We start from the raw sequence: 140,170 nt of genomic DNA on the forward strand, positions 1-140,170 counted from the left end.
AGAGGAGGAGAGGAGCTAGTGCTAACTGGCTCCAACTTCCTGCCGGATTCCAAGGTGGTGTTCATCGAGAGGGGCCCCGGTGAGTGCTCACTGGGGAGGGAAGGGCAGGCAGGAAGAGCTGGGACAGGCAGGTGAAAGAACTCTGGCACTGTCACTAAACTAACTTCTAAAACGGGCAGATAGACTATCCTTCCTCTTGGACTTTCTGCTTCATAGGCATGACAGCAATCTGTAATGCTCAGGATGGTGAACAAGTGTAAGAAATACACATTCTATTTTTTTAGGGAGAAGTCGGTTTTGAGATAAATGACCCCATGTGGATAGGGTCGTTGAGGAGAAGGGAAGAGGTTACCCTCATAGCCCCATGCTTGGCCCCTCCTGAGTTACGAGCCTGGTAGCACAGCTATGATTATGAGAGCCTGTGACATACCCCAAGATGGAGCTTCAGAGGGAGAAGGGAAGACCGAGGGGCCCACGTGCACCCACCAGCTTGAGGCCTTTGTCCTCTCCCAACCCTGACCACCAAGAGCCCTAGCACCGACACTCAAATTTAACAGATTTTGAGGTGCTGGATCATGAGACTTGAGGTCTCATTGCCCTCCTTCAAGCTAGGACCCTTTCCTATCCTTGAACTTCCTCCCAACACTATCATGGGAGGGGATGTTTGGAACAGGATGGGAGGGTTCAAGAGTTGCATTTGCCACCCACTCCCTTTGGTTCCTAGGCTGGTCCTGCTATCTCTGTTGGTCTCAGTTTGCTGCTCTGTATCTTGTGGACAGTTTCAAACCCTGCCTTTTCCATTCAATTGAGTAAACATGCAGTGGGTTTCTTTGTGAGCGAAGCCTTGTAGAGGCCTTCTGAGTCTGGCCTCAGCTCTAGCAGGAGGGGAAGTGGCAGAGGACTGGGTATGGGGTGGGGGCCCTGGAGCTGGGCTGGAGTAGTCTGTTCCCCCTGCACAGATGGAAAGCTGCAATGGGAGGAGGAGGCCACTGTGAACCGGTTGCAGAGCAATGAGGTACAAGTGTCACTGGGGTGCCCACCTTCTGGGTGGGGTGGGGTGGGGAAGAAGGCAGGGAATTCCCAGGAATGGCCCTTGACCATGGGAAAGGACTCCAAGAGTGACCTGTTCTTTTCTAGAGGACACATTCTGGCCAATCGAAGCAGATTCTTCTCTAGGGGATGAACTTTGCTTCTTAGCAAATGGAAAAATCCAGGAGGTGGAGTTCCGGTCCTTGGAAGGGCTGGGCTGAGCCTAGGTTCCTGAGGGCTCCCTGCCTCATCCTCTGCTTTTTCCAGGTGACACTGACCCTGACTGTCCCCGAGTACAGCAACAAGCGGGTGTCCCGGCCTGTCCAGGTCTACTTTTATGTCTCCAATGGGCGCAGGAAGCGCAGCCCTACCCAGAGTTTCAAGTTCCTGCCTGGTGCGCTCTAGGACAGCCCGTGGTGGGGTGTGAGGGTATGGGGAGCTGTGGCAGGGCAGAGGGATGCCATGCCTTCGTCGTGAGGGATCTTGGGATGGGAAGGTAGATGGAGGGTGTGCAGTAGGGGGGCCTGCCAGTCTTCTCACCAGTGTGTCCTCCTGCTTCCTATCCACCCAGTGATCTTCAAGGAGGAGCCCCTACCAGACTCATCTCTCCGGGGCTTCCCTTCAGCCTCAGGCCCCTCCTTTGGCACTGACATGGACTTCTCACCACCCAGGCCCCCCTACTCCTCCTATCCCCATGAAGACCCTGCTTATGAACCTCCTTACCTGTCAGAAGGTTTCAGCTACGGCACACCCCCTCTGTACCCCCAAACGGGGCCCCCACCATCATACAGACCTGGCCTTCGGATGTTCCCTGAGACTGGGGGTACCACAGGTTGTGCCCGTCCACCAGTCTCCTTCCTTCCCCGGCCCTTTCCCAGTGACCCCTATGGGGGACGGGCCTCCCCTTTCCCCCTGGGGCTGCCATTCCCTCCTCCAGCCCCTTTCCAGCCTCCCCTGCCTTCCTCCCCACCGCTGGAAGGCCCCTTCTCTCCCCAGAGTGGTGTTCATCCCCCACCTCCTGAGGGGTACAATGAGGTAGGGCCAAGCTATGGCCCTGGGGAGGGGACTCCGGAGCAGGAGAAATCCAGGGGTGGCTATGGCAACGGCAGCAGCTTCCGAGACAGTGTCCCTATCCAGGGTATCACGCTGGAGGAAGGTGAGTGTGGAACTGGCTGCTGCAAGTGTGTGTGTAAGAGATTGCTCTGCATGTTTGCTGAGGGCTGGAGCTTGATCCCTTGAGACCAGTCAGGGGTTCTCGGGAGGCAAGTTCGTGGTGCATGTAGCCACATGAACCCAGTTAACTTAATTCTGAAGGGTGCATGGAGTTCCTGCCTCTGCCCCAGATCACAAAAATCACAGGTTACAAGTACTTTCAAGATCATTTAATATACCTCCCCCCTTTGCAGACTGAGGCACTGAATTTCAGAGAGGAGCAGTTGCTTGCTGAGGTCTCAGTCAAGCATGGTTTCCCTTGCCTCAGCTTCCCCCTAAACATGCTGACTGTGGTTAGGATCGGTGATGAAGAACCTTGATATTTTGCCTCTTCCTTCCACTGTCTACACCCACCACTGGCCCTGCTGACAGCGATTGTCCTGACATTGCAGGCTGCTGAGCCAGCAGGAGAGGGCTGGGATGGGGGCCTGGGAGCCCACATGAATGGAGCTGAGCAGATTTGATTGGGAGCAGGTGTTAAGATACATTGGGGAAAGTGAGGCCCAGTGGAGGAGGAGCCTAGAGGCTTCCTAGACTGAGGCCTATCTTGAATGGGTTGGGGAGGGGGGGGTCTCTGGAAAAGGGAGGGAGCTGCCCCTAGCCCAATCTCTCCATTGTCCCTCCATTACAGTGAGTGAAATCATTGGCCGAGACCTGAGCGGCTTCCCAGCACCTCCTGGAGATGAGCCTCCTGCTTGAACCTTCACCTGGCAACTCCAGCCTCCTGGCCCCTCCAGCCCTGCCCACTTTCCCTTCATCCTGGGGTGGTGGTTCCAGAAGCTTGGGGACAATCTGGTTCTTCTTTCCCCAGCTTTTGCCTCTTTCCCCCATGCCTTCCTTCTCCTCCCCTAGCTGAGATGTGGCCCCCTGGGCCTGGTGCTGCCAGGGAAGGCTCAGTGAGGGGACAGCATGGAGGACTGAGGCTGGGTGTGAGGACTGACTGGAGTGAAGGCTGTGTCTATATTGTGTATGGGCCCTGGTGCTGGGAGTCTGGAATGGGTGGATGGATAATAAACTGCTCACTGATGGGTGCTTCAGGCTCCAGAACTCTTCGCAAGAGAGGAGGGGCAGCTTACCTTGGCCTGAGGTGGCTTAGAGGTTGGAAGGAGATGGGACATGGCTGGGATCATTGTAACCTAAAGAGCTTCTCAGAGTAGGGGGCTGGGGATAATTTAAGGGGCCCAAGAGGCTCCCTAACTGGGTTGGGGTTGGGGGCCAGAGCTTTAGTAGGCCTATCCGCCCTGGGATTCAAATTCCTGTAGGCTCTTTGGGATGGGACCCAGGAATCTGTATTTTCAAGTTTCTTTTTCTTTCTACCACCCAGATGATTCTGATTCATAGGCAAGGTCAGGAAACACCAATCTAGCCCTTCTCCCTTATTTACAAAGGAGGCATCTGAGACTAAGAGGGAAGGAGCTTGCCCAAGGTCACACAGCTAATCAGTAGCAGGTTAAATGCTATACTCCTGGGCTCCTGCCTCCAGCCCATCCTCAGACACCCTCAGTCATCAGGTTCAGGCCCCTGAAGCTTATCTCCCTGGAGTAGGGTTGGGGGTGAGGGACGGCTGGCATGGGTCTATCCACAGTCTGAATTCTTGGGGACAGTAAAAACGTTCTGGAAAGATCTGTGCTTTGGAAGTAGACTGCAGGAAGCCAAGCAACCTCTCTAGCGGCTCTGAGTGCTACTCGCCATGGGGCCCAGTGCATTGTTTGGCTCCTGGCCTGTCCTGCAGGTATGCCTATATTTCACCAATGACAGGCCCATGCTCAAAGCCTGGTTTGTCCCGTCTTGACAGTCAATGTGGCCAAGTCCCCAGTGAACTGGGAAAAGTCTGGCCTTGTCAGCTCTGCTCACATGGAGCCCGGCATTTAGTACCGTTAGCCTGCGATGGCTAGGCTTGGCTGCTGGGGGCTACACCCCAAATACATTCAGAGAGTTGGTACTCAGAAAACTGGCCTCACCTCCAGGCTGGTGGGGCCTTTTTATATCCAATGAGTTCAGACAGGTCTGGCAAGAACCCATGTGTTCAGGGGTGGGTGTGAGAGAAGCTGGCTCTGAAGTGGAGAACAAGAGAACCAGGACGACTTCAATAACAAGGAATTTCCTTTATCTTCCCGAATACCAACTGCTGTGCACCAAACTGACATCAAGTGATCAGCTCATTGGGCCGTGGCCTTGGCTGCTTTTCAAACATACCCTCCAGTAGGGGCCAGAGTCATTACCCTATAATTTCCATGTCAGGAGGGACCTTGGGATACATGTGTTATAACCAGCATTCTTCAACACCCCCACCCACCTCATACCCCAAGATCTCTAACAAGGGGTGTCAGCTTCTGTGAATGAAAAGCTGTAGGGGACTCACTACCTCCCAAGACAGATGATTTCATTTTCTGCCAGGGTACTGCCATTCATTCATTGCCAGACATTTATCAGGCAGCTAAGTGCCAGCCAATGGGTCCTGGAGGACCTCACGAGGCCACAGTAAGTCAACATCTCATTATAACTCAACAGTTCAGCTCAGTAAATATTTCTCCTAGAATGTAAAGTTTGGGGGGTGGGCACTGAACAATTTTATTACAGGGTGCAGAAGGAGCAGAAAGCAGGGGCACTCTGTCCAGCTGTAGGAGCTAGAGGGAACTTCAGGGGTGACTTCCAGATTGAGACCTGAAGCGTGACTGAACTGACCAGCCCAGGAGCAGGAAAAGGCAGGCCAGGCAGAGCCACCAGAATGGGCCAGGTCCTGGAGGAGAGGTGAACAAGGAAGGCTGGTAGATGGAGGGCTTGCTACACTCAAAGGGCCAAGTGTGATGGGGATGGGGAAAGGTTAAGTTCTGGAAGTGGAGGGCCCTGAGAAGGGACTGGAGAGGAAAGCACAGGCTGGATTCTGGGGGTCTCGTAGTCATGCCAGGGAATTTAGAGTTATCCAAGGATGATGGGTGCTTCCCCACTAGATGGGAGTCCTCCTGGGGTGAGCTGAAATCTGCTTTCCTGTGGCTGCTCTGCAAGGCACTGTGCTAGGCCCTCACTTTATAGAATCCTCCCCATTAGAATCCTGAGGAGAGTCAGCCTCCAAGGGTCATTGTTTCTTCCCAGGATCCCTGCAGACACCTCACTCCCTGAGGCTGGGGTGGGGAGAGGAGAAGGATGCTGATCTACAGCTGTTGTCAGAAAAGCCTTTCTTGGCCAGGGCTTCTCCGAGTGCAGTCTGAGGATTACTTGCATTTGAATCACTAGGTGGTGGTGGGGGTGTGGTTTGCTTTGTTTTGTTTTGGTTTTTAATGTAGATTCCTAGGCAACCCCTGACCTTCTCAATTATATTCTCAGAGGGGGAGGAGGAGGAGACTGCATTTTATTTATTTTTATTTTTTATGACTTAAAAATTTATTTATTGTTGAAAGTATTACATATGTCTCCTTTCCCCCCATTGACCTCTCCCTGCCTGCTCCCGCGCCCCCTCCTCCCCCGCCCCCAGCACAGGCCCTCATCCCCCTGCTGTCTGTGTCCATTGGTTATGCTTATATGCATGCATACAAGTCCTTTGGTTGATCTCTTACCCTCTCCCCACCCCCACTGCATTTTAAAGAGCACTCTGGGTGATTCTTCAGCACATGAAAGTTTGAGAACTAGTGTCATTTGTCAAATAAGTGTCAGTTCTTCCCACTCCAGACTCTATAATAGCTCCCTACCCCGTCTCAGATCTTGTCTGGGCTGCTGTGGGTGGAGGATCACCTGGAAAGTGTACTTAGGGGAGGAGTAGGGCACACACATTCCTGACATTGCAACGCATCTCTTCCCTCACCTGGCTCTGTCTTGCGGCTTAGGTAATATAAGATGGTGTCAGGGACAGCCTGGCAGCTGGGTGCAGTAGTTTCTGCTGGTGCTTACCGAGTCTCCTTCTCTGGCTGGAACTCTGAGCCTCCAAGATGTCTGGAGAGGGCTCAGTGAGGAGCCTTTTAGCTGGGTTTCAGGCTGTGCTTAGAGCGGGAGCCGTGGTACCTTGGAGCCTGCCGCCAGACCCTTGCAGAGAAGCAGCATCTTTCTCACTTCCTGGAAATTCCAGATGTGGGAAGTGCATAGGGGTTTGGCTGTTCTTTTAGGAGCTGATTTAAGTAGCCTCAGTGTCTGATTGCTCACTTAGTCTACTCCCCATCAAGCCCTCCCAGGGCCCTTGGTCTGTACCAAACCCTGGGCTGGGCGTGAGGGACACGGGCATCACACTGGGGCCTTGCCCTGGAGGAACAGACAATGCAGTCACTAGTGGGAGAGACCTTCCTGCCTGGAGATTGGAGGTGGGGTGTTGGTCTGAGCTGAATGAGAGGCAGAAATGATAGGTTGCTATGGAAACACTGGGACTAAGCCCAAGTGGGAGGGTAAAAAACGTTTTACAAAGGCAGGTGATTTTGAGCTGGGTCTTTAAGGGAGAGTGGGACTTTTCTGTGTAAACAAGATAAGGGTCATGACTAGGGGTTAAAATGTATGAGGTCAAGACCAAACAGATGTGTAGAAATCAAACTTGGGATGCTTGAACAGGCCATGCTAAGGAGTACGAATAACAGGGAGCCATTCACTCAGTTGGTCAAAGGGTCTACAGTTGTGTGTGTGTGTGTGTGTGTGTGTGTGAGTGTGTGTGTGTGTGAGATTTAAGATTTAGAAGCTGTGTGGAGAGATAGTGGCAGGGAGACCAGAAAGAAGGGTTTTGAAGTAGTTCAGGCAAGAGAAATCTGGGCTCTGCCTACTATTTAGCTCAGCTACGTAGGATGAGCTTTTCCTAACAGGGAACAGAAAAGGTCTTGGGCTAGACCTAGCTCTGTGAACTAGCTGTGTGATCTCTAGCACAGCCCTCATGTAAGTGGGCCCTAGCTGCCTAGCTGTAAATATATTTAGCTTCCACTACGTGCCAGCCTCTGTGCTAGCTTACAGGGGATAGAACACTGAATGAAACAAACATGGCTCATTCCCTAGTGGAACTCGAGAATTAACAGGCAATTGTAGAGCACTGTGTAATGGTGGGGAAATATCGGAGGCTTTGGGACCACATAGGGAGGTCACTGAGCCTGTTCTCTCCTGCTGCTTGTGTATCTCTTGTAGCAATGGTGGACGACTGTATTTTGATATAGTTTGGATCCATCCCTTTTTGGGGGATGCGAGGGGGGGGCGGTGGACAAGACATTCCCTGAAAGGAAGGGAGATTTCCAATGTCAGTGTTATCCTGGATGAAAAGGTCAGGAAATGTGGGTTTGTCACTGAGGCTCTGGGTAGAGTTAGAAGGAGCATCTCTCTATGCTTCTCTCTCTTGGGCCTGAACCTGAGCAATCTAGTTAGGTCCGTGTTCAAGCAGCCTCTCATGCACCGAGGCAGGATCCTGGTAGGGCAGGAAGCCAGGGGCCAAAGTTGGGGAAGGGGACAGCTCCAGGACTAGGTGGCATTCCACTTTTACTAGTATGTTCCGCTAATTCCTTTTAGCCCTTTTTGAAATCTTAGTTTCCTAGGGCTGTCATTACAAAGCATCACAAACTGGTGGCTTAAAACAATAGAAACCCATCCTCTCATAGTCTGAAGTGGAGTTGTTGGCAGCAGTGGTTCCTTCTGGAGGCTCTGAGGGAGAATATGTCGCAGTCCTCTTTCCTGGCTTCTGCTGGTTGCTGGGTCCTTGGTGCTCCTTGACTTGTAGAAGCATCACTCCAATCTCTGCCTCTGTCATCACATGGAATTCTTCCCTGTGTTTCCTCCATGTCTCTGGGTCCAAATTTCCCTTAATAAGACACCAGTCAGTGGATTGGGGGCCCATCATAATCCTAAAGAAGAGACACTCCCTTCCTTCCCAGTGGGACCCGCTGAGCTTCAAGTCTTGCTTGGCTGTACCCGGGGGTAGGTGACAGTCCCTCCCCCCTGAACTGCCCAGGATAGACAGTGCTGAGGTTATCACCCAGGAATGCTAGGAAGGTGAGCAACACCAGAGGGCAGCAGTAACAAGGTGGAGGGTTGTAGGTGGGGGGAGGTAGAGAAGGTTAGAAAATGCCCCTGTTCCCCTGCAAACTTCACATCCAGACCCTCTTTTGCATTTGCTCAGATCACACCTTAAAGACTGGTTTTCCTTCTCAGGTTCAGCAGTCATTTGGCCCTTAGTAATCATAGATTTGCCTTGTTCATTATCTCTCTATATAAAAGGCTAAGCGACCATTGCATTGAAACAACTGAACAGACGACCAAACAGGCTGTGTGGGGCAATCAGGCTGGCAGGGGGGTTAGTGAGGGATGACCAAACGACTGAGCAGCAGGCTGCGTGAGGTGACCAGGCCTGCAGGGGGGGCAGTTGGGGATGACCAGACTGGCAGGGGGGGTCAGTGAGGGGCAAGCAGGCTGGCAGGGGGCGGGCAGTTGGTGGCAACCAGGCCATCAGGGGGGGTAGTTAGGGGCGATCAGGCAGGCAGGCAGGTGAGCAGTTAGGAGCCAGTGGTCCCAGATTGTGAGAGGGATGTCCTGGATTGGAGAGGGTGCAGGCTGGAGACACCCCCCCACCCCTGCCACCGTGCACAAATTTCGTGCACTGGGCCTCTAATATATATATATTTTAAAAATATTTCTTTATTGATTTCAGAGAGGAAGGGAGAGGGAGAGAGAGATAGAAACAGCAATGATGAGAGAGAATCATTGATTGGCTGATTCCTGCATGCCCCCTACTGGGGATTGAGGCCACAACCCAGGCATGTGCCCTTGGCCAGAATCGAACCTGGGACCCTTCAGTCCGCAGGCTGACGCTCTATCCACTGAGCCAAACTGGCCAGGGCATCACTATATTTTTAGGGAAGGCTCCTTCCCTGTCTCCCCTACTAGATTGTAAGGTCCTAAAGAGCAGAGACAGTGTTTATGACTCTGTAGCTTCTTGAACAGATACAAAGAGTTATAATCTATATATATAAAAGCCTAAGTGACCATCCGACCGTTCCACTGTCCAACTGGTAGCTATGATGCACAATGACCACCAGGGGGCAGATGCTCAATGCAGGAGCTGCTGAGCTGCAGTGACTTGGCAGCTGCAGTTCTTGGGTGATGCACCTGGAACCAGAGAGGAGGGAGCCTGATTCCAGGGTGCCTCACCTGAGAACTGCCCTCTTGCAATCCAAGACCCCTTCGGAGATGTTGGAGAGCTGGTTTTGGCCAAATCCCTGCAGGCCATGCCGAGAGACCCCACTGGTACACGAATCTGTGCACTGGGCCTCTAGTGAATAATAAAAGCTGCCATTTTTGTGATGCATGTTAGGAGAGTGCTTTACATGTTTTACTTCAAGTTTGCTGCAATCCCAAACCAAAGGTCAGAGATGTTTGTTAAGAGCCACAGCAATGGGAGGGGGTGCTCACCTCCTCGTGCATCATCATATCCTTTACATAGCTCACCTCAGTTAAGCCTCTCCCAACAATCCTGAGATGCTGCTCCTATTACTGTCCTCATTTTATAGCGAGGAAGCTGAGGCAGAGAGGCCTTAAGTAATGTTATATAGTCACACAGCTCCTTAAGGACAGAGCTGGCATTTGAAGGCTATCTTCTAATGCCAGGCCCAACAATAGTTTCTACAATACTGCATCCAATTCCTTATTGCAGGGGTAAAATTAGGTTACAAGTAAACATCTAGTAAAGTACAGCATAGGGAATGAAGTCAATAATATAATAACTATGCATGTTGTCAGATGAGTACTAGACTTATCGAGGTGATCACTTCGTAAGGTATATAAAATGTCTAATTGCTATGTTGTACACCTGAAACGAATACAATATTCTATGTCAACTGTGATTGAAAAATAAACTTTAAAAAAGGAGGAAAGTAAACATCCAGGGCTGCCTTCAAATAAGGCAGCCAGACAACCCAGAGATTGAACTTCAGGGTTTTAATCAAAGGCTCTGGGCTTTATGCTCCTGTTTGGAAATTGTGTACTTCTTATGTAGCAAAATGCAGGGGTTGGACTGGTCCAAACAGTGCCTGAGATCCCTCCCAGTTCTAACACTCCAGGAGTTCATGTCACAAGTAGCAGTGTACAGAGGAGCCTGTAGAAGTGGCCCTCCACTCAGGCTTGCTAGATAAAATACAGGATGGCCAAGTCCCACCTCCCCAGTCTCTGGCTGAAAGGGTGGATTGGGGAAGTGGTAGAAGGGCTGATTGGGGGCAGAACTGAGCCCCTTTCCTCTCCATTCTTTAGGCTCTTTAAGGATGTTGCTCAGGCTCAGAGAGAGGTCTTCTTCATTCCTTGTCCCTCTGGTGGCAGAAGGCAGAAGAAGAAAGTAGGCCAAAGCATTGACCTGCCTGGTACCTGGCCAGCCCCCAAACCCTGGCTGTGCAGACAAAGCTATAGTACATAGATTCAATCAGGTGCTGAAATGTTTGCTTGCCCCTTAATGTTGAGTGATTGTATAGAGCACAAAAAGTTTTTACAAGGCAGGGAAGATTACGTTTCTATTCCATTTTGTGTTGTTTTTGTATTATTTTCTCTAGCCTGAAAATTCTAACATTTCCTGACTGAGCACCCCATTGGCTACTGACCACAGTCTCGCCTGGTTTTGGAGTTTCCCAGTTTTGGGTGGATGGCCTTACACAGTTTCCTGCCTCCATCAAGACTCCCCACTGTTGTTTCTTTGAGGTTGTCGTTGATCAGAGTGACCTTCTCTTACTGTCACCAAAATTCTTGTTGGCTTAATTATTCAGTAGCCATCCAAAATTCCATTTTATTATGCAGTTTGCAGTACTAATTCATTATTTATCAAACATTCTTTTATATCTCTACCTCTACCTCTACCTCTACCTCTACCTCTACCTCTACAGCTACATCTACATCTACATCTACATCTATATCTATGTCTACTAGGTGTACCGGTTAATAATGGCGGATTTTGTAATCAAGGAAAACACGATAATTTCAAGAGAAACATCAAAAGTGCTTTATTCAAAGTAATGTCCATTGCTAGCTACACATTTCCCCCATCTTTCAGGTAATTTGTGGATACTGTCCCAATAGAATTTTTCTTGTTTTGAAGCAAACTATTCAGAGACCAAATTTTCCACTTCTTTGTATGTTTTGAAGTGCTGCTCAGAAAATGCATGTGCCATCAACCAGAACAAGTGGTAATCTGAAGGAGCAAGGTCTGGTGAATACAGCAGGCGGGTGAATACTTCCCTGGCAAGATCTTTTAATATGTCTTTAACTGGTTTTGAAGTGTGTGATGGTGCGTTATCATGAAGCAAAATTACTTTGCCGTGTCTTCTGGCACATTCTGGTTGTTTCATGATCAAAGTGTGGTTCAAATTGATTATTGTCAGTAGTGATCAGTATTAATGGTTTCACCTGGTTTTAGAAGCTCATTATATACCACACCTTCCTGATCCCACCAAACGCAGAGCAGTGTGTTCTTTCTGAAGCGATTTGGCCTTGCAGTCTATGTTGATGGTTGACCTGGATCAACCCATAATTTTGTGCATTTGGAATTCTCAAAATAAATCCACTCTTCATCGCCAGTCACAATTGATGCAAAAAAGACTTTCTTTCGTGCCGTTGAAGCAACATTTTACTGATGACTTTTCGGTTTTCCATTTGTCTTTCATTCAGTTGATGTGGCACCCATTTTCCTTCCTTTAAAATCTTTCCCATTGCTTATAAATGTTCAGAAATTGTTTGCTGAGCAATGTTTAATCTTTCTGCATGTTGTTTTTGAGTTTGACACGCATCTTCACCCAATAATGCTTGTAATTGTTGGTCTTCAAACTTTTTCAGTTGACCTGGACGTTCTTTGTCGTTCACATCAAAATCATCACTTTTAAAGTGTTTAAACCAGTGTTCACAAGTATCTTGAGATGGAGCATGTTCACCATAAGCTTCTGGAAGTATACGATAACTTTTTCTTCAAAATAAAGTAATGAATTAAAACTTCCTGCAAATGCTCTTTTTTTGGCATGAAATTTGACATTTTTAAGCGTAAAAATATCTATGATGTTAACACCTTCAGAAAATTTGACATATGAAGTTTTGAAGCTTGTTGTCAATACAACAAAATAGCATACATATCAAATCGCATATATATCAACATATGTGTAACTCCATCTATTGAAAAACATCCGCGTACACCTAGTATATCTATATCCTATATAATAAAAGCATAGTATGCAAATTGTCCCCTTGACCGGAGTTCTTCCGGGAGTTTGACCAGGGGGCGGGCCGGCTGGGGGTAGCGAGGGAGGCCCTGGCCAGTGGTGGTGGCAGCAGCCGGGGGGAAGGGAGGGAGTACTGGGCTGGCAGCTGGCAGCTGTGAGGGACCCTACCAGTGCACGATTTTCATGCACTGGGCCTCTAGTGTGTGTGTGTGTCTAGGCTTCTTGTGGGACTACTATTGGTCTCTGCTGGCATGAAAAAGGCATGTATGGCCGAAACCGGTTTGGCTCAGTGGATAGAGCGTCGGCCTGCGGACTGAAGGGTCCCGGGTTCGATTCCGGTCAAGGGCATGTACCTTGGTTGCGGGCACATCCCCCAGTGGGAGGTGTGCAGGAGGCAGCTGATCGATGTTTCTCTCTCATCGATGTTTCTAGCTTTCTATCCCTCTCCTTTCCTCTCTGTAAAATATCAATAAAATATATTAAAAAAAAAAAAAGAAAAAGAAAAAGGCATGTATGACAAAGACCTGTTTTCAAGGGGGCTGAAGCTGGGCAGGAGTTTGTCACAGAGCCACATTTACTTATTCACAAGGATTTACTAAGTAGCAAGTACCATGAAATGGTAGGCACTGCAGATACCAAGATCAATAAGACACAGTTCCTGTCCTCTAAGGCTTCACAGTTAAGAGATCACTAGTTAGTGACTTGAGGTGTTTGGTGGGCATGGTGCTTTAAAAATTTCTTCCTGCTACCTATTGCTATGTAATAAACACCCAAATTTAGTGGCTTATAACAACAATGATTTACATTTGCCCACGATTCTGTGGTTTACTCCAGCGGTTCTTCTGCTGGTCTCACCTGGGTACGTGTAGGTGGCTGCATTCAGTGGGCAGTTTAGCTAGTTGGTTCTAGATGGCCTCACTCCCATGTCTGAGACCCCAGCTGAGACAGCTGGAATGGCTGGGATGACTTGCCTTCTCTCTGACCACATGGCTACTCTCCACGTGGGACCTCACCCTCCTTCAGGTGATCTTTGGCTCTTCTACATGATGGCAGAGAATTCTAAGAGGGTGAAAACCAAACTTTGAGGTTGTGGTTCAAAGGTGCAAATGTCACCCACACTCCATCCTATTGGCCAACACAAGACACAAGACAGGGCCAGACTCCAACCTCTGATGGGAGGAATGGCAAGGTCCCATTGCAAAGGGAGAGAAATTTGAGGCTATGTTTTGCAATCTTCCACAATTGCCAACATAGAAACAAAATTCTATTTCATGTAAAGATGAGGTTTACTATTTTTTCTTAAAAAATGGGTAGATTTGGCAACAAACTGCTACAGCTGAGTAACTCCTGGCCCATTGAGACTGGACATCCCATCTCCAGCTCATCAGAGTCCCTATCACTGTCTACTGCTTATCTCCTGCCTGTCTACTGTTTATGACCACTGTCTTTTAGCATTTCTGGCAATAACTATGGAGGACAGTATGTGATGAGATCAAATACATCCTACAGATCACAAAACCATTTGCGCCTGTGGAGTGATGTGAGGTGCTATAGAGTGGCATGTAAGTAATTTTTTACTAAATATAGTTCAAATGTTGAAGCTAATTGTGTTAGTTGCCCTGGGCTGCCATAAAAATTACCACAAATTGGGTGGCTTAAAACAAGAGAAATTTATTCATTAACAGTCTGGAGATCAGAAGTCCAAAATCAAGGTGTCAACAGGGCCAAGCTCTTACATGCTCTGGGGAAGGATCCTTCCTCACACCTTCCAGCTTCTGATGGCTCCTAGCCATCCGTGGCTTGTTCCTTTCCTGCATCACTCCAGTCTCAGTCTCTGTCTCCATCTCCAGGTGGTCTTCTCCTCTGTGTCTCTGTCTCTTCTCTTCTAATAAGGACACTGGTCATTATTGGAATCAGAGACCACTCTAATCCAATATGATCTCATCTTAATTACATTAGCAAAGACTCTATTTCCAAATAATGCCACATTCTGAGGTTTCAGGTGGACACTATTCAACCCACTATACTAGTGAATGATTCTTCTAGATTAAATAGAGCATCTTGAAATTTATGTCTATAGAAATGTCACTCACACGCACCTGTGATCTAATATACTTTATTGAATGAGAGACCAACAACATTATAACTAAGAATTTTGTACAACTGTGGTCATACTCAGAGAGTGTATCTAGCAAATAAATTCACCCAGTTGGGAGGAGGAACAAGAAGGGAAAGGGTGAGGGCAGCTGGTAAAGCTAGTGAGTGCTACTGGGTCAGAGAAGAGGTTGGAGAGAGGCTTCCAAAGGAAGTGGGAAGGAGTGTTTGATTGAAATCTCAGACTGCAGTAGGGTTTACATGGGTAAGAGGAAGTGAAGGAATAGTGTGGATAAAAATTCAGAGATTCCATGACATATTGATGCAAAGTAAATGATCAGTATAGTCTGGAATGTTGTAAAGGTGAACAGTAAATTTTGGTGTGGGGAGTGTCAGGGCTGAGAGGTCAGACATACTAGTCCTGTAAGCTGGTAGAACTATGGTGTTCACATATCAACTGATATTATAGCTCAGATTTTAAGATTTCCTTTTTTGTTGTCGTTAACCCTCACTGAGGATATTTTCCCATTGATTTTTAGGGAGAGCGGAAGAGAGAGGGAAAGACAGAGAGAAACATCAATGTGAGAGAAACACATTGATTGGTTGCCTTCTGCACTATCTCTGACCAGGGCCCGGCTCGGGGAGGAGCCTGCAAAAAGGTACGTGCCCTTGATTGGAATTGAACCTGGGATCCTTTGGTCCGAAGGCTGAAGTTCTATCCAATGAGCCAAATCGGCTAGGGCTTAAGATTTCCTTTGAGCAGTAACAACAAAAACAACAACACTAACAGCTAATGATTAGAAATGTTTATTATACACTCTAGTAAGCACTTTGTATGCTTTATCTCATTTAATGCCCCCAATCTCCCACCTTCTTGACTAGGTAGTATTATGATCCTCTTTAAAGATGAGGAAGCTGGGATTCTTAGAGCTGGGATGTAGTCTCTGGGCTCCAGATGTCAGAGCCTATGCTTTTAATCACTATATTCAACTGCCATCACCATGGGTTCCATGGATAATAATATTGGAAAACCTCATACTAGACACAGACAATAGTATGGTGATTACCAGAGGGAGAGGATGGGTTGGGGGTGGGGGAGGTAGGCGAAGGTAAAGGGGTGATAAATGGTGATGGAAGGAGACTTGACTCGGAGTGATGAACACACAATACAATATACAGATGATGTTATAGAATTGTATACTTGAAACCTATATAAATTTATTAACCAATGTCACCCCAATAAAGCCAATAAAAAATGAAAAAAATAATATTTAAAAACTACTGCTAGAGAGTTACTGAAAATGTCTGAGCAAGCTTATGCCATGGAAACAGTAGTATTCTTCCCTTAATGGGGGCGGGGGGTCTGGAGTTGGAGGTGAATCAGGGATGGCAGTGGGGAGATTGGGATGGTCTGGTGGCTGGCAGATCAATTTAAAGTTAATTCCAGTAACCTGGGCAGGGTGGTGTCTGTGGCTTCTGAACCAATTAAATCTCAGAAGATAAGGAGGACACATTCATGGATCAGATAAGGAGAAGCAGTGAATGAACTGCTTGTGCAAAACACTAATCTAAGTGATCAGTTTTCTCTTAGAACCTATAAGCTCTCTACTGCCTAGAGATGTGAGTTTCAGTGTAATACAGTGTTATTATATTTTTAAAAAGGATGAAGAAAGAAGGGCCCTACTGTAAACTATGGATTTTGGTTGGTAATGATGTGTCAATGTTGGTTCATCTGTTGTCACAAAAGTACCACACTGGTGCTGGATGTTGATGGTGAGGGCAGCTATGCATGTGTGGAGGGAGGGGGCCTGTGAGAACTCTGTACTTTCCACTCAGCTTTGCTAAGAACCTGAAACTGCTCTAAAAATAAGGTCTGTATGTACAGGAAAAAAAGAGAGAGGAGGGTAGTGGTTTCTGAGGAAACACAGGTAAATGAAGTTAATTATTTTTAACTGCAAGACTTACAGCATTCATTTTCCTTCATCCTATCTAATAAAAGGGTAATATGCAAATTAACCATCACTCTGTCACAAAAGCTGGCGGCACCCATAGCAGCTGGGGCACAGGATGCTGGTGTTGTTGCAGGCCCGGCTGAGGGACACCCCCTTCCCCTGTGCATAAATTTCATGCACTGGGCCTCTAGTAACACAATAAAATTACAATGATATAATTATGCCATTATTTGTTCAGCTCTAGGCATAGGCTCCGTGAGATCAGGGACCATGATCACTGATGTATCTCCAGCACTTGGAACAGTTTGGCACATGGGAGGCACTCAATACTTACCCGCTGAAGGAAAGAGAAATCAATCCTGTCTTGTAAGACTTGATGATTGATTGGATGAGTGAGGAGAAGGAGAGGGAGGAGGGCTTTAGTTAGCCATATACTTACTAAAGACCCTCTTTCCCAAAGTTCCCCACTGACTACCCTGCTTTGCTTGACTTGTGATGGCCTCTGACCTCTGGAGCCGCCATTTGACCAGCTTTGCCCCCACATCATTCTCTCAGGGGCTACCAGGCAAGTCTCTGCATATGCCCCAGCACATGCTGTGCTCACTGTCCCCCAACCAGACCTCTAGCTTCCCCACAGCCACTTACTCTCCACGCCCTTACAGCCAGTGTCCAAGCTCCAGCTCAACACCCACTGAGCTCTGAAATATTGGTTGCTCTTGTGTTTTTTTGGCAACAATTTCCCCAAGTGCATTGGTGTCTTGTGGCAGTAAATATGGGGTAATTGTGGGAGCCACCAGTGTCCTCTGGTGTCCCTGGGAAGCCAGGGAGTAGATCCCCATGAGTCCCACCCAGACTTTTTCTAGGAAGGGCCGGCAATGTGCCAGGACAGAGGCAAGGCAGAAATCACCGTATCTGGTATGATGTCAGGGACAGAGGCTCTCTTTGCCAGCTCAAACCAAGATAAACAGAAATCCTAAATCTTAGGAATGGTCTTTTAGAATGAGCTCAGGAGAGGTGGGCATAGTCGCTTCATGTCAATTGGAACAGAAGGATTTCCTCTTGTAGGTATTGATATATTTGTATAAGAACAGGCCTATCTTCCTCCCATTAATTTTAAAAAATTATAAAGGCAGAACCTGCTTATTAAAAATATTTTAAAATATTAAAAGACTGTAAAGCACTAAGAAGCAGAAAGTGGAAGTGGAACTCTCATCCCGCATTCCCTTCCCACTTCTACCCACCCTCATTTTAAAACCATGCCAGGTGTCTTGTTTGCAGCCTGCATGCTACCCACTCTCCCCCCAGTTTAAGGAATTGATAAATCATCTACCTCATTATTTTTATTGGCCACATAAATTTTAAGACTGAGGTGCACCATAATTCTGGAGAACAATCTAAGCATGCAGAGCCCTTAATGCATCAGTTCTATGGAAATTTGTCCTATGGAAACGCCAGCACCAGTGTGAAAGACTGTATCACCCCAGTGTTTGTCAACAGTGAAACAACCCAGTCAGTCTGTTAATTTGTAATATAATTGAAAAGAGACAGAGAGCAAACCACTTAGCTATGAGAGAAACTCTGGCTTTGGGGACTCTGTAGGGGAAACAAAAAGCCATTATGAAATAGAGGACATGTGTTTCCTACTAATAAGTTTCCCTTTTGGGGCTACAAACTGGGTAGTTAGTGTCAGGCTACCTGGACTACTCAGGTCTAAGCCAATTGGGGAGCATATAAGAGGCAACCAATGAATGCATAAATAAATGGAGCAATGGGCAGATCTCTCTCTCTCTCTCTCTCTCTCTCTCTCTCAAATCAATTAAAAAAACAAAACAAAAAAAAAACACACACACACACACACATCCAAATGCTGACATTGTCCAGAAAAATTTAACAGGTTTATTTATATTATTATAAAGTTGAACTGCTGAAACGTGTTCACGAAAACATTTTGATTTGCATTAATGCTTTCTGTCCCCACATTTATATTTAACAAATTTACACACAAATGAAAATGGAAAAACTGCCAATATTTGATTTCTGGCTACTATTTTCCACTTGCAATCATATACTTAGGTACCTTTTGACCCCATGGGAAAAAATATCTAATGTTCAGAATATATGCATGCACCCCTATGTTTCAGCGTTATTTACAATAACAAAGATCTGGAACAGCCCAAGTGCCCATCAGTAGATGAGTTCATAAAAAAGCTGTGGTACAATGGAACAGTATGCAGCTGTAAAAAGAAGGAGCTCTTACCCTTGGAAATAGCATGGAGAGACCTGGAGAATATTTTGCTAAGCCAGTCAGAGAAAGACAAATACCACATGATCTCACTTATATGTGGAATCTAAGGAACAAAATAAATTGACAGACAAGATAGGACCACAGACATGGAAGCATGAAACAGATGGACAGATCTTAGAGAGAAGGCAGGAAGGAGAGCGGGAAGAAATTAACCAAAGAACTGATAAGCATATATGCATAACCCATGGACACAGACAATAAACAGGTGAAGGCCTGGAGTTGGGGTGGGAGAGGGAAGGAGGAGGGCAAAAGGGGGAAATAGGGGACATCCGTAATACTCAACAATAAAATAAATTTAAAAAAGAAACAAAAGATATTTACTGTTCAGAACTACCAATAACAGGAAGAAGATAATTTTCTTTTTTAAGGAATGAAATGTTTCCCATCATAGTGGATTCTTAAGCACATTCACCCCATATGCAGCATGTTAGCTGGATGTCTTTTGTCATAATTGTTACACTTTTGGTATGGATAGCACACGGATTGGTGTGTTTAAAAAGGCCCATCAGATAGGCCTCACTTGCCTCCTGCAAAACACCAATAGTTGCATTCTGGAAGCGCAGTTCTGTTTTGAAGTCCTGAGCAATTTCTCATGCCAGACGCTGCAAGAGAAGTTTTCCAATCAGAAGTTCAGTGGACTTCTGATAACATCTAATTTCATGAAGAGCCAGGGTACCAGGCCTGTAACATGAGGTATATTTTAGTAGGGATTGCATTGAATCTATAGATTGCTTTGGGTAGTATGGACATTTTAATGATGTTAATTTGACCAATCCATGAAGACAGTATATTCTTCCAATTGTTTATGTCTTCCTCTTTCTCTTTTTTCAAAGTCCTGTAGCTTTCCGAGTACAAGTCTTTTATCTCCTTGGTTAAGTTTATTCCTAAGTATCTTATTTTTTTTGTTGCAGTGGTAAATGGGATTGTTTGTTTTGTTTCTTTTTTAAAAAATTCATTATTGGTTTATAAAAGTTCCATTGATTTCTGGGTGTTAATTTTGTATCCTGCTACATTGCCAAATTAATTTATTAAATCTGGTAGTTTTTTGGTGGAGTCTTTAGGGTTTTCTATGTAGGATATCCTGTCATCCGCAAATAATGTGAGTTTTACTTCCTTCTTTCCAATTTGGATGCCTTTTATGTTTTCGCCTTGTCTGATCACTGTGGCTAGGACTTCCAGTACTATGTTGAATAAGAGTGGTGAAAAGTGGACATCCCTGTCTTGTTCCTGTTCTTAGGGGAAATGGTTTTAGTTTTTGCCCATTGATTATGATGTTTGCTGCAGGGTTGTCATATATGGCTTTTATTATATTGAGCTATGATCCATCTGTTCTCACTTTGCTGAGAGTTTTTATCAAAAATGGGTGTTGTATTTTGTTGAATGCTTTTTCTGCATCTATTGATATGATCATGTGATTTTTGTCTTTTAATTTGTTTATGTGATGTATCACATTTATTGATTTGTGAACATTGTACCAGCCTTGCATTCCTGAAATAAATCCCACTTGGTCATGGTGTATGATCTTTTTAGTATATTGCCGGATTCAATTTGCTAATACTTTGTTGAGGATTTTAGCATCTATGTTCATCAGGGATATTGGCCTGTAATTCTCTTCATAGTGTCTTTATCTGGTTTTGGAATTAAGATAATGCTGGCCTCATAAAAAGAGCTTGGAAGTATTCCTTTCTCTTGGATTTTTTTGGAATAGTTTGAGGAATATAGGTGTTAGTTATTCTTTGAATGTTTGGTAAAACTCCCCTGTGAAGCCATCCGGACCAGGGCTTTTGTTTGCGGGAAGTTTTTTGATTACTGCTTCTATTTCATCACTTGTTATTGGCCTATTTAGTTTTTCTGATTCTTCCTGTTTTAGTTTTCGGAGATTGTATTTTTCTAGGAATTTGTCCATTTCATCCCCATTGTTCAGTTTGTTGGCATATAGTTGTTCATAGTATTTTCTTACAATCCTTTGTATTTCTGTGGTGTCAGTTGTTACTTCACCTCTTTTGTTTCTGATTTTATTTATTTTGGTCCTCTCTCTTTGTTTCTTGATGAGTCTGGCTAAGGGTTCATCAATCTTGTTTACTAGTATCTCTTCAAAGAACCAGATCTTAGTTTCATTGATTTTTTTTTGTTTTTGTTTTTAGTCTCTATGTTATTTATTTATGCTCTAATCTTCATTATTTCCTTCTTTCTACTTACTCAGGGATTTTCTTGTTCTCTTTCTAGTTCTTTAAGTTGCAGGGTTAAATAGTTTATTATTAATTTTTCTTGTTTTTTTGATATATGCCTGTGGGGCTATGAACTTTCAGGATTGCTTTTGCTGTGTCCCATAGATTTCAGGTTGTTGTATGTTCATTTTCATTTGTTTCCATGAAGTTTTTTTTTTTTCATTTCTCCCTTGATTTCATTGGTAACCCATTCAATGTTTAATAGCATGCTATTTAGCCTCCATGTGCTTGAATATTTTTGAGTGTTTTTACTGTAGTTGATTTCTAATTTCATTCCATTGTGATCTGAGAAGATGCTTGATATGATTTCTTTTTTTAAAAATATATTTTATTGATTTTTTTACAGAGAGGAAAGGAGAGGGCTAGAGAGTTAGAAACATCGATGAGAGAGAAACATTGATCAGCTGCCTCCTGCACACCCCCTACTGGGGATGTGCCCGCAACCAAGGTACATGCCCTTGACGGGAACTGAACCTGGGACCCTTCAGTCCACAGGCTGATGCTCTATCCACTGAGCCAAACCGGTTAGGGCTGATTTCAATATTTTTGAATTTGTAGAGACTTGTTTTGTGTCCTAACATGTGGTCTATCTTTGAGAATGTTCCATGTGTACTTTAGAAGAATGTGTATTCTGCAGCTTTAGGGTGAAATGTTCTGTAACTATCAATTAAATCCATCTGATTCAGTGTGTCATTTAGAGTCACTGTTTCCTTGTTCATTTTCCTTAACCCTGCCCACATCCCCATATAAGATCTATTCTTTATCCCTGGCCAAGTTGCTCAGTGGTTAGAGCGTCATCTCTCGGAGCGAAGGGTCGTGGGTTCAATTAATCATCAAGGGCACATACCTCAGTTGCAGTTTCATCCCGGGCCCTGTTTGGGGTATGTGCAGGAGGCAACCAATCTATGTGTCTCTCACATTGATGTTTCTCTCTTTCTCCTCCTCCTCCTCCTCCCTCCCTTCCACTCCCTTTAAAAAGCAATGGGAAAAATATCCTTGGGTGAGGATTAAAAACAACAACAATCTCTTCTTTAAAATACCATCAGCCATCCCTTTGAGAGGACCATGTGTTTCCTACCCAGATCCTGACAACAGGGGGTGTCATCATCTCCCCTCCTCCCCCACCCCCCAGAGTAACTCTAGTTTCCTTGGCTGTTGCCTCCACCTGCTCATTTGGAACCATATTAAGTCTTGACCATTCTATGTGCCTCTGGGAAACCACTTCTGCTCTGATGAGAGCTCTCCAGGAAGGCAAGCTGCTCAGGAACTCTGGCAAAGTCAGGGAGAAGCCTGTCTTCCCTCTAGGTTACACCACACAAAGATTCCAAACTGGCTGCCTGGGTCCCAGGGCTCCCCACCCCCATCCCCAGGAACTGGGCTAGGCATGGTCTGGGCTAGGTGGGGAAGTCTAGCGACAGAACTGCCTGTCTCTCTGGAGCCTGGGAGGGATAAGATCTATTACTATCAGGATCACAGGGCAGGCCCCTCCTTTAATCACAATGAGCTTTCTCCCAGAAGCTTCTCATTCCTTATGCAAGCAGGATCCTGGCAAGGTGTGCTGCCCTGTTGACAGACATGCCTAGACATATCTAATTCTATTTGGACTTGATCTGCATCTTTCCATACAAGGTTGGGAAGGTAGATTTGGGTCAGGGAGAGGAAGGCCTCCAACATAATCAAGCAAGTTTTAACCTAATATTCTAGTCAAGGAATGGCTAAATGTATTCAAGCTGGGGAGAAACCTGGATCAACAATTGTTAAGAGCTTAGGGTGTCCCATCTCAGAGCCCATGTTCTTGCTCTTCCTCTAGCGAAGTATCACTTCAACCAGAGAGGCTCCATCAGGGCACTCTCCATCACCACACCTCATTCTATTTCCATCAAAATATGTATCTTTCTCTGAAATCACAGCTGTTTTCTCCTTTTTTTCACCTGTTCCATGAAGGCAGAAGATACCTGTCTTAGTCAATGTTATATTCCCAGGGCCTGGCTCATGGTAGGCACTCAATAAATATGTGTTGAATTTGTTGAATGAGCGAATTAATTTGGTCCAATGAGTGAATTTAGATGAGAAAACCTGGAAAGGTCAAGGGATTTAGCTATCTGCTTTAGAGTACACAACTCATCACTGGCAACACTGGGACTAGAAACAGGATATCTAATTAAGTCCACTACATGCAGGTGGAGAGGCAGGAAGGGAACCTGATTTAGGAGCCAGACCAGTGGCATCTCCCAGACATTGAGGATCAAAAGGGTAGGAAGGAGGGGCATCTCTGGGGAAGTATGATGACATAGTGGCCAGAGCTGAGGTGGTGGTGAAGAGACAAGATCTAGGAAGAAAAAATTAAAATGTATTGGATGTTCACTCCTTGCCAGGCAATGTGCCAGGTGTAGTACCTGTACCTGTGTGGTATGATTTACAACCTGTGCTGTCGGTATTATTGTCCCCATTTTTATGAGCTAAGGAAATGGGGGCATAAGAGTCAAAATAAATTATCCTCTTTTTCCCATTTATCAAGTACCTGACTCTAAGCTTGACCTCGTTCCACCCTCCACATGCCTCTTTGAACACAGGATTAAAGCTGAGAGTTTTCCTTTAAGATGCTTGAGGTCCATAGTTAATTGGAAGAGAGCAGCAAGAGTTAAGTATTTATTAGTAGGGAGCAGGGGTACTTGGTTGTCACCTTGCTTCCGAGGAGAAGCATAATAATAAGGCAGTGGCTTCTTTTGATAAAGGCAGAGCAGATAGAGGTGAGAAGAGTGGAGAGATACAAGTCACCCTGAGGGTCTGCTTCAGGGTGCTGCAGAGAGGCAGGTTAGGGACGTGCAGGACTTGGAGCCACAGGTTATACAGATCACCTTTTTCCTTGTCTGGATTCCAATCTAGGGAGAAGCAGAAGTGGGAGTGGGACTGGTCCGGCAGAGTTCAGTCCAGACTAGAAGTGGTGTCAGCCCATCTCCCCTCCCCCCCGTTGGGCCCCTTCCTTCCAGTGGGCACTGTTGGCCCTTGCCTGTAGGCACACAAACATAGGTGTTCCAGATGTTGCAGGGCAGCTCTTAGTCAAACTCCACTGCCCTTTGTCTCCGTAGGTACACATGTGCCTGTCAGACAGCAGCTCTGGGTTTTGGTATGGAAAATAAAGGTCGCTGAGGCCCAGACGCGGATTGTGCCCTCCACAGAGCCAGGTTCTGTTCAGGCCGCAGGGCTGCATAAGGTGTCCTTTGTCCTGGGGATGCCTCAAGGGCCTGTGTTGGAGGTGGCCCCAGCCCAGGGCTAGTCCCTGACCACTGATGCCAAACAGCTGGCTGTGGGTCAAGGTCAACCCTTTCTCCACGGGAATCCTCAGAGGCTGTGTTACCCACCAGACCCTCGCTCCCATCCTAAAGCCTCAGGGTATAACTCAAACTTGCTAAAAAGGGCTTTCATAAACTACGCAAGTCTGAAAGCTGGGTCGGGGAGGCCCCTCCAGCCTTGGGGGCTTCAGGAGGGTCTGGGCTGCCTGCCAGCTCCTGTCTGTCCCCAGACTGGGGGGGGGGGGGGGGGGAGGTGGGGGGCGGGAAGAAGGGGGAGGGGAGGCGGTGCTATTACGGTCTCCAGCCCGCCCACCCGGTTTCCAGCCTAGAGTTTCCTGGGGCCCTGGCCTCCTGGGCTCCCCACTCTGCCCTCGCTTAACCCTTTCCTCGAGAGAGGGAGTGGCACAGGTCCTGGTTCTCCAGGGAGGCCTGGGAGGCGGCGGGGCGGGAGGGAGGAACGGAGAGAAAGGCCGGGTCCCTGAAAGCAAGCCACCTCTCCCTCGCCGGAATGCCCCTCCTTCCCTTTCCTCTTCCTTCCACTGGGGAAAGGGGAACGTGGAAGGAAATTACCTTTGACCCCCGGATTCTGGCTCAGGGCCCAAAACTTGGGTGGAAGGCAGAGGCTTCCAGGACCCTCCCCGCCCCCTCCCTCCCGCCCAATTCTCCCTCCCGCGTCCTTCCCCGCCCCGAAAGCTGCCGGGCAGACGGAGGAGTTCGTCCCGGAGGGGCTGGCGGAGTGGTGGAGGGGGAAGGCTGGGGGCGGAGGGAAGGGCGGCGGGAGCCCGACCGGTCCCACCCCCGGCTGCAACCCCTGGCAGGAAGAGATTGTCGCGGAAGCCGCCGCCGGAGGGACGAGCTGGGGAGGACGGGCGCCTGAGCGGCGGTGGGTGGGTCGGCGAGCCCGCAGGACCCGGCCGAGGCGGGGGGCGCGCCGCAGGGAGCAGGGGGCGTGGCCTGGGCTCCCTGGACCGGGGCTGGGGAGCCACCCGCGCCGGGACCCGGGTGACACTTCGGGCTCCCTCCTTCTAGGGGCAGGGGGGCAGCCATGCTCCTGGCCGGGGGCGACCCTCCGGCGCAGGAATGGGTCATGGTGCAAACCAAATCGAAGCCCCGGGTGCAGCGGCAGCGCCTGCAAGTGCAGCGCATCTTCAGAATCAAGCTGAACGCTTTCCAGAGCCGCCCAGACAGCCCCAATTTCTGGCTGCAGCTCGAGGGGCCCAGGGAGAACATGGGCAAAGCCAAGGTAAACAGCGTCTCCCCGCCCCCACCCGTCCCTTCCTGCCAGACCCCTCTCCCGCCCCGCTGCCAGCCGTGGAGACGAGGGTCCCCAAGGTACCCGACCTGGCTTTGGCAGTGTGAAGGGCAGGTCCTGGACACCCGCCCCCCCCCCCCCGCCCCTCCAGATCCGCAGCCTTGCTTCCTTCTCTCCGGCTCCTTCTTTCTTTCTGCCCCACCCCTCTCTTGAGTGTCACTTCTATCCTGAGAGAGGCACCGCGGGTGTGTACCCATGAGCCTTCCTTGGCCTGGGCCCCCGCACCCACGGCTCCCCTCCTCCATCGGGGGAACAGCTTAAGCTCCTGCATTTCTGTGGCCTGTGCAACACACCTCTTTGTTCTCCACCAAGACGATCCTTCTGTCTCCTTTTAAGTCTCCTTAAATCTTTGGAACCTCTCAGAGTGCTGGGACTCGAGGGGCCCTTAGAGATGCTACTAAAGCAGTGCCAGCATTTTACCGACTAGTTGTCGGGAACTGGAGAGGGTAAGGGGCCTGTCTGAGTGCTCAGGTCACATAGGTGGAGGCGGTGGGGGCTGGGACAGGAACCCAGAGCCTTGGGCTCCCTGCTCCACACTCTTTCAGGGGCTCAGGGTCGGGGTGCAGCTGCTCTGGAAGGCACCAGCCCTTAGGGATGGGTTGAAATCTGGGAAGAGGGCCGTGGGCTTTCATATTAAATGACTTCTGGATAAGCAGGTCATAGTGCTCCTCTCTGTATTCTCCCTGGCTTCTCTCTCAAGCTTCTCCTCCACTCTGGTCTCTCAAGTTCCCTTTGACCCCCCCAGTCATGGCCAAGGTCTCCTTCTTCCCCAGGATTCCTTTATCTTATCTTTTCCTGGTAGGAATGCTACAGCCTCCCTCTCCCCCAGACTGTACCAACGCACACTTCTTCCCCAGCTGCGTCTACACCAACATCCTAATTGGTCAAGGCCATGGGTGGGGGAGGCCCTAAGCACTGGCCAGCAGGCAGGCGGGCAGACAGGCTGGAAAGTTCCTCCCTCAGCCCCTCTGTTGAGCTGCTGTATCAGCAGTTTTTCCAATTCTGACAGAGGTGCTGGGGGAGGGAGGGGTGCTTGCCCAGAGAACAGATGTAGGAGCCCCTGAGATGAAGACTTTCAGGGTGGGTTAACAAGAGGAGCCTTTTGGGTGGGCTGTTTTGGGTTCTTAATCTTTTTGTTGCTTTGAACTGCAACAGCTCACCCTTGCATGTTATTAGCGCTTTCTGAGGTGCCCTGCTCCCCTGCTCCCTGCTTAAATCCTGGATCACGTAAATCTCCAGGCCTGTCTGCTCCTGCTCCCGCTCCCACTGCCTAGTAGATCCCTAGCAGAGGGATCCTCAGGGGTCCCTCCCTCACAGCCCAGGCCCTGCTAATGTGGCTCCCTCAGTTCCTCCACCCTGTTACCCTCTTCCCCTTTGTCTTCCCCTGGGGAGAGGCACTGTTTAAGATAGAAAAAGAGCATGAGGGGGTTCTAAGTAACTCCCTCCCTGATTTCACAGAATGAGCAGAAGGGCAGGGAGTATAAGGCGCTGTCCCAGGAGTTATGAGATCGGGGCTCAATTTGCTGTTACCAAGTCACACTGGGACAGAGGGGTATGGTGGGGAGAGTTTGAGATTGGGGTTAGCTACCTTCTAACTGCATCAAATCATTACCTTCCCTTGAGCCTATTTTCTCATCTATAAAATAACATAACACCCACTTCATGGAAGGGTTGTAAGAATCAGCTGAAATAATGCATGCTTACATACTTTTGCAAAATGTGGAAAGCTATAGAGTACAGATGTCAGTTATTGTAGTTAACTAGCTGTGTAACTTTGAGCAAGTCCTTTTCTCTCCCTTAGTCTCACTCTCTTTGTTTGTAAAGTGAGAAGCTTGGATTAAATGCTCTCTAAGGTCGAGCAATCTGATACAGGAGAATTTCCCAAGTATAAGGATGTATCGTGGTTTCCGTTTGGAGGTGCTGTGGCCAACCCCATTTCCAGCTATAGGGACACAATCATGCACTTTGTTAATGGGACGCTATACGCAGGCCAACTGGCAATGAGGTCTCAGTGAGATTGGAGGTTGCAGGATATGGAAGGGTTGAGGATGAGGATGGCAGGTTGGTGAGGGGAAAAAGGGTCAAGAAGGATATAGGCCTATCTGGAGAAGGGCCGGGTTGTGTTTCTATATCATATGTGGCTGGTTTTCCAGGAAAATCTCTGTAGAACTCTAGGGTGCCTTTACATTGTTTTGTCATGGTGGGATTTAAAAAATAAGGACATTGCCCTAGCTGGTTTGGCTCAGTGGATAGAGTGTTGGCCTGAGGACTGAAGGGTCCTGGGTTCGATTCTGGTCAAGGGCACATACATACCTGGGCTGTGGGCTTGATCCTTAGTAGGGGGTGTGCAGGAGGAGCTGATCAATGATTCTCTCTCATCATTGATGTTTCTATCTCTCTCCCTCTCCCTTCCTCTCTGAAATCAATAAAAATATATTTTTTAAAAAATAAGGACATTGCTGGAATTCATTCCCAGGCAACAAAAATAAATACTAAGGATGACTGACCTCTGGGGTGAAATCAGCAAGTGGAAAGGAAGGCTTTAATAATGATCCGAGTTGCCTAGGGACAAGCCCTCTGTCCTCCTGGGCAATGATGTGAGGAAGGTTTGGACTCACAGAGGAGAGATGACATGCTCCCTTCTCCCCTTCTTGGAGACTCTTTTAGAAGATGGGGAGGGAGGTGATGGGGAGCCAGAGACTGGGTTCAGGGAGCTGGGGAACAAGGTGTGGATTGCTGTCTTTTGGCTTGGCTGTCAGTTGGAAGTTCGTCTATTCCTACTCCGCACTAACAGTTGAGCACAGTACCATGGAAGTTGGTAGTGGCCAGGGGTGTGCTGAAGCTGGCCTTACTAAAATTTCAGGAAGTTTGCAAACTGGTAACATTCCATGGGTAGTTTGAAATCAGCCATGGGGGAGTCTTTACACCACAGAAATTGACAAATGCTACATATCAGAGCTACCCCCTAATTGTGTTGTGGGCATCTTACCCTTCTCCTTTATTTTAAACTTTTTTTCTTTTATCCAAGTAATTAACAATTTAAAAACCCAACACTTCTGAAAAAGTTCACAATAGAACACAGTGAATCCCTGCCTATCTTTCCCAACTCTGTCTTCAGTGTCCTTTCTTGAAGACAATGTTTACTCTGACATTTACACATCTCTACATTCCTAAAACAAAATTGTAGATACTGTTATCTTTTGATCAATCCATTTTAGATAATTTTTTTACTTCCTATTATTGAAGGTGAAGATTTGATTATTCCCAATATAATTATTTTTTAATTTTCTGTTCAATTTATATTTAGTATTTGCATCATTATGCCTTATGCAAATATTAACATCTAAGTGTACTATGATTACATTTTCTTTCTTTTTTATTTTACTGAGGTTTAGAACTTCTTGTTTTTTAATATGCTTGTTTTTCTTTGTATCTATTGATAATTTCTACAACTTTCAGTGGACATCCTTCCTTCTGTCTTGTCTGGTCTGCATAGCTGTCATCCTCAGATTTCTGTTTGCTGTCATTCTTGGCATCCCTTTGCCTTTTGTTGTTGTTAAATGTCTTATTTCCTGGGCTAAATACCTTTATTTTTCTTGGGTTGCTAGAGCACATCCATCAATAGCTTCATCAAACCCTAGCTGGTTTGGCTCAATGGATAGAGCTCCGGCCTGCAGACTGACAGGTCCTGGGTTTGATTCCAGTCAAAGGCCTGGGTTGCGGGCTTTATAGCCGGGAGAGGGAGTGCAGGAGGCAGCCGATCAATGACTCTTTCTTTCTCATCATTGATGCTTCTATCTCTCTCTCCCCTCTCCCTTCCTCTCTGAAATCAATAAAAATATGTTTTAAAAAATACTTCATCAAGATGAACGATGGAGCAGTGGTAAAGAGTATACTGATGACTGCTCTCAATGTGTTTGTCCCTTGAGTCCTTTCCTCCAATCTGAACTAGTTGTCCTCTATGCCTGCTGACAGTTGTCATCCTAGAACAGTTCCTGAGACATAAGTGCTCAATAATGATCTGTTGAGTGGATAAATAAATTCTGAAAATTCTCTTCATTATCATCCTGGAGATTGCCTTTGTTTTTTTTCCAATGTTGGTCTCCTTTCTTGTTTGCTGGGAAGTACTCTCCAGTAGCTTCCTGAGAAAGATTAGGAAGTAAAATGTTGGAGTTGTGTATCTGAAGGTCACTTGATTGATAGTTTGGCTGGCATCCTATATAATAAAAGAATAACATGCAAATTGATCATCACTCCAACACACACAAGATGGCCGCCCCCATGTGATCAAAGATGGCTGCCCCCATGTGGACACAAGATGGCCACCACAAGATGGCCAGTAGGGTAGGGCAGTTGTGGGCGATCAGGCCAGCAGGTGAGGGCAGTTGGGAGGGACCAGGCCTGAAAGGGAGGGCAGTTGTGAGCGATCAGGCCTACAGGGGAGGGCAGTTGGGGGCAACCAGGCCTGCAGGGGAGGGCAGTTGGGGGGGGGACCAGGCCTGTAGGGGAGGGCATTTGGGGGGGATGCAGGCCTGCAGGTGAGGGTAGTTAAGGGTGACCAGGCCATCAGGGGAGGGCAGTTGGGAGGGGACCAGGCCTGCAGGGGAGGGCATTTGGGGGGGATGCAGGCCTGCAGGGGAGGGTAGTTAAGGGTGACCGGGCCATCAAGGGAGGGCAGTTGGGGGGACCAGGCCTGCAGGGGAGGGAAGTTGGGGGTACCAGGCCGGCAGAGGAGGGCAGTTGGGGGGAACCAGGCCAGCAGGGGAGGGCAGTTGGGGGCGATCAGGCCTGCAGGGGAGGGCAGTTGGGGAGGACCAGGTCAGCAGGGGAGGGCAGTTTGGGGGGGACCACGCCTGCAGGGGAAGGCAGTTAGGGGCGACCAGGCTGGCAAAGGAGGACAGTTAGGGGTTACCAGGCCAGCAGGGGAGGGTTGTTAGGGGCAACCAGGCCAGCAGGGGAGCAGTTAGACGTTGATCGGGCTGGCAGGGGAGTGGTTAGGGGGTGATCAGGCTGGCAGGCATAAGCACTTAGGGGCAATCAGGCAGGCAGGCAGGCGAGTGGTTGGGAGCCAGCAGTCCTGGATTGTGAGAGGGCAGTTGGAGATCCCTCAAGGGGTCCCAGATTGGAGAGGGTGCAGGCTGGGTTGTGGGCCGCCCCCCATGCACAAATTTCGTGTACCAGGCCTCTCGTAGAATTATAAATGGGAAATTATTTTTCTTCAGAAGTGTAAAGACATTACTCCAAAGACTTCTTGCTTTTTAGATGTCTGAAACTATTCTGGGTCTCTGGTTCTTTTGTGTGCGAAGTTTTTCCTCTTTGAAAGTTTGTAGTTTCCCCAGCTGTTCTGAGGTTTCCCAGCAAGACCCCTTTGTGTAGATCTGTCTTCATCTATTGTTAGTTACTATTGTATTCGATGGGCCCTTCCATCTGGATACTCATGTTCTTCAGATCGAGGGCATTTTCTGGAAATACTTCGTGGATGATTTCTCCCTGTGTTTTCTATATTCTCTCTCTTGCTAGAACTCCTAATCAGATACTGGACTTTCTGGACTTACTGGCCAACTTTTCTTATTTTTTTCAACTTTGACTTTTTGCTTTGCTTTCTGGAGATTTCCTTTATCTTCCAATCCTTTTCTGGAGTCTTTAATTTCTGCCATCATATTTTTAATGTCTAAAAGTCATTTATGTTCTCTCTGAATTCTCTTTTAAAAAATGGTATCCTATTCTTGTTCCGTGTGTACAATATTCTCAATTATCTCTTTAAGGAGAATGATAGTAAACTTTCTGAAGTTTTCTTCTCCTTCCCTACTTTCTTTTTCTTCAAGTTGCTCCCCACCTCTTCCTATATATATTTTGCATATTTATCTCACATTAGTTTTCTTCATATGTTTGGTAATCTTTTCATGGTTAAGAGTAAAACCCAAAAAGCTAACTGGGAATTGAGACTGAGGCTTACTGACTTGGAACTTGGCTGTACGGATAACTGGGGACACTGTCTGTTAGGGAACCTGTTTGGTGGTCTTTGCTCTTGAGCTGGCTGGATTTCTAGAATGCATTTCTCTATTCTCTGTCCTGGAGCGTCAGGGTCTGGCTGCTGAATCTCTGAAAGAGAAGAATGAGTTTCTCTACATTCGGCCTTCATTGTAGACATCATATTTGGCCCTCCTCCCTTCCCCCATGTTTATTTTTTATGGTACTTACACTCTCAAGTATGCTGATAAACCTCTAATCCTAGGACCTGTTTTCAACTCTGTAGAGAGCAAGCCTCCAGTGGGTAGGGAGGTACTTGCCAAGCCTGTGTTATTCAAACAACTTTACCTCAGTTGGCCTTTAAATTTTTTTTTTTTTTTTTTTAATGTTCCCCTTCAATTCCAATTCCAGAGTTTCTTGGTGCCGTTTTCTGAGCCTTTTGTGTACTCTGCAGTGTAATTTTGGGTGGTTCTGGAAAGTAGACGATGAATGATAACTGACTTATGAGAAAGGAGAATCCTAATTCAGGTGTTAAATAATAAAGCAACTTGATCAGGTATAGAGCAGCATTAAACGATTTAGTGGTGTTTTTATTTAATTTACAATTTGACAAAGGACCTGTGGGACATTGGGCGCTATGTTTTTACAAACACACCATTCTTTTTCTGTGCTTATTTTGTTTCTGCCTCCTCTCTACTTCTTTTCCCCTTGGAGGAAAAAGGTCTGGGTAGGCTTTAAGCAGATAAAGTGCTCCAGGTATTTTCTGGATATAAAGGCCTGCTGTATACCTTTTCTTCTTCTTTTTCTTTTTTTTGCTTGAAACTATAAACATCATGGTTATACTTTGGAGTCAGAGTGGCTGAGTGTCCCAGCCTACTATCTGCGTAACATTGGGCCCATCCTTGCTCCTCTAAAATGGGGATGATAGTAATTTCCTTATAGGGCTGAGAGAGGAATAAATGAGATAATGTGTGGCACACAGTAAGTGTTCAATAAATATTCAGATTTATTCTTTTGAAAATTATTTCAATTCTTATATATCTTTTAGTTAAAAATATTGAACAGTTAATGGCACAATAAATATTTTAAGCTCTTTACACAAAGAGAAAGAAACCACCCACCATCTTCTTACCAGTACATCTCTTTGTGTTTACATATTGCTTTCACGTGGTTAGAATGTGGGGTGTATGGGATGGAGAGCTTGTTAAGGAGAGTGATCCCGTACCTGGTCAGATTCACCCTTGCCTGGCAGTGGGTCCAGCTGAGGTCCTGGGTGGGATGATGTTTTGAGATGGTTTTGGACTGATTAGAAAAGGGGTTAGACCTGGGTCTAACTGCTGGGGTGCATTTCGGTCCCTTTGGGGAAGGGTTGGCAGTTTAGGGCCTGGGTCAAATGGAAGAGGCAAACATAGGCCATTTCAGGGAAGAATGGGCTGGACACTGAGCAGAGAACCTGGAGCCGATTTCAGTGTAGCTGCTGGGGACCCAAAATGGAGCATTTATTTCTAGTGGAACTGTCAGGGGAGAGCAAGAAGATGACCGTTATCAACATGGTGATATGAAGTGACATGAGGGCGAATGTGGTCAACATGAGCTGGCTGATTAAGAGGGAATGCTCACGCTCCCTTGAAGCTCCTGGGATTGTCCTGGTAAAACTCAGCCATCTAGTGGAGGAACCCAACCTCTCCCATCCCAGCAACTGCTAAAAACTGAGTGTGTGCACCCTGTAAACAGGAGGACTTGGTCTGCCCAGAAAGCCAGAGGCCTTTCTTCTGGTTCAGCCATTGTGTATATCTGTGGGGTTCTCCTGGATGCTGGCCCAGTGACTTATCTCCTCCTCTCCTTCTCTGTCTGTTCTGGGTAACAGAGTTACCATGGTTACGGGTACTGATTGTGCCACAGTTCTGAAGGGGGATTAAGCCAGAATCCCACAAGATTACCCTATTGTCACTGTGTAGTCAGCCTGAGGAAATGGAAAGAACACCTGGTTTCAGGGTCAGACAGATGTGGCTTGTGGTCCTGGCCCAGTCACTCTTTAGCTGTGTGTCCTTGTACAAGTTGCATAGCCCTTCTGAGCCTGCAAAATGGGAATAGGCTGTGCCAAGCACTATTGGTGTTGCCATTTTCTGAACTTGGCCATTGATTTTTGAATCAATTAAAAAAACTATTATTCCCATTTTACTGCTGAGGGAATATAGGCACAGGGAGGATAAATAACTTGTCCCAGGTCACATAAGTGTCTGGCACCTGGAGGATGCAATACCCCTCCCGCTAGGTATTTCACAATTCTTGAATGCTTGGACTTTAGGTGTACCTTGTTTAACTTGTCATACAGGTGAAGAGGCTGAGACCATGCTTCTATCATTCCCTGGAAAGATGACAAATTTCCCACAATTAACCTGACCTACTGAGGTCACATTGAAAGTAGAACCAGGTCCTTGTCTCCAAACCCAGGTGCTCCCTTCCCTCCAGGCCTTCCCCATTCTGTCAGAGTTTCCTGGAAAGAAATGAGGGTGTGAGGGGGCAAGACCAGGGAGAGAGGGCCTGGCCCTGGGAAGTCATTGGCTTCTGGTAGGCTGGGGAAGGGCACCTGCTTGGTGAGGGATGGCCCTTCTGGGTTGGGGAGTGTGAGCCCGTGGCCGCCCCCTAAAGGAATGACTTCCTTTGTGTTCTCCCCACTGCGGCTTCAGGAGTATTTGAAGGGCCTGTGCAACCCAGAGCTGTGGAAGGAGGTTCGCTACCCACCAGCCCTGCACTGCGCCTTCCTTGGGGCCCAGGGCCTTTTCCTCGACTGCCTCTGCTGGAGTACCCAGGCTTACCTGGTGCCTGGCCCCACTGGCTCCCTAATGGTGGGCGGGCTGACCGAGTCTTTCATCATGACCCAGAACTGGCTGGAGGAGCTGGTGGGGCGACTGCGCTGGGGCCCTGCCCCTGTTTTCACCCCCCGGGGTATCTGGGAGGCTGAGGTGACCCGGGCCTTTGGGGCTTTGATCTGGATCCGTGGTGACCAGTATGCAGGGGACCTGCTGCAGCTGCCCCCAGCAGTCCAGGAGCTGCTGCTGAGCCTGGTGCGGGATGCTGCGGGCAAAGAGGACATCATCGAGTGGCTCGGCCGCCTTGGCACCTCCAACGCCCGCTCCGACCCGGAGGTCCTGATCTGCCCTTCACAGCAGCAGAAGGAAGGCTCGGCCATGACGTCTGTGGGTGATGGTCCTGGGCCTTTGCTGGAGATGAGGACCCTCCAGAATGGGAACACAGAAAATTCAAAGAGATTAACCAGCCTGGGAGCCACCCCAGGCCAGAAGGCACAGCAGGAGACAGCAAACCAGCTGGTACGGTAAGTTTTGGAGAATCAGTCTGTCTTCTATGCCCCTACCCCTACTCCCCCTCCCCAAGGAAATAATTTTGCACCTAACTGGCCTCCCCACCTTTTCAACAAACTTTGGCTTCCTCCAGGGTCGGTTCTAACAATCAAGGTGGTATGGACAGTGCTCACAAGGAAGGGCCAGTGCCAGCCGCCGGCAGCCAGGATCCTGCAAACCACTCACAAGCCTTGTCACAGCAGCGGCAGCTCCAGAGGGTGGAAGACAAACTCTCTTTCCAGCCTCCCGTGACAACCCTGGGTGTGTGCCCATCTTGGAAGGCCTGGGCTCCGGGGCCAGCCTTTGGGCCCTTGTGGCCAGGGACTATTGCTACGACCTTCTGGAGGATCAATGAACTGCATTCTCTCCACCTGGCCTGGCTCCTGTCCCAGGCGTGCTTCAGTTTCCCCTTCTGGCAGAGGCCTCTGGGCCCCATTCAGTTCAAGCTCCCAGGGCAGAATCCTTTGCCCTTAAACCTGGAGTGGAAGCAGAAGGAGCTGGTTCCTTTGCCCAGTGTGGAAAGCCCAGATGGGGGACCAGGAGGAGAGGCAGACCTACAGAATTGCCCAAGGCCAGAGATCCCCCCAAAAGTCATGAGTTTATTGGTGGTCTCAGGGGGCTCTGGTATAAAAGGCAAAGCTAGCCCAGGACTTCCACAGGTAGGGCCACCTTTGACCTCTACACCCCAACTCCAAGCTGGAAGTGAGCTGGGGGATCAAGGAAGTGTACAGTGGGATTGTAAGGGGCCAGAAGAGGGGCCCTTACCAGCACCAACCACAGGGCAAAGGGTGCCTGCAGCTCAAGAGAGGCCCGTGGGTCAAGGGGAGCCGATGGTTGAGTTAGTACCTGACACTCAAATAGTGCCTGATACTCTCGAAGTGCCCATGGCTGCAGCAGTGCCTAGAGCTCAAACCCCACCCAAAAATCAAGTGCTATCTGCAGCCCCCAAAGTGCCTACAGCCCAGATGATTCCCGCAGTCCACACAGAACCTGCAGCCCCCAAAGTGCCTTTGGCTCCAACAAAGCCAGCCACTCACGGGGGGCCCACAGCTCAAAAGGCAGCCGTGGGTCAACCGGCACCAGCAGCTCAAATGGTACCTGTGACTCCGAAAACCCCCACAGCTCAGAAAATCCCTGCAGCCAAAACATCACCTGCAGGTCCCAAAACACCCAAAGCTCAAACTGGGCCTGTGGCTAAAACAGGGTCTGCAGCTCCCAAAGCACCTGTGGCCCCCAAAACGCCTGCGGCCCCCAAAGCGCCTGCGGCCCCCAAAGCATCTACGGCCCCGAAAGCCTCCAGAGCTCCGAAAACACCTACAGCTCAGAAGGCGCTCACGGATCCAGGGACAGCACTGGATGCAGCCAAACTCCTGAGAGAGGTCCAGCCTTCATCAAGGGGCAGTGCTTCCTCCCCAAAGGGCCAGGGGGAGGCCAGGAGGCAGGGTCTCCAGTCCTGCAGCACCTTGGCTCCCAGTAGTAAGCACCAGCCTCAGGTGGGTGGACTCCTGGGGGCTTGGGAGGGGACCCCGAGGCAGCCACCTCGACAACCACAGGCGAACAGCACAGTGACCAGCTTTCAGAGGTACCATGAGGCCCTGAATACGCCCTTCGAGCTGAACCTGTCGGGAGAACCTGGGAACCAGGGGTTGCGGCGAGTGGTCATTGATGGCAGCAGCGTGGCCATGGTGTGAGTAGCATGAGGGTAGGCTGGGCATGCTGGGGAGCTGGGACAGGGCATCCCTGGGGCGACTGTGGGCACCCCGTTTTGACCTCTGTATAAGGGTGACATGGTTCAGATGGGGAAAAGCTGGAAGTGGCCCATGTTGAGTGGCTACTGCATGCTAGGCAGTGGGTGCGAGATTGTCACAGCAGCTCTCAGCTCTGCAAATGTAGGTTTCTGTTCTCCCTTGTTGACAAAAGTAGAAAAGATAGGTGATGAGTCTTGCCCAAGGCCCCAGAGCCAGTAAGCGTTCCAGCTGGTCTTTGGGTTCAGATTGTCCACTGCCGGGGTGCACACTCTTTCCACTGCAGCCTGCCTCACATAACATGGCATCAGTCAATCCCCAGCCAGGTGTCAAATGTTTAGCCTGAACCGTATGGCCCAGCACAGACCTCCTCTATGAAGTTTTTCCTGATCAAGCCTTAGAGGCCCTCTCTCCACAGCACTTACTGTGTGTATGTGTTAGCATGAATATATGTAAGACCACTTAATGTGCCAACATGGTAGAGTGTTATCTGTGCTGAGCACACTCCCAGCACAGTTGGTGGTCAGCAAATGTTTGTTTGCTTCCAGTTCTAACCTGAGCTCTTTGGGTGTAGAGGTTGCCTTCTTCCTCTTTGTGTCCTGCAGGCCCCTATACACCTGTGCACATGCACACACACGTAAAACACACAGGAGGTGAGCTCACCCAGTAGGTGCTCACAGAATGTTTAATGATGGAGGGAAGGGAGAGGGCATTGCTGGTGTCTGTGATGCTGATGCTGGTGCCCTGACATTGCCCACTGTGCTGCCCAGGCTCCGAGGGAGGGGTGGAGGCAGGGCCATTCCTTGGCAAGAAGTTGCTCCCTCACTTCTCACCACCCCCACAGACACGGCCTCCAGCACTTCTTCTCCTGCCGTGGCATTGCCATGGCAGTGCAGTATTTCTGGAACCGGGGACACCGAGAGGTCACTGTGTTTGTACCCACCTGGCAACTGAAGAAGAACCGGAGGGTGAGAGGTGAGCTGTCCACTCCGCCCCACAGCCCCTCCAGCAGCACCCAGCTTTTCCTTTCCCTGCCTCTCTGTCTGTATCATGGCCGTTTCCACTTAGCCCTTCCTCTGACGATCTCTACCTTTTGCCTCTCACTTCCAGAGAGCCACTTTCTGACGAAGCTGCATTCCCTCAAGATGCTTTCAATCACCCCCTCCCAGCTTGAGAATGGCAAGAAGATCACCACCTACGATTACAGGTGTGCCAGTCCCCAGGCCTTCTCTCTGTGGGGGCTCTGCGGTGGGGTGGTGTGTCAGGTGGAGTCCTGCCTCATCTGCTCTGTGTCCGAGGGGGCCATTTCAGAGAGGCTGGCACATGGCCTCTGTGCAGAGGGACACAGTGAGGAGAGGGCTCCCAGGTCGGCTCTACCTGAGGCCAGGGGCACTCCTGACTTTGGGACTCTGCAGCTCCATTTGCCTAGTTAACAGACTGTTTCCCCCCATGACCTGCGGACGGAGACCCACTGCTGTGGGTGGGTTAGCCCAGGTGACTCCTGACGCCTCGAGTGAGTTGCTCCCCCAAGCAGCTGGTTGAAGTTCATGTCTCAAGGAACTGCTCCAATGTTCCCCTTCTCCAGCCCTGGCACTGGGAGGAGAGGAGGTATGTGTGTGGCTGTATGTGGTTGGAGCTCTGGCTGGCCTCTGAAAATGATTAGACTGGCTCCATTTCCTAGCTAAAGCCCGAATGCCTCCCTACTTGTCAGCCCTAACGCCCAGTCCCCAGCCTGGCTGCACACAGTGTGAACAGGGGCGTCTGCGATGCTGTCGCTGCGGGGGCAGGGAGGCCCGTAGTCACTGGTTCTGGTCTGGAGTCCAGGCCCGGCAGACACAGGTTTTGGTGTCACTTAGGCTCCTCCCATGCCGGGCAGGGAGAAATTCTGTTCCTTCTCATTTTTCCAAGACTGACACCCTTCAGACCTGGGAAGGGCTGGGCAAGGCAGCTCAGGCATCTCTCCTTCAAGAGCAAGCCCCTGGGTGAGGTGTTTAAGTGCCTCTAGATGCAGGCGTGGGTTCGAGGGAAGACGGCTTTTCTGCAGGAGGCCCCTCTGCTGGGCACTAGTGGAATAGCATGCTTTCAGCGATTGAGAAGGGGTCCTTGTGAAATAGGTTTGTTTCTTCAGGTGTGTTTTTATATGTGTATACATACATACACACATATGTGCCTTGGCATGTACATGACTGTTATGTGTTGGTGAAGAATAATAATGGAAAATGTGTGTATATGCTGTGTGGCAGATGCTGAGATAGAGGTTTCAATGTGTCGTCATTCAGTTCAGTCCTCACAGCAGTAGAGGGGAGGCATTTATGTTTTACAGATGCAGAAACTGAAGCAGTAAAATGCATGTGTGGATGGGAATGAGTGTGTGGGTTTATGTGGGTGTCTCTGCATGTGTATGTGAATTCCTACATGTAAAATGGGGGTCTGTGTTTGAATAAACAGTTGGGAGGTGTACATTCCCAGTTCACCCTCCCAGGGGCTAGTGGTGACCCCAAATAGCTGCATAGATGAGGGGAAGGGCTCCTGAGCCCTGGCTTCCCAACGACCAGGGGCAGCCTTTGTCCAACACAAAGTAAAGCTGCAAGTTCTTTTTCCCTGGAGGCCCAGGGAAGGGAGGGCTGGTTACTGGGTCTTAGTGACTTTCGCTCTCCTTGCAGGTTCATGGTAAAGCTGGCAGAGGAGACAGACGGCATCATCGTCACCAACGAGCAGCTTCACATCCTGATGAATAATTCCAAGAAGCTGATGGTCAAAGATCGGTGAGGTGGCTGAGAGGGGGCTGGGCTGTTCCTTCCCCTTGGGTGTCAGGCAGCCTGTGGCCGTGGGGTACTGGGGCAGTGAGAGCATCCTTGGGCCCGTGCCCACCAGCACCTGCCGGGAGGAGAGGTGGGTCTGGGCCCCTGTGGAGACGCCCAGGCAGCAATGGGGTGTGGGCGGGTCACGGGCTCCTCTGTGACTGTGCCTCCTCTCTTAAGCCTGCTGCCCTTCACCTTTGCGGGGAATCTGTTCATGGTGCCCGATGACCCCCTGGGCCGGGATGGCCCCACCCTGGATGAATTTCTGAGGAAGCCAAACAGGTAATGGGCCTCCCTGCATCCCAGCCCCTCCTGGGACTGATTAGAAACTTGCCCTAAGTGCTGGCCAGCATTTGTTTAGTGTTTAACAGTGAGCAGAGTGATTTGACTCCTTCAGGTTTTCACACTTCTCCCACTTATTTGCACATCCACAAACCACTGCCAGTATGGTTTTGCACACACACGTTAATACTATATGTATGCTTCAACAACAGGCATTTGTACTCAATTTTTATTGTTTTTTTCCCAGATGTTAATCCACGTGGCTCACTTTAACGGCCGTGTGGTATTCCATTACAGGAGTACCCAGCAGTTATCGGATCTCTGTGGAGGGCCATTGACGGTTTTCTTGTTATGCCATTGGGACCAGTGCTGCAGTGAGCAGCCTCGTTCTTGTTCCATTGTGTACAAGGGCAGCGGTGTCTAGAGTCTATGCCAAGTAGAATTTATTCCATATTTATTATCCCCTTCGGTCCTTACAACCTGAATTATACATACATGGCCACTATCCTCATTTTACAGATGAGAAATCTGAGACTCTAGTACTTTCCTAAGGTCCCTTTGCTGGTGGCAGCAGAACTGGTTTGCAGTAACTCCAGTCCTGTGGCCATCGCCCCTCCGAGTCACCTTGCTGCCCATCTCCTAATTCCCTGAGCCCAGCAGGGGACTGTGGTGGACCTTCTGGGCATGGCACCGCTTCCTGGGCCAGGTGCTCCCAGTCCCATTTCCCCTGTTTGGAAAAAAAGTGATTTGGTCGAGGTTTGTCTTCTGGCTTCTCCAAAAATGTTGTCAGACCTCCTTCCCTCTCCCCAGTCCCCTCCCCCACCCCGCCCCGCCTCTCTCTTTTTTAATGCACATCCTGCTGTGTCACCATGTAAAATGTGTTTGAGTTGGGGCCAAAGTTTCAAAGCTTCCACCCTCCCACCCTTTTTTCTCTGAGATCACTGGGGCCCCTTTCCACCCTTTTTTTGTTTGTCTCTTAAAAAAATTAAAAAAAATTCTTTATTGTTGAAAGCATTACATTTGTCCCCCTTTTTCCTCATTGTCTGTGTCCATGGGCTATGCATTTATGCATACAAGGTCCTTGGTTGATTACCCCTCGCCCATCTTCCCTCTGAGTTTCCATACTCTGTTCCATGCTTCCATGTCTCTGGATCCACTCCGTTCATCAGTTTATTTTGTTATTTAGATTCCACTTATGAGTGAGATCATGTGATACTTGTCTTTCTCTGACTGACTTATTTCACTTAGCATGATAAAATATTTTTATTGTTGAAAGTATTACAGATGTCCCCTTCCCCGCCACATTGACCCCCTTCCCTGCCTCTCCTCCCAGACCTTCACCACACTGTTGTCTGTGTCCATGGATTATGCATATATGGTTAATCTCTCCCCACCCACCCACCACCACCTTCCCTCTGAGACTCATCAGTCTGTTCCATGCTTCTATGTCTCTGGATCTATTTTGTTCATCTGTTTACTTTGTTCATTAGATTCCACATATATGTGAGATCATGTGATACTTATCTTTCTCTGACTGGCTTATTTCACTTGGCAAAATACTCTCCAGGTCCCTCCATGCTGTCTCAAAGGATAAGAGATCCTTCTTTTTTACTGCTGCATAGTATTCCATGGTGTAAATGTATCACAGCTTTTTTATCCACTCATCTACTGATGGGCACTTCGGCTTTTTCCAGACCTTAGCTATTGTAAATTGTGCTGCTATGAACATAAGGGCACATATATTCTTTTCTGATTGGTATTTTGGGTTTCTTAGGATATATTCCTGGAAGTGGGATCACTGGGTCAAATGGCAGTTCATATTTAATTTTTGAGGAAACTTCATACATTCTGCATTCCCACCAGCAGTGTACTAGGATTCCCTTTTCTCCACATCTTCGCCAGTACTTGTCATTTGTTGCTTTGTGGAAAGTAGCCATTCTGACAGGTGTGAAGTGATACCTCATTGTCATTTTAATTTGCATCTCTCTGATGATCAGTGACTTTGAGCATTTTTTCATATGTCTCTCGGCCATCTGTATGTCCACTTTGGAGAAATGTCTATTTAGGTCCTTTGCCCATTTTTTAATTGGATTGTTTGTCTTCCTTTTGTTAATTTGTATGAGTTCCTTATATACTTTGGCTATTAACCCCTTATCAGATGTATCACTGGCAAATGTGTTCTCCCATACAGTGGACTCCTTTTTCATTTTGTTGATTGTTTCTTTTGCTGTGCAGAGCTTTTCATTTTGATGTAGTCCCATTTTATTTTCTCCTGTGTTTCCCTTGCCCTAGAAGACATATCAGCAAACATACTGGTATGAGAGATGTTTGAGATTTTGTAGCCTATGGTTTCTTATAGGATTTTAAGGGTTTCACTACTTATATTTAAGTATTTTATCCATTTTCAGTTTATTCTTTTTTTTAAAAAACATATTTTATTGATTTTTACAGAGAGGAAGGGAGAGGGATAGAGAGTTAGAAACATCGATGAGAGAGAAACATCGATCAGCTGCCTCCTGCACACCTCCTACTGGGGATGTGCCCGCAACCAAGGTACATGCCCTTGACCAGAATCAAACCTGGGACCCTTCAGTCCGCAGGCAGACGCTCTATCCACTGAGCCAAACCGGTTAGGGCTATTCTTGATTGCATTAAATCTATAGACTGCTTTGGGTAGTATTTTATTTATTTTTCTTTTTAATTATTTTTTAAAATATTTTTATTGATTTCAGAGAGGAAGAGAGAGAGAGAGAGAGAGAGAGAGAGAGAGAGAGAGAGAGAGAGAGAGAGAGAGAGAGAGAGAGAAACAACTCTGGGGATCAAACCTGCAACCCAGGCATGTGCGCTGACTGGGAATTGAACCGTGACCTCTGGTTCATAGGTTGATGCTCAACCACTGAGCCTTGTCAGCTGGGCAGGCCATTTTACTGATGTTAATTCTTCCAACCCATGAACATGGAATATTCTTTTGCTTGTTTATATATTTTTCTATCTTTTTTCATCATCCTGTAGTTTTCTGAGTATAGGTCTTTTACCTCCTTGATTAAGTCGATTCCTAAGAATCTTTTTTTTAGTTTCTCTTTCTGAGAGATCATTATTGGTGTATAAAAATGCCATTGATTTATGGGTATTAATTTTGTATCATGCTACATTGCCAAGTTCATTTATTAAATCTAGTAGTTTTTTGGTGGAGTCTTTAGGGTTTTCTATTTACATTATCATGCATGTCATATGTGAATAACAGTTTTACTTCCTCCTTTCCAATTTGGATGCCTTTTATGTTTTCTTCTTGTCTGATCACTGTGGCTAGGACTTCCAGTACTATGTTGAATAAGAGTGGTGAAAGCAGACATCCCTGTCTTGTTCCTGTTCTTAGGTGAAATGGTTTTAGTATTTTTTTTTTCTTTTCTAAATTTTTATTGATTTCAGAGAGGAAAAGAGAGGGAGAGAGAGATAGAAACATCAATGATGAGCTCATTGATCGGCTGCCTCCTTCATGCCCCCTACTGGGGATCGAGCCCACAACCAGGCATGTGCCCTTGATCGGAATTGAACCTGGGACCCTTCCGTCTGCAGGCTGATGCTCTACCTACTGAGCCAAACCAGCTAGGGCTGGCCTGCAATTCTCTTTCTTTGTAGTGTCTTTATCTGGTTTTGGAATTAGGATAATGCTGGCATCATAAAAAGAGCTTGGAAGTGTTCCTTCTTCTTGGATTTTTTGTAATAGTTTGAGGAGGAGAGATGTTAATTCTTTGAATGTTTGGTAAATGTCCCCGGTGAAGCCATCCGGACCAGGGCTTTTGTTTGCTGGGAGTGTTTTGATTACTGCTTCAATTTCATCAGTTGTTATTGTTCTTTTTATGCTTGCTGATTCTTCCTGATTCAGTTTTGGAAGGTTGTATTTTTCTGGGAATTTGTCCATTTCATCCCCATTGTTCAGTTTGTTGGCATATAGTTGTTCATAGTATTTGCTTACAATCTTTTGTATTTCTGTGGTGTCAGTTGTTACTTCACTTCTTTCATTTCTGATTTTATTTATTTTGGTCCTCTCTCTTTGTTTCTTGATGAGTCTGGCTAATGGTTTATCAATCTTGTTTATCTTTTCAAACCACCAGCTCTTGGTTTTCTTGACCTTTTGCATTATTTTTTTAGTCTCTATATCATTTATTTCTGTTCTAATCTTTATTATTTCCTTCCTTCTACTTACTCTGGGCTTTTTAGTTGTTCTCTTTCTAACTGTTTAAGTTGTAGGGTTAGATAATTTATTAAAAGTTTTTTTTTTTTTTTTAAGGCAGGCCTGTAGTGCTACGAACTTCCCCCTAAGGACTGCATTCACTGTGTCCCATAGATTTTAGGTTGTTGTATGTTCATTTTCATTTGTTTCCAGGAAGTTTTTTATTTCTTCCTTGATCTCATTGGTAACCCATTCATTGTTTAATAGCATGCTATTTAGCCTCCATGTGTTTGAATGTTTTTGAGTGTTTTTACTGTAGTTGATTTCTAATTTCATTCCATTGTGATCTGAGAAGATGCTTGATATTATTTCTGTCTTCTTGAATTTGTAGAGACTTGAGTTGTGTCCTAACATGTGGTCTATCTTTGAGAATGTTCCATGTGTACTTGAGAAGAATGTATATTCTGCAGCTTTGGGGTGAAATTTTCTGTTAATGTCAATTAAATATATCTGACCTAGTGTGTCATTTAGAGACACTCTTTCCTTGTTGATTTTTGTCTGGAAGATCTATCTAGTGAAGTTGGTGGGGTGTTAAAGTCCCCTACTAAGAATATATTGTTGTCCATTTTTTTATTAAAGTCCTCCAGAAGTTTTTGTTTTTTAACATATATTTAGCTGCTCCTATACAGGGTGCATATATGTTTGCCAGGGTTATATCCTCTTGTATCAATCCCTTTAGTATTATATAGAGACCTTAATTGTCTCTTGTCATGGCCTTCATTTTGAAGTCTCTTTTGTCAGATATGAGTATTGCTACCACAGCTTTTTCTTCATTTCCATTTGCATGGAAAAATTTTTTCCATCCCTTCATTCTCATCCTGTGTGAGTCTTTTGTTCTGAGGTGGGACTCTTGTGGACAGCATATATTTGGGGCATATTTTTATATTTATTCAGCTACTCTATGTATTTAATCCATTTACATTGAATGTTATTATTAATAGGTATTCATTTATTGCCATTTTAATTCTGTATGCCTATGTTTCTCTCTCTCTCTATTTCTTATTATTACAGCAGTCCCTTTAACATTTCTTGCAATGCTGGTTTGGTGGTGATAAACTACTTTGGCCTTTCTTTGTCCAGGGTGCTCTTTATTTCACCATCTATTTTGAATGATATATAGCCTTGGTAGATAGAGTAGTTTTGGTTTCAGATCCTTGCTTTTCATTACCTTGAATACTTTATGCCACTCCCTTCTGGCCTGTAGAGTTTCTGATGAGAAAGCAGGTGACAGGCTTATGGAGCTCCTTCATAGGTCACAAGTTGCTTTTCTCTTGCTGCCTTTAAGATTCTCTTGTTGTCTTTAATTTTTGGCATTTTGATTATAATGTGTCTGGGTGTGGGCCATTTTGGGTTCTTTTTGCTTGGGACTGTCTGTGCCTCCTGAACTTGTGTGACTTTTTCCTTTACCAGATTAGGGATGTTTTCTGCCTTTATTTCTTCAAACAGATTCTCTATCCCTTGCTCACTTTCTTCCCCTTCTGGTACTCCTATAATGCAAATATTGTTACATTTTATGTTGTCCCACAGCTCCCTTAAGCTGTCCTGTTTTTTAATTGGTTTTGCTTTTTGGCTCTCTGAGTGATTTTTTTTTTCTACCCTGTCTTCTAATTCGCTGACATGATCCTTGGCTTCCTCTAACCTTCTGTTTATTCCTTCCAATGTAGTCTTATTTATTTATTTATTCTCACACGAGGATATTTTTCCATTGATTTCTAGAGAGAGTGAAAGGGAAGGGGAGAGACAGAGAGAGAGTTACATTGATGTGAAAGAGACACATTGGTTGCCTCTTGCATGTGCCCTGGGTGGGGACTGGGTATCGAGCCTGCAACCAAGGTACATGCCCTTGTACTGGAATCAAACCTAAGACCCCTCAGTCTGCAGGCTGACACTTTATCCATTGAACCAAAGTGGCCAGGACCCAATGTATTCTTTATTACTGCTATGTCATTCTTCATTTCAGACTGGTCATTTTTCATAGCTTCTATATCTTTTTGCATGCTGTTGAGCATCCTTATAATCATTATTCTGAACTCTCTGTCTGATAAATTACTTATTTCCATTTCATTTGGCTATTTTACTGGATAATTCTCTTGTCCTTTCATTTGGGGATTTTTTTGTCTTCCCATTTTGGCTGCCTGTTTGGGTTTGTTTCTATATATTAGGTACATCTGCTATGACTCCCAGTCTCTTCGGAGGGTCTCTGTGCAGGACAATGTCAGATGCTGTTTGTGACTAGCCCTGAGTACCCTGTTTGGAGGTATAAGCAATCCACCACTGTGACTCCCTCTGCCAGGGCTGGATGAGTTTGGAAAAGACCAAGCTTGGCTTTTCCTAGCCCTGGATCCAGAAGCAGATCAGGCAAAAACTCAAAGCACCCAGAGATCCACCTCTGCCAGCAGGCTGATTGTTATTCTCAGTCTCTTAATTAGCCTCAGGCTGTAGACCACAGCAAGATGTAAACTCAGCAGGTTTTCCCAACAGGGTGGAGCAAGTGTTCCTCCCCCAGGCAAAAGCTGCCTGGATGGTTAAGGTCTGCCTGAGAAAGGTGTCCTCTGCAGTATGAGGGAATGACTCAGCACAGGAATCCAGGTGGCTGCCCTCAAGTTCTAGCCCCAGAGCCCTGAACCCTGGATTCTCCTCACACAGCGCTAGTTCACTCTGCCCTCCCTCTGCTGAAGCCTAAGGTGAGTGGCTACACAGGAAATTTTGTGTGTTGGCCATTTAAGAGGGTGCCTGCATTTCCAGCTGTCTCTCTCTGGCAGACAGCATCCCTGCTGCTTTTTGCAGCCAGATGTTATGTGGGCACCTTTCTTGGTTTTGATCCTCTGGGCTGGGGAGCCCAGCTTGAGGTTTAGCTTCCAGAGTTCTCAGTGGGAACCCCTCACAGCTGAGATATCCCTCTGGAACTTCAGCTTCTGACTGTGGGAGCTCGGCTAGCCCTTCTGTGCCTCCACACTTCCAGCCAGACTCTATGCGGTCTCCACTTTCCATCCTTGGTTATCAGGGTTCTCTCAAGCTAGTCTTCAGTTGATTATTCAGGATGGTTTTTCTATATTTTAGTTGTATACCCAGTTTGGTCCTGGGAGAGTGTCAGTGCAGCTTCTATTTAATCTGTCACCATCTTGGAATCCTCTCCTTCCCTCTCTTGACCTCTCCTTGGCTTGCTCATCCTGGGGTCAGGTTGGAAGCACCAGTCATCTAATTCTTATCAACCACTGACTTAAAACTGATTGAAAATGTCACTTGGTCAATGAAGTTTTGACTGTATAAGGCTTCAAAGCAAGGAAGAATCTCATATTGAGGCCTGGTACATGGGGGAGGAAGGGGAAGTACTTGCAGGCATGGTCCTGACTGAGGCTCTAGTATGTCGGAGGCTGGCACTCTGCCCAGCTTCAGGGATACTGAGAAATGGGGTGGAGCTCCAAAGGGTTTCCACAGGTGTGGTTTCCCCTTGGATGACCTCGGGGGCGGGCTTTCTCCCTCCCTATTGCATCAGTACCTCTGCTCTGCTGTTTTGGTGCAGGTTGGACACTGACATTGGCAACTTCCTGAAGGTGTGGAAGGCTCTTCCTCCCAGCTCAGCCAGGATCTCTGAGCTGAGTGATACCGCCAATTCAGGGCCCCTGGAGAGTCCTCAGAAAGTGGAAGAAGTTAGGGAGGAGAAGGAAGAGAGGCAGGATGAAGAGCCAGAGCTGAGGGAGAGACAGGACGAGGAGCAGAGGGAGGAGCAGGACACACAGAGGCCAGCCGAGGAAGAGGACCAGGACTCCTCGCTGGCATCGGTGTTCGAGTCTGAGTGCCCCTCCCTTTCAGAGGAAATCCTCCGGTGCCTCAGCCTCCACGATCCCCTCGATGAAGCCCTTGACATCGATCTCCTTCCAGTGGTGGCTTCTCCGTCCCTAGGTATCCCCTGGGATGGGAAGGCTCCCTGCCAGCAGGTTCTTGCCCACCTGGCCCAGATGACCATCCCCAGGAACTTCACTGCACTCTCCTTCTTCATGGGATTTATGGACTCCCACCGGGAAGTCATCCCCGACTACGAAGCCCTTGTGGGCCCACTACACAGCCTCCTCAAGCAGAAGCCAGACTGGCAATGGCACCAGGAGCATGAGAAGGCCTTCCTGGCCCTGAAGCGAGCCCTGGTATCTGCCCTCTGCCTGAAGGCCCCTGACTCTCAGCTGCCCTTTTACCTGGAGGTGATGGTGAGCCAAGTGGCCCTGACGGCCACTGTCTATCAGGAGAACTCAGGGAAAAAGCACCTCATTGCCTATACCTCGAAACCCCTCCTCCCCGACGAGGAGAGCGAGGGCCCCCAGTCGGGGGGGGACAGCCCCTACGCTGTGGCCTGGGCCCTCAAACACTTTTCCCGCTGCATTGGAGACATCCCAGTGGTCCTGGACCTTTCCTATGCTGCTCGGACCACTGTGGACCCTGAGGCATGGGAGGGCCACAGGCTTTCCAAAGCATGGTTGATCCGATGGGCCCTCTTGGTACAGGACAAAGGCAAGAGGGCACTGGAATTGACCCTTCTCCAGGGCCTTCTGGGGGAAAACCGACTGCTGACACCCTCATCCTCCATGCCTCGTTTCTTCCAGATTCTGCCTCCTTTCTCTGACCTGTCCACTTTTGTCTGCATCCACATGTCGGGCTATTGCTTTTACCGTGAGGATGAGTGGTGTGCTGGCTTTGGTCTCTATGTCCTGTCTCCCACCAGCCCACCTGTCTCCCTTTCCTTCTCTTGTTCACCTTACACACCCACCTATGCCCACCTGGCTGCCGTGGCCTGCGGCCTGGAGCGCTTCAGCCAGTCCCACTTCCCCGTGGTTTTCCTCACGCACTGCCACTGGGTCTTCAGTGTCCTCTGGGAGCTCCTGCCCCTGTGGAGGGCCCGGGGCTTCCTGTCCTCTGATGGGTCCCCACTACCTCACCCGAGCCTGCTCTCCTACATCATATCCCTCACCTCTGGCCTCCCATCCCTTCCATTTATCTACCGAACCTCCTATCGTGGCTCCCTGTTTGCTGTGACAGTGGACAACCTGGCCAAGGAGGGTGCGCAGGGGGGCGGAGAGTTTTGGAATTTGCCAACGGATGTGCCAGTCCCCATAGTGTCTCCCCATACCATGGGCAAGAGGCCCAACTTGCTGGCATTACAGCTGAGTGACAGCACCCTGGCAGATGTCATTGCCAAACTTCGGGCTGGGCAGAAATTGTCCAATTCCTCACCCTTCAGTTCTGCCTCTAACTCACTCAGCCTGGATCAGGAGAGCGGCCTCCTTCTGTTCAAGGGAGATAAGAAGCCCAAGGTCTGGGTCGTCCCGAGGCAGCTCCGGAGGGATCTGATTTTCTCTGTGCATGACCTCCCCATGGGGGCTCACCAGAGGCCTGAGGAGACCTATAAGAAGTTGCGGTTGCTGGGGTGGTGGCCTGGGATGCAGGAGCATGTCAGAAATTATTGCAGGAGCTGCTTGTTCTGCATCCCCCGAAATCTCCTAGGCAATGAGTTGAAGGTTATCGAGTCCCTGTGGCCCCTCAGGTCGACTGCCCCCTGGTCAAACCTGCAGATTGAGGTGGTGGGCCCAGTCACTGTAAGTGAGGAGGGCCACAAGCATGTTCTGATTGTGGCTGACCCCAACACCAGGTGGGTGGAAGCATTCCCGCTGAAACCCTACACACACATGGCTGTGGCTCAAGTGCTGCTTCAGCATGTATTTGCAAGATGGGGTGTTCCCGTGAGGCTGGAGGCCACCCAAGGCCCCCAGTTTGCCCGGCATGTTCTGGTGAGCTGTGGGCTGGCCCTGGGAGCCCAGGCTACTTCCCTGAGTAGGGACCTCCAGTTTCCCTGTCTGATGAGCTCAGAGGCCTACTGGGAATTCAAGAGGGCCCTCAAGGAGTTTATCTTCTTGCACGGCAAGAAGTGGGCAGCTTCCCTGCCCTTGCTGCACCTGGCCTTCAGGGCCTCCTCCCCCCAGGCCACACCATTCCAGATCCTGACCGGGGGCCAGGAGAGGCTGATGGGACCCTTGTGGTGGGAGATGAGCAGTGCCAATATAGAAGGGCTCAAGATGGATGTCTTCCTGCTACAGCTTATGGGGGAGCTGCTGGAGCTCCACTGGAGGATGGCTGACAAGGTCAGTGAAAAGGTGGAAAATAGGCGTTTCAAGCGGGAGAGCCAGGAGAAAGAGTGGAATGTGGGCGACCAGGTCCTCTTGCTGTCCCTCCCCAGGAATGGCAGCAGTGCCAAATGGGTGGGTCCCTTCTATATCGGGGACCGGCTGAGCCTGTCTCTCTACAGGGTCTGGGGCTTCCCAACCCCAGAGAAGCTCGGGTGCATCTATCCGAGCAGTCTAATGAAGTCCTTTGCCAAGAGCGGCACCCCCCTGTCCTTCAAGGTCTTGGAGCAGTGAGCTGAAGCAGTGGGGGAGGCCCCACTCCCAGAGTCCTGGACAGCTGCTGCTAGGCCTCCCCCTACCCCTATCAGTGCTCTCAAAGCCCCCTGGGGGCCCCCTTTGTGCCTTTTGTGGAGAAGTTACTTCATAAAGCCTTGCTGAATTGCCTTGAACCGGGGACCAGCGTCCCTATGGAAATGTCCCCAGTGTGGGGTATTGCGAGAATCTGCTGTCAGATATGGGCCTCTGGCAGTTTCCCCTTACTAAGGTAGGCCAGGCTCAATGTCTTTCCCCAAGTATCCCCTTGACCCTGTCACACAGGTGAGGTGTACACACACACACACACACACACACACACACACACACACACACACAGAATTTGACTCCTGGCTACCTAACCATAAAACAGTGTGGCTCGGGACCTCAGAACCAGAACCACATTGCACTCTCAAACAAAAACCTCGAATGTAGACTCCTCTCCCCCGACCTTCATTTGGGGACCCTTTGCCCTTGTAGTTGTCACAGTTGACACAAATCCACACGGGCTGTGGAGAGGCAGCCTCTTCCCATTCTCATGGCCAGCTTCTTGGCCAGGCTAGGCCTGTCCCCTGTCCAGGAAGGGCTGGCAGTCCTGGGCCCTGAGGCTTGGAGCTGGGGTGGGAGGGCGGGCTTGTCAGTACAGAAAGGCAAGGGGGAGACTGAGTCAGCCTACCTCATTTGACTCCAGCTAATGGAGATAATGCTGACCCCTGCTGTGATGGTATTAACCCCACAGGAATCAAGGATCTTGATGCCAAGTGTGGCACGTCTACCTGAAGAGCTGCTTCAACTAGACCAAGGGGCCCAGGCCTCTCTTTCAAGGGGGAGTATGTCTGAAATGAGCAGTGTGGCAGACGGTGAGGTGCTGATGTGGCTCTACCTCCCAACCCCACCCCAAAGCCCACAGCCCTCTCCTCCTCCTGCCTCCACTGTGCCCTGAATCCCCAGTCCCCACATAGTGTGTGACTGCTGTGGTTGGATCACCCCCATCCCCTGGACCTGCTTTCTGTGTAGAGCAAAACCTGGGCTCTGTCCGAGCACTCTGCAATGATTGCTCTTATAGCAAGAGTGAGTTCTCATAGGTGTGTGTGCTTACACTCACCCTCTGACTTGCTGCCACCACTGACAAAATGAACTCCAGGGAAGGCCAGCACTATAGCCCTCTGCCTGGGCCTCTGAGTTTTATTTCTCCAAAGCTGAGCCGGTCTCCTGGCCTAGCTCAGGTTGCCAACACACTTGGCATTGCAAGAGCCAGAGTAGAACCTGCCACAGAGTAGAATTTGCTTGTTTCACAGCCAAAGAAATGCCCAGAGAGGGAAAGTGACTTGTCCCAAGTCAAATAATAGTTTGTGGCTAAGCCGGGACTAGGATTAAACTTCCTGACTCTCAGTTCACCATAGACAGGAAGGGTTCTGGTGACAGGTTCAAGTCAGAGAATCCCTCAAAATCCTATACTTATATCCTCTCCAACTCCCCATTTCCCATATCTTGTTGACAAACTACTAAATGTTGCCCCTTAAACCATTTCCAGATGTTAATTCTGTTCAGGAAAGAATGCTTGGATGACATGAGAAATTGAAAGGTGAGCTGTGGGAGTTTTAGCAGATACCCTCTTTCCTTTCCCTCCCCTCCCACTTCTCTTCCCTCTCCCTCTAATGGTATGGCCAACCTCATTTTCCTTCTCCAGTGCTATACCCATTCCTCCTGTTAACCACACTTATGATCCAATACCCTTTTATTTTTCATTTGATTTATCAATAAACAGACCAATATGGAGCCAGTGTCCAGTTCTTTTTTTAAAAAATATATTTTTACTAATTGCAGAGATGAAGGGGAGGGAGAGAGAGATAGAAACATCAATGTTGATAATAATTGATCCGCTGCCTCCTGCACACCCCCTACTAGGGATCGAGCCCACAACCCAGGCATGTGTCCTTGACCAGAATTGAACTTGGGACCCTTCAGTCTGTAGGCCAATGCTCTATCCACTGAGCCAAACCGGCTAGGGCCCAGTTCTTTTTTAGCTTCATTTCAATTATGGGAGTGAGTAGGTTGGGGGGCAGCTGTGAGGCATGGCTGCTGCATGTTACCAGGCCAACTTGCAAATTTGAAGACTGGAGAGCACCTTTTCAAGTTCATCTTACCCAGCTCTTACAGACCAGACCAGACCAGCACCCAGGTAAGTGATCTGAAGGCCCATTGCTGGTTCATGGCAGGGCCAGGAGAAAAGCCCAGGCTGTGGTTTCCCAGCTGGTGCTCTTTCCAGTTTAGGTCTTGAAAATGGGCAGGATGAGATTTCTCTTCTTCACTGTTGAACAATTTACACCGAGATTGAAGATTCCTCCTATTTTTAAAGGAGTGAATTAAAAAAATTTGTCCACAGCTGAGCACACTGGGCACTGGACACTAGTCACTGCTTCTCTTGTTTATACCCATCACCTTTTTCCCTTCTCTCTGGTGGCACTGGTAGGTGGGTTCCCCAAGTCTCTAACAGAGAAATTACAAAGTCACCAGTATGCAGACAGTTCAATGACATAAGCAGACTATACAGAACTGTATCCCACACGGTATCCCGTCCCCACGCTAAAACATACATAAATTATCTGGTGAGATTAGGACGTCCCCTCAATTTTGTTTTTTTGTTTTGTTTTGTTTTTTGTTTTTTTAAATAAATCTTTATTCAGATTATTAAAATTGTTTCTCCTTTTCCCCCCCATAGCTCCCCTCCACCCGGTTCCCACCCCACCTTCTGCCCTTACCTCCCCCCCACTGTCCTCATCCATATGTGTATGATTTTTGTCCAGTCTCTTCCTGAACACCCCCATACCCCTTTCCCCCTGAGAATTATCAGTCCACTTCCTTTCTATGCCCCTGATTCTATTATAGTCACCAGATTATTCTGTTCCTCAGGTCTTTAATTCACTTGATTTTTAGGTTCACTTGTTGATAGATATGTATTTGTTGTTCATAATTTTTATCTTTACTTTTTTCTTCTTCCTCTTCTTTAAGAATACCTTTCAGCATTTCATATAATACTGGTTTGGTGGTGATGAACTCCTTTAGCTTTTTCTTATCTGTGAAGCTTTTTATCTGCCCTTCAATTCTGAATGATAGCTTTGCTGGGTAGAGTAATCTTGGTTGTAGGTTCTTGCTATTCATCACTTTGAAAATTTCTTGCCACTCCCGTCTGGCTTGCATAGTTTCTGTTGAGAAATCAGCTGACAATCGTATGCGTACTCACTTGTAGGTAACTAACTGTTTTTCTCTTGCTGCTTTTAATATTCTCTCTTTGTCTTTTGCTCTTGGCATTTTAATTATGATGTGTCTTGGTGTGGTCCTCTTTGGATTCCTTTTGTTTGGTGTTCTGTGCACTTCCTGGACTTGTAAGTCTATTTCTTTCACCAGGTGGGGGAAGTTTTCGGTCATTATTTCTTCCAATAGGTTTTCAGTATCTTGCTCTCTCTCTTCTTCTGGCACCCCCATAATTCTGATGTTGGTACGCTTGAAGTTGTCCCAGAGTCTTCTTACACTATCTTCAACTTTTTGGATTTTTTTTTTTGCTTTTTGCTTTTTTGGTTGAGTGTTTTTTGCTTCTTTGTATTTCAATTCTTTGACTTGATTCTTGTGTTCCTCTATTCTGTTTCTGGGTCTCTGTATAATATTTTTTATTTCAGTCAGTGTATGTTTAATTTCTAGTTGGTCCTTTTTCATATCTTCCAGGGTCTCGTTATATTTATCGGCCTTTTTTAGGATATTCTTGAAAAGCCTTATAACCGTGGTTTTGAATTCTATATCCAGTCGTTTGTTTTCCTCCATTTCTTTCGTTTGTGATCTGTTTCTTTGACGCCGCATTTTCACTGCTTCCCTGAGTTGGTAGGGTAGATTTGTGTGCTAGGTTTCCTATATGGCCCAGTGGGTCGGCCTCCCCAGTTAACCTGAGGTGGACAGTCTTGGTGCACCCCTTTGTGGACTGTGTGTACAGCCTTGTTGTAGTTAAGTCTTGATTGTTGTTGGTATCACTGGGAGGAATTGACCTCCAGGCCAGTTGGCTGTAAGGATCAGCTGTGTCTACGCTGGGAGAAGTTCGGTGTTGGAGACAGCCTTATAGGATTAGACTTGCCAAACTGCAATAGCCTCTGTGCTCAGCTTGGATGGGGTGGAGTCTCAGGGCGGAGCAGACAGTCTTGGCTTCCAGTCAGCCTTGCCTTGTGCGCGTGTGTGCGCGCCTACAGACCTCTTCCTTCCCCGGCTTCTGACTCCCTTCCACTAAGGAAAGCCTGTGGCAACCTCCGCAGCCTTTGTGCGCACTGGCATGCGTGCGCCTGCAGACCTTTGCCTTCCCCGGCTCCCGAGTCTCCACCCGAGAGTCCAGATTCCCCCCACAAGAGCGTGGGTCCCCAGGGGCTCGCCTGGAACTGGGGTTCAGTGCAGTCAGAACTGGGGCTCAGTGCAGTCAGGAGCTTCTGACTTCCTTCCACTAGGGAAAGCCTGTGGCAACCTCCGCAGCCTTTGTGCGCACTGGCATGCGCGTGCCTGCAGACCACTGCCTTCCCCGGCTCCCGAGTCTCCGACTGAGAGTCCAGATTCCCCCCTGTAAGAGCGCGGGTCCCCAGGGGCTCGCCTGGAACTGGGGTTCAGTGCAGTCAGAATTGGGGTTCAGTGCAGTCAGGAGCTTCGGACTCCCTTCTGCTAGGGAAAGCCTGTGGCAACCTCTGCAGCCTTTGTGCACACTGGCGCGCGCCTCCGGAACCCTGCCTGCTGGGGCTCTCCCGGGTCTCCCCCAGGTCTCCGAGTCTCCGGGTGCCTTTCTCTCTACCTGACAGTCCAGACTCCCCCTGTATGAGCCTGGGTCCACGGGGTTTCTCCCAGGACTGGCGTTCAGTGCAGTCAGAACTGGGGTTCAGTGTGGTCGGGGGCTTCCTTTCCCCTTCCGCCAGAGAAAGTCAGCCAGGCTCTCAGCCGCCCTTCCTCTCTGCGTGCACAAAGACCCTTTGCCGTACCTCCAATTCTCTGTGAGCTTTTCTCTTTCCTTCTAGTTGTAGAATTTTCACTCAGCCAGGTTTCCTGTGGTTCTGGATGGTGTCTGTTCTGTCTTTTAGTTGTAGTTTTGAAATTGTTGTGCGAGGCAGCAGTTTAGGTGTTTACCTATGCCGCCATCTTCTTTTCTGACCCTCAATTTTGCTATACCGTATTTCCCTAGCAAATATTTACTAAGTCTGTGTTCATGGGTAAAGGTGAACATACCTAAAAGAAAGAAACATTGTAACTGGTAAATGGCCATAATAAAACAAAATAAAAATCCTACCTGTTTTTTAAAGATTGTCCAAGAATCCTTGGGACATGTAGAAGTTTTAACTTGTCTATTAATTCATATGGTAACAGTAACTTACATATATTGAGTACATTCTCTGAGCCAGGCACTATTCTAAGTGCTTTCCAATCCTGTGAGGTACATACTGGTACAATTATTCTCTCCATTTTATATATGGAGAAAATGAGGCACAGAGAAGAGAAATGAATTGCTCAAGGTCCTGTGCAGCTACTAAGTAAGAGACTCCTGTGTTCACCATCTTAATCACTATGGTCACTGACTCTCATGCAAGTATATTAACTTTGTTCCTCGAGCTTCTTCCTACCAACCCATCTATGGTCTTTCCGTTTTTCATTAATGTTATATAGTGTCAGCCAAGATTTCTCCATTTCAGTTTGGCCCAGATTAATGTGATTTATAAACTAAAATAGGTCCTCATTTACCTCAGTTGTGTCTAGAAAATGATTCCTTTGTCCCTGGTAATGTTTTCCCCTTTATTTACTGATTTTGGAGAGAGAGAGAGAGAGAGAGAGAGAGATCAATTTGTTGCTCCACTTACCTATGCATACATTGGTTGACTCTTTCTTGTATGTGTCCTGACAAGGATCAAACCCACAGCCTTGGTGTATTGGGACGATGCTCTAACCAACTAAGCTACTTGGCCAGGGCTGACCCTGGTAAGTTTTGACTTGAATGCCATACTCTCTTTTTCCAAGAGGTGCCATTTTCACTCAGCTAATAAATGGTGTTATTTCATAGGTTTCCACATTCTTGTAGATGGTGAAAAATGAAGCAGGGATATTGCAGCAACTGGATTACAAAGGACCTTAAAATATCAATGTTAAGGAATATGGACTTCATTCTGAAACCCACTCCCCTCCTGGGATTCCTCTGAAGAGCTTTAGCCAGTGAAGTTCATTTAGATAGATCATTATGGCAACCCCAGTGCAGAGAATGGGCTAGGGGAGGCAAAACTGGAGGTCAAGGGGCCAGTTAGGAAGCTTTTGTAGAATTCTGAGAGATTGGTGGTTTGAGCCAGGGTGGATGGAAAACAAAGGTGGAACCCATGGATGTGAGTAATTGGATACAGGGTTATGGGAGAGGCAAGAATTGAAGATAAGAGCTGGTGTTTGATTGAGGTAACAGGGACGTTCCATATGTAGACACAGGGAACAAGGAGGGAGAACAGATTTAGGGAGGAAAAACTATAATTTTAGCAGGTTGGCTTTAAGGTGGGACATACAATGTACAAGTCTGAGATTTAGGAGGGTGATTCTGGATAGAGACAAAAAATGCAGAAGTTGTCAGTACATGGGGGGAAATCCCTGCTTTTGAGACAGAAGAAATCCTAGGGCAGAACCTTGAGGAAAATCAACATTTAAGAGATGGGCAGAGGAAGAGGAGCCTGAAACAAACAAACAAAAACCCGGGACTTGGGCAAAGAGGTGGAGGGAAAGCCCAGAGAGTACACAGTCAGGGAATCAGGTGAGAGAGTGCTTCTAGAAGGAGTGTGTGGTCAACAGTATCAAATGTTAGGGAGAGCCCCAGTAACAGAAGGACTAGGAAGTGTCCATTGACTTTAGTGACACGGAAGTAGTGAGTGATTAGCTGAGCACAATTTAGGTGGAGCTATGGAGGCCATAGTTGATATAGAGGCGAGCAACTGGTGAGCATAGATATTTGGCTCTAAAGAGGAAGAGAATTATGCCAATCAATTCTGGGGGCATATAGAGCCGAGAATAATTAAACATCTACAACCATTTCCACACCCATTTTTTCTCTTTTAACTTGAAGAGACTTGAGTCTATTTAACTGAAGGGGAGAAATAAGTAGAGAGAGAGAAGTTGAACATATAGGAGAGGTGAGAGGAAAGGAAGAGAGTATGTTTGGAAGAAATGGCATCCATGGCTGGAGGATGAAGATAGCCGCATTGACAAGAGGAGGGACACGTCTTCTACTGAACCAGCTAGGAGGAAGCCAAGATGAGGATGACGGTAAGTTTCTCAATGTGGTGGTGGGAGGAGTTCCTGCCTGGAGTTTCTGCTTTTTTTTCAATGTAAAAGGTGAGGCCATCTACTGCTAACAGTGGGGGCAAAGTTGGGTGGGGGGTAAGGGATTTAAGGAGAAAACAGAAGGCTTCAATTGAATTCTGGGGAGGGTGAGGAAAGAGAATGGCAAAGGAAACCATAGAATTGCTTGGCGGATTGAGGACGGGGTGGCTGGAGACCATGGATTTAGATCCACAGTGAATCCTGTAGTGGTGGGACTTTTCTCTGTGGTAAGCAGCTGCCAGGCCGTGGGTGTAGGGAAAGCAGGGCAGTTGGATCCTATTTTTAGAATATTTAAAGTCTGAGGAGCTTTTTGTACCTGGAGGAGAACACTAACCACCATCTGTGCTTTATTTTTTGCTTAATCTATTTACTTCATAAACCCATTTAAGCAAACATTGTCTAAACATTTAAACATGATTTATATAACCAGCAAATCAAAGTCAACACATTTTACAAATCAAATTATTTAAACATCAACTGTAAACTTAAATCCTCCTCCATATTTTGATAGAATCACCAGTATAGTATGCCAGCTTCTCTAAAAGCATCACACATACCCTACAAAGTTTACCATACTGACCTTTAGTCCTGTTATAGAAATTGGTTTGTAGACCCAAGAGATGGATATTATCTCAGTTGAAACCAAAGTTTGAATTTAGATATCCCAAAGAATATTATATATAAAGAAAACTGCAAAACTGTTTTTCTCCAGTATTTCAGATCTTGCTTTCCAGCATGTCATCAATTTGGCTCAAATGAACTCTTATGAAAATTAAAAAAAAATTTGATGAAGTCTTGACTGGGGCCTGGGAACTGGTTTAACCTTTTAAGATGATTAAAACCTGAGTTTATCTTATTTATCACAGGACCCTTTCAAGCCTACACCTTTTCCACGCATTTAGTGTATTGTAACTAGATGCCTTTTCTTTAAATGATATCAACTTTACACAGACGTCCATGCCTACAACTCTGGAACCTCTGAATATGTTCTATTTCATGGCAAAAGGAACTTCTAATATGTAGTTCAGGTTATGAAACTTAAACGATTATCTAGGTGGGGCCAATCTAATCACATGAGTCCTTAAAATCAGAGAACTTTCTCCACTGAAGTCAGACATGTGGCAGAAGTATAGGTCAGAGAGATTAATGTGAGAAGGACTTGGCCTGACATTGTTGGCTCAAAGATGGAGGGGGCCAGAGCCCTAGTCCTACAACCATGTTGGGAAGGAAAAATTATCCTTTACCTTAATGTATCCTTGACCTTAATGGTGACTACACTAATCATCAAATTAATGAGATAGGTTAGCAGGAGAAAATAAATTAAGTTTAATAACATGCAGACCTCCTGTATACATGGGAGAGACCTAGGATCACTGAGTTAATTCACCAAAATGGTGGAGGCCATCCCTTGTAACACCACCATCAGCCAAAGACAAAGATGTTGGCCATGGAGAGTCAGTTATGGGAGGTCACCAGAAAAAGCACAGTGAACAAGGATAAGGTTGTCATGCAGATTTCAGTCCAGGGCCTTCTCCATTGAGAGTGAAGGTAGGCCTGGTATAGTGAGACAAAATCCTTAAAGACCAGAGATGTCCCTTTCACTTATTTATGCATTCATTGGTTGATTCTTGTATGTGCCCTAACTGGGGATAGAACCCTGTAAACTTGTTATATCAGAACAATACTCTAACCAACTGAGCTACTTGGCCAGCTAGGGCTCTTGAGTCCTTTTATAATAAGCAGGTGATCTAGTAAGTAACATGTTTCTCTGAGTTAAGTGAGCCTCTCTAGCAAATTAAATGGAGGTCACTGGTGACAAGAGAAAAAATTCTGGGATGTTATAAGTTAAAACTCCAGCACCAGAGAGTGAAAGAGACAAAACAGTTAGCCTGTTAATTGCTGTATGACAAAAGACTGCTCACATTCTTGGGTATCTGTTAGAATTTAGGATTAATTTCCAGGTAGCTATCTCTGTGATCATCCAAGAGAGGATTAATTTTGGGGCACCATAGAATCCCAGGAGCCTCCCCTTCTTCTTGCACATGAACTTTGTGGACTCTGTTGCACCCATCCCAGAACTAGCCCTTCCCCCATACCCTTTATCTATAGCTAATGTAAAATCTTTCAGAATAGCTTACAGCTTTCTCCTCCATTTTTGATGTATAAAAACACTGGCAAAACTCCTGGACATTGGATATGTTATCTTTTCTACCTACCCATGCAGAGGTTTAGACTCCATGCCCCACGACCAGTCTTCTTTTTTGCTAGAAATGGCCTAATAAACACTTTCTTTTAAAAAACTCAGCTGTGAAAGTTTTTTTTTTAATATTTTTTTATTGATTTTTAGAGAGAGAGGAAGGGAGAGGGAGAGAAACATTGATGTGAGAAGGAAACATCAATGGATTGACTGCCTCCTACATGTCCCCTACCAGGAATCGAGCCTAAAACCGAGCCCAAAACTGGGGCATGTGCCCTGTCTGGGAATTGAACCAGCAACCTTTCATGTGGATGACACCCAACCAAATGAGCCGCACTAGCCAGGGCGGAAGTTAAAAGTTTGTTGTTTAACCCTGGAACCTAGTCAGTCAATCAGGGGCACAGGTAACAACCTGGAAGGTGTCAAGGAAGGGGTCATTGGAACCTCCAATCTATAGCAGTTGGTTAGAAGTACAGTTAACAGTCTGGGCTTTCAGCTGGGGTCTGAAGTAAAGAGTGGTGGTGCTGTAGGACTGAATCCTTAACCTGTGAAATCTGATGCAAAATCAAGGTAGGTAGTCTCAGAATTGTGTTGAATTGAGCCCAATTCTTGGCTAACCTGCTGGTGTCTTGAGAATTGCTTGGTGTTTTGTGGGAAGCACCCCCCAACCCCCGACACACACACACACACACACATACACATTGGAATTGGATCCAGGAACCCAAAAGAACTGCCATTCATCCCTGGACTCTTATCTGTGATTCTTCTATGTGAGACAGAAATAATCTTCTACTTTGCTTAAGCCATTTTTATTTTGGGCTTTACTGTTGATGTAATATCATTATAATTAGTATGGTAATACAGAGGCTCCCTTTCCCGAGAGATGAAAGATCAAGTTTGAGCAGTGAGCAGTTATCTTTTGGACACTTGACTAATTCATTATCTTGTAACACACTATTAGGCTTTCTTTCTTTCTAATTGTAATGTATGACCAGATTGTGCCAATCAGTCTCTTTCATTCTTGGTACAGTTCCAACCTTTTTCTGGAATTACTCACAGCTTTCTATATCCATCCCTCCCTTATACAGATAAAGAAAAGTAAATGTACCTTATGAATAGTTAAAATATATATTGCATTTATACTCTTCTATTTATCAAAACAAACTAAAAATATCCTATTATATTCATTCGTCACTTCATAGTGACTTTTTCCTTTAGGAATATCACTATGGAAAGTCATAAATTAAAAAAAATTCACCTTGTTCTAATTAACTATGTTATTTTTATTTTGATTATCAAATTGTCACAGAATGCCAAGTGAGTTTTTAAAAATTGGTCCCTTTGCCTTCTCAGCTTTATTCTATACATCCTTGCTTATTGTCTTCAACAACATGTTCCAGGCCTACAGTTATTTGAGATATGAAGCTATTCTCTAAGTAACCCTGAGTCCTTTTAAAGGTGAATAATATTTGAGGCAAAGATCCAGGTGCTAAGAATGCACATCAGATTTTTTTCCTAATGTTGTTTCTATGCTACCTTAGTAATAAAATTGGAAAAAATTATTTCTTTTGAAAACCACAAATTCACATTGGTATTTACTATTTAACTCAAGCATTACTAAATCTTTTTTTTTTTTACTCTAACATACAGTTTTTATTTTTTTAAATTTATTTCTGTATTGATTTCAGAGAGAAAGTGAGGAGAGAGAGATGGAAACATCATTGATGAGAGAGAATCATTGATCAGCTGCCTCCTGCATGCCCCCTACTGGGGATCGAGCCCGCAACCCAGGCATGTGCCCTTGGCCGGAATCAAACCTGGGACCCTTCAGTCCGCAGGCCGACGCTCCATCCACTGAGCCAAGCTGGCTAGGGCCAGTTTTTATTTTTTAAAAAGAATATGTTTTTATTGATTTGAGAGAGAGAGGAAGGGAGAGGATGAGAGAGAAACATTGATGAGAGAGAAACATCAACTGGCTGCCTCCTGCAAGCCCCCCATCAGGGATCAAGCCCGAAACTCTGGCATGTGCCATGACTGGAAATAGAACAGGCAACTTTTTCGTGCATGGGCTGATGCTCAACCAACTGGGCCACGCTGGCCAGCGCACAGTTTTATATTTATTTTCTCTACAATATACCTGCTTGTATCCTGGAGTCTCTAATCCAAACTGTAATGGCATCTTTTATCTTTAGTTATCTTATAGTGTCTCATCAACTATCATTCTCTAGTAACTTTATTGATAGAGTCATCCATGCTGGGCCATTTGGACAGCCAGGTAAGAGAGTGTATAATAATGGCAGGAGAGTGGTTGAAGGAATGCATCATTGAAACCAAGGAAATAGGAAGTTTAAAATGGAGGCTAATATAGCACAGATCAGGGGAAAGAAGAGAGGTTGTGGGATAGTCCAGAACAAGTTTGGTGAAGGTAATTGATAGAGCTGGGAGGAAGGAGGTGGTGGCCAGAACATGAAGTGATTGAACTTCAGACTACAAAGGTTGAGCACTTTTAAAAGGTTGCTATGGTCATTGATGTGTTCCATGCCTGGAGATCTATACTTGTCCACATGTGACCTTCTACCCTTACCAACAGCTGCCCAAGAAAGCACTGTATACCTGCTCTCAGCCAGAGCAAACACACACAAACACACCCCATGACTCAGGTGGGGAGGTGAGGGCCAGAGTCCATTTGGGACCTGTACAGATGAACACCCAGGTTCACTGCCTGCTGGCTGCCCCAGTGTGCATGAAAAATGTGTACCTTGTTCAGGATGGTCACATGTCCCATTCCTGTCCTACCAGCCATAGGCTCTGGGCTCCTCAGTGGCCCTCCCCACAATTATACTGGTGGCTGAGTCTCCTGCCCTAGTCCATATGGTGCTGGCTCAGCTCCTGACTGTGCTGGCAGAAATCCGTGATGCTGGCACTCCTCACAGGAAGGAGCCTGTAGGGTATGATGAGGCCGGTCCATCTGGGCCCTTGTGGGGGTCTGTCAGGCTCACCTGTGCCACCTGTTTCCAAGTAGCACTGAGCTAGAAGCTGGGGGGGTGGGGGTGGGAGTGGGGGAAGGAACAGCAAAGTCTGCAAAGTATCGCAGGACTTTTTACCTGCCAAATCCTGCCCTGATCCTAAGGTTGCAGACAGAGAGATGCAGTGAGAGGTTGTGAGGTCATGTGAAAAGGGGGAGGGAAGTTAGAGGGGCCAGTCCCTAGATATAGCTCTACTCATCACCTTGGGTGTTTGGCACAAGGTCCCATGCAAGAAGGTGGAATTCAGGCAGCCAGAGGGGGCCTTTCTCCCGCCCCAAAGATGTTGCTTCTGGGGCAGGGGAGGGCAGAGGACAGAGGTCAGGGGCTAGATTCCCATTCTTGAAAGGCTTGAGCCCTCAGAGTGGGAAGATGAGGAAGCCAGAGAAGCTTGAATATTTCCAGCCACCCAGCAGGTTTCCCCGACGAAGGCGCAGAGACACCCGGTCCCCGGGGTCCAGGGGCAGTAGCACAGAGCTGGTGGCTGCCTCCCGGGTCACATCAGGGTCATTGGCAAAGGCTGAGATGACAGGCCATGTGTTCAGCATCAGGCTCACCTGAGAAGGGAGACCAGTTAGCGTCTCTACCCAGCCCTTGGCCTAGGACCCCACTTTTCTGAGGGCTACTCCTCTTCTCCCAGCCCCAGCGGGACACTCTGGAACCTGGGAATCTGAGGCTCAGTGCAATCTCCTGGGAGAGCTGAGGGGTAGCCAATGTTACACTCTGCAGTTCCCCCTCTCTCTGCTAGGCAGGCCCTTCCCTCCCTTGCTCCTGGCCCCCCAGGCCACAGGCCAATGGAGGGTCTGCCCAGGAGTCAGCTGGGCTCCACTTATTCCTCCCCCGACCCGAGTCTGGACAATGACAGGGCCCAATGCTCAGGTCACCTGGACAGTTTGGCGGTTGTACACCTTCACCACGTGGAACCTGAAGCTGTAGACACCTCGGACAGGGGCCACGAAGGAACCTGAGGCACGATCAAAGCCACCGCCCTCATTCACCAAGACCTGGGGGAAGCAGACCCTGCTGAATGCGCTGGGGACGCCTGGGGCTTAGGCAAACCACTGGGTTGAGGGATGGGGCAGTGAATAAGGAAAATACGGGGTTGTAAGTAGCTCCCCACAGGAGAAATGTACAGATTAAAAAAAAAATAGTGAGAAAGGGCAAGGAGGTATAGGGATAAGAGTGAAGGGAAAGGAGATGGGCAGCGGGGTAGAGGGGCAATTGGCCACAGCAGGGCTCTCTTTTTAACAGTGGAGTGGGCTTGTATTGATTCCAGGTCCTTGCAGGGTAGGGGATTACCTGGTCAAAATAGATGGCCCCATTGGTGCCGTTGCCTGTCTCCCCTGCTGGCTCATGGTGGTGGCTTCGAACTGCAGCAAATGCCACTCTTCCGGGGGGCGCTTCTCCCAGAGCTGCTCCTCCAGGCCCCCCTGCAGCAGCCCTACCAGGCTCACAGACCACCAGGCACTCGCCCTCCAGGAGAACAGGCTCTGACCCTTCCTGGGCCCATCCGGTCCCCAGGGCCAGAAGCGTCAGGGCCAAGGGCAACCAGGGGTTGGGTGCAAGACCTGGTAGCCAGAGTTGCTTTGCTCCCAGCATGGCTGAGTGGCTGTGACACACAAGTCCTGTCTTCTTGCTACTCCTTTTAGTTTCCACTCTCCTCCAGGCTCTCATCAGCCCTCACCCCACTCCTTAGCCCTCTCTCTGCGCCTCACTGTCACCTGGTCTAAGCATCTCCCTCTCCATACCACTCTGTGCCCCACAACTCTGTCCTGCCTCTCACTCCTGCTGTCACTGCAGTTCCCTCCTCCTTGGCAGGGCACAAAATGACAGCAGTTGGGCTCTGGGAGGGAGAGGAGAGATGAAGCAGCCAGACAGGACGGCTACAGCCAGAACCCCAGGACAGCCTCTCCAGAGAGCACTGAAGGCTGGAATTGGGACGACAGAGAACGTGTGTGTGTGTGTGTGTGTGTGTGTGTGTGTGTGTATTTGCAAGAGTGCAAGAGACAGCTCGTATGGTCCTTCCTCCTCCTCATTCCTCCCCTCTTCAAAATCCCTCACAGCACTCTCAGTGGCACCTTTTTCATTGTTAGAAAGGAAAGCCCTTGTCTTTTTCCCACAATTGTTTTGGTGGAAAAGTACTTGGGCCAACAGTGTCACTCGGCCAGTCACTTTTCCTCCTTGGCCTTCCAATAACTTCACCTGAAGGGCCTGAATTCGTCCCTTTAAAACTCTCTTTACCTCTGACTCTCAATGAGTGGTTCCTCTTTCCTGAGAACTACGGAGGACAGCAGGAACCCAGAGGGATCAGGAGAGACTGTGGGAGACCCAGAGAACTGCGGGCAAGTGGGCGGGGGCCGAGGCCGGCAGCGGGGCGGAGCCTGGTGGGCGGGGGCGGGCTCTGTGCTGGCCGCGTCCCCCGAGGGGCCCGGCTGACTCCTCCCCCGGCCAGGAAGTGACTCAAAAAAAAAAAAAAAAAAAAAAAACACACACAAAAAAACACTTCGAGATGTGAAGAGAGGTCCCAGTTGGGTGAGAAATCCGGGAAGGCCCGCCCAGATTGGAGCCCCCCGCCTTTCTCCCCTGGGCTGGGGCTGGGGCCCGGGGCGCGGGCGAAGTTGGGGCCACGGGCACCTAGAGGCGCCGGCGGGAGCGGACGCAGCGGGTGGCCGAGGCGGGTAGGGGCGCCCGGGCCGCGGGAGCGGAGGCCTCGGTACAGAGCGCGGTCGGGGGCGGCAGCCGTGGGAGGCTGTGGGAGGGGCTCGCCTCGGCCCTGGGCCCGGGGTGGGGTGCGTGGCGCAATCTAGGGGGGTGGTTGCGGGCGGCCGGGGGAGGGGTGGGGTGAGAGTGGCTAAAACCTTGGAAATGGAAGACGAGGGACGCCAGAGGACAGCCCGATTCAAGCCCTGGTGAGGACCCATTTTAAGAGGACGTCTTAGACCCAGGGATTGCGGAGTCCCCGAAAAGAGGGACTCTTTTCTTCACCGTCCACTCCTTCTGGCCCCAAGCGGAGCGGGAGCCCCTCCTCCCCCGCCCCAGTTCCCCGTCCCTGCTCAGGGCTGTGGTCATCCTTTTACAAAGGCCAGATGCCCATCCCAGAGAGACAGCCTTGTTTATCCATGACGTCCTCTTTGGAGAGAAGGCCCGTGCTCCTTTAACCTGACATTCTCTTCCTAACTCCAAGATGGCCCGAGATCTCCTGGGTTGTTTACTCTATTTGTAACTAGGTGCGACCTGTTGGTGGCTGACGTAGCCCAGGAGACCAAGATTTGGGCTGAGGGGACGGCGAGGCTCTGAGTTAGTTGCCTTTCCTACTTCCAGGTCTGGGCCGCCAAGCAGCCATGCCTACCTGGGGTGCTGGCTCCCCGTCCCCCGACCGCTTTGCGGTGTCTGCGGAGGCGGAGGACAAGGTGTGGGAGCAACAACCCCACGTGGAGCGCATCTTCCGCGTGAGGATGAGCGTCCTCCGGAAGGACTGCCCGGAGAACCCTCACATTTGGCTGCAGCTGGAGGGCCCCAAGGAGAACGTTAGCAGAGCCAAGGTGAACGCTCTTCCCTGACCCCGTTGGGGAACATTCACTCCCTCCCCCACTCAGAGGCTGGGGAGAGGAGAGGCTGGGAATGGTCTCCACTACTGTTTGTCTCTCTGGCAACCTCAGTGGCCCTGAACTGTGAGAGGCTTCCCAACTTTGTATTTGTTTGGAGTTTTGATTTCATTTCTGATATGATGACCTAACTTCTGCCAGGGCTTGGAGACAAGTGATTCAATTCAAATCAGTGTGTGTTCTTTGGGACAGTAGAGAAAATCCGGTTGGGCAAGCAGGCCCCACCAAGGAATTCACTGTAGGAGGCCAGGCCTGGGTTCCAGTACAGCTCTACAACCTACCAGCCCCTTGACCTGAGTCTCAGTTTCTATATCTATAAAATGTGAATAATGGCAGTACCCAGTTCATTGGGCTTATCATGAATGAAATAAAGCATGAATTCAGTAAAGTTAGCAATGGCAATCATTATGATAGAAATAGACAACACACATACACACATAAATAGAGAGGCAGTCTTGTAATCAATTAGTTATAATTGTATCTTAAAGCCAGTCAAGTTCTAAATGGAAATACTAGCGGTAGCTGTCAGCTGGAAAGGAAAGGAAGTGAGATTCTTGACCCCTTTTTAACCCTTACCTTTGTCAGGATCTGTGGGGCATCATTGCTCTGCCCAGGCATCCTGGAGCTCAGGGGAGAGCAGTGAGCCTGAAGCGGCTACTGGGCCACTTAGGATTCCAGCAGTCTCCTTTTCCCCTCCTTTCCTCCTTTCCCCAGGAATACCTGAAGGGTCTCTGTAGCCCAGAACTTCAGGATGAAATCCACTATCCACCCAAACTGCACTGCATCTTCCTGGGGGCCCAGGGCTTCTTCCTTGATTGCCTGGCCTGGAGCACATCAGCCCACCTGGTGCCTGGGGCGCCTGGATCACTGATGATCAGTGGCCTCACGGAGGCCTTCGTCATGGCTCAGAGCCGAGTGGAGGAGCTGGTGGAGCGGCTGAGCTGGGACTATCGGCCAGGGCTGTCTCCTGGAGCCTCTCAGTGTGCTGGAGTGCTGAAGGACTTCTGTGCCCTGCTGCAGTCCCAGGGGGATGCCCACAGAGAGGCTCTGCTGCAGCTGCCCCTGGCTGTCCAGGAGGAATTGCTGAGCCTGGTACAGGAGGCATCCAGGGGACAAGGACCCCAAGCGCATTTCTCCTGGGACGGGGGGAGCCCAGGCCTGCTGGGTGCTCAGCATCAAGGAGTCAGAGCTCCCCTGAATGAAGGCAGGGGGTCCCTGGACACTGGACCTACAGGGTGGCCAGAGTCAAGGGGAGAGGGACATGCTATAGAGAAGGAGGGAAGGAAGCAGGGTGGCCCCAGGGAGATGGATTTGGGATTGAAGGAGCTGCCTGGGGAAGAGGCCTGGGAGAAAGAAGTGACCTACAGGTCACAGTCAGGGGGAGGAGAGGTAGGGCAGGAAGGGTTCCTAAAGAAGAAGGCCCTGGGGAAGGAGGGGGGGCCTCAGGAAAGAGGAAGGTTTGGTATCCAGGGTGAGCCTCCTGGTGCCCAGGGCTGTCAGAGGGCAGCTCAGCTCCGGGGAGCCTCTCTCCTCCAACGGCTCCACAATGGGGAAGCCTCACCTCCCAGAGTGCCTAGCCCCCCACCTGCACCTGAACCCCCATGGCATTGTGGAGACAGAGGAGACAGGGGAGACAAGCAGCAGGTTGTGGCTCGAGGTCGGGGGTCTCCGTGGAAACGAGGCACCCGGGGGGGCAACTTGGTGACTGGCACACAGCGTTTCCAGGAGGCCCTACAGGACCCTTTTACCCTGTGCCTTGCCAATGTACCTGGCCAGCCAGACCTCCGCCATATTGTCATTGATGGCAGCAACGTGGCCATGGTGTGAGTACCAGGTGGGACTGGAGGTTCTGGGGAGGGGGAGGAGATGGGCAGTTTTTCCCTGGGGGAAATATGCCAAGGGGAGAGCACTCCAGCCAGGCTGCTAGGCCCTCGTCTGGGGCCCCAGAGTGCCAACCCCTTCCCACTGCAGGCATGGCCTCCAGCACAACTTCTCCAGCCGGGGCATTGCCATTGCTGTGCAGTATTTCTGGGACCGTGGCCACCGGGACATAACTGTCTTTGTGCCTCAGTGGCGCTTCAATAGGGATGCCAGGGTCAGAGGTGAGTTGGGCCTGGTCTTTTGTGTCCTGGGATAGACCCTGCTTCTACCTTAAAGATAACTGCATTGTGCTCCTATGTTTCTAGAGGGTCACTACCTGCAAAAGCTCTACTCCCTCAGTCTGCTCTCCCTCACTCCTTCCCGAGTCATGGATGGCAAGAGGATCTCTTCCTATGATGACAGGTACTTGCTTCTCTCCTGGCCCCAGGCTTGACATTCAAGGAGCCCAGTGAGAGATCAAGGGAGAGTCAGAAGCTCCTGACCCTTTGCACTGTTTCTAAGCCTGAGTATTGGGTTCAGGGCCAGTTATTCCTTCATGTGTCTCTATGACTGGGCAGGTAAACCTGTCCCACAAGTGAGATGAAATGGATGGTAGACAACTGTGTTTGCTCATTCATCATTCATTTTTCATTCCTCAAACTAAACAATGCTTTGTATCTATATAATAGTGCCTGCTGTCTAGAAAATACTGGTTTAATGGAAAGATGAGAAAGCTTATGACATGAATAGCTAACAGATATGTTCTTACAGCCTAAATTTCCAAACACTTAGAGAAGTTCCCCCAACATTCTGGAAAAACCAGAGTAAATGAAACACAATCCATGCATACTAACATAAAACAAAACATAAATAAAACATGGCATAATAGAAAGATCACTGGACCTAGAATTGGATGATTTGACTTAGAGCCCCAAGTTTTACCACTCATTGACTCTGACTGTGGACCAGTCTCTTTGTGAATTAACCTCTTGTCTCAGGGTCCTCTTCCATTCATTCATGCTCCTTGTGACTGTCAAAAGATAAGTTATGTGCTTTTCTGACTCAAGGTGCTAGGCAAGAATACAGTGATATTCCTAGTTCATGAACACAATCAAGTGTGGCAGAAGGTCTTATCTCTACAGTACCGAAATGGAGCAGAGGATAAGAGTGGTTAACTCTCTTGGCAAAACCTACTAAGTGGCAAAGGAAAAATGAGAATTGAAAGCTGCCATATGGTTTAAATGAAAAACACAGGACACATTTCATCCTCAGTGTACATAACACCTTGTGGGAAATGGGCAGATTTTAAAAGCTGATTAATCTAATTAAGAATGTTGACAACTACAGTTCTTGATTCTCCAGGATTTTCAGTTTTAAATGAAAAAACAAACAAAAAACAAACAACTAGTTTCCAAACAATAGTGATTACACATTTTATCTTTTCAAGTACTTAACTTTTTCTTCCTGACAAGTAAATGGTATTCTACAAAAAGGCAATTCACTGTCTCCTGATACTTTTTTTAATGTCTAGATTTCACAGATTATCTAAGATATGGAACCTTCTTTTCATACCAGCACTGACACAGAACTGAAACTGAGTCAAGCCAGTTGTGAATTTTAAAGGCACATGTCTGAACACTTGTGTAGGTCCTGACAAGCTGACAGCACAATAGGAATTTGGAGTTTTGCCTAGTTATAGTGACTTAACAGTATAGGCCAACTGGGTGAATACTGCTGAACAATATGTGATGTAACATGATAATGGTAAATAAGCTTAGCCTGAAAATACCTTTTGTATATTATATGACACCGTATACAATTGCATGCCATCTCCTTAATTTTGTTTCCCAGACAGAAACTCAGAACCAGACATCTGTCACACTTTATCCTGATTAGTAGTTCCTCTGTACCACAGTCTTTCAAATACTGACTGCCCACTTACTGCTAGGTGTGTGGCTTGCAGAAGGAGGTGGGAATACTGGGAATTTGATTTTGAAGAGCCAAAAGAAACTATAAATCAAACACTTCAGGAACCTGGAGGAAAGGGAGCCCACTTCTGGCTGGGGTTTTGTGAGAAGGGAGAGATTTGTATTTTTCGATGATAGAGAAGAATATGGGATGAGCTGGATCTCTTGTTTTCTAAACCTGTTCAAAAAGATCCCAACCTACGCCTTTGTGAGTTTCCCCATACTGCCCAGTTCTATGGAATCAGGATTACTCAAGTGGGGCCCAGGCATCTCTTTTTATTTATTATTTTTAAATTTATTATTTTTTTGTTAATTCTCACCCGAGGATATTTTTCCATGAGTTTTAGGGAGACTATAAGAGAGAGGGAAAGACAGAGAGAAACATCAATGTGAGAGAAACACATCGATTGGTTGCTTCCTGCATGCACCCTTGACCAGGGCCAGGGAGGAGCCTGCAACCAAGGTACAAGCCCTTGACTGGAATCGAACCAGTCAAGGTTGGTCTGCAGGCCAGTGCTCTGTCCACTGAGCCAAACTGGCTAGGGCAGGCATCTCTTTTTAAGAGTTATTCTGGTGATTCTGTTCATCAATGAGGTTTGGGATCACCTTCCTGAATGGAGGGAATAATTTGAGAAACGTAGAAGTCGGCGAGTATGTTTGAAGAAGAGATGTAATCCAATCATTGATTTTGGCTCAAGTTGAGAGTACCTTTGGGAATACTGGGAGAGAGCAGGCCATAAAAGTGGCTGGATCTGGGTTCTACAGGGGTTTAGTTGCCAGACCTGGACTTGTGGACTTTATCCAGTAGATAATGGGCAGGTATGGAAGAGTTTTATGTAGCCGAAAAACATGTTCTCTTGGGGAAGGGCAGGAGAGACCGCAGGGTGGTGTCAGGGGACCCCTTATCAGTATCTCAGTTGCAGTGTCTGAATAGCTAAGGTTGTAATGGTGGGACTGGAAAGGAAGGGGACAGAATGGAAGGCTTTTCAGAGGAAAAACAGGATGGATTTGTGACTGATTGTTGATAGATTTGTGACTGATTGTAGGGTGGAAGAAAGGACCAGGGCTAGATCTTACTGTCTTATTAATGAAGCACAAAGTATTGGGTAGAGGGTTGTGGTGAGTGGAGGGGACGTTTTTGGGTTCTATGTTGGATTTGTCTTTGTTTTCTCTCTAACCCATGTATCCAGTCAGTTCCTTGGTGGCTGGGTCAAGGTGGGGGTGGTGGTGGGGGCAGATCTCTATCACCAGAAGTGGGCCATGGGAGTTGATAGTGCTCTTTGGGGTTGAGGCTTTAGAGAAGTCCAGAATGCTGCTGTGGTTTTTGAGACAGGTTCATGGTGAAGCTGGCTGAAGAGACCGACGGGATCATTGTCTCTAATGACCAGTTCCGGGACCTGGCAGAGGAGTCTGAGAAGTGGATGGCAATCATCAGAGAGCGGTGAGGGGGCATCCCCTGAGAAAAGGGCTCCGACTCAGACCTTTCTCTAAAACCAGTTCTTCTCTGCCACCGGGTGAGGACTCTGGGAAGGGGCTTGACACGGGCTTGGAGGATAATAGCTGACAGCTTCTGGTGGAGTTGGTCTCGGCTGTTTGGGAGGTGAGCAGGGGTCCCTCTGTGACCATTACATTTCTGTTCCCATCCAGCCTGCTGCCCTTCACCTTCGTGGGAAACCTCTTCATGGTCCCTGATGACCCATTGGGGCGAAATGGCCCCATGCTGGATGAGTTCCTGAAGAAGCCAGTCAGGTAACACTCCAGACTCTCCTAGGCAGCCTGGCCCTGGCCCCCTTTCTGCAGGGGCCTTGCAGGCCTGGAGACTTGGAGGAAGTGTGACCTCAGTGTGGACCAGCTTAATTCTGCAGTGGTTTAGGTTGCCTTTAACTGCTTCCCTGTAAGTCCTGACATAGACTCTGCAGGCTGGGAGGGAAGCTGCTGCTTCCTGTTTTCTCTAGTTAGTGTTTGCTGGAGTTATTTGGATCATGGTTGATTTTACTTATGGCCACTTGTATTCAGCACGCCCTCTGCTGGACCATTAAGTAAATGATTAATTTATTAGGCTAGCGCCGCTAGAACTAGATTGTAGTAATGGCAAGTTCCTGGTTTCAAAGGAACTTTCTGTCTCCCCTTCAGAAGTGGGTTGATACTGCCACTCAGTGGTCAGCTTAGGGAACTTCAGAGCCAGGAATAGGCAGGGCAGTTAACAGCAGTGGAGTGCTGGGAGGCCCACTGAGCCTCTAACTTCTCTCCAGGATGCACATCAGCTCTTTTATTCCCTCTGCTTCTCCCTAGGGCACAGGAATCTTCTAAGGCTCAGCATCCTTCCAGGGGCTTCACAGAACACGGTAATCAGCAACAGGGGAGAGAAGAGGAGGAAAAAGGCAGTGGAGGCATTCGGAAGACCCGGGAGACTGAGAGGCTCCGGCGCCAGCTGCTGGAGGTATTTTGGGGCCAGGATCACAAGGTGGACTTCATCCTGCAGCGGGAGCCTTACTGCCGTGACATCAACCAGCTCTCCGAGGCCCTGCTCAGTCTCAACTTTTGAGCCTCACCTGCCCTAGTGGCTGCCATCACATCAGCTCCAGCCTTGCCTAGCTTAGTCCCTTCTGTGATGCTCAGATCCTGCCCCAGACCCACTCTGAGTTGGTGCGTTGGGTGAGGGAAGCACTGAGGAAGAGCCTTCGTGAGTGGGGAATGCTCTTGCCTGGGGCACTTTGGGGACATAACAAGACCTGATCTCTTGAGTCAGGACCTCAACCAGCTCTCAAGGGGTTCTGGTCAGCCTTAACTCCTCAACCTTGCCTTAGCACGGGGTTTCTGTAGGGAGTGCAGGCTGCTGGAAAGGCTAGGTGGTGGAGATAGGGACTGCCAGTTTCTCCTCAAAGCTGAGTTGGGGATGGAGGCTGGGGTGGGTGGGAGGGGAATGAAGACAGGTGGCAAGGAAGCAAGCCTTTCCTACCCCTGGCTGCTGCTCTGGATAGCCAGAGGACAGGATGCTCCCCAGGCCTGGCAGAACTCCTGGGAACCTTGAAAAGGGAATGCGGGGCCGTGGAATGGCTGCGGTCTGGGTGACAGTGGGGCAGCAGGGAGCTGGTGGGGAAAGTAGAGGAAGACTTGGCTTCTGGTCTCAGCTGTGCCTGTCTGTGACCTTGATTGAGCTACTTGCCCTTGACTTCTGCCTATAAATCCGTTGTAAAAATGCCTGTTGGGAGAAATGAGAACATGGAGCAGGGCTATTTGGAGGAAAAGTACATGGACCAAGTCTCAGGTGTGTTTGTCTGTGGTTGCACAGGCTTCCAAACCAAAACCTCACATTCAGAGAACCAGGTGTCCTCTGTCCCCAGGGCCTGTGCCCTAGATTTTAACACTGCACCCTCATTTTGTGCCCTATAATGGCTGCGTCCCTTTGGGCAACCCCCAAATCCACATTTACAAAACAGTTAGTTAGGGGTGACTGTTTGCATTACCAGAATACTCTCAGGGTTCCTCTAAATGGCAGCTCTCCTGTTGCATTCAAGTGTTTACAGATTAACGAATGTGTCAGAAAGTCCCCTGTTCAATGCACTTGCTGTGGTGTTATGCATTCACCAAACCAATGGAAGCCATGCTCTGCTATGACAATGTTAATGTGATCTGACCCTAGCATTTTCTCTAAAGGACACATATGTTGCATAAAGCAAGGCCCACTTCTGCTTAGTGTGTGTGTGTGTGTGAGGGGGGGGGGGGGAAGGGCGGTGGGGAGGGTTATAGAGGTTGTAACTAGACGAACTAATCTGGAAAATGAAAACCGAAGAATTAAAATAGGGAGAATCAGACCAACTGCTGTCCCATCAAAACATCCTCTCCACCCAGAATCCTACAGGTCATTGTCCTGTATCTGCTTGAAGTCCTCTAGTGCCAAAAAACTACCTCCAAGGTAGCACTTTACCTCGTGGACAGTTTAGTCTCTTATTGCAGCTCCCAATATGCTCTTCTGTACTTCTGCCTTTGAGGCTGGTCATTCCCTCAGGAATAATAGAGGGCCAGCCAACTTCCTAAAGAGTCTAAGACCAGATAAAGAAGAGGGACAGGCGCCACAGGGTTCTGTGTTTGTGCCCTGCAGCAAGTCCCTGGACATGATCCTTTTCAGGCTCTGGCTTCTGTTCCCTGAGCAGGATGGGGAGTTGAAGATTGTCACCCAGTTCTTCATTCTAGTGGGAGCTGAGTGATGATGGAGAGGGTCCCTGGGTGCTAGTGTCTTTGCCCCTTCTCCCTGTTGGTGATGTATATCACTAGACCTTATTGACTTGGGCTGGGGACAGGTGTGTAGGAGAAAGGTTAGCCAGGGAGCTGACAGTGACTCAAAGTCTCCTTGGAAGAAAGGAGATTGGTTAATATGGCACAGCTTGGTGGCCCGAGGAACCACTGGTCATGTAGATATCAGGGTAGGTAAAAAGGGAGAGGGTCCTAAATAAACATTTGGGATCCCCCTCCCCCCACAAACAGGGTTGTTTGTAGTTTTTGGCATATTCCTTGCCCCTTTCACTTTCAGTGATGGTGGGTGTACAGTAGGCCAAAGGTATCTTCTATCCTGCCTGGGACTCTGTTAGGCCTGTCCTAAGCTTCTTAGAGGGGTGCTAGCTTATTCCTACAGCTTGATGAACTTTGACCAGTATGTGATTGGTTTATTAATTCACTGCCACTCAGTGACAGATTGAAGGCTGTCCTAGACTTGTGGCCCTATTTCTTTGCTGGCATCCTAACGGTACCATGTGAATAGGTAAGCAGGATGACCACAGAACCCATTGGAAATGGATCACTTGTCTTATAGTCTCTATTTTTATCATAATCTCATGCTCCCAATTTGTTACCAACTCTTTTGGCAATGGAGGAAACAAAAAAAGAGATGTTGCTCATTGTCCCTTTCAAAACCCCACACAGAGGAAAGTCCTCTACGGCAGTGGTCGGCAAACTCATTAGTCAACAAAGCCAAATATCAACAGTACAATGATTGAAATTTCTTTTGAGAGCCAAATTTTTTAAACTTAAACTTCTTCTAATGCCACTTCTTCAAAATAGACTCGCCTAGGCCGTGGTATTTTGTGGAAGAGCCACACTCAAGGGGCCAAAGAGCTGCATGTGGCTCGCGAGCCGCAGTTTGCCGACCACGGCTCTAGGGTAACGTTCCTTGAAATACATTCAAGCAGAACCTAGGCCAAAGAGATGAGCAGAAGCTAATGAGATAATTTATATTTATTGCCTAAATTGTAGAGCATTCGTTACATAGCAAAAGAGAAATGGTGCAGGAATGGGACATAGAGGGAAACCAAACTTGGAAATTCTTTTACAAGGAGTTGAAGAGGTTAAGGTCCCAATTAGATGAAATTGCAACCTTGAAACAGTGGGCAGTCAAAGTGCAACAGAATAATAAGAAACAAAAAGGAAGAGGTTTTAGGTCTCAGGTAGAGGAGTACGTGACCTATTCACAGTCTAACTGGGAAGCCTCTATTGAGGCCTTAGGCCCTACCATGAACCTCCCCACTTAGGCTATGATTTCCTTCAAGGCAGCCCCAAGCTCTGGGAAGGAATACTGGTAGCCAGTGGCCAGTGTCCGCCGTGGGATCACCTTCTGGCCCTCCAGCAGCATGATGGCACGTTCTTGCCCAAAGACAGCTTGCACAACGGTGCTAGGGAGAGGGATGAAGGCTGGGCGGCCTAGGGCTGTGCCTAAGGCCTGCGCAAACTCAGCATTTGTAGTGGTAGAGGCTGGAGCCACTGCATTCAGGACGCCCTGCACGTGGCTTGCTTCAAGGGCATGGGCCAGGATTCCTGCCAGGTCCCCAATGTGAATCCAGGGGAAGAACTGTTGGCCAGAGCCGATGGGGCCCCCCAGGCCCAGGCGGAAGGGCAACAGCATGTGACCGATGGCACCGCCCCCACGGCCCAGCACAACCCCTAGAGTAGGTAAGAAGGATGGTACAGGGAGGCCACTCAGCCTGCAGGCAGCCCACTTTCTCCCCATTTCCCTTTTCTCACTTTTCCCATGCTGGCCGAGCTCTGTAGTAGTCCAACAGTATGGCTCTCTTTGGGACTTCCCATCCTCCCATCTGCAAGTGGGCCAGAAGTAGTGGCATCCTCACTCAGTAAAGTAAGCTCAGCTCCCCTTATCCCCAGCCCCCCCCAGCCCAGAGAACATTGCAACCCTGCCTGACACGCAGGCCCCTTGTTCTCACCAGAGCGTACCACCACCTGGCGTGTAGAATCTCCAGGAAGTTTGGCTGCAGCTTCCCACTTGGTTACGAGGTTGGAGAAAAAGTCAAAATCCCCTCCTGGACTGTCCTCATCATACTCAGCAGTCAGGCTGGGCTGGTAGTAAGCTGCCGGTAGAACAGCGCTGGTTTGCTCTGGCTGTCCTTGGTCCTGCCTGGTCCTTTGCCATGAAGGTCCCCCCTTGGCCTTTGGATATCCCCATGGGACAGAGCCGTGGCTATTTTTCCTTTGAGCTTCTTCATTAGCTGACTTGTTACTGCCTGGATTAACTTACCTTTAGCTGCATGGCTAATCTGAGAGGCTGCTAGCTCCACCATTTATTAACTACTAGAGGCCCGGTGCATGGAATTCGTACATGGAGGGTGTGTGTGTCCCTCAGCCCAGCCTGCACCCTCTCCAATCTGAACCCCACGAGGGATGTTCAACTGCCCATTTAGGCCCAATCCCACTGGACATCCCTCTCACAGTCCAGGACTGCTGGCTCCCAACCACTCACCTGCCTGCCTACCTGATTGCCCCTAACCGCTTCTGCCTGCCAGCCTGATCACCCCCTAACCCAGGGGTGGGCAAACTTTTTGACTCGAGGGCCACAATGGGTTCTTAAACTGGACCGGAGGGCCGGAACAAAAGCATGGATGGAGTGTTTGTGTGAACTAATAACTGAACCGGAAAGCCGGAACAAAAGCATGGATGGAGTGTTTGTGTGAACTAATATAAATTCAAAGTAAAGGAGCGGAGGGGAGAGCAAGAGAACCCTCTGCTCTTTCAGCTCCGCGGGCAGGACAGAACAGCCGAACGGGCCGGATCCGGCCCGCGGGCCGTAGTTTGCCCACGGGCCGTAGTTTGCCCACGGCTGCCCTAACCACTCCCCTGACAGCCTGATCAATGCCTAACTGCTCCCCTGCCAGCCCGATTGCCCCTAACTGTCCTCCCCTACAGGCCTGGTCACCCCAACTGCCCTCCCATGCAGGCCTGGTCCCCCCCCAACTGCCCTCTCCTGCCGGCCTGGTGCCCCACAACTGCCCTCCCCTGCCAGCCTGGTCCCTCCAAACTGCCCTCCCCTGCCGGCCTGGTCCCTCCAAACTGCCCTCCCCTGCCGGCCAGGTTCCCTCGCAACTGCCCTCCCCTGCCGGCCAGGTTCCCTCGCAACTGCCCTCCCGTGCAGGCCTGCATCCCCCCCAACTGCCCTCCCCTGCAGGCCTGGTCCCCCCCAACTGCCCTCCCCTGCCAGCCTGGTTTCCCCCAACTGCCCTCCCCTGCAGGCCTGGTCCACCCCCCAACTGCCCTCTCCTGCTGGCCGGGTCGTCCCAACTGCCCTCCCCTGCAGGCCTGGTCCCCCCCCCCCCCCCAACTGCCCTACCCTGCAAGCCTGGTCCCCCCCACCCCCCAACTGCCCTATCCTGCAGGCCGGGTCGCCCCCAACTGCCCTACCCTGCAGGCCTGGTCCCCCCCAACTGCCCTTCCCTGCAGGCCTGGTCCCCCCCCAACTGCCCTCCCCTGCGGGCCTGCATCCCCCCCAACTGCCCTCCCCTGTGGGCCTGGTCCCCCCCAACTGCCCTCCCCTGCCAGCCTGGTCTCCCTCAACTGCCCTCCCCTGCCAGCCTGGTCCCTCCAAACTGCCCTCCCCTGCCAGCCTGCCCTCCCGTGCTAGCCTGGTCCCCCCCAACTGCCCTTCCCTGCCAGCCTGGTCTCCCCCAACTGCCCTCCCCTGCCGGCCTGGTCTCCCTCAACTGCCCTCCCCTGCCAGCCTGGTCCCTCCAAACTGCCCTCCCCTGCCAGCCTGCCCTCCCGTGCTAGCCTGGTCCCCCCCAACTGCCCTTCCCTGCCAGCCTGGTCTCCCCCAACTGCCCTCCCCTGCCGGCCTGGTCTCCCTCAACTGCCCTCCCCTGCCAGCCTGGTCCCTCCAAACTGCCCTCCCCTGCCAGCCTGCCCTCCCGTGCTAGCCTGGTCCCCCCCAACTGCCCTTCCCTGCCAGCCTGGTCTCCCCCAACTGCCCTCCCCTGCCGGCCTGGTTCCCCCCAACTGCCCTCTCGTGCTGTCCAGGTGCCCCAAACTGCCTTCCCCTGCAGGCCTGGTCCCCCCAACTGCCCTCCCCTGCAGGCCTGGTCCCCCCCAACTACCCTCCTCTGCTGGCCTGGTACCCCCCCCCCCAACTGCCCTTCCCTGCAGGCATGCATCCCCCCAACTGCCCTCCCCTGCAGGCCTGGTCCCCCCCAACAGCTCTCTCCTGCTGGCCTAGTGCCCCACAACTGCCCTCCCCTGCCAGCCTGGTCTCCCTCAACTGCCCTCCCCTGCCAGCCTGGTCCCTCCAAACTGCCCTCCCCTACCGGCCAGGTTCCCCCCTAACTGCCCTCCCGTGCCATCATGGTCCCCCCCAACTGCCCTCCCCTGCCAGCCTGGTCCCCCCCAACTGCCCTCCCCTGCTGGCCTGGTTCCCCCCAACTGCCCTCCCCCGCAGGCCTGGTCCACCCCCCAACTGCCCTCTCCTGCTGGCCAGGTGCCCCAAACTGCCTTCCCCTGCAGGCCTGGTCCCCCCAACTGCCCTCCCCTGAAGGCCTGGTCCCCCCAACTGCCCTCCCCTGCAGGCCTGGTCCCCCCAACTGCCCTCCTCTGCTGGCCTGGTACCCCCCCCCCCCAACTGCCCTACCCTGCAGGCCTGGTCCCCCCCAATTGCCCTCCTCTGCTGGCCTGGTTCCCCCCCCCCAACTGCCCTACCCTACAGGCCGGTTCCCCCCCCCCCCCCAACTGCCCTACCCTGCAGGCCGGGTCGCCCCCAACTGCCCTACCCTGCAGGCCTGGTCCCCCCCAACTGCCCTTCCCTGCAGGCCTGGTCCCCCCACAACTGCCCTCCCCTGCAGGCCTGGTCCCCCCTCAACTGCCCTCCTCTGCAGGCCTGCATCTCCCCCAACTGCCCTCCCCTGCAGGCCTGGTCCCCCCTCAACTGCCCTCCCCTGCAGGCCTGCATCTCCCCCAACTGCCCTCCCCTGCAGGCCTGCATCTCCCCCAACTGCCCTCCCCTGCAGGCCTGCATCTCCCCTAACTGCCCTCCCCTGCAGGCCTGCATCTCCCCCAACTGCCCTCCCCTGCCAGCCTGGTCCCTCCCAACTGCCCTCTCCTGCTGGTGGGTCGCCCCCAACTGCCCTACCCTGCAGGCCTGGTCGCCCCAAACTGCCCTCCCCTGCCGGCTATCTTGTGTCCACATTGGTGCGGCCATCTTGTGTTGGAGTGACAGTCAATTTGCATATTACTCTTTTATTAGACAGGATGACTTTAGGCAAATTATATAACCTCTCTGTGCAGAATATCTGCATCTTTAAAATGGAGTAATAGGCCCTACCCAGTTTAGGTCATTGGATAGAGTGTTGGCCTGCAGACTAAAGGGTCCCTGGTTCGATTCCGGACAAGGGCATATGCCCAGGTTTCAGGCTCAATCCCCATTAGGGGGCGTGCAGGAGGCAGTCGATCAATGATTCTCTCTCATCATTGATGTTTCTATCTCTCCCTCTCTGAAATCAATAAAAATATATTAAAAATAATAAAATAAAATGAAATAATAGTAACTACCTCATAGAGTTCTTGTGAGGATTAAATGCCGTAATATGTGTAAAACATTCAGTGGCTGGTGTATATTTATTAGCAATTATTTTGGTCCCAAAGGTGAAACACAAGAATCAGAAATGCTGCTCCTACAGATCTGTGCTGTGAGAAGCAAGGGACTTGGGAGCAGTACAACTCCACTCCCTTTCTGAGGGTCTGTTTCTCAGAGAAAGTACACAAAGGCCAGGAGAAACATGCATGGAACAAGGGCCTAGGAAGAAGACCTCCGGGCATGTATAGCTAGAAGGGCCTGAGCTACCCCCTCACTGTGGACTCTCTTCCCCTGGCTCATGTAAGGGGTTGGTGATTTGGGGCATACCTACACCTGTGACTAAGATCCAGGCTTGGGGAGGTTGTGCGGCCTTGGTGATGGCTCTAGCCAGCAGGTCAGTGGTCTCCAAGCGGCTGCTGAGAACCTCTTTTTGGAAAGCTTCATTCCACCTGCAGAAGAAACAAGGGAAATAAGCCACCAAATGCATACATGCACATATCTCTTTCTCTCTCTTTCCCTGAGGCTTGTCTGTACCCCTATCTCGTAAAACCCTGCAGTGTGGCTTAGAGGAATTGTCTGTCTCTCCTAGAGGGGAAAGGCATATCCTTTTTGGTCATCCTGAGTTGTAAGTGAGGACTAAAGTCAACTGGCTGAGTGGTTAGAAGTGAGGGTGGATTTGGAGGAGTGGGGCAGGATGAGTAATCCGGGATCAGGCAGCTCCATTCTTCACATCTCAGAGGGTCTCAGAGACGTCCCTCTCCACCTCCTGCTCTGAAGGATGTCAGTCTTAGGGCCCAGCGCTGACTGACCTTCGGAGAGGGTTGAGGATGTTCTCTCCAGCCAGGTTGACTGCGGCATCACAGCGGGGCAGCCCCGACTTAGCGAGCTCATCCTGTCAGAGAAAGCGCACAGTGGCCGCCTCGCCCAGCACCGCCAAAAGGGGCCACCCCTCCTCCCCGCCCCCCAGGTTCCCGAGGGTGGACATACCCACGTGATCCGACCCGGGCCGGGCTTTCGGGAGACGAGTGTCACTTCGTGACCTCTGGCTTTCAGCAGTTGGCTTAGGGCTGTCCCAATGAAGCCCGTCCCGCCACCTGATCAGAAAATACGAGGTGTTTATTCTCAGGGGGTGCCTTCCGTTCCCGCATGTGGCCCCCTCTTCTGGTGCCATGCCATTTGACCCCCGCCTTCTCCCCTCTTCCTCGGCCCCATCTCCGCGACACACAGGTGACCCAGGTCACAGGGATTACGGAGATTCGGCTTCTCCGGTTAGGAGGCCAAGGCCAGGTGCCGGTGCACGAGTCAGTGCCCTCCCTCCGGGTCCACCTAGCTCTCTAACCCTGGCTCCCCACTTTACATAAACCCGCCCCCCACTTTCATTCTTTGCCCTCCCTCACCCACGAGCACCCGCATAGCAACCAGGACCTAAGGCGCCTGCGCAACATCTAGAAGCCGGGAGAGGGCGGGGTAGGGAGGGGAGGGCACGCGCAAGCGTCCTTCGGGAAGTGCGCTCCCATTGGGGCGTGGGCAAGATTGAGACTGGGCGTGGCCCTGCCCCGTGACCCGGAAGAATTCCTACCAAAGGAGGTACTACACGTATTTCATTGCGAGGCGTGGTCCGGATTGAGTGTGTGTGATTGTGTGGGCAGCGGTGGTAGGGATGGGGAGTCGAGGGAGGGGTTGGAAGAGTAGTGGCGGGATTGACCCTGGGGCCGGGAAAGAAGGGGAGGAGGCGGAAAAACACGCTTGACCTAAAACCCGCAGCTGCTCGAACCCCTAGATTCTGGAGGCACATTCAATTTGGTGGGTCATTACTCCAAAAGAATCCATCCACTTTTACAGTGGATTTCTTTTTATGCGGTCTTTTATTTTTCCTTTGTTCCAGCCCCTTCCTATCGGCATTTAAGCATTCTAAAGTTTCCCCCGTCTTTAAATAACCCTTCTCCAGCCCTCTTTTTCCTCTGCTAATGTCCTCTGTCTTCGCCTTCATTGCCAGACGTTTCAAATGAGTGGTGTCCATTTTCTATTTCCCAGTTCGCGGCCGTCTGGCTCTGACTTTATCACTCATTGCCTCTCTCGCCAAGGTTGCCAGTTTCTCATGTGTCACTAAAACGAATGCCTAGTTTTCCAGTCATTTTTCTTGATTTCTGTATCACTGGACACTTGCTGACTCCACCCCCCACCCCCCCCCTTGGAAATGTTCATCTCTTGGTCTCAGTCTGTGGTCGGCAAACTCATTAGTCAACAGAGCCAAATATCAACAGTACAACGATTGAAATTTATTTTGAGAACCAAATTTTTTAAACTTAAACTTCTTCAAAATAGACTCCCCCAGGCCGTGGTATTTTGTGGAAGAGCCACACTCAAGGGGCCAAAGAGCCGCATGTGGCTCGAGAGCCGTAGTTTGCCGACCACGGGTCTGAGTGAAAGCCATACTCTCTTCTGGGGTTTTCTCCTGGCTCCTTTCAGTCTTAGTTGCTTGTTTCGCCTCCTCTAAGGTTTTAAAATGTTGGTATTCCTCAAAGCTAGGTCCTAGGATTCTTCTCTTCCCACTGTGCCCTTTTCCCCAAACATCTGTGTGGGTGAATTAAATTACCAGTTTTTCAAAGACTTGCCAAATGTTCTATGCAGTTGAATCTCTCCTCTGAGTTCCTGTTTCCTATAAAAATTCCCCACTAGACAATCTGTTCTTGATTGTCTGAAACCCTGTTGATTTTACTTACTAAATATTGCCCATCTGTTTCTCTTTGCCACCACCACTCTCCTTCAAGTTATCATCTAAACCTTTGTCTAAATTTCTGCAGTAGTTTCCTAATAGGTTTCCCTGCTTCTGCTTGTTTCTCCTTTCAAACTGGCCCATACATTGCAAGCTGAATTACCTTTTAAGAACATGTGGGAGGAACACTAAGGTGGCATATGTATATCCTAAAAAAAGAACAAAAAACAAAAAACACTTCAATTGCAAAGTTCCTGGATATGCTGAATAAAATTTGACACGTCCCCATTTAAATAGATTGCTGAGCTAACTAAAAAATAAAAGAAATCCTCAGAGACTCAAAACAAAGTGTGCCTTGGTACTGAGGCTACTTCGTGGTTGTCAGTTTCAGTAACTCAGAGGCTTGGGTGACAGGAGATGATGATTGGGAACAAAGCAAGATTAGGACTGAGACCCCTGCATAAAGTTCTTGGTGGGCTATGTCCTCAGGGAAAGAGTTAACTTAAAAAGCCCATTTAGTATAAAAGAACATGATAAGCTTGTTTCTGTAGGCCTGGCTCTTGGGTAGGATTGGTTGTAAAAAGATTTTCTCAGACTCATAGATAGCGGGGCAGACTAGCTCTGGCGTTGGTGGTGGAGGTATTATGGGGGTGGGAGGATTGAGCAAAAGAGAGAAAAAAGAACTCATGGACATGGACAAGGGATAAATGGTAATGGAAAAACTTATATTAAATTTAAAAAATTAGTCTTTTTTGAGAAGTTCTATCTATTGTTCTGCCCTCATACAGTTTTGGAGTTTGAACTCATTGTTACCTGCTTGGTCTAGGAAGCCCTAAGCCAAGAATAGGTTTCACAGGTTCCTAGTAGATAAAATCTTGCCAAGCATGAGCACACAATACAAAATTACAAAACAAAGGGAAAGAAACCACTCTGAGGAAGAGTCAGCAGAAACAACACACAGCAGAGTTAGACCAAAAAGGATTTTAGGTATTAGAATATCTAAAGTGTTTAAAGGAGGAGACATTAAAAACATGTGAAAGAGACAAGATGCTATAAAAAAATTTCTAGCAGAATTGATAAAGAACTAATTTAAATTCCTAAAAAATTAAAAACATGATTGAAATGTAAAAAATCATTGAATGAGTTTAAGCAGCAGGAAGTAGATTTACCATTGGTTAAGGGAAAATTAATTAGGTATGAAAAAATTACACATAATGCAGCATAGAGAGGCAAAGAGGTAGAAAATATGAAAAAAGGTAAGACACAAGATAAAGTGAGAGATTCTGACTCTTTTTTTTTTTTTTTGGCATTCCAGAAGAGGGGAGACAGAAAAAGGGATAGAAAAAATCTTTGAAGAGATAATAGCTGATTAAATACCCAAAGTAATGAAAGACAGGAATACTCAGATTCAGTAAACAAAATAAATCTCAAGTTGGATAAATAAAAAAATTCATGCCTAGTCATACTTAATAATAAAAACATAATGGGCTAATTAGACTGGACGTCCTTCCATCCTTCCAAATTAAGCTGGGGCTGAGAAGGAAGCCCGGGTCCTGGGTGCCAGAGAGAAGCCCGTGCCAGCACCCAGGGGAAGGAAGGCCTACTCTTGCATGAATTTTGTGCATCGGGCCTCTAGTCTAGATATATAAAGGCTAATATGCTAAGTGTCCCTCTGCTGGTCTGACCAGTCGCTATGATGTGCACTGACCACCAGGGGGCAAACGCTCAATGCAGGAGCTGCCATGACATGCACTGGCCATTTACAGAGAAATGGCAGTGTGGACCTGGTGCCGACAAAGGAACACTTGGCTTCCTGCAAGTGGGACACAGGCCCTGCCACCACCCTGGAGCGACAGCCCACCAAATTGCAGCCAACACTGCCATGGTGCAAAACGTGGCTCGCAGCCCAGCCCAGCCTGGAAAAGGTCACTGTGGGTGCTGGGTAATGATGTCACATAGCAACGCCCAGCTTCTTCTCCCTAGCGACAGCTAGCCTCCTTGCAGTTTCTTCAGCCCAGGAACATGACTTGCTTTATAGCCAGGTGGGAACATTTCACACTTTAACCAAATGTCTGTGAATTGTTTTCCCATGCCTCATCTCATTTGATCCTCACAGATGTCCTGGAGTAGGTAGATAGGAGACTCTGAATCCTATTTTCTTTTCATTAGCCAGTAAAACAGAGATTTAGAAAGCTTAGAAACTTGATCCAACTGAAAAGAAGTAAGAAATGGTGGACCTTGAAAATGACTTCAAGTTTTCTCACTGTGCAGAATGTAGTCAAACACTGCTGCAGGTAGGTATTTTACCCTTTGTTCTCCCTGTGTGATCTACAATAATAATCTGCTTTGTGTTGATATTTACTGCTGTGTTGCTGACAAGAGAAGTTGGGGTGCTTCACTGGGCTGGAAAAGTTTAACTAAATTAGAAAGCAGGTCTAATTAATCAAGTTTATTCTATACTAGTATATATAAAAGGCTAAGTTAACTTGTGCATGGCAATACATAAAAAGCTCTCACTGGTGCCAATCGCACGTGTGTGTTTCCATCTGTCATGAATTTGGTTGACACTTTTATTATAGAGAAAGGGCAAATAGTGATATTAAAATATTTCTTCTAATTAATTTCCTTTCAATGTGCATGAATTTGTGCACCAGGCCACTAGCTTCATAATAAAAAATATATAGTAGATTTAAAATTTATAGCTGTATCTCAGACATGCATAAATATAACTTTATTTTTTATAATTGAACATAAGTTACTCATGAACATTTCTCCTTAATAGTGGAATGAACTTAAACTTACCCAACCCAAGTAATGCTATAATTTCCAGTTTAAAATTTCTCAGCTCAGTTTCTCTGAGTAAATTCTTAGTCTTTTAGAGTGCTATATCCCTCTTTCTCTTTCCTTCTCTCAGCTAGTTACCTGGGTGTAGGAGGCCCTTTGGTCTAGGGCCTAGGCACTGTCGTCTAGTCCTCAATGCCTGCTCAGAAGAATCTCATCTCACTGGACCTTTAGATGTTGCCTGCTGACATCTAAGGCACAGCTGGTTAGGTCAGGTCTTTGGGCGTGCTTTGATACCAATACCTATGCTTCTGGGTATCATACCTTCTGCTTTTGATGCTCATGTTCCTTTCCTTGATCTCAGCATTCCAGATTTTCTGTAGAGCACCGAGGAGCACTTGGCTTGTCTTCTGGTTAATAGCATGGAATGTATGGGCCTTGGTTAGTCTCCCCTCAGGCTCATCTCTTGATTAACTGCCACAGGCATGACGCACCTTGCTGCAGTCTGACACTATTATATATCGCTGCTGAAAAATCTAGAAGCAGCTTAGCTAGGTAGCTATGACTCATGGTTTCTCATGAAGTTATGATCAAGATAGCAGTTAGAGCTGCAATGATCTGAAGACTTGGAGGATCCTTTTCTAAGACAGCTCACTCAAATGGCTGTTGGCAGGGGTCATGTTTCTTATTGGTTGTTGGTAGAAAATCTCAATTTCTTGCCACATGGACCTCTTCCTAGGGCTGCTTGATGTCCTTACAACATGGCAGCTGGCTTCCCTGGAGTGAGTGATCTAAGAAAGTAAGAATGAGGAAGAAGCCTCAATGCCCTTAATAGCCAACCTAGTCTCAGAAGTTACATACAGTCATGCTGGGGCTGACCAGCAGACCCTGAGCAACAGATGAATAGATTACTCTGACACATGTTTCTGTGAAAGAGAGGCTAAGGGGCTGTTTCATTTTAGGAACAAAGCAGCCTCAATTGCCTGCCTCCTTAGGCTTTTATTGTAACAACAACTTGAACTAAAATTAACCTCTAGATACAATCAGCAGGGTAAGTATCCTTGTGAAAGCACATGCTTCTACAAGGTTGGGTTTGAAGACTAAACGTAGAGATTCCAGTAAAACACCTGGGGGCTTGGACTTGTTTGGAAAAGTCAAGGTAGGGGCTGCCGCCTTCAGCAAGGTTCCCCCAGAGGCCCCTGACCTTTCAGGAATCCTCCTTACAGACCTTTCAACCAAGTCTAGTGCTTCCCAACACAACCATTGTTACTATACTCTGTTAGAAGTGAGTCACTAAATACATCGGGAGGGGAATTTGGCTCTAACTATAAAAAAAATTTTTTAATCCTCACCTGATGATATTTTTTCCTTTGATTTCTAGAGACAGTGGAAGGGAGGGATATAGGGGGAGAGGAGAGAGAGAGAGAGAGAAAGAGAGAGAGAGAGGGGGGAAAACATCCTCATGAGAGGGACACAGCAGCTGGTTGCCTCCTGTAGTAGGGGCGGAGCTGGGGATCTTGCAACAGAGGTATGTGCCCTTGCCTGGAAATTGAACCTGGGACCCAATGGTCCACAGGTTGACCCTCTAACCACCGAGCAACTGGCCAGGACAGGCTCTAACTTTGGAAGAGAGGAGTGTCAAATAAAAAGCACCGTAAGCTCTGTGGGGGCAATTGGGGCTTCTCTGAGAGGCTTGTAGTTTCTAGGCAATGCCTGGGAATTGTGGCACAATCCTGTGAGCTTCTGGGGTGGGGGTGGGGGGAGAGGGAGAGGAGTTTCTGTTAAATTAGATGCCTTTAGATCACAGATTCAGGAGGGTGGAGGTCCATCAATATCCTCACGGAGGTGAGATGGGTATCTCTTCCAGAGCTTTGTGCCCTTGTGAGAGGGGATATTTGTAGGGACAGTGCTCTGCTCCCAGCAAAAAACTCCCTCTCTCCAGGGAGGCTGGTGGAGAGCAGGCTCTGTCAGAGTGTACTCAGCTCCCCTCAAAGGCCTTGAAGTCTTCTTTTCTTCTGGGTTCTGGGGATGGGTGGACCAACTTACTCTTCTTCAGCCTCTTATTACCCTGGGCTTTATGGTAATAAAAGCAGGGTTCCCTAAGCCTCTCCTTCTGTGGAGAGGCCAGCTTTGTCCCAGAGCTACACCTTCTTTTCTCTCCCCTCCATGAAGACTTCTAGAGGCTACCCTCTCTAGTCAGACCCCTACGCAAACATCTATTCACAGTAGAGCTTTACTCAGGAGTTGATACCTTTTCACCTCTAGTATCAGCCCCATCTTCTTCTGCTCTTGGTCTGTTCCTGCTGTGAAGACAAAAATGCTCCTGATATCTCTCTGCTTTTACCCTATTTTTATTTACATTTTTATTGATTTCAGAGAGGAAGGGAGAGGGAGAAAGAGATAGAAACAACAATGAGTGAAAATCATTGATTGGCTGCCTCCTGCACACCCCCTACTGGGATCAAGCCTGCCACCTGGGCATGTGCCCTTAACCGGACCTGAACCCAGGACCCTTCAGTCCATGGGCTGACGCTCTATCCACTGAGCAAAACCGGCTAGGGCCTGGTATCTCTCTGCTTTTAGTTCCCAGAACAGTAAGTGAGAAATGAGCTAAGGGTTACCCTCCTAAGTGCTCTGTCAGTGCTGGTGAGTGTGTGTGTGTGTTTGTGTGTGTTAAGAGAGAGAAAGAAGAGAGGGAGAAGAGACAGAGATATGAAAGAGATATTAGCTTTTGGTCAGGCTGAAAGGAAGTATTGAGCATGAGCAGCTCTTACACCACCAGAGGCCTCACTAGCCCAGAAACTCCTTTTCCTACCCACTCAAAGGGAGGGCTGTAGGCTGTTGCCAGTGTCCAGATTAAAAAGTGAGGTTAGAGAAGCTGTTAATTGAACATAAACTGTATTACTTGAGGAAACAAAGGGTGGAAAAATGCCTCATTAGGGTGGAAATTAGAGGTGATGTTTTTACTTAAGATTTCGGGATGTGCAAATAGATTGCAACATAAACCAAGCCAGGTATTAACTGTAATTCCTTTAGTAGTAGTGCTTACAGCCAATTAAACCCAACATCCTTGTGGAAGAGGAATATAACTGAAATAAATTAGGGAAATTAGTTAATTAAAATGGAAAGATAGAATATTAAAAGGCAATATTCCCCCTCACCCCTGAAAATAGGCAACAACCCATAAGAACCCCTTAAATTAAGAACTAAAATTCCTGGATTAATGTTTTCAGGCACTTAAAATCCTCCTCAGTGATTAACCAGCATAGTCCAAGAGGCTGGCTGCTGTAAGTAAAAACACACCTTTAAATAAAATGTAGTAAAATTGGCTGGATGAGAAAAAAAGAGAAGTCACTGAATATCAAGATTTAGATGTTAACTAGAAATGAGGTAACCAAAAAACTTAGGGGTACTAAAAACCAACTTAACAAAAACCCCAAACTTTGAAGTGCAGTATAACATTAATGTAACTCAGTGAGTTATCAGAATAAACATACGCATGTAAGCACGACCCCAGTTGGGCAGAAACAGTATCAGTCCTCCAGAAGCCTGCAATTTCCCAAGCTCTGTGCCTCCTCTTAGGTCCTGCCTTTTCCATCCTCACCAAAGGCAACTGCTATCTTGACTTTTAACACCATAGGTAGTTTTGTCTGCTTCTGAACTCTATAAATGGACTGACACAATAGGTTTTCTTTTTAGTCTGGCTTTTTTCTCTTCTCTCAACATTGTGCTTGTGAGATTTGTCCATGTTATTATACTTTTATTGAGGTTAATTTTTATAGAGATTAGTATCCATGTGGTGTTACCAAACTGAGAAGGTCTTTTTTTCCCCTTCTACTCTTGATGGACTTTCTGGTTGTTTCCGAATATCAGGTTACTATGAGCATTCTTGTTCATGCTTTATTATGCAGATATCTTTTGGGTGTATTCCTAGGAGTGGAACTGATAGATCATAGGATATGTGCATTTTCAGTTTCTCAAAGTGGTTGAGTCAATTTACTCTCCCTCCTGCCATGTATGAGAGTTCCTATCACTTTCCTGGCCAATATTTGATATTAGCAAACTTTTTTATTAGTCATTTTGGAGAGCATGTAATGGTATTGTATTGTGGTTTTAATTTGAATTATCCTTATTACTAATGATGTTGGGTAGCTTTAATATATTTATTGGCCAATTTAATATTTTATTTTGTGAATTTCTTGTTCAAGTATTTTTATTGACCGTCACTCCAACACACAAGATGGCTGTCCCCATGTGGACACAAGATGGCCACCACAAGATGGCCAGCAGGGGAGGGCAGTTGGGAGGGACCAGGCCTGCAAGGGAGGGCAGTTGGGGGTAATCAAGCCTGCAGGGGAGGGCAGTTAGGGGTGACCAGGCCAGCAGAGGAGGGCAGTTGGGGGCGACTGGGCCTGCAGGGAAGGGCAGTTGGGGGGGACCCAGACCTGCAGGGGAGAGCAGTTGGGGGGGGGACCAGGCCTGCAGGGGAAGGTAGTTAGGGGTGACCAGGCCTGCAGGGGAGGGCAGTTAGGGGCAATCAGGCTGGCAGGGGAGCAGTTAAGCATCAATCAGGCTGGCAGGGAAGTGGGCAGGGGGTGATCAGGCTGGCAGGCAGAAGCGGTTAGGGGCAATCAGGAAGACAGGCAGGTGAGCAGTTGGGAGCCAGCAGTCCTGGATTGTGAGAGGGATGTCTGACTGCCCATTTAGGCCCGATCCTCCCTCGAGGGGTCCCAGATTGGAGAGGGTGCAGGCTGGGCTGAGGGACACACCCCCCATGCACAAATTTCATGCACTGGGCCTCTAGTGGTAGATTGTTATCTTACATGGTAGATCTTGCTTTCCAGGGCACCATCACCTGCATGCTTTACATCTTTGAGGGTGCCACTAATCTAAGCCATTTCACCTAGGATGTTGCATTGTCCCTGAGGTTCCACGTTGGCCAGAGGTAGAGAGGCAGCTACACAGGTTTTCCTACCAAAATGGACCTTACTTCATAAATTGAGACTCATATGAGAGTCTGTCAGTGTCTAAATACTGTATGTACATTCCAAGTATGCACTTAAGAGTTAAGGAATTGACCACAGTCTGAGGGTCAAGGACCCAAATGACCCACTCTTGGATGGATGTAGGTGAGAACTCCATTTATCAGTTGGCATCTGCTACATCCTAACTCTAACAGGTGGGCCATGATTGCATTTTGGATCCCCAAGCATTAGTATCAATGTACACAAGAGCCCTCAAAGGTGCTGGACATTTTGTAGGTCCCTTTGGAAAAGGGCTGGAAAAATATTTCCTGAAGGTCAGATCAAGTGTAGTGGGAGGCCCTGATGTGAGCAGTTCTCTCAGATGCAAACGGGCAGTGAGAGACTGGAGAAACTGTTTATAAAATGCTGAACAAAGAGGGAAAGACACAAGGCAGAAGAGATGTTCTCTGAAGGTGTAAGCTAAACTTTGATTAGTGTCACCCCACATTCCCTGGCATGGGATTGCGTTCCCTCTGTGTGATGGAATGGTGGGAGTGAGTTGTCACTGAGTGATCAAAAAATATTGCCCTGGCTCCTACAATAGCTCTAGACCACCCTTGATCACCTAGGACCAGATGTCTTCCTCTTGAGGGGTTTGCCTTAAAAAAGTAGCCCTTCATGCCTCCCATGTAGAAGTAAATCCCAACAGTAGCCTTACTGGGCCTGTTACCACTCCTGCACCAAAAGCTACTTTAGTACAGGCTTAAGAATCTAAGCCTCAATGATGTGACCTTTTCCTTTGTCTCCTGTCCTTGAAGAGGAAGAGTTGAGGAGCCTGCTGTGTATAGAATGGCTCGTGGCTTTAGAACTTTCAACCAAAGACATAGGAGAGAGAAGAGGCCAAAGGACTCTATGGAAGGTTCTTTGAAGGATTGGGCATAGGCCGGAAAAGGCCCTACCCCTCCAGATCCACTCTTCAACCTGCTCTGTGGCCCACCTTTTGGGCTGCTTCAAAACCCCCCTTTCCCACCTTCTGGTTTTCAGTGGGGATTGGCCAAAGGAACACTGGCAGGAGCTGGGGGGGGGGGGGCGGGGGCAGGAAAAGAGTGGGATGGTGGAATTTATTTGCATACTCTCTGTGCCAGACCACTGGCTGCCTGTGGGTCCTTCCTCTACCATGGCCCACAGCTCCTGTCCTGCAGTCATAGCTAAAGCTAGTAGAGGCTAGTAGAACCCCTTTTCTGGGTTCTAGTAACCACTCCTTCTCCAGGCCGTTTCATGCTCAAGAGACTGTGGTGGCTTCTCACTCTTGCATCACTATTCCCTATTGGTTTCCTGTAACTCTGCCCCCTTTGCAAACAAATCCTCCATTGAACTTGTCTCCTGTGTGATTATGCCATCAGTCACTGCTGGGACCTGACAGACAGACTCTTTGAGGATAAAAGCCCAAAAGACAGGTTGATATGATTGCTTCACAGTCCAGAAGTGGGACAATGGGAAACTTGCAGTTAGTCGTGATGCACTTTTCAGAACCAGCAGGCCCAGCAAAGATAAGCTCAATGTGGGAGGTGAAAATCAGAAAAGATTTTAATCAGGAAAAGCATAATGAAAACTAACAAAGATCTTAGCTTCCTGGCTACCCCTGCCCAGTGATGCAACTATTGATGAGGAAACCAACCCAAAGTAATGCAGCCAACTTCTCTTCTGGGAGCCATGATGTCTGATAGCCCTAAGGCCATGTTACAAAACCAAAACCAAAAAACTTCAAACACTTCAACTATCCAAATAAGTTGAAAGTACTGAAAGGTTGAGTAAGGACAGAAGCCTTTCATCATTTAATAAAAAACATGGACTCAGTAAATAGTGGTCTTAACCACAAATCACATAATCTGGGCAGAGATCTGTCAGCTTCTACCTAATCTCTCTCTGGCTTGGGGCTCTGATGTGGGGCGAGCAGTCATGAGATCTTTTACAGTGAGAAGAGAAAATGTCCAGGGTCTTCCCAGGAAAAACAAGCCCCCATACTGACACAGATCCCCCCCTTTCGTTACATGCACAGCAATGCATCTTGGCATGTAGTCAGTACTCAGACAATGTGTTTTGACTTGAGCAGTGTTAGCTTCTTTCTCTTTCTTTTAGCTTAGGCTGAATCAGGGCATTGGGCCCTGGGTGGCAGGCCTCAGCAGTGTCTAATTTGGGGTTCCCTTACAGCTGCTACTGTGAGTGATTCCCTCAGCTCTGGGTCATGGGTCTCTCCTGTACTTTCTGTCCTGGGGACCTGGCTCCTCTGTGTTCTGGATTCATAGTCTTCTGGGAAGGTCTTTATGGTTTATAAGCTCTCCAATTTTTTTCTATGCATACATAAAACATACATTTACAAAACTGAGATTCTGCTATAGAGAGATTTTTATATTGCTTTTAAAAAGCATCACAGGATGGCGGTATAAGTAAATGCCAGTACTTGCCGCCTCTCACATCGAAATTACAACTAAAATGCAGAACAACCATCATTCAGAACTGCCTGAAATCTGGGTGAGTGGAAGTCCTACAACTAGAGAAGTAAAGAAGAAAGCACATAGAGACTGGTAGAAGGGGCCAAGGCACGGAACAGGCTGGTCTGACACCCACGTGTTTTTAACTAGATGGGATATCCCAGCAGTGGAGGCGCCCCGTGAGGAGAAAGTGGTCCCAGCCCCACACCAGTCTCCCAGCCCAGGGTTCCAGAGCTTGGAAGAGAAGGCCCCGTAACCAGTGGGGATTGTAGCTGAGTGACACAGAGGTTGCTGGAGACCCAGGCAGTTCCTCTTAAAGGCTGGGCACAAGGACTTAGTTGGACTCCATCCCTCTAGGCTCCAGTGCATTTGGGGAAGAACTGGATTGTTTAATATCAGGGAAAGAGCTCAGGGTGGTTTTCTCCCATACTGGGGTGCTTGCAGGCATCATTGTTCCTGTGCTGGAATATCTCCCATCGCAGAGCTGACTGGCAGCCATATCTGAATTTCCATCAGCTTGGCTCACAATGTTCACTCCACCTTGGTGATTCCCTGAGACCCCGCCCCATCCAATTTTCAGCCCCACTCACGCTGTTTGCAATGGCTTTTCCATATGAATGGCCTCTCCTGGCTCAGGCTTCATACTTTCCTAAAATCTCTTAAACAAGTAGCAACTGGCTTCAGGGTGCCCCATACCTATCAATAAGAGGCCCAAGACCTGGCACTAGCACCAGCCTGCTTTGCTTCACAGGTTGGCCTCTCCTGGGCACTTCCAAGCCCAATACAAGCAGCAGCCATCTGCAAATCACTCAGTAGCTCCTGCCTGGGGATCCCAGGCAGTAGCTGACTTTACATCTCCTGGGTGCCTCAGAGCCAGTATACCTGGGTGACAGCTTCAGACCATACCAGATTACAACTCTACAAATCCATAAGTGACACACTCAAGGGTCAGACTCATTGAGCACCAAAGCCCCACTAAAGAAAATCATGCTCCATTGGGGTGTCTCCTGCACAGCAGCTCTTCCACTGTAGTTGGAGCAGGTTCTCATAGCCAATTGGCCTGGACATAAACTCCTTCCAGTGACACCAACAGCATCAAGGTTCAACTACAATATGACTGCACACAGCCCACACAGGGGCACACCTAGAGTACCCAGTTCAGTTGACTGGGGAAGCTAAGCCACTGGGCCTTACAGGACACCTACTACACAAAGCCACTCTACCAATTCCAGGAGACATAGCAGCTCTACCTAATACATAGAAACAAACACAGGGAAGCAGCCAAAATGCAGAGACAAAGAAACATGTCACAAATGAAAGAGCAGAGGAAATATCAAGAAAAAAGTGAAGTGAAATGGAAGCAAGCAAACTACTAGATACAGGCTTTAAAACAATGGTTATAAGGTTGCTCAAGGATCTTTTTTTTTTTTTAAATATATTTTTTTGATTTTAGAGAGGAAGGGAGAGGGAGAGAGATAGAAACATCAGTGATGACAGAGAATCATCAATCCGCTGCCTCCTGCACGCTCCTCCCCACCCCCGCCACTAGGGACCGAACCTGCAACCCAGGCATGTGCCCTTGACCAGAATGAAACTCAGGACCCTTCAGTCCACAGGCCGATGCTCTATCCACTGAGCCAAACCGGGGAGGGCACAAGGATCTTAATGAGAGCTTCAAGGGACTAAAAAAGAGCCTCAAGGGACTTAGTGAGACTTTCAAGGATCTTAGGGAGACTTTTTTTTTTGGATTTTTTTTCTCTCTTTATTGGTTAAGGTATTACATATGTGTCCTTATCCTCCCATTGCCCCCCCCCCCCCAACCCCCTACTCATGCCCTCACCCCCCTGGTGTCTGTGTCCATTGGTTAGGCTTATAAGGATCTTAGGGAGACTTTCAAAGACATGAAAAAGGACTAGTCAGAAATTAAGCATACACTAACTGAAATAAAGAACAACTTAGCCCTAGCCAGTTTGGCTCAGTGGATAGAGTGTAGGCCTGTGGACTAAAGGATCTTGGGTTCTATTCTGGTCAAGGGCATGTACCTCAGTTGTAGGCTCCTCAGCCTGGTCCCTTGTTGAGGCTCATGCAGGAGGCAACCAATCGATGTGTTTCTCTCATATCGATATTTCTCTCTGTCCTTTTCTCTCTCTTTCACTCTCTCTAAAAATCAATGGAAAAATATCTTCAGGTGAGGATAAAAAAAATAATTTACAGGGATTCAACGGTAGAGTAGAGGATTCCAAGAACCAAATCAATGATTTGGAGTATGAGGAAGCAAAAAAACACCCAATCAGAAGAGCAAAAAGATAAAAAGAATAGCCCTAGCCAATTTGGCTCAGTGGCTAGAGTGTTGGCCTGAGGACTGAAGGGTCCCAGGTTTGATTCTGGTCAACGGCACATACCCGAGTTGTGGGCTCCATCCCCAGTAGTGGGTGTGAAGGAGGCAGCCGATCAATGATTCTCTCTCATCATTGATGTTTCTCTCTCTCTCTCTCTCTCTCTCTCTCTCTCTCTCTCTTCCTCTCTCAAATCAATAAAAATATAGCATAAAAGATAAAAGAATACAAAAATATGAAGATAGTGTAAGGAGTCTCTGGGACCACTTCAAGCCTACCAACATTTGCATTATGGGGGTGCCAGAAGGTGAAGAGAGAGAGAGAGCAAGATATTGAAAACCTATTTGAAGAAATGGCAGAAAACTTCCCCTACCTGGTGACAGAAATAGACTTACAAGTCCAGGAAGCACAGAGAGTCCTAAACAAGATGAACACAAAGAGGCCCACACCAAGACGCATCATAATTAAAATGCCAAGAGTTAAAGGCAAAGAGAGAATCTTAAAAGAAGCAAGAGAACAGTGTTACCTGTAAGGGAGTGCCCATATGATTGTCAGCTGATTTCTCAATAGAAACTTTGCAGGTATTCAAAGTGATGAATAAGCAAGGACCTACAACCAAGATTACCCAGCAAAGCTCTCATTTAGAATTCTTCAGATAAAGAACTTCACAGACAAGAAAAAGCCAAAGGAGTTCACCATCAAACTAGTATTACATGAAATGTTGAAGGGTCTTGAAGAAGAAGAAGAAGAAGAAGAAGAAGAAGAAGAAGAAGAAGAGGAGGAGGAGGAAGAGGAAGAAGGGAAAATATGAACAATATAATGGCAATAAATACACATGTATCAACAAATCTAAAAATCAAAATAAATGAACAAGGAATCTAATGAACAAAATTAACTGATGAATAAAATAGAACCAGAGGCATGGAAACATGGAACAGACTGACAAATCTCAGAGGGAAGGGGAGGGGTGGGGAGAGATTAACTTAAGATCTTATATGCATACTAGAGGCCCAGTGCACAAATTCTTTTCTGAAATCAATAAAATATATATTTTTAAAAATGCTGAGGTTAAATTCTTTATTCATGACTCTTTGTGCATATCTCTGATTATTTCTTAAAGATGAATTTCTAGAAAGAGTTCACTTTTCATGGAAGGGATTCACCATACTCTCAGTGAGGACTGCTATCAGCTGCAGGATCCTGTGTGTCTGTCCCTGTCCTGCCCTGTTTTCTCTCCTCCAGCCAGTCCATCAGCTGACAAGAGTTTGTGCTGTGCAGGCTCCAGGCTTTTGACTTCCTGCTGCTTTGGGTGTAGCCCTTTGTGGCAGGGTGTTGCTTGTGCAGAACTTGTGATGCTGTCCCTCCTCTTATCAGCTCCAGGAATATGTATTGAAGCAATGAGTGAGAAGTAATCTACATCTCAGATTAAAGCTCCACAGATGGTAGATCTTTTCTTATCGAGGTGGACCCTATATAGTACTAACTGCCTTTTCTACATAATGTATCTAAACCAGTGGTTCTCAACTGAGGGTGATTCCTGTCACATTCACCCCCTACCCCCCTGAGGGACATCTAACAATGCCTGAAGACATTTTTGGTTGTCACAACTTGGCGGTGGAGGGGGTTGCTATTGGCATTAAGTGGGGAGAGGTCAGTGATGTTGTAAACATCATACATCTTGCTTGCAATTCAAAATATTGTTAGTGATTCTGAATATTACTAAAATAAATCTTGATGTAAGGTTGATAATTAAGGCAAGGAAGGATCTGGTGTAATTTCTTGATTAAGTTGAAAATATGGATCCTGTCTCTCAGGGAATTCCTTTCTCTTCTTTCTTTCCCTATTTTTCTGCATTATTTTCTTTGTTTCTCTCTTACACACCTATACACCCACCTCTTTCAAAGCTTATAGGCTGCCTGAGCTGAGCATCAGGTTGCTGTATATAGGGAGAAGAGAACAGTAGAGGGAGGAGACACACACACACATGTCTGGAACTTGAGTCTTTATTGACGTTGATTGAGAGTTTAGTGACCTAGAGGAACCTTCTTGAGGATTATAGGTGTGCCAGGACTTTAGCAGGAACCAGAGTATGTGGTACAGAGAATCTGCTCAGATTTGGTTCAGATTTCCTCTTGGGCTGGCCCAGACTCCAGGGTTAATTCTTCTTCAGGATCTTATTGATCCAGGGCCGGTAATGGGAGATCCGGGTGAAGACAGAAGGGGGCTTTGCAGTCTCCTTTCCATAGGAGACAATGCCATGGGCCACCCCAGCACACAGAAGAGGCCCCCCTGAGTCTCCCTATGGGAGGAGGGAGGGGAGAGAGAGAGAGAGAGGAGAGAAAGCAGAAGGTGAACCAGGAAAGTCATCTACTCCTGCCCATGCGTTCCAACTCTGAGTCACAGTCAGACCTAGGGTTAGACCCAGGAGCCCTGGATAGAGTTATGTATCTTGGTCTGATGCCCCTTCTTCTTTTCCTTCTTGTTATCCCAGGTGTCCTGTTTAGCAGACTGAGAGGGATGGTTAGAGACTGCACAGGGCCATGGGAGAATGGATTCACAGAGGGACAATTCCAGATTCCTCAGCCCTTTGATCTCAAACCCTGTCATTTGTTGACAATCTTCTGACCCCATCTTATTCCAGGAGATATCTGGACCCTGGACAGTGATTTGTGGTGAAGAACCCTAATCTAAAGATTACCTTAAATGCAGATTTTGCCTTTTTGGGATTGCCCACACATAGCTGGAGATTGTGGTCAAAAGTTCCGAAGTGTCTGCAGGCCTGGGGATCCATGAGTCTCAGCTTTACCTCTTGCAGAGTGTTGGAGCCTGATTTGTCCACTTCTGTTAATCCCCAGCCAGCCACCCGGCACATTCTCCCAGGTGGGATGAAGTTGAACTGGGGTGGAATGGGGATTGTTCCCACAGCCAGAGTCAGGTTGGCTTTCTCATTCAACTGTGAAGGGAATGAGAGGCTATCAGTGCTAGAGATTTGTTAGGGTGCAGTTGGAAGCAATCAGGGAGGGAGAGCGTACATTACTTCACAATAGAGCCACATCTAGAGAGTTGAGTTGGGGGTAGGTGTAGTCCAGAGGCAGGTTGGGAAAATTTCAGGGCAATGGGGACCTGAAGGAGAAGCCTGAGAGAACAGGAAGTGAAGAAGGGAAAGAAAGATTTTGTCACCTTTAGTAACATGATGTCATGATGAGCACGAATGTAATCAAATTTTGGATGAGGGAATTGTTTTGTGACCTTAAGCTTCTGCCATGTGTCTTCTTTCTTTCTTATGTTATGGGCTCCAAGGGTGACCATTATAGACCTGTTGTGAAGGAGAAGGAAGGTTAAGGAGAAGCAGTGGCGGTTTGGGGTTTCTACTGAGATGTACGCTTTCTGAGATAAGTGAACTGGAGTCTCTCAGTAGGTCACAGGTCTCTACCCACTCTCCTTTTCCTGGGTTACTGTGGCATTTGGGGGGCTCAGGTTTTACTCAGGGAAGGCTTTTCCGAGAGAATAGAGACAATTTCCAAGACTTTCAGGAAATGCTGGGGACTGAGCAGGCAATGGAGGACCCAGGGGGCAGGGTTAGCACTTCCTAATTCAGGGAGTCCTATATAAGGGCCAGCCCTTGGAGCAAGAGATGTCAGGAAAAAAAAGAGGAAGAGGTGGGGTCTCAGGTGGACTCTGTTTCCTGCCTCCCATGGAAAGGATGGGTTTAGGTCCCTGAGAACTAAGGGCCAGTGTTCTTGGAAAGAGCAGAGAGGAAGTGGCCCAGGGAACTGGGTGGAGCCCTGAGAAGTGAGTTGGGCATCTTATGTGTTGGGGTTGGGGAGAGGGGGAACTACTTTTAGAGGAGGAATCCTTGGATGGGGTCCCCTATTCCTTTGAAGGGGAGCTGAGTGCACAATGGCTGAGGGTGAGGGCATCCATTCAATTGTGAGAACAATTTCCTTAGCCCAATTCTTACCTCTCCTTAAAGTGACCCAGGCCTAGGAGCTTCTCCCTAGGCCCCCCTGTGGGGGTGTTCCTGGTTGCTACCCTGGATGTTTATCTCTCTTCTGGAGATAAACAGGACTCTGTTTCTTACCTCCCTGCACAGTGAGCAGCTGTCAGCACAAAGTTCCGTCTTATCAGAAAACCACCACAATGCATCACTGAATTCTGGGGAGTGACAATTTCCAGGTGGGCCATGTAGGGGCGGGAGTGAGGCTTGCACTCTGTGCCCCCGATGATCTCTCCTGGAACAGAGAGCCACAGGCCTGAACACACTGGTACTCTCTCCAGAGAATGCACAAGCCGGGTTAAAGCTGAGAGAGGCTTCTCTTGAATCTCATCCTCACCCTGCATTCTGCCCATCTTCCCTCTCAGGTGTCTTTGATATCGGCTTTCCCTAGCACAACCTTCTACATGAATTCTCATTCCTTCCTTCAGGCACAATATCCAACCAGCCTCAGATGCCACTCAGGCATTTTTCACCTCAGATTTCCCCCACCCCCATTCTGCCCCAGCCTCAACCCTCTTCTGTCACCTTGCAGGAAAGCTCTCCAGGCTTCTTCTGTTTTGACCTTCTCAACAGCCCATGAGCTGTGACACAAGAGGGCCAAATTATAAGGTAATTTGTAGCCCCAAAGTTCAAAAGGTGAAGAGAACATAGGACTTTATCCACATGATCATACATGTTAGAGAAGATACCCCTTTTCCTCCCAATTGCTCTGGAATTTTCCCCAAACAACCTGGGGTTCCTTGTTCCTGGGAACTAACATAGGCTGCAGAGAATGGGTGGGTGCATCCCAAGTGGCAATGTCACTCTGGACTCTTGAAGAGATATCCTGCCCCTCTCTTGTTTAAGAGTCGGCTATATTCAGACAAAATTTTGTTTTAGGAACTGATCCTGAAGCTTCTAGAGAGAAGGACCCTGAGACTCACCTGCTTCAGATCTGGAGCATAGGAGGAAGATCAGCAGGAGAAGAGGAAGATGAGCCATCTTCTCAGAGAGGCTGCCCATGGCAGGTTCGGCTTCTGTTTTCTTGGGCTTTATAACTCCCAGCAAGAGAAGAAAGGGCAGGGTTGGTAACCACAGGAACTGGTAGTCATGTTTTTTTTTTCTCTCATTCTAAGCTGGCTATCTTTTTGATCCGAAGTTCCCCCAGAGTTGCCCTTTGTTTTTCTAGAGGTGAAGTTGAGGCCAGAACTCTGAAGTCCTGGCTTCCAGGATGAATTCTCTACCATGGTGCCTTATCTGGAGTGGGATCATGGGGGAATCATGTCCTTCCCAGTTAAGGCAGTTTTTAGAGGCCCATAAGAAACATGGGTGGGGGAAATTTGTTACACTGAGCATTCAGAAGCATATGCACTTTTATGGCTATATAGCTCATAGTAGGAAATACATTTTGCAAAATGACTCAATGCCATACACGTTAGATGTGAGTACATGAGCACAAACATCTACACATGCAAATGAGTCAAAAGTTTCAGGAAACAATATTTATCTTTACCATGTACAGTGCTCTCTGTTAGTTTCAATTCGATTCGATTTAATTTCGTTGCATTGCATTGCATTGCATTGTATTGCATTCCATTCAGTGTTAAAAATGTGAGCAGCATCGACTTAAAGGATTATTTCCTGCAATTTGAAAAATGTTGATCTGGATCTCTCGCTTCCTCTGAATCAAATGTTCATTGGCAGAAGAGAGATCCAAGGAGAGTAGATGGGGGAAGGGAATATACCCCGTTTTAGGATTTCACACACAGTATCACAAGAGCAAACGGGATTGGAAGTAGCATTTTTGAGAGCCTATGCATATCATTTATTGTCATAACTCTTTTTTTTACTTCCCCCCTTTATTGATTAAGGTATTACAAATGTGTCCTTATCCTCCCATTGTCCCCCCACCCCAATCCTGCCCTCACCCTCACCCCCTGTTGTCTGTGTCCATTAGTTATGCTTATGTGCATGCATACAAGTCCTTTGGTTGATCTCTATTGTCATAACTCTGATATATTTTCATCACAATCCTGTGAAGTAGGTATTACTATTTCAATTTTATGTATCCAGGCTTATGGTCCAGAATGAGACTTTCCTGATTATAAATTAAGGCCCTTTTCTGCTTTACCACCAAAGGGAAATAGAGAAGTTGAGTCCTACCAATGGAGATATGGATGTAGAAGGATGTTTGCTTCTGCGGGGCTGGAGTTTCCTTTTCTCACATTAAGAATCAAGCTGCTTTTGCTGAGAAAGAATATGTACACACAGATGTTAGTATCTGAGGTTTTTTTCCATATTACCTTGGGAAATACCATTACTGTCACTTTACAGATGTAGAATTGAGACTCAGACACAAACATGACCAAGATCACACAACTCATAACTATCATAACTGGGTTTCAAATGCATATCTGTTGTTTCCCCAGAGTTGCAGAAGCAGGGAGTCCAGGGAAGAGTGGAGTAACATGCTGGCGTGTCATTTCTCTTGGAGATTGGTAAGGCATTTAGTTCAGAGTTGGGGAAGCACAGGGGATAAATTCCTCCCCAAATCATTCTATCATGCCCTAAGTCTCAGGTTGGGCTTGTAATTGGGTGATCCAATTCTTATTATATATTGGCTGAGTCCTCTGTTGCCCTCAACTCTGACCCTGTCTAGAATAGAACATTTACACATTTTTCCTCATGTCGAAGGAGTCCCTGCACTAATTCTTTCACTTTCTAGAGTTTCCAGTTTAAAATACAGACTGCTCAGTGAAATATGTGTTTAATAACAAATCATTTTTAAGTAGTAGTTCCAATATTGAATGAGACATACTTATATTAAAACCAATGACCTATCTGAAATTCAAACTTAACTGGAATCCTGTATTTTTATTTGCTGCCATCTGCATTCTACCCTCAACAGAGCAGAGAAGAACCTGAAGTTGGAGAACTCCTGTCCTGTAGCCCCACACCAGTTAGACCAAAAAGCAGAGGGGTAAACAAATGAAGGGCATCTGTTTTTCATTCATGTAATGAGAAGTTGAGGGGTAGGGTGTACAGCTCCACACCATCATTAAGGTTCAGATACACCAAGACTAAGTTTTGTTTCACCTGCACTGGCTGAGGACAAGGGAATGGAATAGGTACAGTGTTAGTCAGGTGACCACTTTCTGAAGTGAGGACTGCACTTCTGTCCATATTTCTTCCTTGCAATGTCATGTGTGTATTTCTGTATTTCAACAGATTTCCTTTTTCTCCCTCCTCTTCTCTCCTTCTGCTGTTGTATATGTGGTATGTTGTTGTTGGTGAAGTTTATAGTTTATATACAGTTTGCAGAATATCAAATTGGGAGTGTGACTAGATTAGAAGTAGAATGGGGTATCACATAGAGTTCCTGTACTTGGAGTTGAAAGCAGTAAATGATGAGACTGGGTTATTTTATTTCTGGGGAGAGTCAAGCCTCTTTTTCTTTTGTACAAAAGACAGTGAGAGTTATATTCAATGGGAGACTTTTTGTTTCGGGGAATGTAAAGTATGGAAAAAGAGAGTGCATTCATGTTGGGCAGCCAAATGGTGGATGGTAGCGGACCTTTGCCATGCATGTGGTGGATCCTTAGTGTCTTTTGAACACCCTTCCAGTATTAGGAGAATTCTCAATTATGATTCTTGCCTTCCTAAGGTAGAATCCACAGATTTTCTTTATCTGATTGTCTTGCATCGAGGCCCATGTGAACAAGACTTTGCCAATCAGATGAGTGAGTGTAAAATTTGATTTAGAAGGGGTAACATGAGATATCAGGCATTATGTAGGATTAATTTTCATGGTGAAAGTAAGTCCCAAAGGGACCTGGCTTTGGGGACAGAATTAGTCATGGGTTAGGTGTCTGGTGTTGCCTACAGTGTCTGGACCAAGCCAGCGGGCAGTGAGACTTTTGCTGAACAGTCTCATGGTGTAGTTCAGATATTGTTTCTGGCCAGGCTGCATCCAGATCTGGTTCTACAGCATCTTGGCAAACAGATGTTGAGTCTGTATAAAGAGGAATTTACTAATGATCAGTTGTTAAAACATGAATGTGTATTCAGGGAAGGTAAGTGATTTCCTATTTGCTAAAGATATTTGAAGTAGATGTTGCCCAGATTTTTGTTTAGGATTCACAATTAGGGGAAAGGAGAGGGTTGGACTTGATGTAAAAGAATTGACTTTTTAATGATGGCAGTGATCCCTTAGCCACCATAATGCAGAGGAATCATTCCTGTTCTGAGTTCCTGAAACATGTTATCTGTGCCATTATTCACTTTGACATTTGAGGCATGCAGCTACCTTTGGGGTTAGATGGGGCAGTTATATCCTGCTTCTAACACTGAACTCTGTGTGACTTAGGACAGTTCCTTAAGTTCTCAGCAGTAGTTACTGCATCTGTAAAATATGAAGAGTGATATGAAACAGGGTTTCTGGAGAACTAGAAATGGTGCTAGAAATGTGAAATGCCACATGGTTGGTCTTTAGTAAATGCAGGCGTTGTTCCTTTAATTGTGTTACACCTTGTGCTTTCATATGACCATTTAATGGGTAAACGAGGGGCATGTCCTCATCGAGGCTATATATTTGTTTGTGTGAAGAAGATTATACTTTGTCTAAATTCCTCTAAACCCATTGCAGATCACTCAGGTTTATAGACTTCAATTATGCCCTGCTTTGGACAGCATCTTGTTTCTATTCTTTTAACTTTAGGCTGCCAGATTGTTTTTTTACTTTTTCTTCCAGTTAATGGCTGAATCTTAAAAAAAAAAAATCCTTACCTGAGGATATGCTTACCTATTTCAGAGATAGAGATAGATAGGGAGGGAGTGGGAGAGAGAGATAGAAAGAGAGAGAGAGAGAGAGAGAGAGAGAGAGAGAGAGAGAGAGAGAGAGATGAAAGAGAAACATTGATTGGTTGCCTCTCACACGCCCAAACCAGGGACTAAACCCGCAACCTAGGCACATGCCCTGATTGGGAATCGAACCCACAACCTTTCAGTGTATGGGGCGATGCTCCAACCAAATGAGCCACACAGCTAGGGCAGGCTGTATCTTTTTTTGATTGAGGATGTGTATATAAATTGTTTTAATCTTTGAGTTGCCATGTAGAGATACAACACCTATAAGCTTTTGTAAATGTTAAAGTCTCATGTAAGAGATACTATGGATAAGGGACAATTGATGGCAGAGGCTCATGCCACCTTGTATCAGATTGAGACAGCAGGGCAATGGAACTGCAATCCCTTTATGGGGTTGACCACATGTTCCAGAAACAGGCTGGAGCTCAGTCTGTGTTTGCCCTTGCAATAATCTCTATCTGTTACTATAGTTGATGTTCCTGAACGAGTCTAAATTTAACTGCTACTAGCTTACATTCAGCACCTGTAAAGCAGTTTTCAAGGATATAAGCTGATTTATTTTACTACTAGAGGCCCGGTGCACGAAATTCGTGCACTGGGGAGGGTGTCCCTCAGCCCAGCCTGCACCCTCTCCAATCTGGGACCCCTTGGGGGACATCCCTCTCACAATCCAGGACCGCTGGCTCCTAACCGCTCGCCTGCCTGCCTGATTGCCCCCAACTACCCTCCCCTGCTGGCCTGATCACCCCCAAGGCTTTTATTAGTATAGATATGACCCTTCACAGAAAATTTTACTAACCCTGCTTTATAATAAGGGCTTGACGATTGAATCATTGGGACCAGACACCAATATTTCCTTTCTTTGAATAGTGGAGGGAATAATGATCTTGTCTTTAAGTTGCCCTGAAATTAAAATGAGATAATGACTTAGAAAAGTATAAAAGCACCATATAAAGACGACTGTCTTTTTCATGTACTGAAAAGACAATACAGTGATAAAATGAAAAACACTATTTTTATTCTCCCCCTTCCTTCCTTTACAGCCTTTATTTAAACTTTGAAATTTATAAACATTTCACTCCAATTTTCATTTCTTTACATTCAATATTATTTTGTATTGGTTTCAGGTTTTATATTAGTTACAGAATAGTGGTTAGACAATCACATACTTTACAAAGTGTTCCCTGGCATCATACCGTCATTACAACACTATTGGCTATATTCCCTATTTAAGTGACAATGGGTTTACAGGTTCCTTCCAGTCTTTCTTTTGTGTTGTTCGCCTTTCCTTTTCTTTCTCACTTCTTCCCTCATTTTCCTTATATAGTATCTCAATTGGCCATCAAAGCTCAGTGAAGGCATTGGGACACGCCGGTTAGCACTGGGAGCTTCTCTGAATCACATCAGTTAGTCCAGTACCCTGCAGTGCGGCACCCCTCCACTGAGGTGGCACCGCCCCTCAATCCCTGCCTCAGGGCTGCGGGTCTTTGCCCCTCTGCCCCAGTGTCCTTCCATGCCCCTTGATCCCTGGCCGGCCCACCCACATCTTGGGGCCACTGCAGAACCTCTCTCTCCGCAGGCGAGACAGATCCCTGCCTACTGGTCCCCTGCCTCAGCCCGAGCCCCCTCTGGTGCACCCTGCCTCACCAGGTTTTTGCCTTTGATCTATGGCATTGGTGACAGCACACTCCTAGCAAGCCTGGTACCCAGAGGGGCACAGGGTCAGTTCTTTTCCCAGAATGCTAGAGGTTGCAGTAGCATTTGCAGATGTCACCCAGAGCCTGCTGGCGAAGGCAGCGCCTGTGCGGGGTGTCCTCATAGAGGGACGGTGCGGCGCTGCTTGGCGCCCCTTGGAACACCCACCTATTGGCCAGCCGCTTTGCCAAAGCTGTGGCGCTCGCCCTGGAGCCGCCCCTCAGGCAGCCCCACAGTCGGCCTTGCGCCTCTTCTTCCACATTCGGCCTTCATCCACCCCTCTCTCCTGCAGTGCTTGGGCTCCAGGCCCGAAAGAAAAGAACCAAGACCAAGAAGGACAAAGCCCAAAGGAAGTGAGTCTTGAACCCCCACATCCCATTCTCTGGATTTCCTCCTGCACCTCCTCTCTGTGTCACATCTTGAATGGGCACCCTGTGGCCCAGCCACATGGCCACTGGGCAGCCTGGTAGAGTCGATCTCCGTGAAGCTGTGAATCTGTGGCCAGAGGCCCTGTCTGGGTCTCAGCAACCCCATGCCTGCGATGTTCACCGGCCCCACCGGAGTGGCTAATCAGGCCCAGCTGTGCCTCCCCTGGGCTGCGATGTTCCTGGGGTCTGCGGGTGTGGCTAGGCTGGCCGGCTGCGCCTCCCTGGGGCGGTGATGTTCACGGGGCCCCACGGGAGTGGCTAAGCAGGCCCAGCCGCTCCTCCCCTGGGTGGTGATGTTCCCAGGGCCCCGCAGGCGTGGCTAGGCAGGCCGCTGCCCCTCCCAGGGCCTGCAATGGACCCGGACCCGGGGGTGGTGGCTGGCGCTGCCCACCCCGCCTCCCAGGGCCCCGATGGACTGGTACCTTGCTAGCAGTGTCTGGCGCTGCCCACCAGGCCTCCTCTGGCCCTGATGGACCTGGACCTCCAAGGGTGGGCCATGGCACTGCCCGCCCTGCCTGCATATGCAAATTTACCTACCATCTTTGATGGGTTAATTTGCATACTCGCTCTGATTGGCTGGTGGGTGTGGCTTGGCATAGCGGAGTAATGGTTAATTTGCATGTTTCTCTTTTATTATTGTAGATGCTCTTGCCTCAACTCTGAACACACTAGTTCCTTTTTGAACTACTGCACTCTGCGTAATTCTCTCAGTGGACAGAGTATCCAGAGGAATGATGAATGGAGGAGTTCTGGGCGATTAACCCAAGTTTTGGTTTGAGAACAAGATGCCTCATAGTTGTGTGTCATCACTTCTGTCCCAGGCTTTTAAGCAAGAACTCCCTCAGCTCTGCCCCAACCTTTTTTTTTTTTTGGTTTCTTTCTGATATTTCTAATTTCTTTTTTATAAATATTAGTTTGAAATCAAATAACATTTAAAAATAATTTTTATTTTTAAATTACTGTTGACATATAATATTTTTATTAGTTTCAGGTATGCAACATAGTAATATATATGTGTGTGTGTGTTTGTGTGTGTGTGTGTGTATATATATATATATATATAAAACGAAGTTATCACCCTGATAAATCTAGTACCCATCTGTCACCATACTTAATCATTACAATATTATTGACTATATTCCCTACATTATACTTTACATTCCCGTGGCTATTTTGTAAATACCAATTTGTACATCTTAATCCCTTCCCCCTTTTCATCCACTCTCCCAATCCCCCTCCCATCTGGCAACCATCAAAATGTTCTCTGTATCTATAAATTGGTTTTTGTTTTGTTTGTTTGTTTTTGATTCCAGATATCAGTAAAATCATATTGTATTTGTCTTTGTCTGTCTGACTTATTTTACTCAGCACAATACCCTGTAGGACCATCCATGTGGTTGGAGATTTAATCCATTTTTTATGGCTGAGTCATATGCATAACTTCTTCTTTATTTATTCATCTATTGATGGACACTTAGGTTACTTCCATATCTTGGCTATTGTAAATAATGCTCCAACGAACATATGGATGCACTATCTTTTTGAATTAATGTTTTGGGTTTTTTTGGATAAATATTCAGAAGTGGAATTGCTGTGTCATTCTTTGTCTCTTGTTATAGCCATTGTTTTAAAGTCTACTTTGTCATTTTGTCAGGTACAAGTATTGCTACATGAGTTTTTTTTTAATTTTCATGAAATATATTTTTCTTTTTCAATCTCTTTTAATAATCTTTTGTAATTTTCAGTGTATAGGTCTTTCACATTCTTTGTTAAGTTTATTCCTAGGTATTTTATTCTTTTGGTTGCTATTGCAAAAGGAATTGTTTACTTCATTTCTTTTTCTGAAATTTTGTTGTTGGTATACAGGAAGGCAATAGATTTTTGAACATGGATTTTGTTTTCTGAAACTTGACTGTATTTGTTTATTATTTCCAGTAGTTTTTGGCAGTCTTTAGGGTTTTCTACATATAGCATCATGTCATCCACAAAAAGTGACAGTTTACTTCTTTCTTCCCTATTTGGATGCCTTTCATTTCTTTCTCTTGCCTTATTGCTCTGGCTAGAACTTCCAGTACTATCCTATATAATAAAAGACTAATATGCAAATTGTCCCCATGGGCGGGAGTTCAACAGACCAGGAGTTAGACATGCGCTGATCACCAGGAGACGATGCAGAACATGGTGGATGTTGGCTATGCAGCACTGGCAGTGGGTGGCAGTGGAGGTGCTGCTGGCCCCGATCGGCCCTGACAAGAGCGGGACCGCGGCGGGATGGTGGAGCAGGTGAGCGGGTGGTGATAGGCCAAGTCAGGTGTGAAGGGAAGCCCGGGCCAGTAGCAGCAGCAGGCAGCTGGGTGAAGGGAGGCCCCGGCCTGCAGCCAACAGCTGCCAGGGACCCTACCCATGCATGAATTTCATGCAATGGGCCTCTAGTGTTGAATAAGAGTGGTGAGAGTGGACATCCTTGTCTTGTTCCTGATCTTAGGGGAAAAGCTTTCAGTTTTTCACTATTGAGTATGATATTGGCTGAGGGTTTAACACAGGGGTCCTCAAACTTTTTAAACAGGGGACCAGTTCACTGTCCCTCAGACCGTTGGAGGGCTGGACTATAGTTTAAAAAAAAAACTATGAACAAATTCCTATGTGCACTGTGGGCCCGGGACAAGTCGGCTGCTAAGCAGGACAGGCGGCGGCACCCGGTGGGCCACATGTGGCCCGCAGGCCGTAGTTTGAGGACACCTGGTTAACATATATCACCTTTATTATGTTGAGGCACTTTCCTTCTATTCTTATTTTATTGAGCGTTTTAATCATAAATGGATGTTGTATCTTATCAAATGCTTTTTTCTGCATCTATTGATAAGATCATGTGATTTTTATCCTTTCTTTTGTTAATGTGGTGTATTACGTTGATTGATTTGCGAATGTTGAACCATCCTTGTGCCCCTGGAATGAATCCCACTTGATCATGATGTGTTATTTTTTGGATGTACTGTTGTATTCGATTAGTTACCATTTTGTTTAGGATTTTTGCATCTGTATTCATCAGGGATATTGATCTGTAGGTTTTTTTTTTTTGTGTGTGTGTGTGTGTGTTATATTTGCCAGGTTTTGGTATCAGGGTTATATTGGCTTTGTAGAATGTGTTAGGAAGTATTGCCTCTTCTTCAATTTTTTGGAAGAGTTTGAAAAGAATAGGTTTTAATTTTTCCTTGAACATTTGGTAGAATTCACTGGTAAAGCCATCTGGTCCTGGACTTTCGTTTTTTGGGATGTTTTTGAGGGTTATTTCAATTTCCTCACTGCTGATGGGTCTATTTAGATTTTCCAGTTCTTCATGAATTAGTCTAGCAAGGTTATATATTTATAGGAATTTATCCATTTCTTCTAGGTTATTAAATTTGGTGGCATAAAGGCTTTCATAATATTCTAGTATGATCCTTTGTATATCTGTGATGTCTGTGGTGATTACTCCTCTCTCATTTCTGATTTTGTTTATATGGGTCTTTTCCCCTTTTTCCTTAGTGAGTCTAGTCAGGGGTTTGTCAATTTGTTTTATTGATTTTTTAATTGTCTTTTTGTTCTCTATTTCATTTAATTCTGCTCTAATTTTATTATTTCTTTTCTTCTGCTAATTTTGGGTTGCTTTTGTTCTTCCTTCTCTAGTCTTTTCAGGTGTGATGTTAGGTTGTTTACTTGGACTTTCTCTTGTTTCTTGAGATAGGCCAGTAATGATATAAACTTCCCTCTTATTACAGCTTTCGCTGCATCCCAGAGGTTTTGTTATGTTGTGTCATCATTCTCGTTTGTCTCTATATATCTTTTCATCTCATCTTTTATTCTTTGACCCAGTCATTTTTCAGTAGTATGTTTAATCTTCACGCATTTGTAGTTTTTTTTTTTAACCTCCTTTTTGCAGTTGATTTCTAATTTCAAGGCATCATGGTAAAAAAATATGCTTGGAATAATTTCAGTCTTTTTTGAATTTGTTGATGCTTGTTCTGTGACCCAACATATGGTATATCCTTGAGAATGTTCCATATGTGCTGAAAAAGAATGTATAGTTTGATGTTCTGGGATAAAATGTTCTATAAATGTCTATTATATCCATTTGGTTTAGTGTTTCATTTAAGGTCAATATTTTTTTTTCTGGTGTTAATGATAATTATTAACATTTTTTTTACTGTTTATTTATTTTTTATTTTTTTAATTGTTTGAAGTATTACAAATAGTAGTACATATGTCTCCTTTTTTTTCCCCCATTGACCTCCCCCCGGCATCCCCTACCCCCTAGTACATGCCTTTACCTGCCCCTCCCCCCAGTGTCTTGTATCCATTGGTTATGCTTATATGCATTGCGTACAAGTCCTTCAGTTGATCTCTTACAGCCCTCCCCCCACCAACCTCCCCTGCCTTCCCGCTGTAGTTTGACAGTCTGTGAATGCTTCTTTGCCTCTGTATCTATTTTTTTCCCCATTTCTTTCCTTTAAAAAATATTGCTTCTGCAGACTAGAAATAAACATATAATAACAAAAAATGTTTGAGTCCCAATTTCAATGTCCAACAGTTCTGAGTCCCCGTTTCAGTGTCAAACAGTTCCTTATGTGTACATGTCAGCAATGATATCTGGATGGTGGGCACATGGTGGCAATGCAGGTCCGACCCTCTCTGGTTTGGTCCTAGGCAACCTGCTGCATCGCACAGCTGCTGACTGCTAGCATGGCAAAGCGTCGTCAGCATCTTCCATCTCTGGACTGTTTCTCCTCTTGTCTTCGTGGTTGGAGCAGACCTGTCAATTCCTCTCTGTTGCAGGAATCCACATGGTCTTGGAGTTGTTTTCTGAAAATATACAAACATATTCTCGACCAAAAGTTAATAAAGGAATCTTTTCTATGTAATTGATTTGGGATCCTTTTTATTTTTGCCCAAACGATTTTCCTTTGTCTTATTTAGACACCATGTGTGTTTTTCATGGGTGTCTTGCTGTTAGCATTACAAATGAAAATTAATTTTGTAAAGTAAAAATTTTCTAGATGTAATTTACTTATAGGATATTTTTCCTTACATGATATTACCCTACTATCCCCCCTTTTTTTGATTAATGAGGGCTTTTGTAAATTTTATAATGCAGTCTTGATAACTTTAAATTTTAATTTTTTGCACAAAAATATGACTGCTTTAGTTTCATTGCATGTTCAGGAATTTTACCATGAGATGAACTACCAATAGAAATTTTAGTTACCACTTTAGGAACAGCTTTTTGTCCAGTACAATTAAATTTTCTTGAATATTCACTTATTTCAATTAACCTATTTAAATTAATCTGAAAACTTGATTATTATTTTACTGTCAAATTTAATACTCTACCAACAATCTTAGTTTACCCTGTAAATATTAGTGGAAAGGATTATTTGCCTTCTTGAGTAGGCCCTGAGCATTCCTGGTGCTAGGCTGGGTTTAGATATAGGGCAGCTGCTGTCGGCCAAGTCTCTGTCTGTTACCTGGGTCCCAATCTGAGCTGGGCCAAGTCTCTGTCTGTCACCCGTGTCCCGATCTGAGCTGGGTGTGGGAAGCAAAGCAGCCATGGGGGAGGAGACCTCCCTCAGATGGGGTGAGGGTTCAGGCCCCTGCACGGTTGGGGGGGGTGAGGGTCTATGCCCCACTTCTGTTGACCCCCAAGTTCTCTCCTGATGGCCCCTCTGTGACTGTGCCTGTCTTAGGTTGTTCCTTCCCTGAGGAATCTTATCCATCTCTGGCTAACCAGTCATCCTCTGGGGCCAAGCAGGGTGATGTGAGGTTCAGTTCTGTCTCCTTGGTAGCCTATGCCCCCATGGCCTCCATGCCCAGCACCTGCCTTGGGATCCCCTGGCCTGCTGGTGGGGCCCCAGCACTGATCACATATCTCAGGGAACTCAGGTTTCTTCTCCAGGGAGGGCCCAGCTCACACAATTGGGCGAGAGACAGATCCATGGTACCAGCCACCACGAGGCTTCAAGCTCAGCATGAACAGAAAGCTCAGGCAACAGCTGAGGGCAATTGGATTGTGAGAAGAGGGTCCCTCTTGGCACAAAAGGCAAGAGGGGCCAATATAGAATGCTCAAGTGCCTTCCCAGCAAGGCCAATATTTCTTTATTGACTTTTTATTTTGTTGATCTGTCTAGAGCTGTCAATAGAGTATTAAGGTCTCCAACTATAATTGTGTTTTCATCTGTTTCTCTCTTTAATTCTGTGAGTAGCTATTTAATATATTTCAGTGCTCCCTGATTGGGTGCATATATATTAAGAAGTATTTTGTTTTCTTGACGTAGTGTTCCTTTTATCATTATAAAGTGTCCATCTTTGTCTCTTGTTATCTTTGTTACCTTGAGATCTATTTTGTCAGATATAATTATGGCTACACCTGCTTTTTTGGGGTTGTTATTTGCTTGGAGAATCATTTCCCACCTTTTTACTTTGAATCTACCTTTGTCTCTGCTGTTTAGATGTCTCTTGTAGGCAGCATATGGTTGGGTTTTTTTTTTTTTTTTTTGATCCACTCTGCTATTCTGTGCCTCTTTACTGGTGAATTTAGACCATTTACATTTAGGGTAATTATTAATGTATGAGGATTTCCTATAGCCATTTTATCTTTTGTTTTCTGGTAACTCTGTGCCTCCATTGGTTCTTTTCTTTTATGCTTTTTTCTGTTGTTTTTATTTGGTGGTATTCCATACATCTTTCCTCTGTTTCCTCTTTTTTTAAGCCATATGTCTTGTTTGGGGGATTTTTGTGTGTAGTTGCCATTTTATAAAAAGTGAAGTTGCATATATACCATAGTTTTTTTCCCTATTGAGTGCATCTGATCTTCATCTTCCTTTGCCTATTCATACCTGTCCCTCTTTCCCTTGTATGTTTTTGTTGTCACAAATTGTCCCTATTTATGCTACAAGTTTTTTGGCAATCCTACTGGTAGTGTTATGACCATATGTTCTTTGTTTCAGGTAGAATAACTCCCTTGAGTATTTCCTGCAATGAAGGTTTTCTAGTGATTAAATCCCTGAGCTTCTGTATGTCTGGGAATGTTCTTATTTCTCCTTCATATTTAAAGGATAATTTTGCTAGATATAACAGGCATGGTTGGTAATTTCTCTCTTTCAGATATTTGAATATTTGGTTCCACTCTCTTCTGGCTTGTAGATTTTCTGCTGAGAAGTCAGGTGAAATTCTGATGGATTTTTTTTGTAGGTCACTTCCTTCTTTTCTCTGGATGCTTTGAGGATTTTTTCTTTGTCACTAATTTTTGATAGCTTCATTACCAAGTACCTTGGAGAGGGCCTCTTTGGATTGAGGTAACTAGGTGTTCTGTTTGCTTCTTGGATTTGAGGATATAATTCTTTCCATACATTTGGGAAGTTCTCATCCACTATTTTAATAGACTCTCCATTCCTTATTCTCTCTCTTCCTCCTCTGGTATGCCTATGATTCTGATGTTATTATTATTATTATTATTATTTATGGAATCAGAGAGGTCTCATAGAGCTATTTCATATTTCTTTATTCTCAGGTCTCTCTCTTCTTCCCTCTGCATCATTTCTTGACTCCAATCTTCAATATCACTAGTTCGTTTATTTATTTATTTATTTATTTATTATTTAATCTTTATTGTTGAGATTATTACAGATATCCTACTTCATTTCCAGGATTTTGGCTTCTTTTTTAAAATTTCAATTTCTTTGGAGAAATGCTCATTTTGTTCATTAATTTGTTTTCTGAGTGTGCTAAATTGCCTGTCAGTATTTTCTCACATCTCATTGAGTATTTTCAGAACTGCAATCTTGTAATCTCTGTCATTCAACTTGCATAATTCCATGTGTTCCAGCCTATTTTCTGGGGATTTTTCATTTTCTTCCTGATCATTGTTGTGGTGGTGGTTGTTCATGGCATTTGCTGTTCTCCTTGTTTTCTCATTTATCTTTGAGAAGGTCTTTCTGCTCTGTTCCAGTAAATGGCGCTGAATTGCAAGATTTTTATCCTCTGTGGCCTCACAGTTTTGAGCCTCTGCGGCTTCTGTAGGGCTGTACTACCTCTGTTGCTTGGGGATGAGGTTTGTTTTTTCCTGACAGTAATGGCAACCCCTGACCTCCATAGGTCCAGCCCAAGCACCCCTCTTGGGGTTCAGTCACAGAGGGAAACTGTATTTCTACTGCAATAGCTCTTGTCCTACAGGTAATACACTACTGGAGCCAACTCAAAGGGCAACGGGAAGCGAGATTTGGGAGTCTAATCAGTGGCAGGGCTCTGCAATTTCCTTTCTTTGCCTGAAAGCGGGCAGCCAGGCCCAGCCGTGGGAAGCAGCTCTCTAGGGCGGGTGTCTGCTGACTCTCAGCTCATACATGCAACTCAGACCCCATTCACAATGTACTCCCACAGTTCAGACACTCTCTCACTGCTTGTGTGTGCGACCACACAATGCCACTACTCCAGTGGCAAGTCCAACAGCCTGCTACTTGCTGGGTTTGCTCTCCGTTAGTCCTGACCGGCTGAGGGAAGTGCCCTTAACTGCTGCTGCCAGTTCCCAGCTGCGCTGCAGACATGCTGCTGCTCTGTAGCCTTGTTTGACTTCCCTCCCTTCTTGTCTCCCGGCTTATTCCAAGGAGCCCACCTTAGTTGTTCCAGTGTGCAGGTCTCTCAGGCGTGCATTCGTGTTGAGCAAGGACTTCTTTGTTGAATTATAGGTGGTTATTTTGTTGAGATGTTAAGGGGAGAGGATAGATGTGCCCTTACGCAGCCATTCCTCTGACATCCAAAATATCTTTTTCATCTTTTTACTTTCAGTCTCTGTGTGTCTTTCCATCTGAAGTGTCTCTTGTAGACAGCATATGCAAGGGTTTTCTTATTCATTCAGCCACACTATGTCTTTTGTTTGGAGCATTGAATCTATTTACATTTAAAGTACCTATTGATAGGTATGTAGTTATTGCCATTTTATTATTCATATTTTTTATTTTTTTCCTTCTTCTTCTTAAAGAAGTTCCTTTAACATTTCTTATAATACTGGTTTGGTGGTGATGAACTCCTTTAGCTTTTTCTCATCTGGGAAGCTCTTGATCTGTCCTTCAATACTAAGTAACAGCTTTGCTGGGTAGAGTACTTTTGGTTGTAGGTCCTTGCTTTTCATCACTTTGAATATTTTGTACCAATCTCTTCTGGCCTGCGAAATTTCTGTTGAGAAATCAGCTGATAGTCTTATGGGAGCTCCCTTGTAAGTAACTAACTGCTTTTCTCTTGCTACCTTAAAGATTTTCTCTTTGTCTTTAACCTTTGGCATTTTAATTACCAGGTATACCGGTTAATAATGTGGATTTTGTAATCAAAGAAAACATGATAATTTCAAGAGAAACATCAAAAGTGCTTTATTTAAAGTAATGTCCATTGCTAGCTATACATTTCCCCCATCTTTCAGGTAATTTGTGGATACCATCCCAACAGAACTTTTCTTGTTTTGAGGCAAACCATTCAGAGACCCAATTTTCCACTTCTTTGTACGTTTTGAAATGCTGCTGAGAAAGTGCGTGTGCCATCAACTGGAACAAGTGGTAATCTGAAGGAGCAAGGTCTGGTGAATACAGCGGGTGGGTTAATACTTTCCAGGCAAGATCTTTTAACGTGTCTTTAACTGGTTTTGAAGTGAGTGATGGTGCGTTATCATGAAGCAAAATTACTTTGCCGTGTCTTCTGGCGCATTCTGGTCCTTTTATGATCAAAGCATGGTTCAAATTGATTATTTGTTGTCGGTAGTGATCAGTATTAATGGTTTCACTTGGTTTTAGAAGCTCATAATACACCACACCTTCCTGATCCCACCAAACACAGAGCAGTGTCTTCTTTCTGAAGCAATTTGGCCTTGAAGTCAATGTTGATGGTTGACCTGGATCAACCCATGATTTTGTGCATTTAGGATTCTCAAAATAAATCCACTTTTCATCACCAGTCACAATTCGATGCAAAAAAGATTTTCTTTTGTGCTGTTGAAGCAACATTTACTGATGACTTTTCGGTTTTCCATTTGTGTTTTGCTCGGTTGATGTGGCACCCATTTTCCTTCCTTTAAAATCTTTCCCATTGCTTGTAAATGTTCAGAAATTGTTTGCTGAGCAAAGTTTAATCTTTCTGTAAGTTGTTTTTGAGTCTGACACACATTTTCATCCAATAATGCTTGTAATTGTTGGTCTTCAAACTTTTTTGGTTGACCTGGGCATTCTTTGTCTTTCACATCTAAATCATCACTTTTAAAGTGTTTAAACCAGTGTTCACAAGTATCTTGAGATGGAGCATGTTCACCATAAGCTTCCTGAAGTATACAATAACTTTCAGCAGCACTTTTTTTCAAAATAAAGTAATGAAATAAAACTTCCCGCAAATGCTTTTTTTTTGGCATGAAATTTGACATTTTTAAGCATAAAAATATCTATGATGTTAACACCTTCAGAAAATTTGACATATGAAGTTTTGAAGCTTGCTGTCAATACAACAAAATAGCATACTTATCAAATCACATATCAACATATGTATAACTCCATATATTGAAAAAAATCTGCATTATTAACTGGTACACCTGGTATGATGTGTCTTGATGTGGGCCTCTTTGGTTCACCTTCTGTAGGACTCTCTGTACTTCCTGGGCTTGTATGTCTATTTCCTTTACCAGATTAGGGAAGTTTTCCATCATCATTTCTTTAAATAGGTTTCCAGTTCCTTGCTCTCTCTCTTCTCTTTCTGGTACCCCAATGATGTGAATGTTGTAACACTTAATGTTGTCCCAAGGGCCTCTTAAACTGTCCTCATTTTTTTGGATTCTTTTTTCTTTTTGATGCTCTGATTGGGTGTTTTCTGCTATCTTATCTTCCAAATCACTGATTTGATCCTCTGTGTTGTTTTTTTTTTAAAGCAGAGCATGGCCTTGTGCCTTTTTTTTTTTTAATATATTTTATTGATTTTTTACAGAGAGGAAAGGAGAGGGATAGAGAGCTAGAAACATCGATGAGAGAGAAACATCGATCAGCTGCCTCCTGCACACCTCCCACTGGGGATGTGCCCACAACCAAGGTACATGCCCTTGACCAGAATCGAACCTGGGACCCTTCAGTCCGCAGGCCGATGCTCTATCCACTGAGCCAAACCGGTTTCGGCTGATCCTCTGTTTTATCTACTGTACTATTGATTCCCTCTAATATATTCTTCTTTTTGGTTAATCCTTGCCCAAGGATATTTTTTTCCATTGATTTTTTTTTTGAGAGCAAAGGAGGGAGGGAGAAAGAGAGAGAGAGAAAAAAAAATCTATGTGAGAGAGATACATCCATCAGTTGCTTCTTGCATGTGCCCTAACCGGGGCCTGGGATTGATCTGCAACCCAGGTATGTGCCATTGACTGGGAATTGAACCTATGACCCTTTGGTTTGTGGGCCAATGCTCTACCATTGAGCCATACTGGCCAGGGCCCCTCTAATGTATTCTTCATTTTAGTTATTGTATTCTTCATTTCTAATTGGTTCTTTTTTATGTTTTCTATCTCAATTTTTAAGTTTCCTATCTCCTTGTTGAAATCTGACTGAGATCACTGAGCATCCTTATAAACAATATTTTGAACTCTGTACTCATAGATTGCTTGTCTATTTTGTTTAGTTCTTTTTCTGGAGTTTTGTCCTTTTTTTTCTTCTTTTTTTTTTTTCTCACTTTGGCTGCCTCCCTGTATTTGTTTTTGTGTATTAGGTAGAGCTGATATTTCTCCTGGTCTTGGTAGAGTGGTCTTATATAGTAGGTGTTCCCTGGGGCCCAGTGATGCAGTCTCCCTGGCCACCTGAGCTGGGTGCTCCAGGTATGTCCCTTGTGTGGATTGTGTGTGTCCTTCTGTTTTAGTTTAGCCTTGATCATTGTTGACACATCAATGGGAGGGATTGACCCTCAGGTTGATTGGTTGTAAGAACTGGCTGTGACTATAGTGGAGGAACTGTTGTGCAGGGGCTAACCCTATAGAGCAGAATTCACTTGAGCAGGGCCCTGGTGCCTGCCAAGTCTGTCCTTTGATTGCATTGTTTGTGGCACTGGAACCCAGGGGTGGGGAGCCCAATGTGGGGCTGGGACTCCTGGCTCCTCGGGGCGGTGGGGGGAGAAACCTCTGCAGTCCAGATATCCTTCCTGATATTTAACCAGATCAGCCCATACAGTGTCTCCGCCCCTCCTACCAGTCTCTACGTGGCTTCTTCTTAGTTATAAGAGTTCTGTTCAGTTAGCCTACAGGCAGTTCTCAATTATGGCTTTTCTGTAGTTTAGTTGTAATTTTGATGTGGTCATGGGAGGAGGCGAATACAGCATTTACCTACTGTGCCATCTTGACCGGAAGCCCCCTGATATTTCTAGTTTCCATTTACCATTCCAACAATAGGCTAGTATTTGAGGAGGGAAAGTCCTAGAATGCTCCCTCTCATTAGTTTGGCAAAGTACAGTTCCTCCTGTAGACTCTGTGATGCTACCACTCCCCTTACCACTCTCAACATCAATCAGTTCAGCCCCGTCCTTGGGTCATCATCCTGTGTACCTCAGAATTAATATCATATCCATGATGATCTTTGCTGGGTGGACTACAAGAGAGACAACAACTATTATTTACATTTCAGGGGTTCACAAGATGCATGTTTAGTGTGTGGTTTCTGCCAATGGTGAAGTCAGTGCTTGTAGGCTCAGCCCTTCTCCTCACAGTCTCCATTCTTGCTCCTGTCAGGGTATAGTTCTTGGATTGGGAGTGACTTTTCTTATTTCTTTTTATTTTTTTTAAAATATATTTTATTGATTTTTTTTACAGAGAGAAAGGGAGAGGGACAGAGAGTTAGAAACATCGATGAGAGAGAAACATCAATCAGCTGCCTCCTGCACACCCCTCCCTGGGGATGTGCCCGCAACCAAGGTACATGCCTTTGACTGGAATCGAACCTGGGACCCTTCAGTCCTCAGGCCAACACTCTATCCACTGAGCCAACCCATCAGGGCATGGGAGTAACTTTTCTTCTAGTAGCTCTAGAATAGCCTAATATTCTTCTACTGGGATTACTTATTATGTGGAGGCCTTATAAAGGTGTCTCATCTGTCTAGGCTTTTCTCCATATCCTGCATCCTTGGTGGCAAGAGGATTCCTTTGTTTACTAGTATTGAATGGAAAATGCTGCCCAGCTGCAGATATGATTTTGGTAAGGCTATTAGGGGAGAATGAAGGGGCCAATTATGTGAGACTAATGAGACAGGAAGTATAGTGTTTCAACAGTACAGGGTAGGGCTAACCCTCCAGGTGTCATTTGGGGAGTTTTCAGTAGTGCTTTTGTCTAACTGTATTTGGGAGAAAGATGGAGGGAGAAAATAAGTACCACAAACTAGGTGGCTTAAAACAACAGAAATTTATTCTTTGTCAATTTGGAGACTGGAAGTTTGAGATCAAGGTGTTGGCAGAGTTGTATTTTTCCTGGGAGCTGTGAGGAAGAATCTGTCCCATGCCTCTCCTCTAGCTCTGGTGACAGCTGGAAGTCCATGGTGGTCCTTGGCCTATATATGCAGCACTCAGTCTCTGCCTCTGTCATCACATGGCCTTCTCCCTGTGTGTGTCTTTCTCCTCTTCTCATCAGGACACCAGCCATACTGGATTAAAGGCCCACCTGACTCCAGTTTGACCTCATCTTAATTCTTCAAAGACCCTGTTTCTAAATAAGGTCACATTCTGAGGCACTGGGAGTTAGGATTTCAATATGTTTTTTTGAGGGACACAATACAATCCATAACAACTTCTTCAGTGTATACATGTGCCAAGCCATTGCACACTGCATGACTATGTGAGGGTAATATTTGCCAGGGAAACTGTGGGTACAGGAGAACAGTCCCTAGGTTCCCAGGGGAGGGCCTGGCATTGGGGTAGGGTGGGAGGAGGAAATATTTTCTTGTCGGGCTTTTGGACCTGGTCCCCAACAACTTGACCCTGGGAACTGGCTGTTTAGCATTTATTTCCCTGTGTGCTGCCCTCAGCTGTCCTGAGGCCCTCTTCCCATGGGTTTGGGCAAAGCCCTCTTATCTGGACAGTTTCTCCTGCTGACCCTGTGATGCTGAGACTTTATCACTCTTGATGTTGGTCAGGCGGACACACTCTGTGGGCCTATCCTCTGCATGGCAGAACTAACACTGTGGCGATGTTGATGTGCTTATCTTCTCTGGGTGACAGCTACCAACTGCTTTTTTCCATGTCAGGGGACCATGTGATGCTCATTTGGTCTTCTGCGGTGGCTAGACTGGAGTCAGTGCCTGTCAATCTGTTGGAGTCCAACATAGCCTGTGGGCTCAGTCAAGCTCCCTGCAGTCTCCATTGGCCCTGCTACTTCTTGGGGCTGGCAGGACAGGCTGACTACTCTCCTCACATCTCCATTGTCCAGCTTCAAGGGAACAAGGGCCGCCTTGTGGATGTGCTGTCCTTAGGGTCTGGGGGTCAAGAGTGGATGGGGTTTTAGCTGCAACTCAGTATGTGCTCTGATCTCATAAGCAAATGTTACACAGTGTCTCTGCCTCTTGTATCTCACATTTAAAAATTCTTATTTAGTTATACAAATGTAAAACATGAGTTAGGATAAAAAGAAAAAACGTCTTTATATTATCATTTCAGCATATGTTCTCTTATTTTTGAGATCTTCCAAGTTTTGTTGTTGTTGTACATATGCTTGTTATTTTTTGCATAGAGTCAGTCTATAATCAGTCTTGTACATATTATTCTCTTTTTATTTTACATGTATTGGTCATTGGCAAAGCTGGAAGCTCAGATCTGTGGACTGGTGGGCAGGGGAAAGTGGAGGAGCTCTGGGGTTCCTGATCTGGGACCAATAGTAGCAGCTCTTTCTTGCATGGGGCCAGGCCTATCTTCTTAGGCCTCTTAGGGATCAAGGGCCTGTAAGAGGTCCTTTAACTGCAGGCTCCTGAGAGGTAGCTGGAGGTCATGCCCTGTTCCTCTTGTATTTGATGTGTATAGCTGTGAGTGTACTCATCCAGCTCAGATGCTGGTGGGTATGGGATTCAGAGCATTCAAGGCTGCATGGAAGGAAATTTTGAAGGACTTTGCCTAACTCAGGTATTCTTTTTCTGGAAGACCTGGAGACAGCATATCATATCTGAAGGAAGATGACAGTTGAATTTGGGTGGCTCTGATGTAATTCAGGGATGAGGCTCACTTTGATGCTCTTGGGGATCCTCGTCCTGAGCTAGAATGACCTTGACCCTTATACAGCCATTGTGACTATTGCAGTAGACAAGACACATCCTGAGGACTTCCAAGGGTCATCTCTCTTTCACCCTACTATCCTGAGCTCTCATGCTTGGGAAATTTTCTTTTTTCCCCACTTGGCAGATGCTTCTGTGGCTGTAGGCACACTATTGAGGTGATGATCATGAGGCAGAGGTGGGTGTAAAGACATAAACCCAGGCCTTGGCCCATCTTCAGAAATAGTCATGGAGAATTTGCTATGGCTCATCTGTGTTCTGTAGTGCAGTGGCCGAGGCATGGGTCTGAGGGAAGAAGAGAAGTGAGAGGAGAAGGGGAGTAGGAAGAGGAAGAGGAAGAGGGGACAGAGGAGAAAGAAGGTCGTTCCGTGCCAATATTACTCTGGATATTAAATGGTATTGTGCAGATTAAAATATTTTCTTTAATAATCCATAGCACCACACAATGTTTATGGAAATTGGTAGGCTTGGTTATTAATCTGGCAAGAAATGAGCCCAGCAAAATTCTTCATTCCTACTAGAGAAGAGGACCTGAACTCCTCCTTGTGGAGCAGTCCGTCTCTGGGGGAGCTCTGGGGAAGAAACAGTCACACACACATGTGCCAGAGGCTGCATCTTTATTGAATTTTGCTGGGGATACAATCAGCAGGGGTTTTGGGTACCTCTGGGAGCCTCCCTGGTCTTGGGCTATGTCCAGGCTCCTGTGGAACCTGGGGGCTACCCAGGGAGAGCTCTGGCTTTGGGATTTTTCCTGCGGCTGGCCAGGCTTCTGTGGCTACTTGCACTTTAAGATTTTATTAATCCAGTTCACATATGGGGAGATTCGAGTGAAGACACTAGGAGGCTTTGCATCTGTACGACCATATGACACAATACCCTGGGCCACCCCAGCACACAGAAGAGGGCCCCCAGAGTCACCCTGTGGGTTAAAAAAAGCAGATCATGAGCAGGGATCATTCTTCTCTCCCTACTATTACTTCATCCTAGTTCTATTAGCACCCAGGCTGGCCCCAAGATACCCCAGAGTCAGGCCAGGAATCTTGACTCCCGATGGACTCATAAGTCAGGAGTCATAATTTAAATGTCTTCTTTTTCTCTCTAGCATAGAACATAGATACTGCCCCCCAACATCTTATTTTTTCTCTCCTGGAGCCCTGTATGCAGACTAGATGGGAAGATTAGAGGCAGGACTTGAGTATGGAAGGATGGAACCCAGAAGGAGGATTCTAGTTCCCATAGTTCTAGAAACCCATGAATGCAGACACCGGTAACTGAACCAGGGGACTTCCTGATCCACCCCCTCTCATTAGGACCCTGTCTCCCAGGAACTGATTATGAGGAGGAAGTATAAGTTTGTGGTACCTTATATGCTGATCTTTTCTTTCTGGGGTTGCCCACACAGATTTGCAAGTTAGGATTGTAAAACATAAAGTGGTTGCAGGCCTTGGCCTTCATGAGTGTCAACTTCACCTCTCTCAGAGTATCTGACACTGGCTTTTTCACTCCTATTCTCCCCCAGCCAGTTGCTCGGCATACTTTTCCAGGTTGAATAAAGGTAGACTTGGTGGGCAGGGGGACTGTCCCCACCGCATCGTTCAGCTTGGCCTTTGTTTGTAGCTGTGAGGGAGGAAGAGTAGATGGTTGCAATTTATAGGGAATGTGGGTGGTGTGGTATGGTAGAGGCTCCCTGGGCAGGGCCTAGAGTTTTTCCCAAATGGGGTGGTGATGATATGGAGTGGGAGTGGTACCTGAGGAAGTGGGTTGGAAGAGAATGAGAAAGGTACAAGTCAGGAGAAGGGTTAAGAAGGGGGAATTGAGAAGTCAAGAAAAAGAACGGCACCTTCAGTAACATGATGTCATTGACATTAGTAAAATGGTTGTATTTCGGATGAACAAATTGTTCTTTGACTTCTATCTTCTGCCATGTGGATTCTTCTTGTTTTATGTCATGAGCTCCGAGAATGACAGTAATATTTCTGTTGAAAGGGAAGAGAGAGTCAGGAAAGGTGCTGGTCTCCTGAGAAGGGCCCATTTTGAGCAGAGTGACAACAGGCCCTCTTCATCAGTGTAGAGCCAACTAAGGAACTCAGTTCTTACTGAGGAAAGACGTTCCTCCCAGAGACCACAGCTGTTTTAGGAAGGGCCAGGCCCTGGCAGACTGAGAGAGCTCTTTGGCACCAGGACAAGAGGGGCAGTATTGGCCTGTCTTGATCTGGGTTGCCCATTAGTAAAGCCCTGACCTGTGGGCATGGAGATGACTAATCAATCACAATGGCCCAGTTCCTCTCAATATACATCACTGACCATCTTGTGATTAGTTAGGCACAAAAATCTCTTCTGAGGCCACTTGAAAATTATGTTAACTCTGGTTCCTACAAGTCCTCACATGAAAAGAAGACAAATCAAAGTTTTCTTACCTTCCTTTACAATGAGCAGCTGTCACCACAAATTCTTGACTTATGAGAAATCCACCACAGTTAACAACATAGCTCTGGTCAGTGATGATTTTCAGATAGGCCATGTAGGGACGGGAGTGTGGCTTGGACTCAATGCCACTGATAATCTTCCCTGAAACAGAAAATCCCAGGTTCCCAAACACAGGATAACTAAGCCTCCAGACAGAGCACTAGGTAAGGAAAATGAGTTGAAAGCTGAGACAACCCCCCATCCCCAGCCTCACCCTTACCTGTAATTTAACTCAGCCCCTCCATGTATCCTTTTTATTGGCTTCCCTTATCCTGGTCCACCCTGTCAATCCCACTTTTCAGAACACAATGGCTAGTCTTGATTCTGAGTTGTCATTTAAACATTTCTTCATGCCCTGATCCTGACCTTTTCCATGTGAGAGCAAAGACAGAGGAGAAAAGGACCAGGAATCAGAATTATGGATATTTTGAGGAGAGCAGCTTAAGAAGTACTTCCAAAGCCAGTTTTCTGATTCTATCTCCACCCAAGATTCCCCCACCCCCCTAGGAAACTGTTACTAACTGCTGGGAAAGAATATGACTCTTCCAGGTAGAGATTTCCCCTGGAACACTTACAATGAGATCTTGCATTCTCATTTTAGGGTCTTCTTTGACTCGGGTCAGTAAATTTGGAATAGAAGTTAAGGACCCAGAGGACAGGGAGTTATATCCTAGACTCACCAGCTCCAGCTTCAGGAGGCAAGAGGAAGACCAACCAAAGGAGTAGAGCCTGCATTTTCCTAGCGATGCTGCCCATGGCAAGGTTCTTCTGTCACTCCCCACTCTTGTCTCTGCTTTTATAACCCCAGTAATAGAAGGGTGTGTGTGTGGGGGGTGGGTGAGGAGGGTGACGGGGGAGCTGGGAATCACATTTTTGTTGTTCACTCTGGCCTGGCTTATCTTCCTAATCAGAGATTCTCATAGCTCTCCTCTCTGCTTGGCTGGTGTGGAAGCTGTGGTTAGAGTCCAGAGTCCTGGCTTCTAGGGTGAGGAATTCACCTTTCTCACCTAATGCAGCTCTCTAGAGGCATAATAGTATCACAGATGGGAGGGGGCGCATGTTTTAGATATTATAGGAATCTAGAACAGGGATCAGAAAACTTTTCCTGTAAATAGCAAGTTGATAAATATTTTCAGCTTTGTGAGTCATAGTGTCTCTGTCTCAGCTATTCAGCTCTGCCATCATAGCACAAAAGCAGACATACTAGTGGACAAGATGTAAACAAGTGGGAAGATGGTGTCGAGCAGTGGGCCAAAAATTTGGGCTTTTGCCACAAGTGGGGCAAAGATGAATATGAGAAGCTTGCTGAGAAGAGGCTCACAGAAGAGAGAGAAAAGAAGTATGGAAAACCAGTGCAACCAGTCAAGTGGGAGCTTCTCCAGCATAGGGACTACAAGGTGGACCTGGAATCCAAGCTTGGGAAGACAATTGTCATTACCAAGACCACCCCACAATCTGAGATGGGAGGATGTCCCAATTATGCCCCAATTAATTGATTATCTGTCTAGACTTAGTGGGACAAACGCAGGTGACCAGGAGTCAGCAATAACGGCCTATCCCCTGGCACTTCAATGTCTAGACAGCTGAGCCGAACCAGAATACATGACACACAAGACAGAATTAGTATGCAATCACCCAGGGTTTATTGACCTATTCCTAGTGGGTCCTAGGCTCCAGCAAAGGCCACCCGGCGATGCACACTGACGACGAAAACAGAGACAGGCAGGCTGCCGCAGTTGGTTCAGGCTCACACAGCAGAGCAATCAGGGGCTTGTCTCTCGGAGCGACATGGAGTCCTCCTCTTATTGGGCAGGAGACCTCAACTGAAGACAGTCTCAGGGTTATATAGACCGTGGTAAACAACTTGTGTCCTTATCAGTGTGGGCCAGACGGTGTGCCTTATGCTGGGAGCAGGGCGTTTACACTTTAAGGGCTCAGAGCTTTTACATCAAGATAGTGGGGTGTTCATTAATTTTGGAAGTTACAGAGTATTGGGGATTTCCATACAGCAAACATTTCATGCAATAATTACTTCATACATTAGAGGGGTTTCATTATTATAACAGAGGATATTGCTGCAATGTCTGTGACTGTGTTGTGAAGGACTCCATCAACTTCCTGGATCACATTAATGGAAAGAAACATCAGTGAAATCTGAACATGTCTATGGGTGTGGAACTTTGCACCTTGGATTAGGTGAAGAAATGTTTTGAAGTCAACAAGAAGATGGAAGAGAAACAAAAGGATCATGACTTTGAGGAAAGGAGGAAGGAGCTTAGAGAAGAAGAGGAAAAGGCCAAAGCCTACAAGAAAAAGAAATGGGAAGAGCAGAAAAGGAGGGCTGAGGAGGACTTGACATTTGAGGATGATGATGAGATGGCAGCTGTGATGGGCTTCTCTGGTTTTGGTTCCACCAAGAAGAGTTGGCTTTCTGTGCTTGGCCCCTTGCTGGGCTTAACTTTGAATGTGGGTGGGGTCATTTTTTGGGGGGGAGTACTTGGGAAAGTTCTTGAGTGGCAATAGGGAGGACTAGAGAGTGGGTGTTTAGTTTCCCTCCACTTTGATGAAACGGAATTTCTGGACTGGAACCTAGATTCTTTGTCCGCTGGAATCAAAGAATGAATGCACAGACAGAAAGTGGTATAGTAAAGGTGGAGATTTGTTGAAGAATAAGTACAGACTCCCATGTAGGGAGAGGGAAAGAGTCCCACAGAATGGACTCCCAAGTAGGGAGGGGGAAAGGATCCCACTGAGTTCCTTTCCCTATGGCTTATAAAGGCTGCAGATCCTGGTGCCTTGATATCCCCTCTGATTGGTCACTATTCCCTTAGACTGGTTACTATAGTAACTCCTGGGCTCAAAGGTCAAACCTCACATGGGACATGTGAGGTTCTCCCCCCTCCTTCCTTATTGTTTTCCTATTCCCTTTGGGCTTTCTTCTTCTTCTGGATGAAGAGCTCCTTTCTCTTTATTTTGTAAATATAGACCTTTTGCTGTTTCCAGCTCCCTCATTCTATGGAAATGTACTTGTAGCTTTTCAGCTTCCCCTATTCTATGGAAATATACCTTCTGCTGCTCTGCAGTCCTGTGCTTCCTCCATGGTCCCCTTAATTTTCAAAATTTCCTAAACCTGTCCTATTTTACCCCCAAAATTCCTGTTTCATTGAGAGAAAGAGCACAGGAGGTGCGGTAGTGCTGCAGCATATTCCTTTAGCCTCAGTGGTATCACTCAAGTAACAGGACCTCTGCCCATCTGCGTTCCCATAAAGGAAAACCTCTTCTGAGTCTGCTTTCCCAATACTTCCCCTGCATCTTTCCCTCTTCATCTATCCAGTCTTCTCTGAGCATCCTACATTTATCCTGTGTTCTTGCCTTTAAAAAAGAAGATATTTTTATTGATTTCAGAGAGGAAGGGAGAGGGAGAGAGAGATAGAAATATCAATGATGAGAATCATTGATCAGCCTCCTGCATGCCCCCACAACCCTGGGGCATGTGCCCTTGACTGGAATCGAACCCGGGACCCTTCAGTCTGCAGGCTGGCGTCCTATCCACTGAGCCAAACTTGCTAAGCCATGTGTTCTGCCTTTGTTTTTTTTGTTTTTTTTTTCAGAAGTCTAGCTTCTATTTTATTTTATTTTATTTTTTTCAGTTTTTTTTAAATAAATCTTTATTCAGATTATTACAATTATTTCTCCTTTTTCCCCCCATAGCTCCCCTCCACCCATTTCCCACCCCACCTTCTGCCCTTACCTCCCCCCCACTGTCCTCATCCATAGGTGTATGATTTTTGTCCATTCTCTTCATGAACCCCCCATACCCCTTTCCCCCTGAGAATTATCAGTCCACTCCCTTTCTATGTCCCTGATTCTATTATATTCACCAGATTATTCTGTTCCTCAGGTTTTTAATTCACTTGATTTTTAGGTTCGCTTGTTGATAGATATGTATTTGTTGTTCATAATTTTTCTCTTTACTTTTTTCTTCTTCCTCTTCTTTAAGAATACCTTTCAGCATTTCATATAATACTGGTTTGGTGGTGATGAACTCCTTCAGCTTTTTCTTATCTGTGAAGCTCTTTATCTGCCCTTCAATTCTGAATGATAGCTTTGCTGGGTAGAGTAATCTTGGTTGTAGGTTTTTGCTATTCATCACATTGAAAATTTCTTGCCACTCCCGTCTGGCCTGCATAGTTTCTGTTGAGAAGTCAGCTGACAGTCGTATGGGTGCTCCCTTGTAGGTAATTAACTGTTTTTCTCTTGCTGCTTTTAATATTCTCTCTTTGTCTTTTGCTCTTGGCATTTTAATTATGATGTGTCTTGGTGTGGTCCTCTTTGGATTCCTTTTGTTTGGGGTTCTGTGGGCTTCCTGGACTTGTAAGTCTATTTCTTTCACCAGGTGGGGGAAGTTTTCGGTCATTATTTCTTCAAATAGGTTTTCAGTATTTTGCTCTCTCTCTTCTTCTGGCACCCCCATAATTCTGATGTTGGTATGCTTGAAGTTGTCCCAGAGTCTTCTTACATTATCTTCAACTTTTTGGATTTTTTTTTTTGCTTTTTGCTTTTTCGGTTGAGTGTTTTTTGCTTCTTTGTATTTCAATTCTTTGACTTGATTCTTGGGTTCCTCTATTCTGTTTCTGGGTCTCTGTATAATATTTTTTATTTCAGTCAGTGTATGTTTAATTTCTAGTTGGTCCTTTTTCATATCTTCGAGGGTCTCGTTATATTTATCGGCCTTTTCTAGGATATTCTTAAAAAGTCTTATAACCGTGGTTTTGAATTCTATATCCAGTCGTTTGTTTTCCTCCATTTCTTTCATTTGTGATCTGATTCTTTGACCCCGCATTTTCACTGATTCCCTGAGTTGGTAAGGTAGATATTTGTGCTAGGTTTCCAATATGGCCCAGTGGGTCTTCTTCCCCAGTTAACCTGAGGTGGACACTCTTGGTGCACCCCTTTGTGGACTGTGTGTACAGCCTTGTTGTAATTAAGTCTTTATTGTTGTTGGTATCACTGGGAAGAATTGACCTCTGGGCCAGTTGGCTGTAAGGATCAGCTGTGTCTATGCTGGGAGAAGTTCGGTGCTGGAGACAGCCTTATAAGATTAGACTTGCCAAATTGCAATAGCCTCTGTGCTCAGCTTGGATGGGGTGGAGTCTCAGTTTTGGCTTCCCGTCAGCCTTGCCCTTGCGCACATGTGCGCTTTCAGTCCTCCGCCTTCCCCAGCTCGAGTCTCCGCCTGAGAGTCCAGACTCCCCCCACAAGAGCGTGGGTCCCCAGGGGCTCGCCTGGAACTGGGGTTCACTGCGGTCAGAACTGGGGCTCAGTGCCGTCAGGAGCCTCTGACTCCCTTTCACTAGGGAAAGCCTGTGGCAACCTCCGCAGCCTTTGTGCGCACTGGCACGCGCGCGGGCACTTTCAGTCCTCTGCCTTCCCCGGCTCCCGAGTCTCCGCCCGAGAGTCCAGACTCCCCCACAAGAGCGTGGGTCCCCAGGGGCTCGCCTGGAACTGGGGTTCACTGCAGTCAGAACTGGGGCTCAGTGCCGTCAGGAGCCTCTGACTCCCTTTCACTAGGGAAAGCCTGTGGCAACTTCCGCAGCCTTTGTGCTCACTGGCGCGCGCGCGCGCGCGCGCGGGCACTTTCAGTCCTCCGCCTTCCCCGGCTCCCGAGTCTCCGCCCGAGAGTCCAGACTCCTCCCGTAAGAGCGTGGGTCCCCAGGGGTTCGCCCGGAACTGGGGTTCAGTGCTGTCAGAACTGGGGTTCAGTGCGGTCGGAAGCTTCCTTCCCCCTTCCGCCAGAGAAAGTCAGCCAGGCTCTCAGCCGCCCTTCCTCTCTGCGCGCACAAAGCCCCTTTGCCGTACCTCCAATTCTCTGTGAGCTTTCCTCTTTCCTTCTAGTTGTAGAATTTTCACTCAGCCAGCTTTCCTGTGGTTCTGGATGGTGTCCGTTCTGTCTTTTAGTTGTAGTTTTGAAATTGTTGTGCGAGGCAGCAGTTTAGGTGTTTACCTATGCTGCCATCTTGGTTTCTCTTCTCTCTGCCTTTGTTTTAATGTTGACTCTTGCTGCAGTGGAAAGGTTCTCGGGGTCCCCAGTTTCCAGTTGATGTTATATCCTTGACCAGCCACCACTCCCCCCTTTCCTCATTCCCCACTGTGGTTCTTCGGCCACCTGTGCATGCATGTGTACTTCTGCCTGCGTCAGTAGTATGGGTGAATGTGTGTGCATGAGTCTGTCACATAGAAGGAGACTAAACCAGAACCTCAGAGCATTACTGCCTTGGGGCCTGATGTTCTTGGTTTCCTCAGTGCATGTAACAGGAAATTAAATGGGATGAGTGTTTGGTGTGGTTTTTGCCTGTTGAGTTTTTTAACCTTTGTTTTTCATATGTAGACTGTTCAGCTATTCCTGTTTGTTTTATTTTATTGAGGATTACTCTGTTTTTATCTTTCCTGTGAGCAAGCTCTTGGAAGAAACTGTTTGATGCCAAAAAACAAAACAAAACAAAAACAAAACAGGAAAAAAAAACCCTCATTTGGGAGCCTTTGGGTCTCAGAGGCTGTTCAACATAAATATTAAATGGCATTGACTGGGCCTATTAAAAAAAAAAAGATGTAAACCAGTGGGTGTGACTGTATTCCAAGAAAAATTTATTTACAAAAACAGGAAGTGGGTGTATTTGGCCTGAGGGCCAGAATTTGCCCTACTTCCCCATCTAGATTCATCAGCCCTTCCTTCAAGGCAAATAATCAGCAGAAGATTAGATATTGAACACCCACAATATGTTCAGCACTGATAGAGCTTTACAGGTATCATCTCATTTAATCTTTTAAACATCCTTTTGGGTACGTATTATTATACTCAATTATGGAGCACTCAACTGATGCTCAGAATGTCACATAGCAGTTAAGACTGAAAATGTAATATGTTAGATTCTAAAACTCATACTTTTTCATTCCACTAAATTGAATAATAAGGGGTGTGGAATGAAGGGTTAGTACAATGAATGGAGAAAGGAATGGAATATGTAAAGGAGAACACTTGTGTTCTCTAGAGGGTGTTGAGGTTTCCTACTGGTGCACTGAGAGTCAAGTTTTGTTTGATAATGAAATGATATCTGCACTTGTCATTATTATTTTCTTTTTGTTAATCCTCACCCGAGGATATTTTTTCCATTGGTTTTTAGAGAGAATGGAAGGGAGGGGGAGTGACAGAGAGAATCAATTAGTTGCATCCCACATGTGGCCTGACTGGTGCTGAGGATTGAGCCTGTAACTGAAGTATGTACCCTTGACCAGAATTGAATCCAGGACTCTTCAGCCCTCAGGCTGATACTCTAACCACTGAATCAAACCGACTAGGGCTGCACTTGTCATTACTTGAGATATTACTCTGAGCTCTTATTATTTTACTAGAGGCCCAGTGCACAAAATTTGTGCACGGGAGTGGGGGGGTTCCTCAGCCCAGCCTGCACCCTCTCCAATCCGAGACGCCTTGGGGGATGGAGCCTAAACCAGCAGTCGTACATCCCTCTTGCAATCCGGGACCTCTGGCTCTTAACCGCTCACCTGCCTGCCTGCCTGATCGCCTCTAACCCCTCTGCCTGCCTGCCTGATTGCCCCCAACTGCCCTCCCCTGCCAGACTGATAGCCCCCAACTGCCCTCCCCTGCTGGCCTGACTGCCCCCAACTGCCCTCCCCTGCTGGCCTGATCACCCCAACTGCCCTCCCTTGCCGGACTGATTACCCCCTGTTTGCTCCCCCGTGCCAGCCTTGTCTCGCCCCTAACTGCTTGCTCCCCTGCAGGCCTGATCGCCTCTAACTGCCTCTGCCTTGGCCCCTGCCACTGTGACTTTGTCCGGAAGGAAGTCAGATGTCCTGAAGATGTCCAGTCGACCCGGTCTAATTAGCATATTACCCTTTTATTAGTATAGATGTGCACCAAGAAAGGAAAAAGTATTCTCAATTAGATAGGAACATGCCATTGATTACAGGATTCATTCTTGTAAAGAGGTTAAAATGTGAAATATTGTGCACCTTAGAATCAATGAAATATTACAAACTATAGCATAATACAGGTACGTTCTTTATCTCATTCACCCTTACATCAACTCTGAGAAGTACTGTTGTTTCCATTTTACCGATGAGGAATGGAGGCTCAGAGAATATGAGTCACTTGAGAAGATTTCATAACCAATGAATATCAGAACTAGGTGTCAAGTACATGTCCTTCATGACTTCCCAAAGCTACCTGTGGCCATCTCCCAGAGTAACTGAATTAGAGAAAAAAAAATCTGAGAAATAACTATGTCTTTTTGTTCAGTTACTGTGCACTGGTTCTGATTGATATTAATTTCTAAAGACCCACAAGGCCTCTGTGCACCACCAGTTAGAGGAGGGGCTTATAAAGTTATCAGCAAGCTTTTGGCCAGGATCCACCTCATAATGTTTATGCAAGCGTGTGTGTGTGCGTGCACATGTAATATTTAGTTCTATGTTATTTTATCACATGTGGGTTCATCTACTCACCATAATAGTCAAGTTATAGAACAGTTCTATTATTACAAGGATCTCATTTTATAACCACACTCACCTCTGCCCCACTGTGGTCCCTCACCCCTTCCCTAGCCCCTTGCAGCCATTAATCTCTTATCTATAATGTTGTTATTTCAATAATGTTATATAGCCCAGCTGGAGTTGCTCAGTTGGTTGAGCATTGTCCTGTGCACTGAAAGGTTGCTGGTTTGATTCCTGGTCAGGGAACATACCAGGGATGTGGGTTTGATCCCTGGTTGGGGCACATACTATGGAAGGCAACCAATCAATATTTTTCTCTCACATTGAGTTTCTCTCTCTCTTCCTCTCCCTTTCTCTATCTCTAAAATCAATAAAAACATATTCTTGGATGAGGATAAAAAAATTAAAAAAGAATCCTATCTAATAAAGAGGGAATATGCTAATTGACCCTCACATGGTCACAAAGATGGCGGTGCCCACAGCCAATAAGGAGGGAATATGCTAATTGACTGTCACGCCCTCAAAGATGGTGGCACCCACAGCCACAAGATGGTGGCATCCAGTCCCCTCAGCCCTGCCAGGGCACCTGCCTCCAGAGTCCCTCAGTCCCCTCAGCCACCCCAGGTGCAGGCAAGCCTCAGATGGATGCTGCCCAGCCACCCAGGGCCGCCCGAGGCTCAGGAAACCAGGGTTGGCCGAGGCTTGTGCTGCCAGCAGTGGCAGCAGCAGAGGTGTGATAGGGCATCACCTTCCCTTGATTGCTGGGTTGCCTCCTGCTCCTGAGGGCTCCCGGTCTGTGAAGAGGGGGCAGGCCAGGCTGAGGGACCCCCACCTCCAGTGCATGAATTTTCATGCACCGGGCCTCTTATGTTATATAAATGGACACATATTTATTTGTATATAAAATATAATAGAATTTTATATGTTGTTCTAATGTGTAAACCTGCTAAACTCACATTACTTTTAGTAGCTTTTCTGTAGGTTCCTTAAGACTTTCTATAGATGGGCATGTCACCTGCAAACAAAGACAGTTTTCCCCCTGGCTGGTGTTACTAAGTGATTAGAGTGTCAGCCTTTGAACCAAAGGGTCTTGGGGTCAATTCCAGTCAAGGGCATGTACCTGGTCAACAGCATGTAGCTGGGTTACAGGTTCCCCGCCCTGGTTGGAGCATGTCATGTGCAGAGGCAACCAATTAATTTGGTTCTCTCACATCAATATTTTTCTCTCTCTCCTTTCTCCCCTTCCCCCTCCTTTTCACTCTCTTTAAAATCAATGAAAAAAATATTTTCTAGTGAGGATTAACTAAACCAGTGGTCAGCAAACTGCGGCTCGCGAGCCACATGCGGCTCTTTGGCCCCTTGAGTGTGGCTCTTCCATAAAATACCACGGCCTGGGCGAGACTATTTTGAAGAAGTAGCATTAGAAGAAGTTTAAGTTGAAAAATTTGGCTCTCAAAAGAAATTTCAATTGTTGTACTGTTGATAATTGGCTCTGTTGACTAATGAGTTTGCCAACCACTGATTAAACAAAACAAAACAAAACAACAACAACAAAAAGACAGTTTTCTTTTTAAATTATATACTGTTCATTTCTTCTTTTTGTCTTATTGCTCTTGCTAGGTCCTGCAGTGCAGTGTTGAGTAAGAGTGGTGAGAATGACATTGTTCCTTCATTTAAGGGAAAAGCATTCAGTCTTTTACCATTACGTATGAAGTTAGACCTAGGTATTTGTAGATGCTGTTTAACCAGTTGAAGAAGTTCCCTTCTATTCATGGTTTGCTGAATTAAAAAATAATCATGAATGAATGTTGGATTTTATTTAAAAAATTTTTTGTACAGTTTGAGGTTATCATAAGGTTTCCCATTTTTAGTCTGTTAATATGGTGAATTACAGGAATTGATTTTTTAATATTTAACTTTACAATTTTAGGATAAATTCTACCAGATCATGGTACATCATTCCTTTCTATGTTGTTATATTTGATTTTCTAAAATCTTTAAAATAATATTTGAATCTTTTATTGCCTCTAAGATGGTCCTCTGTGATCCTGTCTCCTGGTACCTACTGTTGTGTAATCTCCTTCCCCTGAGTGTGGATTAGACTGACTGACTCACTTCTATTTAATAGAATATTGTAGAAGTGACAGAAAGCCACTTTCATGATTATCTTTTAAAAAATATCTATTTTTATTGATTTCAGAGAGGAAGGGAGAGGGAGGGAGGGGTAGAAACATCAATAATGAGAAAGAATCATTGATCAGCCACCTCCTGCATGCCCCACACGGGATCGAGCCCGCAATCTGGGAATGTGCCCTTGACTGGAATCGAACCTGGGACCCTTCAGTCTGCAGGCTGACGCTCTATCTATCGAGCCAAACCAGCTAGGGCCCTCCTTCCTTTTTAAAAAATATCTTTATTGGTTCTAGAGGGAGAGGAAGGGAGGGAGGGAGGAAAGGAGAGAGAGAAAGAGAGAGAGAGAGAGAGAGAGAGACAGAGACAGAGAGACAGAGAGACAGAGAGACAGAGAGACAGAGAGAGACAGACAGACATCAATGTGAGAGTGCAACATCAATTGGCTACCTACTGCATGCTCCCTATCCGGCATCGAGCCTACAACCTGGGCATGTGCCCTGATCTAATTGGCAACTCTTCAGTGCACTGTATGACGCTCAACCAACTGAGCCGCATCGACCAGACCTCTTTCTTTCTTTCTTTTTTTAATCTTTTTTTTTTTTTAATATATTTTATTGATTTTTTACAGAGAGGAAGGGAGAGGGATAGAGAGTTAGAAACATGGATGAGAGAGAAACATCAATCAGCTGCCTCTTGCACACCCCCTATTGGGGATGTGCCCGCAACCAAGGTACATGCTCTTGACCGGAATCGAACCCGGGACCCTTGAGTCCGCAGGCCGACGCTCTATCCAGTGAGCCAAACCGGTCAGGGCTTTTTTTAAATCTTAAAGTGCTTTTCTTTTGCATTAGGAGAAGCAAACTGGCATATTGTACATAACTCTATGGAGTGACTCTAATGGGTGTGTGATGAACTGAGGCCCTTAGTTCCTTAGTCTGTGTGAAACTGAAACCTGTCAACAACCACCTGAGTGAGCTTCAAAGTGGATCCTATAGCCCCAATCAAGTCTTCAGATGAGACCACAGCCTCAGTCAACAGCTTGATTAAGCCTCATGGGTGAAATTGAACCAGGAACACTTAGCTAAATCACACTTGGATTCCTGATTCACAGAAATTGTGGTTTTAAGTCATCAGGTTTTGGGGTAGTTTGTTTTGCAGAAATAATTAATACAATGTTCATGAAGGATATTTATCTGTTTCCTCTTGTAATATTTTTGTCTGCTTTTGGTATAAGAGTAATAATGACCTCAAAGAAAGTGTTGGGAAATGAGCTCTCTTCTTCTATTTTTAAAAAAAATATTTTTATTGATTTCAGAGAGAGAGACAGAGAGAGAGAGAGAGAGAGAGAGAGAGAGAGAGAGAGAGAGAGAGAAACATCAATGATGAGAGAGAACCATTGATCAGCTGCCTTCTGCACATCCCCTACTGAAGATCAAGCCCACAACCTGAGCATATGCCCCTACTGGGAATCAAACCAGGACCTCCTGGTTCATAGGTTGATGCTCAACCATTGAGTCACACCAGCCAGGCCTCTTCTATTTTTAAAGAAGGTTTAAAAGAATTGGTATTACTTTTTTCCTCCAATGTTCAGTAGAATTCACTAGTGAAGCTTTCTAGGTCTGAAGCTTGTTTGAAGAAAGACGAGTAACTACATGATGTGGTACTCTAAAGAACATATTTATTATTGAGTGAGTTTGATAACTTGTGTCTTTTAAGGAATTTTTTCATTTTACCTAATTTGTCAAATTTACAGCATAAAGTTATTCATAATATTACCATATTATTCCTTTTAGTAGCTGTAGAATCTGTAGTGATATTGCTTCTCTCATTGCTGATACTGGTAATTTGGGTTGTCTCTCTTTTTTCCTGATCAGGCTGCCTAGAGTTTTATCAATTGTATCGATCTTTTCAAATAACCAGCATTGGCTTCATTTATTCTCTCTATTGTTTTTCTAATTTTTAATTCTTGTTTTTTGTTCTTATGTTAATATTTTCTTGCTTTTGCTTACTTTGGATTTAACTTTCCCTTCTTTTGCCCAGTAATCCCACTTCTAGGAATATATCCCAAGAAACTAGAAACACCAATCAGAAAGGATATATGCACCCCTATGTACATAGCAGCACAATTCACCATAGCTAAGATTTGGAAACAGCCTAAATGCCCATCAGCAGATGAGTGGATTAGAAAACTATGGTACATCTACACAATGGAGTTCTACGCTGCTAAAAAAAAGAAGGAATTCCTACCAGTTGCAGCAGCATGGATGCAACTGGAGATCATTATGCTAAGTGAAATAAGCCAGGCAATGAAAGAAAAATACCACATGATGTCACTCAATTATGGAAAATAAAGAACATTATAACCTGATGAACAAAAAGATAGATACAGAGGCAGTAAAGCATCGAACAGACTGTCAAATTACAGCGAGAAGGCTGGGGAGTGTTGTGGGGGAAGAAATCAACCGAAGGACTTATATGCATGCATATAAGCACAACCAATGGACACAAGACACTGGGAGGGGAGGTGGGATGAGGGCATGCGACAGGGGGTAGGAGAGGCTGGGGGAAGGTCATTGGGGAAAAAAAGGAGATATATGTACTACTATATGTAATACTTTAAACAATAAAATAAAATTTAAAAAAATCTTTAATGTTGAGCATATTACAGATGTCCCCCTCTCCCCCCTGTCCCCTCATTGCCTCCCTCCACCCAGTTCCTGCCCCACCCCAGGCCTTTACCACCCTATTGTCTGTGTCCATAGGTAATGCATATCCTATCTAATAAAAGAGAAACATGCAAATTGACCATACCTCCGCTACGCCCACAAGTCACGCACACAAGGCAATCAGGAGCGAGTATGCAAATTAACCCAACAAATATGGCAGCGGCCATGGAATTGGAGCAAGCAGAAGGCTTGGATTGCCCCCAGCAATGGAGGAAGCCAAACTTCCTGCCCGCCCTGGCCAGCCCTGGCCTCTGCTCAAGGCTACAAAGTTTCAATTATAGAAGATAAATAAATCCCAGATACCAGGGCCTCCACTTGGGTCACCAGGGGGTGTGGCCAGCCTGCAAACCACCACAGGCCCCTCACCCAGGCCACCCCATGCCCCAAGGGAACCTCCACCCTGATCTGGGACACCCTTCAGGATAAACCAGCCAGCCCCCACCAGTGCACCAGGCCTCTATCCTATCTAATAAAAGAGTAATATGAAAATTGACCATCACTCCAACACACAAGATGGCCACACCAATGTGATCAAAGATGGCTGCCCCCACGTGGACACAAGATGGCCACCATAAGATGGCCAGCAGGGAAAGGCAGTTGGGAGGGACCAGGTCTGCAAGGGAGGGCAGTTGTGGTTGATCAGGCCAGCAGGGGAGGGCAATTGGGAGGGACCAGGCCTGCAAGGGAGGGCAGTTGAGGGCAATCAAGCCTGCAGGGGAGGGCAGTTAGGGGCAATCAGGCTGGCAGGGGAACAGTTAGGCATCAATCAGGCTGGCAGGGAGTTGTTAGGAGGTGATCAGGCTGGCAGGCAGAAGCAGTTAGGGGCAATCAGGAAGGCAGGCAGGCAAGCAGTTGGGAGCCAGCAGTCCTGGATTGTGAGAGGGTTGTCTGACTGCCCGTTAAATGGGCAGTTGGACATTCTTTGAGGGGTCCCAGATTGGAGAGGGTGCAGGCTGGGCTGAGGGACACCCCCCCATGCACGAGTTTCGTGCACTGGGCCTCTAGTATGCATATAAGAGCTTTGGTTAAACTCTCCCATCCCTCTTCCCTCCTTCCCTCTGAGATTGGTTAGTCTGTTCCATGTTTCCATGCCTCTGGTTCTATTTTATTCATCAGTTTATTTTGATCATTAGATTCCTTGTTTGTTTATTTTTATATTCAATTTTTAATAGATATGTATTTGTTGCCATTTTGTTGTTTTTGATCCCCTCCCTCCTCCCCCTCCTACACCTCCTCCTCCCCCTTCTCCTCCTTGTCCTCCTTCTTTTTTATTTTTTTAAAATATTTTATTGATTTTTTACAGAGAGGAAGGGAGAGGAATAGAGAGTTAGAAACATCGATGAGAGAGAAACATCGATCAGCTGCCTCCTGCACACCTCCCACTGGGGATGTGCCTGCAACCAAGGTACATGCCCTTGACTGGAATCGAACCTGGGACCCTTCAGTCCACAGGCCGACGCTCTATCCACTGAGCCAAACCAGTCAGGGCTGTCCTCCTTCTTTTTATTATTTTTATTCTTCTCCTTCTTAAAGAATACCCTTCAACATTTCCTGTAATACTGGTTTGGTGGTGATGAACTCCTTTAGCCTTTTTCTTGTCTGTGAAGCTCTTTATCTGAAATTCAGTTCTAAATGAGAGCTTTGCTGGGTAGAGTAATCTTGGTTGTAGGTCCTTGCTATTCATTACTTTGAATATTTCTTGCCACTCCCTTCTGGCCTGCAAAGTTTCTGTTAAGAAATCAGCTGACAATCATATGGGCACTCCCTTGTAGGTAACTAACTACTTTTCTCTTGCTGTTTTTTTTTTTTCTTCAAATTTTTATTAAGGTATTATATGTGTACATATCTTACCATTGCCCCCCCCACCCCACTCCCATACCTGCCATCACCCCCCAATGTTTTGCATCCGTTGGTTACTCTTATATGCATGCATACAAGTCCTTCAGTTGATCTCTTATTTCCCCCACCTCTCCCTAACCTTACCGCTGTAATTAGACACTCTGTTTGATGCTTTACTGCCTCTGTAACTATCTTTTGGTTCATCAGTTTATAATGTTTTTCATTATCCCTAAATGAGTGAGATCATGTGGTATTTTTCTTTCATTGACTGGCTTATTTCACTTAGCATAATGTTCTCTAATTCCATCCAGGTGTCTACAAATGGTAGTAATTCCTTCTTTTTTATGGCAGCATAGTATTCCATTGTGTAGATGTACCATAGTTTTCTGATCCAGTCATCTGCTGACGGGCACCTAGGCTGTTTCCAAATCTTAGCTATTGTAAATTGTGCTGCTATGAACATAGGGGTGCATATATCCTTTCTGATTGGTGTTTCTGGTTTCTTAGGATATATTCCTAGGAGTGGGATTACTGGGTCAAATGGGAGTTCCATTTTCAGTTTTTTGAGGAAACTCCATACTGTTCTCCACAGTGGCTGCACCAGTCTGCATTCCCACCAGCAGTGCACGAGGGTTCCTTTTTCTCCGCATCCTCGCCAACACTTGTCGTTTGTTGATTTGTTGATGATAGCCATTCTGACAGGTGTGAGATGGTATCGCATTGTCGTTTT

At 46.7% G+C, this 140,170-nt stretch overlaps 7 protein-coding genes and 1 pseudogene across 14 annotated transcripts in view; 4 read left to right on the forward strand and 4 right to left on the reverse strand.

The window, feature by feature from the left end:
- NFATC4 (nuclear factor of activated T cells 4) overlaps positions 1 to 3,274 on the forward strand; it is a 7,927-nt gene extending 4,653 nt beyond the window's left edge. The window contains exons 5-9 of the mRNA XM_080662863.1: positions 1 to 79; positions 960 to 1,015; positions 1,297 to 1,423; positions 1,601 to 2,185; positions 2,873 to 3,274. The exon at positions 1 to 79 is cut by the window's left edge and continues 62 nt beyond it. Coding sequence (XP_080518989.1) covers positions 1 to 79; positions 960 to 1,015; positions 1,297 to 1,423; positions 1,601 to 2,185; positions 2,873 to 2,940 — 915 coding nt within the window. The 3' untranslated portion in view covers positions 2,941 to 3,274. The remainder of the gene's footprint in view (positions 80 to 959; positions 1,016 to 1,296; positions 1,424 to 1,600; positions 2,186 to 2,872) is intronic.
- Positions 3,275 to 25,297: 22,023 nt separating this feature from the next.
- NYNRIN (NYN domain and retroviral integrase containing) lies at positions 25,298 to 52,212 on the forward strand. Of its 2 annotated transcripts, none has more exons than XM_080673162.1 (8): positions 25,298 to 25,492; positions 34,222 to 34,868; positions 34,988 to 36,580; positions 37,483 to 37,613; positions 37,749 to 37,845; positions 39,302 to 39,403; positions 39,620 to 39,721; positions 47,479 to 52,212. In XM_080673162.1, exons 1-8 carry the CDS (start codon positions 25,337 to 25,339, stop codon positions 50,357 to 50,359), a joined length of 5,709 nt encoding a protein of 1,902 aa, XP_080529288.1. In that variant the 5' UTR covers positions 25,298 to 25,336; the 3' UTR covers positions 50,360 to 52,212. The 2 variants fall into 2 exon arrangements, with proteins under 2 accessions (XP_080529288.1, XP_080529289.1); XM_080673163.1 differs by having other exon boundaries at positions 34,543 to 34,868.
- Positions 52,213 to 60,087: 7,875 nt separating this feature from the next.
- CBLN3 (cerebellin 3 precursor) lies at positions 60,088 to 65,292 on the reverse strand. Its single transcript, XM_080673941.1, has 3 exons — positions 64,262 to 65,292; positions 63,847 to 63,966; positions 60,088 to 63,519 (listed from the first exon to the last, which is right to left on the reverse strand). Exons 1-3 carry the CDS (start codon positions 64,634 to 64,636, stop codon positions 63,322 to 63,324), a joined length of 693 nt encoding a protein of 230 aa, XP_080530067.1. The 5' UTR covers positions 64,637 to 65,292; the 3' UTR covers positions 60,088 to 63,321.
- Positions 65,293 to 65,449: 157 nt separating this feature from the next.
- On the forward strand, positions 65,450 to 76,734 carry KHNYN (KH and NYN domain containing). 6 transcript variants are annotated; one of them, XM_080673315.1, is made up of 9 exons: positions 65,455 to 65,494; positions 66,284 to 66,504; positions 67,282 to 68,390; positions 68,539 to 68,669; positions 68,754 to 68,850; positions 71,728 to 71,835; positions 72,042 to 72,143; positions 72,687 to 72,834; positions 76,610 to 76,734. In XM_080673315.1, the coding sequence occupies exons 2-9, from the start codon at positions 66,304 to 66,306 to the stop codon at positions 76,631 to 76,633; spliced, it is 1,920 nt and encodes a 639-aa protein (XP_080529441.1). In that variant the 5' UTR covers positions 65,455 to 65,494; positions 66,284 to 66,303; the 3' UTR covers positions 76,634 to 76,734. The 6 variants fall into 6 exon arrangements, with proteins under 6 accessions (XP_080529436.1, XP_080529441.1, XP_080529438.1 ...); XM_080673314.1 differs by lacking the exon at positions 65,455 to 65,494 and adding an exon at positions 65,544 to 65,675; XM_080673310.1 differs by lacking the exon at positions 76,610 to 76,734 and having other exon boundaries at positions 65,450 to 65,640; positions 72,687 to 74,082.
- SDR39U1 (short chain dehydrogenase/reductase family 39U member 1) lies at positions 75,599 to 81,688 on the reverse strand. Its single transcript, XM_080673820.1, has 6 exons — positions 81,630 to 81,688; positions 81,220 to 81,326; positions 81,042 to 81,124; positions 80,560 to 80,681; positions 76,607 to 76,750; positions 75,599 to 76,328 (listed from the first exon to the last, which is right to left on the reverse strand). The coding sequence occupies exons 1-6, from the start codon at positions 81,643 to 81,645 to the stop codon at positions 75,916 to 75,918; spliced, it is 885 nt and encodes a 294-aa protein (XP_080529946.1). The 5' UTR covers positions 81,646 to 81,688; the 3' UTR covers positions 75,599 to 75,915.
- Positions 81,689 to 97,509: 15,821 nt separating this feature from the next.
- LOC308251251 (chymase-like) lies at positions 97,510 to 100,520 on the reverse strand (the record flags this gene model as incomplete). The annotated part of the gene is made up of 5 exons (XM_080674394.1): positions 97,510 to 97,820; positions 98,220 to 98,474; positions 98,702 to 98,837; positions 99,603 to 99,753; positions 100,442 to 100,520. The coding sequence occupies 5 exons, from the start codon at positions 100,518 to 100,520 to the stop codon at positions 97,677 to 97,679; spliced, it is 765 nt and encodes a 254-aa protein (XP_080530520.1). The 3' UTR covers positions 97,510 to 97,676.
- A 22,020-nt stretch (positions 100,521 to 122,540) lies between these two features.
- Positions 122,541 to 124,987, reverse strand: LOC308251371 (mast cell protease 4-like; the record flags this gene model as incomplete). The annotated part of the gene is made up of 5 exons (XM_080674663.1): positions 122,541 to 122,684; positions 123,128 to 123,382; positions 123,606 to 123,741; positions 124,183 to 124,333; positions 124,912 to 124,987. 5 exons carry the CDS (start codon positions 124,985 to 124,987, stop codon positions 122,541 to 122,543), a joined length of 762 nt encoding a protein of 253 aa, XP_080530789.1.
- A 477-nt stretch (positions 124,988 to 125,464) lies between these two features.
- LOC308238790 (zinc finger matrin-type protein 2-like) lies at positions 125,465 to 126,754 on the forward strand (annotated as a pseudogene). Its single transcript has 2 exons — positions 125,465 to 125,701; positions 126,300 to 126,754. The product of its transcript is annotated as a zinc finger matrin-type protein 2-like (transcript).
- Positions 126,755 to 140,170: the final 13,416 nt, after the last annotated feature.

This window comes from Plecotus auritus, assembly GCF_963455305.1.
Source record: "Plecotus auritus genome assembly, chromosome: 1".
Lineage (NCBI taxonomy): Eukaryota > Metazoa > Chordata > Mammalia > Chiroptera > Vespertilionidae > Plecotus > Plecotus auritus.

Excerpts from the sequence above, each read along its gene's own strand:
- SDR39U1 (XM_080673820.1), bottom strand. Across the intron at positions 81,125-81,219 it reads GCCCGGGTCGGATCACGTGG|GATGAGCTCGCTAAGTCGGG; the intron begins GTATGTCCACCC and ends TTTCTCTGACAG. Across the intron at positions 80,682-81,041 it reads ATCCTCAACCCTCTCCGAAG|GTGGAATGAAGCTTTCCAAA; the intron begins GTCAGTCAGCGC and ends TTTCTTCTGCAG.
- CBLN3 (XM_080673941.1), bottom strand. The coding sequence starts at position 64,636 with ATGAGAGCCTGGAGGAGAGTGGAAACTAAAAGGAGTAGCAAGAAGACA. Across the intron at positions 63,967-64,261 it reads GGGCCATCTATTTTGACCAG|GTCTTGGTGAATGAGGGCGG; the intron begins GTAATCCCCTAC and ends TGCTTCCCCCAG. Across the intron at positions 63,520-63,846 it reads ACAACCGCCAAACTGTCCAG|GTGAGCCTGATGCTGAACAC; the intron begins GTGACCTGAGCA and ends CTCCCTTCTCAG.
- NYNRIN (XM_080673162.1), top strand. The coding sequence starts at position 25,337 with ATGGTGCAAACCAAATCGAAGCCCCGGGTGCAGCGGCAGCGCCTGCAA. Across the intron at positions 36,581-37,482 it reads GGCAGCAGCGTGGCCATGGT|ACACGGCCTCCAGCACTTCT; the intron begins GTGAGTAGCATG and ends CCACCCCCACAG. Across the intron at positions 37,846-39,301 it reads ATCACCACCTACGATTACAG|GTTCATGGTAAAGCTGGCAG; the intron begins GTGTGCCAGTCC and ends CTCTCCTTGCAG.
- KHNYN (XM_080673310.1), top strand. The coding sequence starts at position 66,304 with ATGCCTACCTGGGGTGCTGGCTCCCCGTCCCCCGACCGCTTTGCGGTG. Across the intron at positions 68,851-71,727 it reads ATCTCTTCCTATGATGACAG|GTTCATGGTGAAGCTGGCTG; the intron begins GTACTTGCTTCT and ends TTTTTGAGACAG. Across the intron at positions 72,144-72,686 it reads TTCCTGAAGAAGCCAGTCAG|GGCACAGGAATCTTCTAAGG; the intron begins GTAACACTCCAG and ends GCTTCTCCCTAG.